This window comes from Esox lucius, chromosome 8 (assembly GCF_011004845.1).
Source record: "Esox lucius isolate fEsoLuc1 chromosome 8, fEsoLuc1.pri, whole genome shotgun sequence".
Taxonomy (NCBI): domain Eukaryota; kingdom Metazoa; phylum Chordata; class Actinopteri; order Esociformes; family Esocidae; genus Esox; species Esox lucius.
Window position 1 is genome coordinate 27,251,351 of NC_047576.1, and position 134,700 is coordinate 27,386,050.

Below are 134,700 nucleotides of genomic sequence, written 5' to 3' on the forward strand. Positions count from 1 at the left end.
TGAGGAGATGAATGTGATCGTAAGGCATTTATAGTTCAATTAATTATCTTTCTGTCATTAACCTTTGTCTCTGTGCAAATGATGTGTCTGTTGGATTAAACAAAGGGCTCACAATGGCTGGCATTACATCTGACAATAGCTGCAGGGGCGACACATTGATCAAAGCTTAACGTCAAGTCCCTAGATCTGTCCGACACTGTTGGCTGAGCAGGCATGCACGCAAACACACACAGACACTCGCCCGCAAGCATACAAAAACACACTTTTCTCCTAAGCTCCAGGTATTTTTACCAGTCTCAGGCCTTCATCATCGCATGTTAAAGGAGGAATCAACTTTGTTGTGTCTTTATGTTGAACCTCATTAGGACAAAATGTATGTTTAAATTAATCTGAATCTGGGGGGGGGGGGTATAATAGTAATTGTATCTGCTTACATACACATCTTACATAAATCTTACATAATGTAATCAAGGATAATACAATTAAACTTGTTTACAAGTTTCTGAATACTTTTGACACAGCGGTGAGAAAATCATGACTGTAAAGGAGACCAACCTACCAGGTGGATGGTGACCTGATAACAGCATCAATATTCTGAGAACATTGCGTTTAACCTTCACAAATGGCAGCTGTCTTCCATTCAAAATCTCATGCTGAGGATGGGTGAAATGTCCACAGCAGACAAAGTTTAAAATTTTATAGTGGAACGGAACTGTTGGAGTCACTGGGCCATGCGATGAGCAGCCATCTTCTTGAAGATCACCAAGGACATTTATATTTAAATAAAAACATGTCTTTGAACACATTCAGGTCGAAAACCCGTTTAAAAAATGTATCACAGTCAGGAGGACTTCAACTTTCTAATAGATCTATGGGAATTGCATTTTATTACACTGATACTGATGTGACAGTGCATTCTGCCGAAAGAACACTGCTACACAGAAGGTCTCCACTGCTTATTAGGTGATTTCGCACATGGACTTAGGAAACCTGGATCACAATAAGGCTTAGGTACCCGGACAAATATAACCTTGAATTAACTGTGTGGATATTTAGCCTATGGATCGGATACTCAAAACAAAGGTATGTGTAACTAGGGATGAATCCCTAATGGAAACGCACAACATTTTTGCTTAGATCAGAAGTAGTGCCGTGCACTATAAAAGGAAATAGTTTGACCTTTGGGACCAGGCTGGGACAGTAAATCAGGTTTTTCTGTCAGCAGGCTGCCGTGGCAACCACATCGCTCTATTAACAAGATGTCAGAATCCTGTGGCAACGTCGCCCTTCAGGGAACCCTGACTTGCAGTGGGGCCGGAGGAGAGCACATTGTTCGACTGTACAGCATATATTATTTCCCTGACACAAATTTTAACCCCAATTTTAACCTTAACAAACTCCTCACAAGTTTAATAAAACTTATACACAAACAAACCACTTTACACAACCACTCTACACAGTGAATTGCAGTTAACTGTCATTGCCAGAATAGGGTTCGAATCAGGCTTGCAGATTACCTTGGAGGATGGTAACATTTACTAGTACCATACCGGTTTGAGGGTTTAGTAATCAGATATGGTTGCCTTGGCTCATCGTGCTCAAGCAACTCCTTGTAGCTTTGGCGCGAGTGAGCTCAATCGAGGTAGAAGGCCAGAGAGTGCATTACTTCTGACCATAAGGACTCTGGTATACATTTCCAGGTACAGTGGAAGTTACAGTGGGTATAGTAGGTCACCACCCTGTCTCAAAATGATCACCTTCTGTTGCTTTACAGACTGAGTTCTTGGTAGAACCACCTTTTGCGAGATTTACAGCTATGAGTCTCTTTTAATACATCACTTTCTCTACTAACTTTGCACAACTAGTCTGTGCAATATTTGTCTATTCTTCCTTGAAGAATTGTTAAGCTCAGTCAAATTGCATGGTGACCACTAATGGACTGCACTCTTCAAGTCTTTCCACAGATTCTCTATGGTTTTTAGGTTGGGACTCTGACTGGGCCCCTCAAGGACAACTCACCTTCTTGTCCTTCAGCCATTGTATGATTGCTTTGGCAGTGTGCTTTGTGGCATTGTCATGTTAAAACATTAACCATCTTCCCATTTTCAACTTCTGAGCAGAGGGCTGCAGGGTCTCCTCAAGAATCTGTTAGCATTCGGCACTGTCCATTTTCCCATTTATCCTGACAAGCTGAAGAGACAAAACCCCACAACAGGATGCTGCCACCCCCATGATTTACTGTAGGCATGGTGTTCTTTGGGTGGAAAGATGCATTGGGTTTTCCCAGACATATCGTTTTGCGTTCAGGCCAAAAAGTTCAATTTGGTCTCATCTAACCACAACACATTTAGCCACTTGGCCTCAGAAGCTACAATGTACTTTTTGGCAAAGCTCAAGTAAGTCTTGATGTAGCCTTTTTTTTGTCACCCTCCTATAGAGGCCAGATTTGTGTTCATGTAATCGGCCTCAGGCCTAGGGGTTACCTGGGCCAGTAGCAAGTGCCACACAGGCAATTAAGTCTGTGGAAGCAGAAGAGACGCAGCACAACTTTTAGTGCATTCGGTCTGAGCACATATTTATTTCTGCCAAAATCATCAACAATTTACAATTGTTCATAAAAACATTTCGTTATACAATGAATTCTTAACCTCCAAACGTATTCCAACAACCATCCATACACATACCATAACAGTCATTTACTATAACATATTCACCCTAAGCTAACTAATCTATACAGATGAAAGCAGAATAGTCAGATGTAATTATTTTTTTCAATATAAGTGTGTGTGTATGCCATGTCATATGATTACATGTCCTGAGTAATTGTATAAATGTTACATGTCCATCCTACGTTAACAGCGTTTTGATTACTAATACTTACTGGACATTATTTAATACTGTAAAACAATAATTGTTCCCTCCAGGCATAGCTGCATCTACTCAAATTAGCTATTAAAGGTACCTCTGAAAAGCATGCGCCTATTACTAACTTCGCGCCAAAACCGTACTGAGGAAAATAACTTTTAAAGTGTGGCTTCTTAAAACTATAACACCATTCTGGTACAACCTATAATATATTATACAAATTACAGTACATATCTGAATACAATACATTAACTCTTAAGGCAAACCGAATACTCAAATACAAACTAGATGACTCCCAACTACTAGCACCATGAATGGCTAGCTTTTGCTTGGTGGAAAAAGTCACATTTCCTTCGCATTCAATAAAACTGTTACAGCTCCATCATTCACACATTTGTTTGCAGATTATCCTAACTTACTAGTTCATATAAATCACATAAATTTGACCCAAAACAAACGTCTTTTAGAGAGTATTTTACGTACCTGTGGAAGCAGAAGAGACGCAGCACAACTTTTAGTGCATTCGGTCTGAGCACATATTTATTTCTGCGCAAACTCATGACCGTTGCCTCCCTAATGCAACTCCACAGCAGCACCTATTGGTCAGGTGGAGTAACTACAGTTTTGTAACTGGTAAGACAATTGACCTTATTCACCGCGCCTCCATCTTGAAATCCAAAACAAGGCTAGGGGGTACACTCTAAACCGGAAGTTCATTGACAGAGCGCAGCAGCGGGCGTCTGTCATATTGGCGATACCTGTGTGGACATCAAATCTTTCATGTCTTCCCGAAATAACAGTGGACTATGTCGAAAAATGGGCCAATAAGGACTGCATGATTCCCCGGGCTGTTTTTCTGAAAGGCTACAGCAACTGGATCGAGGGATATGTGCACGATGTGGAAGGTAATGCACGGACGATCACTGCTTTTTTTCTGAAATAAACATTAGTTTACGTTATACTTTTAAAGTTAGCTTGTTGGCTAGATAAAACAACAGGACGTGACAACATAACAAGCTGATGCTAAGCATTTTTAAGATATATTAACCACACCAGACTGACTGTTATTTTGAGTGTTAACAATAAATTATTTTACCGACAGTCAAGAGGAGCGAGACAGTCAGTGTGAGATCTAAGTCTTTTCCCTCAATGGGAAAAAACGAGGCACATTACAACCAAGCGTGCCGCACAAGCCCTGAAAAGTGAAGCCAAAACGTCTCGATCGCCCCCAGGTGAGTGGTTCCAGTATAGGTCATAAACCCCGCCCTCCCCATGTTATTCAATGGGACGCGAGACCAACTAAACAATTAAATTACCCTTCAAATATCTTTTTTTCCGAAGCTGGTTTCTGTCATTTAATGTAGTTTGTATCACACTAATGTAAATTCAAGAGTTTGTTTTTAAAATAAGTTGGTTTTTAGTTAGTTATTTAATGCTCTAAAAACGGTGGTGTGACGTCGTGATTCACAGCTGTGATTGACAGCTATCTGAGCCGTGGAGCCACTGAAGCACCATCAGGCTTTTTTCGCGATCTTCGGAGGACTGAGGAAATTGGAGCTTTACATTTAATGTCTAAATTTCTATAATTGATATAATTTCACACGGACATAATGGGTTGTTCTGCAGTACATTGTGCTAACCGATCTGGCATTTCCATTCCATCTTCTTCCGCTTATCCGGGGCCGGGTCGCGGGGGCAGCAGTCTAAGCAGGGATGCCCAGACTTCCCTCTCCCCAGACACTTCCTCTAGCTCTTCCGGGGGGACACCGAGGCGTTCCCAGGCCAGCCGGGAGACATAGTCCCTCCAGCGTGTCCTAGGTCTTCCCCGGGGTCTCTTCCCGGTGGGACGGGACCGGAACACCTTCCCAGGAAGGCGTTCCGGAGGCATCCGAAAAAGATGCCCAAGCCACCTCAGCTGACCCCTCTCGATGTGGAGGAGCAGCGGCTCTACTCTGAGCTCCTCACGGGTGACCGAGCTTCTCACCCTATCTCTAAGGGATCGCCCGGCCACCCTGCGGAGAAAGCTCATTTCGGCCGCCTGTATCCGGGATCTTGTCCTTTCGGTCATGACCCAAAGCTCATGACCATAGGTGAGAGTAGGAACGTAGATTGACTGGTAAATCAAGAGCTTCGCCTTGCGGCTCAGCTCTTTCTTCACCACGACAGACCGATACATCGACTGCATTACTGCAGAAGCTGCACCAATCCGTCTGTCAATCTCACGTTCCATCCTTCCCTCACTCGTGAACAAGACCCCTAGATACTTAAACTCCTCCACTTGAGGCAGGCACTCTCCACCAACCTGAAGTGGGCAAGCCACCCTTTTCCGACTGAGGACCATGGTCTCGGATTTGGAGGTACTGATTTTCATCCCCACCGCTTCACACTCGGCTGCAAACCGTCCCAGTGCATGCTGAAGGTCCTGGTTAGAAGGGGCCAACACGACAACATCATCTGCAAAGAGCAGAGACGAAATTGTGTGGTCCCCAAACCTGACACCCTCCGGCCCCTGGCTGCGCCTAGAAATTCTGTCCATAAAAATTACGAACAGAACCGGTGACAAAGGGCAGCCCTGCCGGAGTCCAACATGCACTGGGAACAAGTCTGACTTACTGCCGGCAATGCGGACCAAGCTCCTGCTTCGGTTGTACAGGGACCGGACAGCCCTTAGCAAAGGACCCAGGACCCCATATTCCCCAAGCACCCTCCACAAGATGCCGCGAGGGACACAGTCGAATGCTTTCTCCAAATCCACAAAACACATGTGGATAGGTTGGGCAAACTCCCATGAACCCTCCAACACCCCGTAGAGGGTATAGAGCTGGTCCAGTGTTCCACGGCCCGGACGAAAACCACACTGTTCCTCCTGAATCCGAGGTTCTACTATCGGCCGTATTCTCCTCTCCAGAACCCTGGCATAGACTTTCCCGGGGAGGCTGAGAAGTGTGATCCCCCTATAGTTGGAACACACCCTCCGGTCCCCCTTCTTAAAAAGAGGGACCACCACCCCGGTCTGCCATCCCAGAGGCACTGTCCCCGACCGCCACGCGATGTTGCACAGGCGTGTCAACCAAGACAGCCCCACAACATCCAGAGACTTGAGGTACTCAGGGCGGATCTCATCCACCCCCGGTGCCTTGCCACCGAGGAGTTTCTTGACCACCTCTGTGACTTCAGCCCGGGTGATGGACGAGTCCACCTCTGAGCCCTCATCCTCTGCTTCCTCAATGGAAGACGTGTCAGCGGGATTGAGGAGATCCTCGAAGTACTCCTTCCACCGCCCGACGACATCCTCAGTTGAGGTCAACAGCTGCCCACCTCTACTGTAAACAGCGTTGGTAGGGCACTGTTTCCCTCTCCTGAGGCGCCGGATGGTTTGCCAGAATCTCTTCGAGGCCAGCCGATAGTCCTTCTCCATGGCCTCACCGAACTCCTCCCAGGCCCGAGTTTTTGCCTCCACAACCACCCGGGCTGCAGCCCGCTTGGCCTGTCGGTACCCGTCAGCTGCCTCAGGAGTCCCACAAGCCAACCAGGCCTGATAGGACTCCTTCTTCAGCTTGACGGCATCCCTTACTTCCGGTGTCCACCACCGGGTTCGGGGATTGCCGCCTCGACAGGCACCGGAGACCTTACGGCCACAGCTCCTAGCGGCCGCTTCGACAATGGCGGTGGAGAACATGGTCCACTCGGACTCAATATCTCCAACCTCCCTCGGGATCCAGTCGAAACTCTGCCGGAGGTGGGAGTTAAAGATCTCTCTGACAGGAGACTCGGCCAGACGTTCCCAGCAGACCCTTACAGTACGCTTGGGCCTGCCGAGTCTGTCCAGCTTCCTCCCCCACCATCGGATCCAACTCACCACCAGGTGGTGATCAGTTGACAGCTCCGCCCCTCTCTCCACCCGAGTGTCCAAGACATACGGCCGCAGGTCAGATGAGACGACAACAAAGTCGATCATCGACCTGCGGCCTAGGGTGTCCTGGTGCCACGTGCACTGATGGACACCCTTATGCTTGAACATGGTGTTCGTTATGGACAAACTGTGACTAGCACAGAAGTCCAATAATTGAACACCACTCGGGTTCAGATCCGGGGGGCCGTTCCTCCCAATCACGCCCCTCCAGGTGTCACTGTCGTTGCCCACGTGGGCGTTGAAATCCCCCAGTAGAACAATAGAGTCCCCAGTCGGAGCACTTTCCAGCACCCCTCCCAGAGACTCCAAGAAGGTCGGGTACTCTGCACTGCCGTTCGGCCCGTAGGCACAAACAACAGTGAGAGACCTATCCCCGACCCGTAGGCACAGGGAAACGACCCTCTCGTTCACCGGGGTAAACTCCAACACATGGCGGCAGAGCTGGGGAGCTATAAGCAAACCCACACCAGCCCGCCGCCTCTCACCATGGGCAACTCCAGAGTGGTGAAGAGTCCATCCTCTCTCAAGGAGTGTGGTTCCAGAGCCCAAGCCGTGCGTAGAGGTGATCCCGATTACCTCTAATCGGAACCTCTCAACCTCACGCACCAACTCAGGCTCCTTTCCCGCCAGCGAGGTGACATTCCACGTCCCTAGAGCCAGTTTCCGTGTCCAGAGATCGGGTTGTCTAGGCCCTTGCCTTCGACTGCCGCCTGATCCTCTTCGCACCAGCCCCTTATGGTCCCTCCTGTGGGTGGTGAGCCCACGGGAGGGCGGCCCCACGTCGCCCGTTCGGGCTGAGCCCGGCCGGGCCCCATGGGGGAAGGCCCGGCCACCAGGCGCTCGCATACGAGCCCCAACACCGGGCCTGGCTCCAGGGTGGGGCCCCGGCTGCGCCATACCGGGGCGACGTCACGGTACTCAAAATTATTTTCTTCATTAAGGGGGTTTTGAACCGCTCTTAGTCTGACCCGTCGCCTAAGACCTGTTTGCCTTGGGAGACCCTACCAGGGGCATATAGCCCCAGACAACATAGCTCCTAGGGTCACTCGGGTACTCAAACCCCTCCACCACGTTAAGGTGGCAGTTCTTGGAGGGCATTTCCAATCAATCTTTGAATTTATTTCGGTAAATTAAATGTATAAGCTATTTAATTAGTAAATAAATGTAATGGTCTAGCTAACGTTAGCTAAAAGACAACAAGCCTCGTTAATAGCCATGTTAATAGCTAGCAGGTGATCGTTAGCTAGAAGTTACCAATTATTTTTGTATTAGGCCTATTCTAAATTAAGGTTAAACATGATGTAAGTTAGGCTATAACATATCGTCTAGGTTTAACAAGCAAAGGTTGTACTGTACTTGGACTTGCGATTGATTACGGTATGCGCATTCTGCGAGGGAGAGTGAGGGCGGGGCACAGGGGTGGGGCCGTTGATTTCGCGGCTTTACGGCTTTACTTCCTGCTCGCTACTGCGCATAACTACTGCGCAGAACTGGTCCCAAGATCGCTATCTGCGCAGACGCAAGTCCAAGATGTCAGCGCCGTATCGGGACACTGGCGGCTTCAGTTTTCACCAATGGAAAAGAGTGAAAGGGCATCGTCCATTTTTTTTTACAGTCTATGATTACAACATTCAGGTATCATGACTGTGGATAAACTGCTCAGTTTGAGGAGTGGTGCCACTGCTAGAACAAATACGCTTGCTAAACGTTCAAATGTTCATCTTGATCATTCATATCAACAGTTCATCTTTCCCTGCTAGACTAAAAATAACATGTTATGTGCAGTTGATGTGATCTTTAGCTAAAAGTGTATTGGAACCATCAGTCAAAATAGCTTGTTTCCAAAGTGTCACTACGAAGCAAGGCAGGGTGCTACTGTTGGTTATTAAAATGATTAAATATTAAGTATAAGTTAATTTGTTTACAGGCATGGGTTGCTCAGTTCACATAGCGATGTAGGGTTGGGGAAGGTACTATTCAGGTCTCACAGGTAACACAGATGCTAAAAACGAATCAGTAATGTAGTCTACTGGGATGCACAAACCCAGTAAAATGGATGTTACTGTTTATACGTCGTTGTGTGCTTAACATGGTCTAGATTAGCAATGGTTATTATCATAAACAGGCACAGATCACGTCTTGTTTATATTTTGCTGTAAGACACGGCTACCCACGGCAGGACGTTAGCTGGCCAGGCTAGTAAAAAGAGCAACAACTTGCTTAACGTTACCCCCGAATCAGCCCTTCGCTTGTTATAACTTAAAAAGGACGGGGGCGTGGCTAATCAAGTAATGTCTATTTAGCCGGAAGGTTTAGCTAGCTATCTCCATGACAGTTATCGTAAATATGGCTAACGTTAGCATTGTAAACTAATGTTAATATCTTACCTTGAAATGGTGACCGGGATCTCTTCTTATTTTATGAATCCATTCACGGCAAATTTCAGGATCTTTGGGGAAACGATGGAAGGTTTGACCTGTATAGGATTTCTTTCTCTTTGAAGACGTATATTTGGGAACACAACAATGCGGCGGCATTGTAGGTAACGTTATGACAGAAGTCTACAGATGGGCGGGCCAACGTTACTTCCGTACCCCGCAGCCTCGTTTTGGTTTAAAGGAAGTGCCGTAGGTGAATAAGGCGAATTGTTAAAATAGTACACTATGTTCAAAAAATAAGGGTGGGTGTCTGATAATAGGATTACCTTTTAATAGAGGCCATTTTCTAACCCTCTACATTCACATGCAACCATTGACCAGTCTTTGGCATAATGACCTGAAGCTCCTTCAAAGTTGCCTTTGGCTAATTGTTAGCTTCTCTGTTTAGTCTTCTCCTTGCTTAGTCATCCAGTTTGGAGCAACAGCCTAATCTATGTAAGGTTTGGTTGGTGCCAAACACCTTCCCCTGACTTGTGCCTTTCCAGAACTTTATCAAGTATATTTTTTAAAAGTACCTTTCTGCCCATAGTGGGTTCTTTGCTTTGAATTGCATTATTAAGCAAGAGTTCTCAATGACCAACTGCTTTTATTGTGAACTAATGAAAGTCACTACAATTGATCACAGATGGAAGGCATTTACTTTGATTAGTGATCTGTAAGGTGGCTGGTTATTCCTACTTTTGATACATTTTCAGTCATTTTGAAAATGTTCACAAGTGGTCACCATGCAATTTAACTGAGATTTAACAATTCTTCAAGGAATAATGGTCAAATATTGCACAGTCTAATTGTGCAAAGTTAGTACAGATTAATTCAAAGAGACTAATGGCTGTAATTCAAGCAAAAGTTTCCACCAAGTATTTACTCAGGAGGGTGTTCATTTACCCAAATAATGTATATTACTGATGAATTAGTATTCATTTTAAAGCTCAATTGTCACGAATCCCTCCAGCGCAGGTGCTCCTCCGTTGCACCGGCTCCAGAGGTCTACGTCACCAGACATCTAGGCACCACTGTTCCAGCTAATCACCTTCAACCCGGACTGTCCCCATATTGTCGCCCACACCTGTTTCCCATTCTCACAGATTTTCATGCCTATATACACTCACCTAAAGGATTATTAGGAACACCATACTAATACTGTGTTTGAACCCCTTTCACCTTCAGAACTGCCTTAATTCTACGTGGCATTGATTCAACAAGGTGCTGAAAGCATTCTTTAGAAATGTTGACCCATATTGATAGGATAGCATCTTGCAGTTGATATAGATTTGTGGGATGCACATCCAGGGCACGAAGCTCCCGTTCCACCACATCCCAAAGATGCTCTATTGAGTTGAGATCTGGTGACTGTGGGGGCCATTTCAGTACAGTGAACTCATTGTCATGTTCAAGAAACCAATTTGAAATGATTCAAGCTTTGTGACATGGTGCATTATCCTGCTGGAAGTAGCCATCAGAGGATGGGTACATGGTGGTCATAAAGGGATGGACATGGTCAGAAACAATGCTCAGGTAGGCCGTGGCATTTAAACGATGCCCATTTGGCACTAAGGGGCCTAAAGTGTGCCAAGAAAACATCCCCCACACCATTACACCACCACCACCAGCCTGCACAGTGGTAACAAGGCATGATGGATCCATGTTCTCATTCTGTTTATGCCAAATTATGAATGTCTCAACAGAAATCGAGACTCATCAGACCAGGCAACATTATTCCAGTCTTCAACTGTCCAATTTTGGTGAGCTCGTGCATATTGTAGCCTCTTTTTCCTATTTGTAGGAGATGAGTGGTACCCGGTGGGGTCTTCTGCTATTGTAGCCCATCCGCCTCAAGGTTGTGCGTGTTGTGTCTTCAAAAATGCTTTGCTGCATACCTCGGTTGCAACGAGTGGTTATTTCAATCAAAGTTGCTCTTCTATCAGCTTGAATCAGTCGGCCCATTCTCCTCTGACCTCTAGCATCAACAAGGCATTTTCGCCCACAGGACTGCCGCATACTGGATGTTTTTCCCTTTTCACACCATTCTTTGTAAACCCTAGAAATGGTTGTGCGTGAAAATCCCAGTAACTGAGCAGATTGTGAAATACTCAGACCGGCCCGTCTGGCACCAACAACCATGCCACACTCAAAATTGCTTAAATCACCTTTCTTTCCCATTCTGACATTCAGTTTGGAGTTCAGGAGATTGTCTTGACCAGGAACACACCCCTAAATGCATTGAAGCAACTGCCATGTGATTGGTTGATTAGATAATTGCATTAATGAGAAATTGAACTGGTGTTCCTAATAATCCTTTAGGTGAGTGTATATGGCCCAGTTTCCCCAGTGCTGTGTTGGTTATTATTTCCATGTCACCATGCAGTGAGTACGACTATTCTATGCGTATGTGTATTGTATCGTTACGGCTTTTCACCTCACTTTACTTTGGCCTTGCCCAGTCAGTTTTTTGACATGCTTTGAGTTGGGTTATAGAAACCCTTACCACATTTCCTGTTTCTGTCTCCACTCCCTACAACACTGTGACATCAATTATACTTTTTTAGATAATTTTTTACTTGGATATTGTGGGTTGATGTGTGTGAATAAAATCAGATTTTATATGTTTTAATTTCAGGCTATAAGGCAACAAAAGGTGAACGTTTTGAAAGGGGTTGGTGACTTTCTATACCCACTGTATATCTCAACATCGAATGTCTAGTCTGCTGTGAGTTGCAATGAATAGCTTTACCCTGACTTCTGTGCTGTTGACTGTGTTTGCATCCTGTGGGAAGTCTGCTCCCTTTAAGTAGGCTATTTGTCATAATTGACCGTTCCCTTACTTCTATTATTCATACAAACACTACCGTTCAAAAGTTTGGGGTCACTTAGAAATATTATTGTTTTTGAAAGAAAAGCTATTTTTTGTTAATTAAAATAACATAATATTGATCAAAAATACATTGACTATTGTAGCTGGAAACAGATGATTTTCAATGGAATATCTACATAGGTGTAGAGAGGCCCATTATCAGCAAGCATTTCTCCTGCGTTCCAATGGCACATTGTGTTTGCTAATCCAAGTTTGTCATTTCAAAAGGCTAATTGATCATTATAAAACCCGATTCCCATTATGTTAGCACTGCTGAAAACTGTTTTAAAGAAGAATTAAAGATGAAATAAAACTTTGGACTATTCTTTAGACTATTTCAGTTTCTATTCTTGTTCTGCGAAGACTATTCCATGCAAGAAGCTGCCAGTCATCAAATAGTACCCTCAAAACACCAGTCTCAACATCAACAGTGAAGAAGCAACTCCGGGATGCTGGCCTTCTAGGCAGAGTTCTTCCAGTGTCTGTGTTTTTTTCTTATCTTTTCATTTTATTGGCCAGTCTGAGATATGGCTTTCTTTTTGCAATTCAGCATCACAGAGTTGAGGCTGGACTAGAGGCAGAAATAACATTCTCTTCAAGGTTTACAAGGTAGACAGTAGTTGTAATAGTCAATGTATCAAGCACATATGCTAATTGAAGTAGCAATTCTGTTGACTTGCTGAGACCAACTGTATAGCAGGGTTGTCCATCTACTGTGCAAGAGGAAAAAGTGAAGTGACAGGAGGACTTTTGCATAGCAGTACTATGAAGAAGTCACTGCTGCGGTCGACTCTATACATTCAGATGGATTACCATTACGCAGCAGTACAGGCGGAGAACAGTGTCTACCCGAATTAGGAAGATAGCATAGAATAAGGAATGAGAACAATTTAATAGGATCTCTATGGACAACAGTGTGATAACTGTTTTTTAATAGAATGGAACCAGTGTGCGTGTGTGTGTGTGTGCGTGTATGTGTGTTTGTCTGTGCTTCAAGTTTCACCAATATGATTGAGTCATATTAGTATACAGTATCTCACAAAATGAGGTAATTTTTGATTATATCTTTTCATGTGACAACATTGAAGAAATTACACTTTGTTACAATGTTAAGTAGTGAGTGTACAGCTTGTATAATAGTGTAAATTTGCTGTCCCCTCAAAATAACACAACACACAGCCGTTAATGTCTAAACTGCTGGCAACAAAAGTGAGTACACCCCTAAGTGAAGATTTCCAAATTGGGCCCAAAGTGTCACTATTTTGTATTGCCACCATTATGGTGGTTGCCGCCACATGCTTGACACCATCTAAACCAAATAAGTTTATCTTGGTCTCATCAGACCACAGGACATGGTTCCAGTAATCCATGTCCTTAGTCTGCTGGTCTTCAACAAACTGTTTCTTGTGCATCATCTTTAGAAGAGGCTTCCTTCTGGGACGACAGCCATGCAGACCAATTTGATGCAGTGTGCGGCGTATGGTCTGAGCACTGACAGGCTGACCCCCCACCACTTCAACCTCTGCAGCAATGCCGGCAGCACTCAAATGAATTACTTAAAAATCATACAATGTGATTTTGTTTTAGATTCTGTCTCTCACAGTTGAAGTGTACCTATGATAAAAATTACAGACCTCTACATGATTTGTAAGTAGGAAAACCTGCAAAATCGGCAGTGTATCCTCTCGATATCACACTGAGCACATGCACTCAACTTCTTTGGTCGACCATGGCGAGGCCTGTTCTGAGTGGAACCTGTCCTGTTAAACCGCAGTATGGTCTTGGCCACCGTGCTGCAGCTCAGTTTCAGGGTCTTGGCAATCTTCTTATAGCCTAGGCCATCTTTATGTAGAGCAACAATTCTTTTTTTCAGATCCTCAGAGAGTTTGCCATGTTGAACATCCAGTGACCAGTATGAGGGAGTGTGAGAGCGTTGACACCAAATTTAACACACCTGCTCCACATTCACACTTGAGACCTTGTAACACTAACTAGTTACATGACACCGGGAAGGGAAAATGGCTAATTGGACCCAATTTGGACATTTTCACTTAGGGGGGTACTCACTTTTGTTGCCAGCAGTTTCGACATTAAAGGCTGTGTGTTGAGTTATTTTGAGGGGACAGCAAATGTAAACTGTCATACAAGCTGTACACTCACTACTTTATATTGTAGCAAAGTGTCATTTCTTCAGTGTTGTCACATGAAAAGATATAATCAAATATTTACAAAAATGTGAGGGGTGTACTCACTTTTGTGAGATACTGTATACTGGATTGGGTGCCAATAAGATTTCCATCATAAAATATTACTCTAATGCTCCATGACCGCATAATTAGCAACTCCCTCAAAAGTCTATTTTTTTAATCGAAGAGCAACTGATGACATAATAATGTATTTCTGGAACTGAAAATCATCAGCAGAGATAGACTCTGGTTAAGTCTGCCTTGAGTGCGTATTTGAGTGCGCGTGTGTGCTTGCGTGTGTGCTCACCCTGGAGCGAGGCAGATGTATGACATGTTCAACACTTCCAGAGTCTCCTGGAAACATAACAAAAAAGATTTTACCCTGAGTGAGGTGTGAGAACAAAATAGATGTAGTCACTAATTATCAAGTAGTGCTGGTTCATCCATGTCAGGTACACATGCCAGATATCTGAAACCCTGTTATTGGATAGACACAGCAGAGGCCCCACTACCTCCAAATTGGCAAAATGACCATCACCGCAATACAAGTCACTAATGTTGCTACCAAGTCTGGAACTCACTGATGTATTTTCCTTCTAATCACTCTGGCATTAACATAAACAAGTTGCTCTCCTGTAACACTGCGCTAGTAAGAACACAGCTATGTACTGCAGAGTTATAATAATCCAAGAATTGTTAATGGATATACGTCGATTCCTGTACGTACTAAACTTGAGTTTCTTACATTAAATTCCAGGTTTTGTTATTGTAAGACTCGTTAAAACATGGGACGTGCTTCACATGAAACACATTTTTTTTTCCTTGACCAAATATGGCTAATATGTTGTGTATTGCTAAGTTTATCAATTGGATAGTTGCGTGTTTATCCAATGGCTAATTGTCTCTGTTTATATACTTTCTAGACAATCATGATGTAAGCCTAACATAGACTTGAAGCACAAAGCAGCATGTAAAGAAAATAAAAGCGTTTTACACTTATCATTTAGCAGACAATGATTATAACCAGAGCATTTTGCTACATGTTAAAATCTACAAAAACAAACTAATAGTAATACTAAAAACATTACACCAACTGAGCATCTGTAAAATATGAAACTTAGCTGCAGAGGAAACAACTTGAAATGTAAAGCATTACACTATCAACTACAAATGTTTACTAGTTTTCAGATCTGGACTTGGCAACGTTAGAGTTGGGCTACTCAGACTATAACCCAGCACGACACCAGTGTTAGTCCGTGGGAGAGGAAACAGGAAACCGTGTTTTTTGGGGGGGTAAAACATGGGTGATAGGCAGTGGAAACGTGGATTAATTGGCATATAGAGCTACATTCATGTCCAAAGCTAGGTAAAAAAGGCAGAATTAAAATAATGAATGGCTATAGCAAAAGCATATCCTACAGTACATTGCACATTAAATTTTAAAATCTTATTTAATATGTATTTGGTACATCATTCATCTGCTGCAAAATGAAACACATTTTTGTAATGGCTTTTTGAATGTTTAATGTATTATTGTGCTGAATGAATTGTGCGCTCCCAACTTTCTGTTTATGACACTGGGAGAGAACAAAGATCTATACTGTTGGATCATAGAATGTGTAGAGCAGCTTTACAGAACAAAAGGGCAGAGCACAAGCCTTTATTTTAATTAGCTAAAATCATTAATGCAGTCACAAAACGCCATCGTTATTTGACATCCTATGGTTTGTTTGACAAGTAAAGTCTTATAATAACTCCAAATAAGTCTCAACACAGAATTAAAGACCTGCATTCACACACACACTGCAATAGTTTGGCATTTGGCACAACATGCCATTTTGTTCTTCTGTAAATCATTCTCCCATATCAAACATCAGGCCATATCAGCCCTGTCCCGAGGTATTTTCAGATGGGACCATAGTGTCTCAGGACCCCCTGTCCCAGTCCCTAGTTTTACGCTGAATTGAAAACCAGAGACAATAGACTTTTTCTTCTACTACACTCTTTTCTTTTGTTCACTCATCTTTTTTCTCTTTACCTTTCCACCTCATCTTCCACACTCAGCTCACATCACTCTTTTTACTCCCTTAATTTTTCTCCTTCCTCTCCAATCTTTAATAATAAATAGTACACTATCAGATTGCCATTGCTTGCCTCATTTTTGTATTTTATCTGAAAAACATTGTAATAATAAAGGCTCTGTAAATCATGTCTTTACCTTTCCTCCTCAATCTCCTTCAATTCTTCCTCCTCTCCTTCCTCTCCACTCTTTAACAGAAAATATTAGGCTAATGTTATCCATGAAGATTTCTAAGTATATTTTCACAATACTTATGTCAAATCAATAACATTTATATTTTATTATACTATTTTAATCTACAAATAAATATTCCCATAATTAATTGTGCATTAATTTAATATGATCATGTTTTCAATATAGTCCGTCCACTGCATGTGTTATATGTGAATGTTTTTTAACCTAAACAGTAGCTAGCTAACCTCAACATAGCTAACGTTAGCTAGAATAACCTATTTTAAACCATATAGAGCAGACCATCTATCTATTTATTAATAATACATTGTGACATTATAACATCACTAGCTAGTATTTAAAACCTGCCTGGGAAATACATTTGTTAGCTTCTGGCCAAGTTTCCCACAGTAGTTTTCCCTAAAACTAGCGTGAGCAAGTGGTAAGTAGAAGAGTGACTGAAGCTACTATAGATATAGCCTATATTGGCCTCTGTTGGCCCAAAACAAGCACAGCGCGATTGAGACATCATTCAGTAGGCTATGCTGCCCGGTCTTTTTTGGCACGTAAAATATTATTTCACTTTGCGTTTTCTTTTTAACGCACAGTTAAAAACTGGGACATTTCCAGAGACAACTCCAGCCAGGGACATGCCACCAAAAACAGGGACTGTCCCTGGAAAATGGGGACGTCTAGTCACCCTACCTCTAAATGTCCTTGTCCACCTGGTTGTGCAGCTGATATTCTGCCCAATTCTGCCTAAAGACCACCTCTATTTATGGACCTGCTGGTCATCTGAACGTGCAAAACAATGTATCTTTCCCAAAAAGGTAATGTATTCTTAATACCTTCAGTTAGAAGAGCACTGATCACCCCTCAGAGCATGTCCCATTCTCTAAGTTTCTTCCTAGGTTTCGACCAGACTAGGGAGTTTTTCCTAGCCACTGTGAATACATTTTTGTTGTTGCTTGCTCTTTGGTGTTTCAGCCTGGGTATCTGTAAAAATACATCTGACTGATTTTGAGACGGGAAGTAACTTGCACGACCATTACTACCTGATAAAATGCCATGACTGCCTCAGCTCATATAGACATAACAGCAGTCACCTATTACTTGTGAAGTGTTTTTGCTGTTAATCGGTGTGTATATTCAATGGATCCCAGATTCTTAATCCTCTGCACTCAAGGACTAGATTAAAAGTCAACTTCCCTCAGCTATACCTGAAATGGAGAAAAAAAAGCTGTTGCTTTGTCTCTACAAATACAAGGTTGTTATTTCCTGACAGACCCATTGGCAGGTGGTCCTGGAGAGAAACACAATACAAACCAATCCTGCAAACCAATGTCTACCAGAGCACTGTGACTGAACTGCCACCACCTGCTGTGGTTTACCAAGGCTGCTAGCAGGTAGGAAAAGCATGTGTGGCTACGAGCGCGTGTGTGTGTGTGTGTGTGTGTGTGTGTGTGTGTGTGTGTGTGTGTGAGGTTAATAAGGACGTCTCCCCTTCCCTCTCCCAGAGAGACAACTCAAGCACACCGCCGGCAAGGAAGCCTCAAACAGGTCCCTGCCACATGCAGCGCAGGAATATTTTAGAATATTAATTACACACTCAGTATGCTGTTGTCATATGGCTTTTATTAGTATTCCATCAAGTCATTGAGGTTTGAGAGGGCCAGGTTCCCCATCTCTTTCTATCCCATAAACCTCTGCCTAGTGGTGGACTATAGAGAGGCTATTTGGTACAGCAATTGCTCAGTGTTGTCAGTGGGAAGTGAACTGTTGCTGTCTTGTTTTTATTTATGGGACTGATTCATTTAAATGTGTATTAATATACTCCTACTGTGATCTCTATATTTACATACTGATCTGAGACATTTAATATATATGTTCTACCCAGAATTCAGCTATTGGACAAGTCAGGATGTAATAGAACGAAGTAATAATAGTTTGTATTTGGGGGCTCCTGTTCTATTTATTCTATGTCTATGCATTGATAGGCATATCCTGACCACCAGACAGCCACTGTTCAATAGCATCTGTATCTAAACATGCTGAATCTTTTTATTTACAAGAAGCAAATGTGAGGCTTTGTTTAAAAATTTGGGCACATGCAAAGATATTTAGGAACACAAAGAATATTTGAGGTATTAAAACTGTAGGCACATTAGTGCTCCAAAATGTAATAACATATTGCAAAAGCAAAATAGTATGTCACTATGTAGCCCTGTACATGTTTTATAAATGGGAAAAACACAGATTGTAGTCACCTTGCATGCATGTACACTACAATCAATTCTAATAGTTCACTCCCACCCAGTCACACTCTCTCCAATTCATTTTGTCCAGCAAACAGTCTTACATGCTCTCTCCCTTGTCCCTCCCTTCCCACTCCTCTCTTCTTTATCCCTCCCTTCCCACTCCTCTCTCCCTTGTCCCTCCCTTCCCACTCCTCTCTCCTTTATCCCTCCCTTCCCACTCCTCTCTCCTTTATCCCTCCCTTCCCACTCCTCTCTCCTTTATCCCTCCCTTCCCACACCTCTCTCTCTCCCTTATCCCTCCCTTCCCACTCCTCTCTCTCTCCCTTATCCCTCCCTTCCCACTCCTCTCTCTCCCTTATCCCTCCCTTCCCACTCCTCTCTCTCTCTCCCTTCCTCCCCCTCACACATCTTTGTCCTGGTGCTTGTGAGGATGTGAGAAGACTATGATCACATTAGTGAGCCTCAGCCGGGAGATGACTCAGTCTGACACACACACACACACACACAAACACACACACACACACACACACACACAAACACACTTCTTTCTCCCTCACTAAACTCCATTGATAGATAAGAGGAAAGGAATCATACCTGTATAAAAAAAATCTCCTCATTATTTATTTACACTGTGGCCAGTTAAAATGTTTTCGATTTGTCAAGCTTCTGTTGTAATTACACAAGGAGTTATGCAACTCCTTAGCAATCTATGGGAGTCTCTTAACCTTAACCTAAAATGTTGGATCCAGGTATTGGTATGTTAAATCTTCTACACAGAAGGCTCAACGTGGGAAATACCATCATCAATCTCAGATTTCCTTTATCCAGGATCCATTATATATCATGCTTTTGTGTTGATCTTTTTGTTGCGATATGAAATATCTGTTGCTCTCTCGGTTGTGGCGGCTGTACTCCGTCACCCATGGGATAGGCATAGAAGGGAGGGAGGGGAAGGAACTGGGAGGGAGGGGTGTAGAGGGGAAGACACAAAGAGAGGTGAGAGAAGGACCTAGCTCTAGAAAACAAGGCATTTTATGGTCTTGTCTTCTCAGAGAGAAATAGGGGCAGTGTTCCAATGGCCCCTTGTCAGAAGTACATTATATAGGGTGCCTTTCAGGACACGGATGCTACTGAAGTGCAGTGGCTGGATCCATGACTCTTAACATCCCCTCCGCTCCTCTGCCACCACCCTGTCTCGCTTCTCATCCATATTAACCAGACTGTGTCCTTTTTAAATACAAAGAGATCCACAGGAGAGATTACAGGGGAAGTTGGGCTTCAAAATAAGCACATCTCAATAACTTTTTGATATGCACTTAATATTCGGTGCATTTGACAAATAAACTTGACCTTGAACTTGACCTTAATAGCATTTAACACTTGTATTACCATCTTGTACCACTAGGTGTCAGTCAATGATTTTAGAGTGAACTGACATAACTACTTCACAAAACACTGTCAGTGGTTGACAGAACTTTAGTTGGTTACCACGTTAATAAAATGACTAGCTACAGCTATCTGTTTATGATTAGATATGTCTTTTTGTTTGACTTGAACTGAATATTTACATAGTATTGGGATTGTCTGTCTAGCAGTATTCAATTAGAAAATTTGAAACACGGGGGGGTCATTCAAATAGCAGTTTACACTGTACATGCAGTCTGTTAGAATGGAAAGTAAGCCATATACTAGGAAAATAATGTTGCTGTTACCAGTAGCAAGTCCAGAAGCTGTTGAGGTGTTTATCATGTTTGGCTCTGCCAATGCTTACAAGAAGGACAAGTTTGAGAAGCAATGCTCACAAAACATCAAAGATACTTATGAGATCAATATGTTTTGGGTTTTTTGACTGATTTCAAATTGAAATACAGACATGCAACCGCTATGAACAGAAATCATCATGGATTCATTACCAGATTGTGTTTTGCTTTATGACAAAAAATGCAAGAAAATACTTATTGGAAAAACAGAATAACATTGAAGGATGCTTTGAAAATATGCCCTGCAGGTAAACTGATGCAGCACTATGCCACAACTTTCAATAACACTAAGATGAGTAAGAAAACGCTGCTGTCAGTGCAATTGTAGCCAAGAGACCGATACGAGGACAACTAACGAAGGTGAAGCACACAGAAGACCGAGACAAGGAAAACTAAAGAAGGTCAATCAATCAATCAATCAAATTTATTTATAATGCCCTTTTTACAACAGCAGTTGTCACAAAGTGCTTTACAGAGGCACCCGGCCTTAAACCCCAAGGAGCAAACAACAGTAGTGTTGAATTTCAGTGGCTAGGAAAAACTCCCTAAGAAGGTCGAATTTTAGGAAGAAACCTAGAGAGGACCCAGGCTCAGAGGGGTGACCAGTCCTCTTCTGGCTGTGCCGGGTGAGATATTAAGAGTCCAATTGGAATAATAAATACATTTCTCTGGGCTAAATCCAGAGTCTATTGGATTTTAGACTAGGTCAGAAGTATGACCAGGTGGACAAGGACAGGGACAGCAATGGGCCCCCCAAACCAGGTAATCCGCAGGTGTGGACCAGGACCTCATCTCCTCCTAAAATTGGAGGAGACTGAGAAAAGTTAGTAGTACATCCCTCATATCCCCCAGCACAATAATATAGCAGCGTAACACCTTGGAACTGAGACGGGGGGGGGGTCCGGTGACACTGTGGCCCTACACGGGGGAGGCCCCGGACAGGGCCCAAGAGGTAGGAAATCAATCCACCCACATTGCCAGGCATCAACCAAAGGGACACCCACCAACCGCAACCCCCCTGAATGAGGGCTGAGTATTGCTAGCAGCGTACAGCCCAATTGCACAAGTGCGCAACAGAGAGTCAACAACAAGCCAATGACTCTTCCCCCGAAAGGCATTGGAGGGAGGGCTTCCCAGTGGCGACGAGAGCCCACCTGGCAAGACAGCAAGGGTGGACAGTATCAAGCTTACTGGTCACCTTCACGCCCCCAGGCCAGGCTACACCTAATTATAAACCGTGCTGTAGAGATGAGTTTTTAGTAGAGACTTGAAAGTTTGCACTGAGTTTGCATTTCTAACCTTAATTGGCAGATCATTCCACAGGAGTGGAGCTCAATGAGAAAAGGCCCTGCCGCCAGCTGTTTGTTTAGAAATTCTAGGTACAATTAAAAGGCCTGCATCTTGCGATCTAAGGTTACGTGTAGGTATGTATGGCTGGATCATTTCAGCAAGGTAAGTAGGAGCAAGTCCATGTATTGATTTATAGGTTAAGAGTAAAACCTTAAAATCAGCCCTAACCCTAACAGGCAGCCAGTGTAAGGACGCCAGGACAGGAGTAATGTGTTCACATTATTTTGTTCTAGTTAGGATTCTAGCAGCCGTGTGCACACAGAAGACCGAGACAAGGACAACTAACACAGGTGAAGCACACAGAAGACGGAACATTCAACAGCAAACAGTGTGACATCCAGCACAAGTGAAAGCGATATCCAGTTTTAGTTAAGCAATGCAGGAAATGCAATGGAAAATATTTGTAGACAGTTTTTCAAAGAGAAAGCACACAGGGCAACACATGCATGCAGTAAAAGATGATGATTTGAGTGAGATGTTCTTTGTTGGTATAGTAGAATGTGATTTTAACAATGCATTCATTTCCATTGGATTGTGTCAATGGAATTAAATGGAGCACTAATTTTAATGAAACTAGACACAGGGGCCTAACGTATTAAATGTCAGGGACCTCAAGTCAACTGCAGAAAAGCCACACATATAGACAGTACACACTTAGAAGAAAATAGCTCCAGGTTCTTTGGCTGTCCTCTTAGGAGAACCCTTTAAATAAACATGTTTGGGTTAATTTAGAACCTTAGACTATTTGGTTCAATAGGGAATCCTTTCCACAACAATTCTACATGGAACCCAAAAGTGTTCTACCTGGAACCAAAAAAGGTTCTTGCATATACCACAAGGATAAAAGGTTCTCCTATGGGAACAGCCAAACAAAACTTTTTGGAATATTTTATTTTATTTATTTTTTATTTTTTGAGTGCAGCACTTATGCTTATGGTTAGAGCAGTAGCCCATATTCTACAACAGATAGGCCTACATCGTACCCATCCAAATACATTTCTGTAATTGAAACAGGAGCCATTTTGTTATTATGTTTTTGAAAAAAAGGGAACAGCAAGCATTACAACTACAGACAGTCTGAATGCACTTAGCGATATATTCTGCAACATGATCAGGCGGTCATCACACGGTGCTTAACTTACGAAATCCTTATCAGGACCACCAAGCACAAACAGTAGCTATAGCTACATCATGATATGCATGTAGACTGTGCAAAGCACAATTGAGACACATTTCCAGAATAACAGGCGTAGAGGTCTACAGCAATAGCAACCAAAAATCAAAAATCCCAAACAGATATTCAGATCAGTATTGTCTCAGTTAGTATTGTGACAGTAGCCTAACACCCGGATGGATTTAGGATTTTATGGCACATATTTATAATTTTTACTAACATTATTGCATTGGACAGTTGGTCTAGCACAAGTGAATTCTGTATAACAAATGGCGCGGCCACCACAAAAAGAAAATTGCTTACTCACTCTTTTGATTTACTTTAATTCTTCCATGCTTTGGAATAAACATACCTAAGTTTGGTATTTTTGTTGCCTCCATCTCCTGAAATTCACACAAACTGTCACGTCCTGGCTATGCTCCTAACCATCTTTGCGCTGGGCTTGGGCCATAGCCAGGACCGGACAGAAGGTGGTGCCTCTTGGCATCTGTACTCAGTTTGGTCTCCCTAATTGGAGGCAGGTGTAGATCATTGCCTCCAATTGGGGAACCTACTTATGTTCCAGGTTTGGCCACACCTGGTGTGGTTCATTTTGGGTTTGTTTGTACTTGATGCCCTATGTCACTGGTTGCTGCTATTGGTTTTTTCTTTTCTTTCATTCATTCATTCATTCATTCATTCAACTATGGATTACTACCACCTTTTTGTCTCTGCACCTGTGTCCTACCACCACAACCGTGACACAAACTTCCAGTGCAAGCCAATAGATACTTAAAATCATTGGACAGTATTCGCATAATCTCTCAGAAATGTATGCAATACAATAAACATTACAATTAAACTGTTAGGTATAATTTGATATGAGTACCAAATATATTTATTGTAACCATACCTTTAAATTTGTATTCAGTGAATAAATAACATAACCATGATGCGTTGTCATTCAAATAAGTTCAAAGTCTACAAAAGTTGGCTTGTGGGATTCTAAAGTGTTTGTATGTGGACTTCAAAAACTGGCTAAATCTTCGGTGAAGCCGCATACTGCAAGATCAGGAACCTGAGAAACCCATAAGTCGTGTTTGTTGGGTTCTGGGGAGGGGCCTCAAGCAAAGGATTTGCAGGCCTTGACTGGACAATAAAATGAAAACCGTATTAATGAATCCAAGGTCCCTGATGACGTGAAGCCTGAGGCAGCTTTTAAGGTAAATCCATGTTTGCATGTGAACATGGTGGCAGCTGCATTTATTGGATAGGCAAACTGCTGGTGAGCAGGGGTGTAGCACTAAATTCTGGGCCCTGTACATAGGTGGTCTCTGAGGGCCCCTCTCCTCTTTATATACTTAGTACCCCTTTTCCCCCCAGGTCCAACGCAACTGCTGGTGAGACTGCAAAAGACACTACTATGCAGACAGGGATAGTGAATCTTCATCAGGGCTGACTGAGTGGTTAATCTTATCAGATCAGCTTTCTGTTGTCAATGAATTATTGCTCAGATGAAACCATGCATCAGGACATGATCTAGAGCAGTGGTTTCCAACCAGGGGCACCATGACTCCTGCGGACACTTGGCCCGTCAACAGGGGTTACTTGAGAAGAATCATTAGACCGGTGTTTCCCAATCCTGGTCCTGGGGACCCCAAGGGGTGGACATTTTTGTTTTAGCCCTAGCACTCACACACCTGATTGATTGAGAAACTGCATTAGACCATAGGCACACTGGAAAAATTTACATGAGGGGGTACTTCAGTGACAGTTTGGGCAGAGCAAGATTGAGTTGGTCGTACAGTAACCAAAAAAGGTTGGGAACCACTGAATGTTAGAGTATACCAGAGGGACAGAATAGAAAATTGCTCTAAGAGAAGGCAAGAAGCAGTCTATTGGCTAAATGATAAGCAGATGTGTGACAAACAAGCAGATGTGTCATAAACAACCAAAAGAGCCAGTGATCAACATATGGAAGCCTGGCAGAAGGTAGGAAAAATCTCTTTCATCTCAGTGGGAAATACAATTTCTTGGTAGAAACCTACTGAGATAGCACAAATACAGTGGTTTTCTAACTTAGCCCCAGGGAACCCCAGCCAGTCCAGGTGTTTGAACTAGTCCTGAACCAGCACACCCGATTAGATTTCCACTTCCACGTCTACTTACACTCTAGACCTGGTTTAGTGATGGTGCTGTGCTTGTTCAGGGCTACGGTTAAGATATGGAATGTCTGGGGTTCCCTGAGGAGGGGTTTGAAAACCACTGCACTGACATCTAGCTCGTCATCCATACGTGGTATTCCAATTAAGCGACAATAAGCAATGTTACGTTAGGCATATAGCAAAGCCGAGACACAACTTTGGAAGGGTAGTGCTTCCTGCTCTGGCCTGGTCCCGTCCGTACTGTAAGTCCAATACATTTTTCAAACATCCTGTTGGCAGATCGCTAACTAACTTTACATTACATCACATCACACAGTGGTTCCTCATCATACCTTTAAGGATTAATCATTTTTGGAAGTTACCTTACATGGTGAAATTGAACCACACACATTTGAACTAGAGTAAACTATACTGAAGGTTATTTGAGACAGCCCTCCAGTAAACATTTTCGTAACACTGCCAAGGGCAGGGGTTGAGCTTTGACGTCAGTCTCAAGCCTGTTATGATGAAGCCTTCCACCTGACAGAGCATTGAGAAATTGTTTATTTTATTTATTGCATTTGTAATAACTAAACAGGTAATTGATAATCTACACTCCATTTGCGGGTAACATAATACTCTTGATACATTCTGCTCACGCTTGATCAGGAGATGCAGTCAGCCACCTGTGAAGAGTTTAATTCTTTGTGGGGGAGATCAACATTGCTTCAATAACAAGGGATAAATCACTTGTACAATCATGGGCATTTGGCCATTGTTCAGATTATGATGTTTCCCACAAAACAGAACAACATTTGGCCTGCTTTTTAAAAGTGGAACAAATTCACTAGATCATAGCAATTTTACAATACACAATGATCAAAGCAAGAGATAAAACTTCATAAACACAACATCTCATGTCATAGTTTTCTTGAGAAGGGGAATGATATGTAATGTCTTTTGTGTTTTCCCCAAGTCTTATAGTTTCATTGCATTTGAGTGTTGTCCTTTAACTTCCTCCAACTAGCTTGTCAAAGCAGTTTCCACCACAGTATTTCTGCTTGCAGATTCCTATTGCCACCTACCTCATAAAAACAGCTTGAGGTAGAATGGTGATCGCTAGCAAGTAGAACATGGTACTTTCTATATTAACTTCTTGATAGCGTAAAGTGATTTTACAACTAACTCACAATCGATTTGGATATTATTGTGTAGATATGTTTTCTAGTTTGTAATCCTCAGGTCTCTTATTAAAGATGTGGGTGACCTCTGTAAGTCTAGGTTTCCTTTAAGCTTTTCCCATCATAAAATCAAAGATAGAGGTCATGAGTCTTTTCAATGAGTTTTGTGCTCCAAACAATGCACAGCTCACCTCACAAAACTCTCCCTCACAAATCCTCTTTATAGTGTGTTCTGTGTGCCATTTGGTGTAGAGGAATAGGGGCGGAGGGAGTTGGGAAGCTAATCAAACACACTGGGGTCCAGCAAATACATATTGTTGTTCTGTGTTCTGTTTATGAAGGACAATTAAACAATTACATATTAAAGAAAGTTAATTGGCATCTTTTTCATTTGAACATTGTTTAATGAATTTCACAATTGCAAGCCATTGTTTTTAAGATGGCAATGTCCCAGGCAGCTACAGTGGGGAGATTAGCTGAATAACCAGGTTTGTTTGAAAGCCCCTCATGTGTCCAATCCAATATTCTGGAGATGTTTGCTGGATGCCACATTTCTTTGAAAAGCTCCCAATGTGTCTGATGTCCTGTATAGCGAAGAATTGTGATCATGTTTTCAAGCAACGGTCCAGAGGTGTTGATGCAGAGATGAGAGGTAGTTGTGACAAATGGAGAGCATAGTAGAACAACATTCTACACATTTATTTTTGACTTCACTGTCCCAATACCTATGGAGGGCACTGTACACTACTTACTCTACATTACATGAGTCATTTCCTGTGAGGTACATGAGGTCTCCCTACAGACTACGAATGTATCCTCTCTGTCCATTCCCTTTTAACAGTCACATTCCATCTTAATTTTTTACTGTACTAGATTGGATTTAATGCTGTATTAATCACAATCAGGTCAAACCTTTTATGATCGTTTTCACAGTTGCTTTGTTTCTTATGGCCTAAATCTGAAGTACTTAAAAAAAAAAAGGAAATGGGTTTTAAAGTTTTTGGAGGACTAGGGTCTTTAATAATTTCTTGGTGGACTATGAAATGACATGTCAGTTCATCTCTCTGTTGTGGAAGAAGATGTTTGTGTTTGGAGTGTGTGTTGTGCTGTCAAGTTTTATTTCTGTCGCACAGTTTTTTCTCTCACTTACTTCCCTTTCCCCGCTTCTTTTTGTATTCATGTTTTGTGGCATTTAATAGTTTTAATGTCAGTACACGGGAGAGGGAGAGGCTAGGGAGACAGGTATGTAAAGGGAGACAGAGAGGAAGAGCAGAGAGTATTCAAGACGGGGCTCACACCCCTGTCAACAGGAGGAATATGCAGGGATATCGGAGCTTAGACCATCTGTAATACCCCCCCCCTCCCTAACAGGAATGTCCCCCCAAATGTATTTCCTTACAAAATGAAATGTATTATGACACCTTTGTGTTGGCTACTGAAGAATATTACAATATGATTCCTATATACACATAGGTGTTGGAATCTTCTCTGTCTGACACACAAGCTGAAATGTCCATTCATTTTTCAATAAAAGGGTTAAAGCATGGAAATAGGAAAATGTTCACATATCTAATATTATGCTATAGGGATGCTTCTCTGCTTCAGGATCTGAAAGGCTTGTGAAATTGGAGGTCAAAATGGATGCATCAAAGTACAGAGAAATCCTGGAGGAAAACCTGCTGAAGTCTGCAAGAGACCTGGGTCTTTGGAAAAGATTTATCATCCAGCAGGACAATGACCCCAAACACACAGCCAAAGCCACACCTGAATGACTTAAAAACAAATAGGTCAATGTCCTGGAGTGACGCACTCAAAGTCCGGACCTCAATCAAATTGAGAATATGTGGAAAGAGTTGAAAATTGCTGGTTCCCAAAAGGTCCAACCAACTTAATGGAGCTATAGTAATTTTACCTAGAAGATTGTGCAAAAATTGTTGTGAGCAGATGTGAGTTATGGTAAATAGTTATGCAATCAGTTATTTTCTGTATTGCATTAATGTATAACAATTTGTAGATTTTATTTTTCACTTTTCACAATTTTTCAATAATTTCAATTTCCTATTGTAACACAATAAAATGTGGAAAAGTCCAAGGGGACATTTGAGAGACAGTGTATGTGTTCTTTATCTTGTTGTGTTTACTATTTCCCTTCCATACAGGGTGTAGTATTTCCCTAGTATACAGGATGTAGTATTTTCTCGAGTATACAGCATTTAGTAATTCTCTAGTATACAATATCTCTCTAGTATACAGGATGTAGTTATTCTCTAATATACAGGGTATAGTATTTCTCTAGTATACAGGATTTAGTATTTTCCATGTTTACAGGATGTAGTATTTTCATTGTATACCGAGTATAGTATTTCCCTTGTATACAGGATGTAGTATTTTCCTTGTATACAGGATGTAGTATTTCTGTAATATACAGGGTATTCATAGCATTTATAACATTTTAAGCATTATAGCATTATTGATTGCATAGATTTAATCCTTACAATGGATATAAAATATCTACACACCCCTGTTAAAATGCCAGGTTTTTGTGATGTAAAAGAATGAGACAAAGATGAATCCTGTCAGATTCAATTGAAAAAACAAACTGAAATCTTCGAGGGGGAAAAATAAAAAATAAAAACCTTAAAAAAACCTGGTTGCATAAGTATGCACACCCTCTTATAACAGGGGATGTGGCTGTGTTCAGAATTAACCAATCACATTCAAACTCATGTTAAATAGAATTCATTACACACCTGCCATTATTTGAAGTGACTCTGATTAATCACAAATAAAGTTCAGCTGTTCTAGTAGGATTTTCCTGAAATTTTCTTAGTTGCATCTCAGAGCAAAAGCAGAGAGCTTCCAAAGCATCAGAGGGATCTCATTGTTGAAAGATATCAGTCAGGAGAATGGTACAAAATAATTTCCCAAGCTTTAGATATCCCATGGAACACAGTGAAGACAGTCATCATCAAGTGGAGAAAATATGGCACAACAGAGACATTTCCAAGAATTGGACGTACCTCCAAAATGTATGAAAAGACGAGACGAAAACTGGTCTGGGAGGCTTCCAAGAGGCCTACAGCAACATTAAAGGAACTGCAGGAATTTCTGGCAAGTACTGGCTGTGTGCTAAATATGACAACAATCTCCCGTATTCTTCATATAAATGAAAAGATGAATATTTTGGCCATAATTCCAAAAGGTATGTTTGACGGGAAAACAACACTGCCCATCACCCAAAGAACACCATACCCACAGTGAAGCATGGTGGTGGCAGCATCATGCTTTGGGGCTGTTTTTCTTCAGCTGGAACCGGGGCCTTAGTCAGAGTGGAGGGAATTATGAACAGTTCCAAATACCAGGCAATTTTGGCACAAAATCCAGGCATCTGTTAGACAGCTGAAGATGAAGAGGAAGTTCACATTTCAGCACAACAACGACCCAAAGCACACATCCAAATCCACAAAAGGATGGCTTCACCAGAAGAAGATTAACGTTTTGGAATGTCCCAGACAGAGCCCAGACCTGAATCCAATCGAACATCTCTGTGGGGTGATCTGAAGAGGGCTGTGCACAGGAGATGTCCTCGCAATCTGACAGATTTGGAGTGCTTTTGCAAAGAAGAGTGGGCAAATATTGCCACGTCAAGATGTGCCATGCTAATAGACACCTACCCAAAAAGACTGAGTGCTGTAATAAAATCAAAAGGTGCTTCAACAAAGTATTAGTTTAAGGGTGTGCACACTTATGCAACCAGGTTATTATGCAACCTTTATGCAACTTATGCAACCTGGTGTGTAGACTTTTTATATCCACTGTATCATAATTTACATTTATTCTGTATTTATTTGGCTTGTTGTAGGAGAGGGGATGAATGAGACAGTTTAAAGCTGGGTTTGATTAGGTAGCTATGACAATATGACAGCCAGTATGGAAATGGTACCTGTATAAGATCCGTCTGAATGTTGGCACCCAACCCCATCCTTTTCACTGCCATGGGCTTGGTGTTTAGACCTGATTTCAAAATAGGGATTAATACTCTCAGAATGTATATAAATGAAATAAATAGTAATGATTGAAATTCACACTGCATTATAATTATATTAATGTGGAATTTATATGGGGCATTTTAATGTTATTTTCCCTGTATATAGCTTCTGGTGCAAAAGAAGATTATTTTTACCTTTCTGTGAACTTCATTCTGCCATCCATATTTTCAGTCCAACATGTGATATGGGGAAAACTGATAAATACCCATCCCAACCCATCCTCCTCCTCTTCCTCTAATGAAACACATTTGTTTCTCTGGCTTCTTCTCCTCTTTACACGTTCTCTAAGGGACATGGTATTGTCTCAGCCTGGCCTTCACATGTCAAGAGTGGAAAAGTCTATTTTGTCTCCAGAATCGCACCCTATTCTCTATGATTGCTGTCAAAAGCAGCTCACCATGAATTGAATAGGGTGCGATTTGGGACTCTTATCAATTCAGTGAAATTTAATTATCACGATTGACAAGATGGCAGACAAAGACTTAGATGTGCCCAGAGCATCTATGGAGGTAACCAAACTGTCCTACCCAGGCTGTACTCAGAGGAAAACACGAAAATACTGTTACCAAAACCACACTATCATGCTGCAGTTTTAAGCTAGAACAGTGTTCAGTGTTCACAAACCTTTACTGTCCCTTCCTATCTCAATGCTATGTCCTCCCTTAAGGGGTAGCACCCTACATCTTTGTCTAGTGATTGTTCTAAACATGTATGTCCCATGTACAACACAGGACGAGAAACACTCTTTGACCTTTCTGTGAATGAACAAAGCCATTTTCCGCTCGCAAATTACACCCCTTTCCCGAGTGCACTGCTGTGGACCAGAGCCCTGCACTAAGGAGTAGAAAAGAGGTAAAAGTGAGACCCTACATAGGAAATAGGGTGGCATTTCGGATGGTGGCATGAACTGTAGTTACTGAGGGGCACTGGAGGCAATGAGCCAAGAAAAGATGGGACAGTGATTATTGCATATTATCTATGGATGAGAGGGTGAGAGGGTGGGGAAAGAGGAAATGAGGATTGAAAGTCAGGTCAAGACGGCAGGAAAGATGGGGAAGACTGGAAGAGAGGAGAGGAGAGGGAGAGAATGAGGGAAGTGAAAAGGGCAAAGAATGAGGGAGGGTAGGAGATAGGGAAGGAAAGAGGGAGTTAGGTATAATAAAAATAAATAAATAAAAGGAAATAAAAAGCACCACGTGGGGTAACAATGGAGGGAACACTAACTTAACCCAGTAATGTGGAGTTACCTACAACAATCACATTGAGTTGATTTTATGGAGGGAACACTAACTTAACCCAGTAATGAGGAGTTACCTACAACAATCACATTGAGTTGATTTTATGGAGGGAACACTAACTTAACCCAGTAATGTGGAGTTACCTACAACAATCACAATGAGTTGATTTTATGGAGGGAACACTAACTTAACCCAGTAATGTGGAGTTACCTACAACAATCACATTGAGTTGATTTTATGGAGGGAGATTCTGAGAGAAATGGCCACAAGGCTTGAAGGAGATTGCTTTGTCATTGATCTCCTGGCTATGTAACAGAAACAACAGTTATACAGTTATACTCTGCATATGTCACTCTGTCTCTCCCTGTTTTCCTTTTCCAGTCTTTCTCCCTATATCCCCCACTCTTCTTAATCCAATGCGACCAATCCATGCATTTGATGTTGAGCTCTGGCGTGTGTGTTCCATGATTAGAAAAGTGACGCGCTGAAATGTCTTCAACCATGTCTGTTGTCAAGGGCAACAGATAGTATGCATCCTATGTTTTTCCTTCCTCTTCGCAGCTTCATATGAAATCATTCTATAATCAGTTTACCAGCACAAAATGATTATTGGTTCAATAATATAATGAATAATTTCAGTTTTCAATAACTTGATTTTTACAACACATATGTCTTGAAATGTGACATTACACTCACCTAAAGGATTATTAGGAACACCATACTAATACTGTGTTTGACCCCCTTTCGCCTTCAGAACTGCCTTAATTCTACGTGGCATTGATTCAACAAGGTGCTGAAAGCATTCTTTAGAAATGTTGGCCCATATTGATAGGATAGCATCTTGCAGTTGATGGAGATTTGTGGGATGCACATCCAAGGCACGAAGCTCCCGTTCCACCACATCCCAAAGATGCTCTATTGGGTTGAGATCTGGTGACTGTGGGGGCCATTTCAGTACAGTGAACTCATTGTCATGTTCAAGAAACAAATATGAAATGATTCGAGCTTTGTGACATGGTGCATTATCCTGCTGAAAGTGGCCATCAGAGGATGGGTACATGGTGCTCATAAAGGGATGGACATGGTCAGAAACAATGCTCAGGTAGGCCATGGCATTTAAACCATGCCCAATTAGCACTAAGGGGCCTAAAGTGTGCCAAGAAAACATCCCCCACACCATTACACCACCACCACCAGCCTGCACAGTGGTAACAAGGCATGATGGATCCATGTTCTCATTCTGTTTATGTCAAATTCTGACTCTACCATCTGAATGTCTCAACAGAAATCAAGACTCATCAGACCAGGCAAACATTCTTCCAGTCTTCAACTGTCCAATTTTGGTGAGCTTGTGCAAATTGTAGCCTCTTTTTCCTATTTGTAGTGGAGATGAGTGATACCCGGTGGGGTCTTCTGCTGTTGTAGCCCATCCGCCTCAAGGTTGTGTGTGTTGTGGCTTCACAAATGCTTTGCTGCATACCTCGTTTGTAACAAGTGGTTATTTCGGTCAAAGTTGCTCTTCTATCAGCTTGAATCAGTCGGCCCATTCTCCTCTGACCTCTAGCATCAACAAGGCATTTTCGCCCACAGGACTGGATGTTTTCCCTTTTCACACCATTCTTTGTAAACCCTAGAAATGGTTGTGCGTGAAAAACCCAGTAACTGAGCAGATTGTGAAATACTCAGACCGGCCCGTCTGGCACCAACAACCATGCCACGCTCAGAATTGCTTAAATCACCTTTTTTCCCCCATTCTGACATTCAGTTTGGAGATCAGGAGATTGTCTTTACCAGGACCACACCCTTAAATGCATTGAAGCAACTGCCATGTTATTGGTTGATTAGATAATTGCATTCATGAGAAATTGAACAGGTGTTCCTAATAATCCTTTAGGTGAGTGTATATGATGACTTACAGTGGTATTTCCAGAAAATGTTATGTTTCGCTTACACTACATATTGTCCATCTGCATATATACCATCTGATGCTAAAAAGGACCTCAGGGGAGGACGAGGAGGATCATTTATCTCAGTATTAAGATTAAAAAGCTGCAGGAATAAAAAACATAAAAAAACGTTATGATTAAAAATACATTTTGCATTGGTCTTCAGTAGTCAAAAGAGCACCCTCTAGGGCAGAACCATAGAATAACAGGAGGATAGGAAATGCACTTACAGCCGTGCTACCCTCAAACCAGGAAGGCTTGTGGCCGTCCTTCCTTAGATTTACATAGTAATTACAATGCCTTGAGGAAAATGTGAACTAAACAATCAGATTTGTTACAGTATGAACTGACATATTTTCCATCCAATCAAATGAAAACAGCAGTATGCAGGTAAAAGAAATGTAGGAAGTTGGTGACAGTTTAACATTTTAGCTAGTATATGTAGTTACATAACCTTAATTGGCTTTCGGGGGCATGATGAGATGGTGAGTTACGCTAATGAGGGTAATTACAAGGTAATTAAAATGATAATGCTTTACTTGCAGGGCATATAAAACATTCCATTTTCTTCTCTGGGATGTCAAAGACAATTCAGAATAATTTGATTGCATGAATTGCATTGTCTATCAAAAGTGAGATTGAAATAGAAATTGATGCAACTCCTTTCTGCGCAAGGCAATTAGTTCAAACGACAGACATTAGCTGTCTCTCACAGTTACCAGTTATTGCCAGGTATGTGGATGGTCCGGGCTCTAGGCAGGAAAGTATCTTGGGCTATTTTGATCTGTAAAGTGAGCAAGGCCAACTTGTGATGGCTGTAATGCGAGGCCCATATGACGGCTGTAATGCGAGGCCCATATGATGGCTGTAATGTGAGGCCCATATGATGGCTGTAATGCGAGGCCCATATGATGGCTGTAATGTGAGGCCCATATGATGGCTGTAATGCGAGGCCCATATGATGGCTGTAATGCGAGGCCCATATGATGGCTGTAATGCGAGGCCCATATGATGGCTGTAATGCGAGGCCCATATGATGGCTGTAATGCGAGGCCCATATGATGGCTGTAATGCGAGGCCCATATGATGGCTGTAATGCGAGGCCCATATGACGGCTGTAATGTGAGGCCCATATGACGGCTGTAATGTGAGGCCCATATGACGGCTGTAATGCGAGGCCCATATGATGGCTGTAATGGCTGCAGACGTCAACGGCCTGCAGGACAATTGGGAGGTGTAGTTTCCTACTCTCACCTATGGTCATGAGCTTTGGGTCATGACCGAAAGGACAAGATCCCAGATACAGGCGGCCGAAATAGGCTTTCTCCGCAGGGTGGCTGGGCGATCCCTTAGAGGGTGAGAAGCTCGGTCACCCGGGAGGAGCTCAGAGTAGAGCCGCTGCTCCTCCACATCGAGAGGGGTCAGCTGAGGTGGCTTGGGCATCTGTTTCGGATGCCTCCGGAACGCCTTCCTGGGAAGGTGTTCCAATCCCGTCCCACCGGGAGGAGACCCTGGGGAAGACCTAGGACACACTGGAGGGACTATGTCTCCTGGCTGGCCTGGGAAAGCCTCTGTGTCTCCCCGGAAGAGCTGGAGGAAGTGTCTGGGGAGAGGGAAGTCTGGGCATCCCTGCTTAGACTGCTGCCCCCGCGACCCGGCCCCGGTTAAGCGGAAGATGATGGATGGATGGATAGTTTAGAGTGACACTTTTGCATTGCTAAGAACACCATATCAATTAGGTTTTAAGTCCATTCCAAAAGTTAAGATTGTCTCTATGACACTAGGAGGCTTCATCACTTTTTTGTAAGTCAACAATGAGGGTTATGCTGATTTGGTACATACCATATACATTTCATGTAATAAATGTCAGTTGCAGGTTTTATATTTTACCTTTTTGAAAATATCCAAAGAAGGTTGATTGGCTTGTGCTGTAAGCCAACAATCTAACTATCCTCACCCATGGCAACCTTGAACAATGACAGTGTGCTTTAAAGGCAACTATTTTATTGTAACATAATGAGCATGATGTGATTCTTCCCTACTTTACACTTCAAGTACTGTTTTTATTTCGCTATATGAAAGCATAACATTATCATGTGTTGACTGTTTCATCTAACTTCACGCATTGTGTGTGTTTCTAAAGGTCCTGTCCTGAATAAATGAGTGGAGCTGTTTTGCTACATCAACTATGACAAGCATATTTTCCCTACTGCTACTCCCAAATTACAAACAGGCCTTGTGCCATTCCATGTAGTATTTATAAATGTTTAATACACGCCTTTCCATGTAGTTACAAATGTTGAAAATATATTATTTAGATGATAAAAAAAATGCATGGCTCATGTGTGGTCCGCAACTATGCTGCATGTCTCCCATCTTCTTCCAGTTTCATGTACAGTTTTCGAAGGAACGCTGTCGAGCTTTGCAGTCAAACGCGATTTAGTCTCTGTCCTCACCTGCTTTGTCTGTCTGTATGTCTATCCTGACCAGGGTTAGTGCCACCACTTGTGCCAGCTGGGCTTTGAAACTCAGAGAAACTGACAGCTGGCCAAGGGCACCGCCCTGCCTGCCCCTGACCTATCAAACGCATGCAGACTCCTGACACCCTGCCTTCCCTCCTGCTCAGCTGAAAGCACACCTATACTGGCCAGTGGTGGAATCATATCAGCATTCATTTTCAAAATCTGGTTTGGCCATACGTAGCCTTCTATGTCAATGCTTGTTCTGGTTTTAATACCGGCAAACACTAAGTTAGGTTTCCAAAATAGGCCATCATTACCGTCAATAGTGAATTATAATTCCTAAGGTTTTAGTACTGGTGTCTAATACAAACACATGGAATTGGGTCAGAAACATAGTGAAAAATATGATTTACAGTGAATTCTAGTAATGCCACCCGGAATATGCCGTCTCGCTACATGTAGGTAGAACAGGTCTACTGTTTATGTATTAAACCATAAATACTCCCACCAGTTCTTCTGGCCTTATTAAATCCATAAACACTGGGCATTTTAATGGCATCTGCAGGGGTACAAAGTTTTCAAACCCATTTGAGACAATTGCCATTTATTTCATCCATTAAATCCTATCATCTAGCCAGTTGTGTTGTTTAAGGGCACCTATTATTGTTATTGTTTAGTTCATGTAATGACATTATTGGATAGGGTGCCAGTTAGGACGCACCGGAATATGTTTAAACTGAGAAAATGTATCACTTTAAGGGGAAAATAAGTTGATTTTAAATTTCATGGCATCAACACATCTCAAAAAAGTTGGGACAAGGCCATGTTTACCACTGTGTGGCATCCCCTCTTCTTTTTATAACAGACTGCAAACGTCTGGGGACTGAGGAGACAAGTTGCTCAAGTTTATGAATAGGAATGTTGTCCCATTCTTGTCTAATACAGGCTTCTAGTTGCTCAACTGTCTTAGGTCTTCTTTGTTGCACCTTTCTCTTCATGGTTTATGTCATGTTGGAAAATGCAAGGTCTTCCCTGAAAGAGACGATGTCTGGATGGGAGCATATGTTGTTCTAGAACTTATAACTGTCAGCATTGATGGTGCCTTTCCAGATGTGTAGGCTGCCCATGCCACATGCACTCATGCAACCCCATACCATCAGAGATGCAGGCTTCTGAACTGAGCGCTGATAACAACTTGGGTTGTCCTTGTCCTCTTTAGTCCGGATGACATGGTGTCCCAGTTTTCCAAAATGAACTTCAAATTTTTATTCGTCTGACCACAGAACACTTTTCCACTTGTCCACTGCCACAGTCCATTTTAAATGATCCTTGGCCCAGAGAAAACGCCTGCGCTTCTGGATGCTGTTTAGATACGGCTTATTTTTTGATCTATAGAGTTTTAGCCGGCAACAGCATGGTGGATTGTGTTCACCGACAATGTTTTCTGTAAGTATTCCTGAGCCCATGTTGTGATTTCCATTACAGTATCATTCCTGTATGTGATGCAGTGCCATCTGAGGGCCCGAAGATCACGGGCATCCAGTATGGTTTTCCGGCCTTCACCCTTACGCACAGAGATTGTTCCAGATTCTCTGAATCTTTGGATGAAATTATGCATTGTAGATGATGATAACTTCAAACTCTTTTTTTTTCTCTGAGAAACTCCTTTCTGATATTGCCCCACTATTTTTCGCCGCAGCATTGGGGGAATTGGTGATCCTCAGCCCATCTTCACTTCTGAGAGATTGACATAATAAGTTGTAAATTGGTCCTCCAGCTGTTCCTTATCTGTACACTTTTCCAGCCTCTTATTGCTACCTTCCCAACTTTTTTGGAATGTGTAGCTCTCATGAAATCCAAAATGAGCCAATATTTGGCATGACATTACATGTCTCACTTTCAACATTCAATATGTTATCTATATTCTATTGTGAATTAAATATAAGTTTATGAGATTTGTAAATTATTCCATTCCTTTTTTACTCACAATTTGTACAGTGTCCCAACCTTTTTGGAATCGGGTTTGTATGTAAAAACTTTTTAATGCTTTTCTTTGGACTTGTTAGACTTCTTTCAAATTAGTTTTAATTACTTATAGTTGGAATACAACTAGAATATAGGATTCCCAACTTTAACACTAAAGGCGTGATCCATCGGTAATACAGTGAATGCTTAGCTAACCAAATGGGCTAATTGGAAAAAGTAGTGGATTGCAGTAAACAAGACTTGATATTTCATTCTTAGATATTTGAAAATAAATAGTATTGGGGATAAATATACAAAGGAAACTGAGTAGAGTTTATATTGATGGTGATGAAAATTGTGGGAATTTTCATTTACACTTTGGTCAGGGGAGGTGCTTTTTATACTAGTATACCCTTTAAGCCACTTGAAATCTAAGTGCTATTACCAAATAAATTATTGATTTCTAACAATTTAAGATTAATTTCAAATGTAGTGAACCGTTTTTATTGTCTGTTTAACATCTAGGATGTTGTTTCAGTACTAAGTTGGCGACGAATTATATTAAACATTCAAGAAAATGAGAATACATACAAGAATAAAAACAATAATATTTTACTTAAACATTAATTTAGTAAGTGTACTTAAAGAAAAAAACTGAAATATATGAAAACTTCTTCAAAATCGACTGGCAGGAAGTAGTAAATCTTGGATTTTCAAAATGTTTAATCTGACTGGCTTTAATCCTGATTGGATTAAAATAAATGGTTTTATGGATGTAACAAGCAGATATATTGGTAGAGATGTTAAACATCACATATTTTTTCTGATTTTGATTTGAATCCAAAGATGGAAGTCAGCTTAAATGGTACATAGGCTTAATAGGTGTGCTTAACCTACAGTAACCAACTGAAGAATGGATTAACTTTATCAAGACAAGTTCAGGATGCTACAAAAGGGTAAGCCGTTTTCCTGATTCTGTTGCCTCTCTGCCCATATTTGTTCGCTAATGTTCTGATAACAGGCTGGTTGCAATGAATCCCACTGCAGGATATAATCTGCTTCTGGTTCATCATCTCCAGAGACATGCATGCACAGGAGAAGAAAATACATGTTAAGAACAAATCATTCTACGCCTTAGGACTTTGTGGTAATGTATTAAATACCATGTATTTAAAATAGGTTGCTTGGTGCAATAATTCATTTAAAGAATTGGTTACTGAATGTTGTCACAGCTTAGTAGGAGTGAGACATTGTGTAAGTGCATCCACATATGCCCTTTTAAACAATAGAGTTAATTAAATTAATATAATTATTGCATTTAAGGCGTGTTAATCTCATTACATTTAGGGGCGCTTTAATTTGTACCTTGTTGGAGGTTAAATGGACAGGGTGAAACAAACACAATAGCATCTCATTTTATAAGTGTAGGTGGTGGAATTCAGACTAGAAGGTTTCTGTAGCCTATGAGGTCGATTTTTTGGACCTTTCTTACTCCTTGCTTATGGGCTCACCTAAAATGAGATAATAATCCAATAAGCCAATCATTAATGAAAACAAAAAATGGGGGATAAGCATAATTCACTTTCTAAATATAAAGTTCTTAAGTATAAAATATTCTGCACATTCACATGGGTGGGTTTTAAATATCTCTGTTTTGAAAGGAATCTCCTTTTCAACAGGGTTAAACACTTTGATGTTCTTAATTCATTAGGATGGGTGCCTTACCTTGGAAGAGGATTTTAGGGCTAACTGCCTTACTTAGGGACATGACAGATTTGCCTTGCCGGCTCTGAAATTTGGTCAGGCAACCTCAGATGCTCTAACCACAAGGTCAGCCTGTCAACCAGCTTGACTGAAGGTCAGGGCAATACTCCTAATTAGTATTCTCAATAGGGAAAATCAGCAGCTGGCTGTTGCAGGAGGAAGTCAAGACGGAAGTAATAAAGTTATTCTAGCTCTTCATTCAGTCATGCAGATTGTAGTTTAAGCCAATTAGTCAAGATTGGAAGTTGCTCATCCCCATCTGTAGATATTTTTTTTGCATGCCTGTATGTAGGTCCTGCCACAACATCTGTTTTGGCCATTGACCACCCGGTTCGAATGTTATCATTGGATTGAATGGGCGTTATCAGTGGTTATCAGCCTCATAGATATGGGTCAGAAGGGGCCTGCTACGCCTACTGGTAGGCTCAGAAGGCTGTTATCATCCATTTGCATGGTTAATCACAGATAAATACACGAGAAGCCTCCAGATCCAATCCCAGACGAATTCAGGTCGCTGCTACAGGTAAGACCATTAAAATGGGTTAAGGTTAAGGTTAGGGTAAGTCTACAGGTAAGACCATTCAAATGGGTTAGGGTTAAGGTTAGGGTAAGTCTACAGGTAAGACCATTAAAATGGGTTAGGGTTAGAGTAAGTCTACAGGTAAGACCATTAAAATGGGTTAGGGTAAGTCTACAGGTAAGACCATTAAAAAGGGTTAGGGTTAAGGTTAGGGTAAGTCTACAGGTAAGACCATTAAAATGGGTTAGGGTTAGAGTAAGTCTACAGGTAAGACCATTAAAATGGGTTAGGGTTAGAGTAAGTCTACAGGTAAGACCATTAAAATGGGTTAGGGTAAGTCTACAGGTAAGACCATTAAAAAGGGTTAAGGTTAGGGTAAGTCTACAGGTAAGACCATTAAAATGGGTTAGGGTAAGTCTACAGGTAAGACCATTAAAATGAGAGCCTTTAAACTGTGATAATTATGTCAATACTAAATTATCTAAATACTAAATTAACCATGTGAATGGATGATAACAGCCTTCTGAGCCTACCAGTAGGCTAGCAGGCCCCTTCTGACCCATATCTATGAGGCTGATAACCACTGATAATGCCCATTCAATCCAATGATACCATTCGAATCACCTGCATTGACTGGACATTTACTTTAAATGTAAGGCTTTACAGTTATTCTGGTGTAGATGTGCTTGTGTTTAGGATTATTTTCTATCAAATTTTGTTCATGAGCCTCTTTTTGGATTCTTATACAGAACATAATTTGCTGTTCCTTCATTGATGCCAGGTCCAGGCCTTCCAGGTCCATAGGCAGCAAAGAATACCCACAACAAACTACCAATACCATGCTGGAATATCGGGTCAATATTGTGGAAAGCAATGTTTGGTTTTTGCCAGATAAAACAGGACTCATGCTGTCCAAAAACAACACTTTGTGCATAGATTACAGTCATCTGTCAACAGAATATTCTCCCTGAAGTCTTGACAGGTGATTTCAGCTGTATTTTTGTAAACTCCAGTTTATTTTCTGAACTACATGGGTTCTGTTTAGTCTGCTCATACTTTAGTTTCTAACCCAGTCTCAAAGCAGTCACTTGCACCTTAACCCTGTACAGTATTTTTTCAGGTTTGAATGTGGGCACACGCAATTTGTAGAAAACACAGAGGTTATACATTCCTTATTATAGAGTCAGAGGGCAAGGTCATTGCCATTTGAGTTACTCACCATTTTAGTGTAGTGAAGTAAGTGAAACTTCATCATTCCTGATGACCTGGTTTGCTCAGGAAAGATCAGCCAATGAAGTTGAAAGTGATTTTTCTCACTTGACAACACACCAAAATCAGTGATGATGAGTGGCAATGACCATACTAAATTCATAGAGATGGAAAGAGGTCTCATCATGATATTATATATAAATGTCAGTTCCAGCATGGGCAGAGCCATTGAGGCAACCTCCATAAAAAAGTTGTGATCACGTCACCATCAAGAGAGATCAGTTAATAAAGTTGGCAGTCCCACCCCATTAAAATGATTGACACTTTTATTGGAAATATGGTTTATGCTAGAATGTGTTTTCTCAGTTATGGGAGTGACTAGAAGACATAGCATCTCCCAAAAAGAACACCTCCCTAAGCTACATCTGAAGGGAATGGATATAGTGGAACCGAACAGACACAGAGCTGTGGTGGTGGTGAAAACGATAAAGATAGGAGTGACAAGCAGCCCTGGGGGAGAGTCCGTAGTGAGGTACTCATACTCAGCTCGTCTAAGAGCTCCACCTCTCATCTCTGCTAGTCTGCCACATGAACAACACACTCACACACAGTACATTATCACACTGAGCTTAACATTACAATTTTAACTGTGGGTCTAGTAACATTATTAGCGTGGCTTTTCGGCTTGGCATACCTAGTAATTAAATATGGATGGAGACTAATCAGAAAATGGAAGGGAGAGTGCATATACCTGGTATTCCAAATGAGCATTGGGCCTTTGTCCAAAGCAGTGCACTGCATAGGGTGTCAGTTAGGACGCATTGGAATATGAATGATATGTGACGCAGATTTTGTACCATAGAAGATAACGTTACCTGGCTGGGATATTACCACTAGCCTCTAAACTACGTAACATTTGTAGCCACAAACAGATGTGATAATTATGTTCAACTGCTTGTGCGTAGTCAGATTTCCCTAACATTAGCTAAACGTTCACTAACGTTTGTGCTCTTGATGTAAAACAAATAATTGCAGCCTGTTCGACCGCCCCTCCTCTTTCCTCGCTTTCATTGACATCGATCGTACTCCGATCTACTACTTGAAAGAGAACGACTAGGGCAGATATTTTTATTTTATTTCCCCCAGCTTTAAATAATAGAAAACGGTTAGCGAGAGCTAAATTGGTTATGATCTGTAACGAATCGTAAAGGGATCTATCGATCCCAGGGATGTCTTGGTTGTGAAACTGACAATTGTTTATCCGAATCAACCATTGAAACCGATCACTAAAAACAACATACAACGTACGTTTTGTTATTAATAAACCCATTATACAGCAATACCCAACATTACTTGATTCCAGAATAAATTCAAATTAACGGGAAACGAATGTTATGACTTTCATATCGTGGTCGTTGGAACGAGTTGGGAGCTTATAACCATCTGTATGATATGTTTTGGTAATAAACCACTCCCACAAACAAGGAAGTGTTTTATCGTTTCATTTCTGTGAAACCGAGAGTAAAACCTTCAACAGAGAAATCGGATGTCTGGTACGTTTTCTACACATTAATACTTAATGTTTTATCTTTTACCTTTTCTTTTACAATTTAAATAAATCCAAAGATCAATAATTATTTTTGTCTCCAGAAATGTCCCTGTTTACTTAAAAAATAAAAAACGGTAAAGTTAAATTGTTTATAAAGTTCTGTCAGAAGTGTTAAACATTTTAAATTGTGGAAAGTGAACAGTCTCCTGTTTAGGAATACATTATTGTGTTGCAGATATTGATTGTTGAAGTATCCAGCAGGAAAGACATAATGGGGAAAGATGACCACCATGAACCAGTAAAAAAGAGCTACAGAGATGCTCTTCAAACACAAATCAACAAAGGTGAGCGTAATGTTGTCAAGTCAATTAGGAAGGTGAATGTTAAGGTTAATAGGACCACCCAACCTCTTGGAAACATTTACTGTTTTACATTTCATCAATGAGACGATGTAGCCTAGAACCCAACCATGTAAGATTATGTTTCTTATTTTCCTCTCAGTGAGGACTTCTGCTAGACCAAATGCCCCTAATACTGCCCAGAACATTCACCTGACAAGACTGAGGAGTAACATTTGTGACCTGATGACCCAGCACCCTAACGGGGTATCGCTTTCCCGGATGAGACAGGCTTGCCCACTCCTCCTGCATCCGGAGCTCCTGGAGCCCTACCCCTCAACCAGGCATCTCCTGGCCTCCCTACCGGATTTGGTGAGACTTCAAGGGATTGGGGTACAAACACTGGTGCTCCCAGCACTGGGGCATGGCCATGGTGGCAAGGAGATGGGTGGGGGAGTGATGGGTGGTGGTGGCAGTCGATGTCTTGACAGATGAAAATACCTTGTGGATCACAGCGAAAGACTGACTTAATGAAAATAATACCTCAAACCAAGACAGGCAGGCCAATGTAATAAGCTCAAATTCTGTGAGGATTAATCGGAGAAACACGCAATCAACACATCCTACCAAAAACGTACCAAGAACACACAGGAGGAGACCACCAGTGTGATGTTTACTTCAGTCTGAATGATTATGAACTTGTACACCAGATTGGTCGTATTGAAACAGATCAATTTAAAAACAAGTTTACATTTGTGATACAACATGGCAGCTATATTGCATAAGAATGTGCTAGAGTTGTCATTTTAATGTAGTGTACATGTAAATGCAAAGAAATGTAATTAATGAAGTGATGTTTGATAGTTTTCAAATCGGAACACTAGCTTACTTCAACAATCGTTGTACAGAATAATTTAGTAATACTGAATTTAGTTTTTACAGATTTATAGGACACATACTTTGTTACCATAATAAACAATTCCAGTTTTATAAACATTCAAAGGAATAATTCTGCAAAATAACATGGGAGGTGCTTTCTTGTAGGGGCAAAGTAATTTTTCTCATGTTGTTTCCACAGTGAAAGATTATCAGGCAAGGTTATATTCACGCACACAATCTGTAACATATGGTAAGGTGCTCATTGTACCATGTCTTTTGTCTCCATCAACTTGCTCATCTTTAGCTCATATTCCTCCCATCTACTGGTTCTAAGCTGATTACTCCAGCACATGGCAAGCTTTAATAGATAGCTAAGATATAGCCAACGCTGTCAGAATCTCATTTGTCAAAGGGAAACACAGGACCATTATCATAAAAAGAGGGACCTATTAACAGTATGTTTTATGGAGTATTATTTACCCTGGTCCCTGTGGTGGAAATGTTGGTTTTCCCCATGCCCAAAACCAAGTAAGGCAGAGTCTCAAACTGCTTCACAATAATCATGTTATTACTTCCAAGTAGAGGGACATCATTAATACCAAATTGTTGATAGCTCTGGGGCACAGCCCCGAAGGCATCATTTTTATATAGTTCATAGAATCAACTGCAACACCGGTTCCACTCTTTTCACTGTTGTTCCTCATTTTCACTCGAGACAAGTGCAAGAGGTTAGGGTTGGTACATTTCCGTTCTACCGGTTACATCAACAATGACACAATGGTTATACAAGCATTAAACACAGTCTTATTTAAACGATAATAGTTATAGTGGTAATAATAATAGCAGAATTAACGTATAAATGGTCCGCAGAATGTGACTCGGCCTTCGAGTCAGCTAAAGCGCTGCTTTTTAGTGCCCCAGTGCTAGCTGCCCCTAACTCCGACAAACCTTTTAAGTTGGAGGTGGATGCTAGCATGGCAGGGGCGGGTGCAGTCCTGCAGGAAGATGAGGAGGGAATTGATAGACCAGTCAGTTTCTTCTCAAAGAAGTTCAATGCGTGTCAGTCAAGGTACTCAACCATTGAACAAGAGACGCTAGCGTTATTACTGGCTTTACAATTCTTTGAGGTCTATGTTGGCTCTAGCGCCGTACCTGTTATGGTCCTCACAGACTATAACCCATTAACATTCCTCAGACAGATGTACAACCAGAACCGTCGCCTCATGCGATGGGCTCTGATTGTACAATGGTACAATTTAAGCATCCATTATGTGAAGGGTTCCACAAACGTGGTTGCTGACACGTTATCGCGTACTCACTGCGTGTAGGAGTTGTGCATGTTTATTATAATTGCAAACTAAGGGTTTGCATCTTTTGGGGTGGGCGTGTTACGTCCCCAGTGCTTTCTTTTGCTCTGTATTCGTGCATGTTTTTGTCCCTTGGTGTTCTATGTGGTGGTTGCAGGCTAATTGGCTTCCTGATCGCCGGTTGCAGATGATTGGTCGGTTTTGGGCTGATTGGAGAGCCCCTACGCCCGCTCGTCAGTGGCTGCAGCTGGTTTAGCCTGCATATAAGCCACAGTTCTGGTATCTCACAAGAGTCACACCTGCTGTTGCTTTATTAAATTTTTTTAAGTGCTCCCAAAAACTATTTATATGTAAGGAATAATGTGTTCTGAGCAAACCATTCATTAGAAAATGACAACACACAGGGGCATGTTACAGAAGTGTGGTTCAGGGGTGAAAAGTAGTTCCTAACAACCGCTTTGTTTATCTAAACAATCACATATGCGAGTTAGCTAGCTAATGTCCCTCATCCATCTCCAAATAAAGACAAACTCATATATATTGTTTATCTTTATTGTAGGCAAGCATGGCTAGAAAGAAACTGTCAGAGGAAGAGCAGAGAAAAAGAAATAGGGAGTAAAATAGTAATTCATTACTTAAAAATCATACAATGTGATTTTCTGGATATTTGTTTTAGATTCTGTCTCTCACAGCTGAAGTGTACTTGTGATAAAAATTGCAGACTTCTACATGCTTTGTATGTAGGAAAACCTGCAAAATCGTCAGTGTATCAAATACTTGTTCTCCCCACTGTATAAGACTTGAGTACCGGTGTCAGTGTTTGGCACCTCGACGGCGGCAGAGCATTTTGAATGGTTTGGGGCTGCGGGTCAGACCGAAAACCCCCTCAGTGTCATGTGGAGCAGTGTTGGGGGGCCAGGAGAAATGCAGGCGCTGCAGCAGGGCAGTGAAGACAACAAAGAGCTCCATCCTGGCCAGCTGTTCCCCCAGACACACCCGCGGGCCTGCGGAGGAAAGGGGAACTGTCAAATCCGGGTCCAGGGTTGATTCAGGAAGTAAACTGAAATTTAAATGTTCCATGGTGTAACTCAAATAAGATTGAAATTTGAAATGACCCCAATTCTAAGTGACCCCAAACCTTCAATCACTAGTGTATATTTAAAAACCAAATGGAGTCAGATTCTAGACATTAAATTATTACCACGGTTGTACTGCACTACTCCCTATTTATCTCCTCAACAAAGTTCTAAGTGTGATACTTGTCCCTCCAACTACAAGAATATAAATCAAACTGTCTATATGGTCATACTGTTCTCTGCCAAACAAAGAATCTGGGCCAATGGAGAGACTCACCCAAAGAGAAGGCCAGAAAAGACTCATTTTTACAAAACTGGCCTTTCTCATCTAGGAAATTGGCAGGGTTGAAGGTATCTGGGTACTTCCAGTGGTCTTTATCTTTCAGGATCGCAGTCAGGTTGACAAGGACATTAGTTCCCTTCCCAAAAAAATAAATGTCGTTATGGCATTGGATAATTGGGATAACATTATTATTATTTTTATTAAGATAAATAAACTAATCAACAAAACCATGTGCCACCTTATGCAGGTAGTATCCCTTAAGCTGGGTGGCCTGGGTGGTGGAATGGATCAACCCTAATGGAACAATGTTGCCCACTCTCTGGACCTCATGGACTGTGGCATAGACATAGGGGAGGGCTGCCCTGTCATCCATGGAGGGAATGCGGTCAAACCCCAACACATATTCAATCTCCTTATGACATTGCTCTAGAAAAAAACAGAAAAGACTGTTAACCCTAACCCTGTTCCTTGACTACATTCAGGCAGGCACACAAACAAAGGAACGCCTGCTCAAGCAAAGGTAGAAAGACATACCTATTACCTACCTTGAATGTGCGGGTGCTCCATCATGTAAATGAGTCCCCATCTGATGGTGGTGGAGGTGGTGTCAGTCCCGGCTAGGAAAAGATCAGCGACTGAGAACACCATGTTCTCTTCGAAGAACGTTGAGTTTGGAATCGACTCCTGCTGCTCCGTAGATGTAGGATTTACATTATGTAATATCTCATTTATAACCATAGACAATTGAGTGATTAACTGGAGAGTGGTTTCCAAGTTTAAATTTAGCTACTGGAACAAGTGCAAAACAGTTAAAGAAACACTGTGACATGTAAAAAAATGTAATCCTGTCCAGGTTCCGTCTTGTTTTGTTGTACTTGATGTATCCTAGTTTCTAACTTTTAGGATAACATCAACAGAGCCTTCTGTTCATAGATTTACCTGAGATGGTGGCAGATCATTTGGAGAGACCTATTTGTCACTTACTTTCTCCATTTGAACTAAGTAAGCATCAATGAAGTCTCTGAGATTGTCCTTGTCCAGGGTCTTCCTGTGTTCTCTGGCCTCCTCTGATATGAAGCCAGTCAGCTCTGATGCATTCTGCTGAATCCTCTGGTGCGGCCCCGGGAAATGTTTGATAAACGGGAACAGATTGAAGATCTGAAGAGATAAATCAAAAGAATGTGAATTGGCTGCCAAATTTCTTGACTACTGTAGAAGTGTGGAACATGTATTCCCTCAGTGATATATTACTAGTGTCCTCTGTCATAAATCTTAATATCTCTAGGACTCACACCTGGCCAAGAGCGGATCCAGTCAGGAAAATGTTTTCATTGATGATGTCCAGGAGGTTGTGGAAACGCTTGTCTTCATAGTCATAGCGGCCTCCAAATACCACTGAGCAGATTATGTTGGACACTGCGTTCTGGATCATATGTTGGGGGTCAAATGGATTCTCTTCATGATCAACAATGATGACAAGAGATGACAGAAAAAAATTACATTATGCTCCGTTTGATATTTTATTTTATATCACTGAATTGTAAAAATGTATACAAATATTTCCCAACATCAAACCAATTTCACCATACAACAGGGGGTGTATAATTAGGAGGGGACAGGGGGGTCATGACCTCCGCAATATTACAGACAGGTCAATGTGACCCCCAACATACAATACAAACCTACACCGTTGCCATACAATAATTTATTTTAAAACACTGCAATATATTTCCTTAAATATTTAGTTTTGTTAAATATTTCCCAACATAAATCAATGTCATCATACAATAATATTTTTTTACTGGCAGTGTTTAAAAATAAAATATCAAATCAATGTAGCATTTGTAAATTAGGTATATGAGAATTTATCTGAGGTTTGAATACATTTGCAATGTACTGTATACAGTCAACTTTTCTGACCCTTCATGAAATTGAGCAAAATTGAATGCAAAACATAAACAACACATCGGAGTCATATTGGGGGATAAAACATAAGGGGGAGTTGTATATTTTCATTTCAGCAAGATCATTTCTCAAAAACAAAACATTTCCGTGAGTAGTATATTTTTCTAAAGTGAATGGGTGTGTCCAAACTATAGACTGGTACTGTACTTTTGGAAGGATCTTGGACCACTCCTCCATGCAGTATAATTTAAGACTCTTTATGGACTTGTTCTTATGGACCGATTTATTTAAAATATTTTTAGGGGTCCCAGTACTTCTTAAGACTTGCATTTTGCAGAAACAATCATGTCTCTCAATCAAATGTTTGTGTTTAAAATGATAGTATACGACTCCCGCTGTTTGAGCCCAAAATATTACTCATTGGTTGAGTTGTGTATTTATTTGATTCACTTTCGCTAAATTTTATGAAGGGTGCCAGTACTTCTTGAGTTGACTGTACATTTGTATGTGACACAAATCAAGATTCATTCATGGACACGCCTGACAGACTCCTCACCTCCCTCCTTCTCCAGCTCATCTATAAGATAGTATGCTTCCTCTGTGACTCGCTCTTCCAGGGATTTCTTGCCCAGGCCAAAGGCCTTCAGGGTGAGAGAAGCAAATTTTCTCTGCTGCCTCCAACTGTCGCCATTAGACATCACAATTCCTGTGAGTTTTTCAGAATTTAACAATCATTTGCAATCTGGAAACACTAGTTAACAAGTGTAAACTTCAGGATGATGCCATACAAATGGAATGAACTGTTTAACAACCTCATTGCTGCGATCTCTGCATTTCAGTTGCACATGGCACCTTGCACCTCCAACTTGTTTGATTACATAGTCAGAATTGCCATTTGTGCTGGCATTTGCCTCATCGCACAACTATTCATTTCCCACTTGTACATACATGTACTTAATACTTGTAAATTTGCTGCCCTCCCCTATTTGCCTTAGTGCTCATTTAGAATTACCATTTGCACTGTATTTGCCTTCATTGCACATTGATATATTCCACTTGCAACTTACACTATACTTGTAAATTTCCTGCCCTTTTCTATATGCACTTTTGGTTAGATGCTAACTCCATGTTGTACTGTACTCGTACTGTTTGATGACAATACATTTGAATCTAATCTAACTATTTAACTTTTTGGAAGTGAGGTGAGCTAGCCAAAGGAAATCATGAGAAAAATAATGAACCAAATTAATGTTATACCCTTGTAATGATACTACAATACTATAAAACCTAGTATTGAAAAGGCTAAAGCCTTTGTGTGTTTTAGTGAACAGTATGTTAAGGAATAAGCCAGGCCGCTGGGTAGAAGACAACTTATTACCCACTGTAACATTGCTCATAAAGAAGTTATGTTCCTGTAACTTAACTACTCAGCCCTCTTCCATTTCTTTTTTTTTATTGATCTAATATATTTCATTCAGTTATAATTCCCATTGTTTTCCCAATCCCAATTCTGAAAACAATATAGCGAAGTAGGAAGCAAAACCAGGTTGCTGGTGTGACAGGCAAACCTCATGCATTTTGCCAATAGGGTTAACCTACTTGGTAAGAATTATAAAATGGCTCATAAAGCTAGACTGCTGTTGCTGCTACTACTACTAATAATCTGATTTATTCGGACAATACTGAACTGCTTTAAATTCCAGTCCGCTTCAATTCTACACTTAACATATCTCCCTTCTTCAGAAAATGCACCCGTTGCCTGTAATGGTCATTCCAAGTCTTTTTGGTGAGCTGGATTGTGTGGCTCCATTGACCTCAAATAGCTAGTTTAATTGGCTTTGTTCATTAGTGCATACTTATGTTCCATCTAGTGCATATAGTGAGAATATAAGTAAAATGTAATTTTTATAACTGAAAATGTTCAACAATCACAGACCTAAGAACACAAAATGACAAATAAATACATTTGAACAAAAATTGTGTAACATACTGAACAAAATTGCAACGTGGAAGGTCTAAAGAAACAACATACACAAAAGGGTAGAGAACAATGTACTCTTAGCTGCTCTTAGAAGTTCATCCTTGAAGGAATGCATTTCATACAAATGAACACCCAATGAACAAAAATTATAATCAGTCAGAAAGGCTTGCTTTGCACTTTCAACCGGTCCTCAAGTACTACAATTCAGTTTGATTCATACAAATAAAAAAATAACAAAATTATTGTGCTGAACATCTATTATACCTACTAACATTGATATGCCCTAAAGGCCACATTATTGGGATAAGTCTGGAAGAATGTGATGTTTGTGCATCCCAAATGTCACTATATTGGCTCAGGTCAAACGTAGCACACAGTAGAGGTTAATACTAATAGTGTGCCATTGAGGATGAAGATGAGACTATGTCACTGACCTCTTCCATTGATGATCCAGTCCAGGACAGGCAAAGATGGCCTCCCTGAGAACACGGCTCCATTCTCAACTAGAGCCATCTTAGAGACCTGGAGTGTGTTCAGCACAATAGATGGCTTCCTGCCCAGGTAAAGGGAAGCAATCTCCCCATAAGTCGCAATCTGTTAATCATAATAATAATTTATCACAAATAAATTGTATGTTGCAAATTGACCACAGCTTGACCAAGACCAAATGTTGCATTTAAAAATAACAATAATATCAACCAATCTTCTCTGTAAGACTTGGGAATTAAAGCATAAACAGGGTGAATATAATGTCAGTTGTAAAAATGGGAGGGCTGCCTCATTAATAGTCCTGCTCAAAAATACACTTTCAAATGGAGATTTTCCATTAAGGACTTAATTAAATCAAACCATCAATAGGGTATTTTCGCAGTAGGTGTTCTAAGAAATGCCTGAAACTATATCCCCAATTCTGGAAGACTTTGTGGAAATATATGGGGGAAATTAAAAAATATAATCAAAATGTGTCACCCTGTTAACATCCAAAATTGGAAGTGTCGGCACACGCTGTCTTTCCATTATCCCTAAAAAAACTCACTTTCACTTGTTATCTGTCCTGCAGAGGGTAAATTACGCAGTAGCTCTTTTACAATGGTAAAATTACCTTACAAAGATTGGTCTTCCTTAGATTGACTGACACAAACCACATATCTACAGAAAGCTGGTGTCAGCAAGACTAACGGGTCTTGGGACTGTATACTACGGGGTGGAACTTTCTAACAAGAATGCTTTTTACTTTTAGAAGTCTGGGGGCATGGGATTCATTTTTTAAATAAAGACACTATATGAATGTTTCAATGATGATTTTGAAAGAATCCCTGCCTTGGTTTGCTTAAGGAGAATTAAAAATCTGTGTTACAGATACAGTGGGGAGAACAAGTATTTGATACACTGCCGATTTTGCAGGTTTTCCTACTTACAAGGCATGTAGAGGTCTGTCATTTTTATCATAGGTAAAGAGAGACGGAATCTAAAACAGAAATCCAGAAAATCACATTGTATGATTTAAAAAAAAAGAATTTGCATTTTATTGCATGACATAAGTATTTGATCACCTACAAACCAGTAAGAATTCCAGCTCTCACAGACCTGTTAGTTTTCCTTAAAGAAGCCCTCCTGTTCTCCACTTATTACCTGTTTTATCTGCACCTGTTTGAACTCATTACCTGTATAAAAGACACCTGTCCACACAATCAAACAGACTCCAACCTCTCCACAATGGCCAAGACCAGAGAGCTGTGTAAGGACATCAGGGATAAAATTGTAGACCTGCACAAGGCTGGGGTGGGCACAGGACAATAGGCAAGCAGCTTAGTGAGAAGGCAACAACTGTTGGCGCAATTATTAGAAAATGGAAGAAGTTCAAGATGACGGTCAATCTCCCTTGGTCTTGGGCTCCATGCAAGATCTCACCTTGTGGGGTATCAATGATCATGAGGAAGGTGAGGGATCAGCCCAGAACTACACGGCAGGACCTGGTCAATGACCTGAATAGAGCTGGGACCACAGTCTCAAAGAAAACCATTAGTAACACACTACGCTGTCATGGATTAAAATCCTGCAGCACACGCAAGGTCCCCCTGCTCAAGCCAGCGCATGTCCAGGCCCATCTGAAGTTTGCCAGTGACCATCTGGATGATCCAGAGGAGGAATGGGAGAAGATCATGTGGTCTGATGAGACAAAAATCAAGCGTTTTGGCCTAAACTCCACTCGCCGTGTTTGGAGAAAGAAGAAGGGTGAGTACAACCCTAACAACACCATCCCAACCATGAAGCATGGAGGTGGAAACATCATTCTTTGGGGATGCTTTTCTGCAAAGGGGACAGGACGACTGCACCGTATTGAGGGGAGGATGGATGGGGCCATGTATCGTGAGATCTTGGCCAACAACTTCCTTCCCTCAGTAAGAGCATTGAAGATGGGTCGTGGCTGGGTCTTCCAGCATGACAACGACCCAAAACACACAGCCAGGGCAACTAAGGAGTGGCTCCGTAAGAAGCATCACAAGGTCCTGGAGTGGCCTAGCCAGTCTCCAGACCTGAACCCAATAGAAAATCTTCTGAGGGAGCTGAAAGTCTGTATTGCCCAGCCACAGTTCCGAAACCTGAAGGATCGGGAGAAGGTCTGTATGGAGGAGTGGGCCAAAATCCCTGCTGCAGTGTGTGCAAACCTGAACTATAGGAAATGTATGATCTCTGTAATTGCTAACAAAGGTTTCTGTACCAAATATACCAAATAAGTTCTGCTTTTCTGATGTATCAAATACTTATGTCATGCAATAAAATGCAAATTAATTACTTAAAAATCAATCAATGTGATTTTCTGGATTTTTGTTTTAGATTCCGTCACTCACAGTTGAAGAGTACCTATGACAAAACGTACAGACTTCTACATGCTTTGTATGTAGGAAAACCTGCAAAATCATCAGTGTATCAAATACTGGTTCTCCCCACTGTACCAGGCTTATCTATTCATTTGGAAATTACATAATTCAACCAGACTCCATAGAAACCCTATTAGTTTATTTTTCTTTGATCACCCAGAAAATTGACTATATCTACACTTTAATTTAGGCAACCATGGACATGGAAAGCCCTATTGCCAAGTTCAGTAATGTACATTGCTCCTGTGCACTGCATCTTTCAGCTAGATGCAAAAGACAACTTCTCAGTTTGAATGTCTCCATTTCACTTTATTTGCGAAAACACACATTTTGTTATACCTTGAAACCTGCCGGTAATTATAGTATGAGCTACAGTATGCGACTAACTCATACTGTAATGAGCGTGAGGTTTCATGCAATAGCATCTGACAGACTCACTTCGGCGAACGTTTGTGCAGGTTTCATCAGTAGCTGAGGAATGTTCCCCAAAAGAGGCCATGGTCTAGGGCCGGGGGGGAACCTGTTTCCATGGAGAAGGAACCTGTACACCTCATAAAAGACCAGGAAGAGCAGGCCAAACAGCATTGTTGGGCCGACGGCACTCCAGCTCCACTCCCAGGCCAAAACATCCATGTCTGCCCTGTAGGCGTCATTGACTTAGTGTTAGTAGCTGAGTTATCATTAACATGCACTCTGTCCACCTGTAATAAGCTTACATTCTCACACTGATAACTGCAGTCTTTTTTTTTTCCTATCTCCCTCTAATGTTCTTGTTCACCTGAGGCAAACTACATGAAGCAGGCCTGAAAGATGTTGTCCCGGGAGGTTCTCTTGAATTTTCAACCATTTCAGTAAATATGGAGGAGAGTAAGTTAGACAAAGTCATGCCACATTTCTGCTCCAGGGGCATACCCTGAGAAAGTCCCACCTCCCGAATTTTTGTTTTGTAGATGAATGAATTCACATTTGCACCATCATATTTATGAAAATGCAGTTATGTAAGATATACACTCTGTGAGCACAGTAGACCTTCTGTTGGTTCGGACCAGACGGGATAGCCTTTGTTGCTTTGGCGCATCAATGAGCCTTGAGTATTCACAGCCTGTCACCAGTTTGTCCCTCCCTGGACCACTCTCGGTAGGTACTTACCACTGTTGAGTGGGAGAACCACACAAGCCTTGCCATTTCAGAGATGCTCCTACCTAGTCGTCTGGCCATCACAATTCGGGCAACGGTGGAATTCGATGGCTTCCAAACAGTAAAAACTCAAAGCCACTGGGGCATCAGTGTATTGTAAAGGTCAACGCATAATTTTTACGGTTTGCATTGCGTTGGATCTTTGTCATGTAATTTACATAAACAGGAGATTTCCAACCTTGAGGCCTACAACCAATGCCAAATCACAGCCAAAGTTGGGCCAACGCATCATTGTTACATCGGTTTATTAAGTGTTTTTCCCGTGCGCCAACTCTTTTCGGCCCGTTCACCTAAAAAGTGCGGGTTCATTTGGCACCCGTTTAAAATAACCCCAAATCAATATCAAAATGCAAATATCGAAAATAAATGCAAAAAATTTGACTATGGCCGAGCCTAAAATGCACGTTCATAGAAGATATATCACATTGGTTTTACTGTAATTATTATACACATTTTTATGCGCGTGGAACTCAATGATGCCCTTTCACCTCCATTGATTGTTTCTGCAGTGCGGGTATGCAATTCTTTGTCAATAATGTCGTACATCGTCCGCAAATAGTGGTTGTTTTGCGCTAAACAACTAAGGACAGATAACAGCCTCTACTACTTACATAATTAAATTACTTATCGTAATATCGTACCCTCCCTCTCCTTTGGCCTCTAACGAGCAATGACAGACAGGGACAAGTCTCCCTCTGTCATTTCCTGGATGCAAAAATGCTACACAGTTAACTCCCCCTTAAGTGAGAAAACAAGCAATGAATAGTGCTGGGAATAATCTAAATCACTTTTCTATGGGCTACACACTTAAAACTCTAAAACTTGTGTAAACTCATCAACCAAATCTAAACAGTGTACAACAAAGGGACATAATGCAGCCGAACGGTTACTTTTACCAATCCGGTTCGTTCTGGAATTGCCTATTACCCATATTTAGGCTAGTCTATTTCTTCCTCGTTATTGGACAATGTAATTTTTTGAGTGCGTTTATGCTGCCAGAGAAAATTCATTATTACTAACACTATATTTGAAACAATTATTTGAAAAGTCCCAAGTTAGAATGAATTAACGTATTATTGAACGTAGGCTACTTTACCTGTTGTCAGCTAATGTTGTACTAACTGTCCACACGGTTCTGCTGTTTGTATTTCTGGTATAAAACCTCCGTGGGTTGGAGAACTAGGTCGTTTGTGTTCGTTTAACCTGTATTACATGCGAAACGACGACTGTGCGCATCAGGCGAGTATTTTGAAATACAGAGACCAAAAATATCTGCTAAAATGTCTACCATAACCATGCACAGGTAAAAACCTGAACAGGTGAAATCTAGTCTGATCAGGGACGCCCCCTTGTGGTTTCTATTCTGCATCATATCAATACCACAGCGACTGCATTAACATGCGCGCAGTAGCCTATCCCGAGCTGTCCCTTATAATTTTGCTCACAACCGTGTACTGTACCCATCTACTCAATATTACTAATATGACTGATACCATTTAACTCTTGGAGCATGGTCCAGAATTATTATTAAAACGAGGGAGGTATATGGCACTGCATAGGTTAGGCTGTCCCTCTAAACTGGGTGACTCATGAAATAGTAAACTGATCAGAAAGGCTATCAAGAAGCCAATGGCAACTTTGACCGAAGTACAGGCTTTATGGCAAAGACTGGTTAAGATATTTGACACTATCCCAAAAACAACACAAATCTCACCTGTATAGTTGGGTAGCAAAAAGGAAGCCTACTCATGAAAGGCCACTTTAAATCCTGAATGAAAGATGTGCAAAACCCTCAAGAGATTGTGGCAAAATGTTTCATAACGAAACAAAACTAAATTGGAACCTTTTTGGCCAAAATGGCAAAGCATGTGGTGGCGCAAACCAAACCTTACATTACCCAAAGAAAACCATTCCTACTAGTGTGACACGTGGTGTTGGAAGCATTGTGTAATGGGTTTGGTTTTCAACATCAGATTAGTCAGCACAAAATAACATTTTCCTTGAGGAAAATCTGCTGCTGAAACTTTTCACTTTTCAGCATGACAATGACCCAGAGTTCAAAGCCACAGTGTAGGGGCCAAGGAATAAAAGTCAGATCTTTGAGTGTCAGTCAGGACCCCAAAAGTAAATCCAATTGTGTGGCATTACTTGAATATTAGTCCATTAATATACAAGGAACTTGACAGAGCCTGACCATGTCTGTCAATATTGTACCACTTCTTACCAAAGTTGTTATAGACTCAGCCCAACAGCTTGCATCATCTTGTCAATGGTGTGAATCAGTACTGTGTTGTAACGTATCAGAGGTTGTGCGCCCCACATGGTTTGATGTGGAAACATTCTGCTAACAAAGTCAGAAATTCAGTCATTTATTATTATGGCTGTCACTTTCGCAACAGAAAAAGAAATGAAGTTCCCAAAAAACGCATAAGACATCAGCATTCAAATCTGGCCCTCAGAGACAGTTCCCACTCATTACTAAATTGTGTGGTTGTTTCACTTAGCTTTCTTTAAATGTACACTGAACAAAATTATAAACCCAACACTTTGGTTTTTGCCCCCATTTATCATGAGCTGAACTCAAAGATCTAAGACTGTCTCTATGTACACAAAAGGCCTATTTCTCTCAAATATTGTTTACAAATCTGTCTAAATCTCTATTAGTGAGCACTTCTCCTTTGCCAAGATAATCCACCCACCTCACAGGTGTGGTATATCAAGATGCTGATTAGACAGCATGATTATTGCACAGGTGTGCCTTAGGCTGCCACAATAAAAGGCCACTATATAAATTACTTATATAAATGAAATTACTTATCGTAATATGGTACCCTCCCTCTCCTTCGGCCTCTAACGTGCAATGACTGACAAGTCTCCCTCTGTCATTTCCTGGATGCAGAGGGAGACTGCTACACAGTTAACTCACCCTTAAGTGAGAAAACAAGCAATGAATAGTGCTGGGAATCATCTAAATCACTTTTCTATGTAAAACTTGTGTAAGCTGATCAACCAAATCTAAAGAGAGGGTACAACCAAGTGACATAATGGAGCCGAACGGCTACTTTTACCAATCCGGTTCGTTCGGGAATTGTCTATTACCCATATTTAGGCTAGTCTTTTTCTTCCTCACAATTTCTTCCTAATTAAAACTTGTGTAAGCTCATTAACCAAATCTAAAGAGAGGGTACAAGAAAGGGAGTGTTTGTTTCCTTTGATGCTATAATTCAACTTCCACAAGCAGCAAGTTAGGGATATCAACGGTAACAAGACATTTTACTCTGCATCAAAGCCATAATCAGACCGTAAATGCTGAGGGCAATGTTTCATAAACACTTCCATGCACACTCCTGTCCTATGTCAAAGGACATAGCATTATTCCGCTCATTAAACAACAACGGCTGCATCTTTAGTTCTTCCCATTACATTTGGGGCATACATCTCCAGTTACACTGATGCAACATCAACCTTAGTAATGTTGCATCCAGTGCAGTGTATAGCTGCACTGGACATCTTTCATACCAATCAGCAGGGAACAAGGGAATATCCGCAATGCTTAGTGAAAGACTTGGCATACATCGTATACCTACGTACTGCTCCCTCTACACCACAGCCCAAGCAATTGAAAAATTATGATAAAATCCAGGGAAGACTTCAACCTAGGGGCTCAGGCTATTGCACTGCTCAAGCATGTTTTCAGATTAATAGTTATGTAATTATTTATGCTGTACTAGCTGTGTGTACTTATGAAAACGGGATCGATACTGTAGCCAATACGGATACTAGCACAATGTGTCTAAGTCCCTAAGACCGCTGTTGACTGGTCGGAGAACTGAAGGTCATACCGCCTGTGTCTTTGCCACTGCTTGTCATCCCAGACACAGCATCCAGGACCACCAGAGTGTGTGAGGTTGCAGTTAACAATGCAAGACTACATGGAGTTGGAGTTCTAACTCCATATTGAGACGACATCTAACTGAAGTCGGTCTCCCCTAAGCCAAGAGGCATTCTGAAGCTGCATCATTGCGGCCAGGTACTGGTCGCAGCATACTGACTAACTATGGCACCAGGAGAGGGTGGCACGAATTGGCTCAGCCCTGTTAGCATTGAACAGGTGGATGTCAGACATGGCTGCCTTGTCTTATTGCACTCTAGGAACTCCTTGCGGAAGATCAAGTCTCTGCGTGCTCATCTGCATGGTTGATGACTGGATGATGGGTTTTCCTTGAGCGTGTACCAGCAAATACTCCAGAAAGGAATAGCGAGATGTCTCAAACTTCTGGTCTGTCATTTGAGTTGTTGTAACAAGACATGGTCATGACTCACAAGTTGGAAACGGAGGCAAAGGAATGCATTTTAATAAACAACCAAATGAAACCACACCCCAAATTCAGCAATCATTTGAATTCATTCATGGCTGCTGCATTTCTTAATGTTCAAGTTTCAAAACAAGGTGAAATCAGTGAGTTCAGTTGCCCTTAAAAAAAAAAACAACAACAACCAGAAACAGATTACTTATTTAAAATTGCTTTAAATCCCAGATTATTCTTAATCGCTCCCTGAAATTTGATGAATGCAGTCAAGGAATAACCACAAAAAAACAAATGTTGTTTGTTTACTTTTACTTACTTTTTTGGGGGGTCTTTTCATGTTTCGATTTTTATTCAGTTTTTCCCCTTATAGGTCTTTTTGGCACTACATAATTGGATAGGGGTGGGCATGTTACAGTAATTTTTTTAACAAATGTCTATTCAAAGCTTTTATCCTTACGCAAGCAAAGTATGAATACAGCTAATAAAAATAAAGAATCATTTTGACCTCCTTACTTTACACAATAAAATAAAAACACTTTTTGGACCCCTTCAAAAATGGGGGTATTAAAATATTTGACATTTGTATCACAAATCAATGTAATGAGAAAAAGATTAAAAGAAACATAAAAACTGTACAAAAATGATAAAATTCATTTAAAAAGTACTGTTGTGACCAAATGATGCAAAGTTAGATTATATCGTTTTTGTTTTGTCGTGGTGAAAGACCATACAACCTAATTGAATGGAGATATGGGAGTAGAGTTCAGAGTTCCAAATTCATTTCTTCTGCTGGATGTAGTTGAGGTTGACATGATGTCGTCCGTGGGTTAGGAAATGTTGATTAGGGTGCACAACAGAACCTGTTGGAGAGCAAAGACAAAAGGTGGAAATAAAGTTAACTACGGTATGGACATGAGATCAGCGGGGGAGAGCAAATTCCATTTCAGATCAATCAAATATATTTTAAACCATTATACTGATGCAGGAATTGTAGCACTCCATCGTGGTTGTCTTACCTTGGGACATGAAGGGTTTCCCGGGTTGTGGGTAACCCCCATTGCCCTGCTGGATGAAGTTCTGTGGCATGCGGTAGGGCCAGGACGGGGATAGAGAGTAGTTAGCTGCGTTGCCGTGCTCCCAGGTCCTAGAGCCCTGCTGGCTCACACCTCCGAACTGGGTCTGGTAGGCTGGGTCTGCAAACAGCAGAAGGAAGGGTGAGAGGAAGCTGTATAAGGTGGTAAAGAAAGACAACTTCAAAACTTGGTCCTGCAAAACATTGCTGGAAAACTGGCACTAGTTATTTTCACTTAACTGTGACTTAAGTGGGTAGCCCAAAACCACTGGTGTTTCTTACCTGACCACACAGCACAGGAACACAGACAGTCAATGTTAAAGACTCCTTGAACAGAATCTGACCAGAGTCAGAGAAAACAGCAAAGACATGGAACTGACACAGACAGAACAAACAGTGCAGCCCAGTGTGTACCTGACTTGCCCACAGTGCCGTTAGCCACCAGTGCCCCCTGCTGTGGCAGGTGGTTGTGCCAGTGCCCATCCCGGCCCGGCCCTCCTCCCAGGCCTATCGGCCTCCCCGCCGGCTGGGCGAAGATGATGCTGGGGTCGTTGAGGTTCATTGGGGCGCCTCCCACCGGGGAGCCCCCTGGCCCTGCATTCCCGTTCCCCGGCCCTGGAGCCTGGCGCAAGGGGAATTTGAGGCCGGGTGGGGAGGGCCCTCCAGGGCTGTTGGGGGTCTGGAGGACAGGGCCATGGATGGGCCAGGAGGTGGAAGGGTGGTGTTGGTGATGGGACTGGTGCTGGTGTTTGCTGGGGTGGGACGGCAGCAGCCCCAGAGCAGTGAGAGCTCCAGGGTGGTGGTACTGGCCCGGGTGAGAGTGGGATGGAGGGAAGCTGAATAGAGAGAGGGGAACCTGGGGGTGTTGGGTCTGCTTGGGGGCCCCCCCACCGGTGGACGTCTTGGAGGATGATGACTGGGGGGAACTGGAGGATTGGCTGGAAACCTGGGAGAACGGGGCGGGCTGAGGGGAGTAGGGCGGAGTCTGGCGGGAATCAGACTAAAGGGGGAGATAGAGAGGGCAGAGTAGGATGGAGAGAGGGAGGGCAGTTTGGCCGGCGGTAGAGGGAAAGACAGCAAGGAGAAAATGTAAAGTCTATGCAAATTTAAAGTCACATTTCATTGCCTTTTTAGCTCATCTTTACCAAAAGGGGCAATAAGTGTGTCACACACAAATGCACACAGAGTCATATGTGAAACATAAATCCCCTAGAAAGTTGTCCTTTTTTCACACAATTGTGTGGAAAGAATAAGTACACCCTTAGATTAAATAACTGGTGTTGCCCCCTTTGTCGGAAATATCTTAATGTAGCCGTTTCTTGAACTGTGTAGCAGTTGGTAATATCGACTGGGATAATTTTTGGCCACTCTTTACGGTATGTGGTTTTGGGTGGATTAAACTTTTAAAAGCACACTAAATGATGAACTAACAACAACTGCCTAGAACATATTCAGTTTAGGAGCCAGAGATAAAAACAAGACCCAAACCATTCACAAAATCTGCCATTACAGAAGTTGCTGTTTACCCGAACTCACTAAATCTCAGCTGAATTGTAGGCTGACATCAACAGACAAGTTTATCCTCACACACAGGAAATGATGTGTACTCACACATTCAGAAGGTTGTCTGGTGCGCCCAGGGCGATCCTGAGGAGGCGGAGGAATGGGGATGGACTGGGAGCTCACCATGGCTCGCACCATGTGGGGAACTACAGACAATGGAAACCAACAACAACATACTGTAATAGGGCTGCACAATTTGAATTCAACATTTTATTAGACAAATATTTGTAAGAAAAATAATACATTTGAATATGTTGCTCACAAGTATTATACCCCAAAACATTAGTATTTGTTAGAGACACTTTTCTCTGCTTTTACAGCTTTGTGTCGTTTTGTACCAGATTTGCAGTGCCAGGGTGATTTTTCAGACAGTTTTTTGGTGTATTTCCTCCAGGTAGTTCAGGTTGGCGGGACAGCAATTTTCAAATATTGTCACTGATTTTTAAGTGGGATAACAAAGTTCACCTTAATTTCAGCCAGTCTCCCCAACCTTCAGATTTTTAACTGACTCTGGCATTTTTTTTTTCAGTATTTCCATTCTTCCTTACATTTTAACAATACACCCAGGCTCTGCAGATGAGAAGCATCCCCACAGCATGATGCTACCATCACCATAATTCACTCGAGGAATGGCAGTGGGATTTTTTTTCATCTGTGTGAACTAAGAGGTCCCACAATACAAGATTGAATACTTATGCAAGTAACATTTCAGCATTTTATTTTGGTAAAAATGTTACCCACAATAAAAACAATGTCACCATAAATTGTTTGAGTGTCAGTGTTTCAAAATAAAATATGAAACCAAATAAATTCTTAATTCAGAAACATTTGAAATTTGGCCAGGAAAATACTTTTGCAAGGCACTGTATATAGCTTGTAAATGCTCTTGTCAGCTATAATCCAATAGCTTGCTTGCATTGTGTGTATACCTGGTCCCGCTGAAACTCTTTGTCTAACATGGCGGTATTCTGGGCAATCTCTTCGTACATGACCCATGTCACCACACTGAAAACAACGACGCTCTCGTGGTTCATGCTCTTCTCCCTCTTTCACATCCTCCTCTTTCTCGTTCTCTTTCTTTTTCATCCCCCTGATTAGACAAAAGAAACAATGGAAAGTTAAACAATGTATTAGTTCAATCCAACAAAAGTTCAAATACTAGAATAAACAATTACAAATGTGGTGTCTGTGCTTTACTGAGCTTGCCAGTTGCAATAGAAACAATAGAGCCTTTTTTCTAAATTTCTAATTCTTCACACCTGACACTGCAGTCAAGCTAATACACTCAAAAGCATTTAAAATAATTAAAATAGTACATAAACCTGCCGCACTCACACCCACACTAGTTAAAAACAACTCACTGATGATCTCTCCCAGTGTACCTGCGTCTCTTGGGACAGTCTTTCATGTAATGGCCAATCTTGCCACAGATTCGACAGCACCTATCATTAGGTGCCAGCTCCCCATCTGTTAGCACCTTGGGGTCAAAGAAGTAACTCTATACCACAGAAGAAAAAATATTCATGTTAGTCATGGGAAATCACCATTAAACACATTTAAAGGGGAACAACGACAAAACGTGAGCACGTGTCAAGGTTCATTAATCTATTTAAATCATCGTTAGACTGTATGTCTAAGGTTGCAGCTTACCCACATGGATAGCAGGGTTGGTCTAAAAGGGGGCTGCGTAAATGTTACATTTCTCTCACTTGACTGGAAGTGCTAGAACTTTGTGGAATAACAAATCCACAGGCGTTGACGACATTTAAAACAACCAAATGCGTGAAAACCAGATACCAAATATAACTTATGTGGGAATTGCAACTGCAGTAAACCCACAGGCTGCCATTTAAATGTCAGAAAAGTATGATTGTGCCTGCGACTGAAATAAATCACAAAACGTTAATCTATTGAGGATTCCCCAGATGCGTTTTTGCACTGTGACAGTTATCCATCATATTGCATCTGTCACTTCCCTGAAGGGAGAGAAATGTGAAATCAAATGGATTAAAACACACTTGACACAATAAGATTCACCTTTATTCCCCTTTAAAAATGTGCACTGTGTTTAAAAGATGCAATCCATTATTTTAGGCCAATGGTTGTTAGGGGTGCTGTCAAGCTAAAACATGTCTCCAGAAACTGTGTACTATGTCATCAAAACCTATTGCTTTAAAATTGGAATTTCATGGCTAACTGAGGTATTATAGGGACTCTACTTAGTTTATGCACATAAAGATAATTACACATTCATCTGAAATTATTTGCTCAAGTCCCAGACAGCATATTTAATGTTTTCATAACTTTCGTTTTATATTGTAGTCATTTACCAGACACTTAGCAACTTACATTTCAACTCAACAGTGTCTGTACAGTGAGGGTAGCAATGCCCATATTTATTCAGAGGGCTGGTATTCAATTAGGTCCCCCCCATTTAATCATATTTTATAAGAAAAAAATAATAATATCTACAGCCCTATATCTACTGTATGTCATACCGCCTCCATGCCAGGCTGGGGGTAGAAGGGAGTACCAAACAGCTTCCGGCCGTTGATAAAGGCCTTCATGATGAAGTTAGTCACTGAGGAGACACAGCGAGGGGGTGTGTTAGGGGCCATTGTGACTGAAATATTACACAAAACTGAGGCCATACTCACTAAAGTACTCTAAAAGAAAGCATATTGTTTCTGATGAGGATAACATTGTTTACTTACTTTTACGAGAAACTCCAGCACCAAGATTGTGATTCAAGTCAAATGGATCTAAGGCCAAAAGAAGTATATTAATGAAATAATTCTAACATTTGTAAAGTGTTTTCTATTACATACAGAATCTCAAATTGCATTCTTTCAAATAAACATTAAAAAAAGATATACAAGAGACCAGACAAGTCGTCAAAATCCCCATAAAACCTTGAGGCAAACCAGGAAAAGTAGCTGTGTTCTTACACCATTCATTCCTTCACTTAAAACACATTATCCATTTTCTGTAGGTTAACACCACCTCGTGTCACTAACTGTGTAAATATCTATCGGACAAGTTTACTTTCATCAATATTGAAACATTATGACCTCTGGTCTAATATTGTACAGGTCCCCTTTTGCCCCCAAAATCAGCCCTGACCCGTCGAGGCATTGACTCCACTAGACCTCTGAAGATGTGCTGTGGTATCTGGCACCAAAACTTTAGCAGCAGATCCGTTAAATCCTGTAAGTTGAGAGGAGGGTCCTCGCAACTTACACGGATACCACAACGCCTGAGCGCTAGGTGTTATGGATATTATGACACGCCAGCAATTTCATTAGGTTGCTAGTGAAATCTATCAATCCCTTCATTATTACCACCATGTAAATAAAGATATTTTTACTACCTTCGATAGCGATGCACTTTGAGGTCCACTGCTTCTCGAAGGTGGTGAGCCGTTTTCTCTGGCGAATGCTGATGACATGCTCCTTGAAGTCAAACTCCTCAGTGTAGAACCTGAGCAGGCCCAGCCAGAGCTCCCCCACAGATTCACTGTTGCACTGCTGTTGCGGTAGACGACGACGCTAAGGTGGAGGACAAGACAGTGAGACGACGCTAAGGTGGAGGCCAAGACAGTGAGACGACGCTAAGGTGGAGGCCAAGACAGTGAGACGACGCTAAGGTGGAGGCCAAGACAGTGAGACGACGCTAAGGTGGAGGCCAAGACAGTGAGACGACGCTAAGGTGGAGGCCAAGACAGTGAGACGACGCTAAGGTGGAGGACAAGACAGTGAGACGACGCTAAGGTGGAGGACAAGACAGTGAGACGACGCTAAGGTGGAGGACAAGACAGTGAGACGACGCTAAGGTGGAGGACAAGACAGTGAGACGACGCTAAGGTGGAGGACAAGACAGTGAGACGACGCTAAGGTGGAGGACAAGACAGTGAGACGACGCTAAGGTGGAGGACAAGACAGTGAGACGACGCTAAGGTGGAGGACAAGACAGTGAGACGACGCTAAGGAGGAGAACAAGACAGCGAGACGATGATAATCTGGAGGACAAGACAGTTCATCTTCTATTATAGAAGTCCTTTAATGACAGCAACTACTTGGGAAAGAATTGCTTTTCCTGTTTTTATTATTCAAGATCTAATGTGGCATGTGATTGGTTGAATTAGTACTAATTATAATATAAGGGAGCAAACTATTTGAGGGGGACATCCTGATTCTTAAAAATAACTAAAACCAAATTGCAACTGTAGAAATGAGAATGGAGCTACAGATGTCCGAGACTAAACATCTCACCAGTTCCTCAATGTCATCAAAGAAGAAAGCATTCCAACCATCCACCATCCTCTGTGGTGCAGTCTGTCCATCAAAGATCTAAAGAAGAGACCAACTTTGGGTTATCTTCCAAAGCTTAGGAAATTGCTCTTAAAGACTTTGTGTACATCAGCTACGTTCACAGACGGGCCGTAATAGGACCCACTTTGAAGTGGGTAGAAGGTTTAACAGGGGGTAAGTGGACAGCACCTCTTGGAGAACAGGGATGACAGGGGGCTCTCTCTGCTGGAGGAAGTAGAGCACCATCAGGATGTAGGCATAGGACGACAGACTTCCTCTAGATGCGTCACCTATGTCACAGCGCTTTGCGAACACCTTCATGGTATATCCCAGGAACTGCACACGAGAGTCTAGAGCCGCGTAGGTCGCCAGCATTCTGGTGTTGTGCTGAGCCTGGATGACAATCCAATCATACAGATGAAATCAATTGCTTAAGTTAGTAAGCAATGGTTTAGATAACTTAGGCTTAAGTCGCAAAGGGTATTTTATCCATTGATAGTACTGTCACTCACCAGTCCTTTGGGATCTGTAATGGTAAGTATACTTTCAAATCATCAGGGTTGTTTTACGCACCAGAGTATTGTAGAGACTGATGTCTGCCTCCAGTCCACTCTGCCTGTGTTCAAACTTCACAATAGGCACTTTGGCTGTTGTGATAGGCAAGATGTTCCTCAGACCTGACAGGAAAACACAGGTCAATCAATCACCAAGTCACATTATTCGGACAGGGGTGCTGTGAAAGAACATGTCGCTTACCTGTGTGTTTCTTTAGCACTTTGGCCAGGCCTTCAATGATCTCTTTGCAGTTCAACTTCTGTTGAAAAGAGAGAAATAGACACATAAATCCCAGAATAACTGAGGCATGAACAAATTGCAAAGAGTTTCAAAGTACAATAAAAATGTCTTGACAGTCCAGTCAGCTCAGATACCTCTGCTGTGTCATGGCCCTCTAGGGTCATGCAGATGTCCAGGTCGCTGTCACGGAAACCAAAGCCGTTCTTGGAGGAGCCAAACAAACACAGCTGGGCCTTGTCTGTGGGACGAAATAAAACAAGTATTAAAATACCTGAATTGAGGTACTATACAGGACTATACAGGAATTTCCATCTTCCTCCACCCTACATTTATCGCAGCAATTAGAGATGCATGTCACGTGTTATCAATACATACCATTGTACTCCTTTCTTATAAACCTCTCCAGAATGGCCAAAATTTGCTCTCTCTTCTGCTGCTCTCCAACAGAAGGGGACAGCTCCTCTACAAACATTCACATTGGAGGAATTTAGCAGACTTGGACACGTTACTGACTGCAAACATTTGAATACCTAGTACTTGCAATGGAATATATGCTATTCTGCTGGCCTTACCAACACATTTAAAAAATGTTTTAAAGGTCTATAGAAAGCTTGAGCATTACTGTATGTTAAGCCATTGTGGAACTCAAACCTTGGCCTCGTAATGAACACAGCTAAGTGTGGGGCATTGACTTTACCGCTGCACCATTCAGGGGTCTCTAGGTGTTCTAAATATAATATATTCTTACGGCATCATAATTGAAACTTACGGCATGATGTTAAACTAATACTCTCTATGACAATCGGAAACTTGTTTTAAACTAGTTTACGGGGCTTTCATTGTTTCGGTAATTTTTTTCTGCCCCCTCTCACGTAGACCCAACAAATAGATAATTACATTCGTAACCAACTATTTTTCTCATCGATTTTTATCAAATAGTTGTTTCAGCCACACAAGAAACACTCCAAGAGAATCTGGACAAACCACTCCAACATTACTTGGCGGTCTTGGACAGAATATAGCAGCGGGTGACTTACGGTAGCAGAGTCTACAAAGACCATCCAGTATGGCACAGAAGCGGTCGGTCATGGGCGGCAGCGGCTTGAGCTCGATCTTCTTGAAGTCCTCTGGACACTCGTCCTTCAGGTGGCCGTCTCTCTTACAGATGCTGCACACCACCGTAGGAGGCTATAAGGGGGCAAAAGTAATAAAGGCAATAGACCTATTGGAAAGTAGATCCTCTCAACATCCAAATTACTATTCACACATTACCATGAGAATACCAGATACCCTTTCCTTTTTACAAAACATAAGCCAAATCTATTTAAAAGTAAATATTACATTTACGCCACAGGAGTTTCGTAGTTTATATAGAGATACAAATAATGTGTTGCAGAATTGACATTATCAATAAGAAAACATGTTTGATGAGCAGAAATGTATCATGGGGGTTTTTACTTTTCCGCCGGTGAAGATCATACTGTCAAAGACATAGTGCAGGTCCTCAGGTGCAATATGTCCCTGCTTCTCCTCCTCCTCCTCCTCCTCCTCCTCTTCCTCTTCATCACTGTCCAGCAGGCCGTTCTGTATCAAATGGGATGCGGAGGAATGCTTCACGTCACCAGGCTCAGGTCCAGACCCATCAGTTGAACTGCCGCCCTCACTGAGTACCAAGTCCGTAAGGCCACTGTTCAATGCCCTCTCCTCCAGAGATGGATCTGCTTCGAGCTCTTCATCACCCCCACCATCGCCTTCCTCATCGTATCTTGTCGCAGACCGTAGAACGTTCAGACAGTTTATTTTGATCTCTACATCTGCACCCTTCTCAGACAGTCCTTCCACCTGTTTCCTCCCACCATGTTTGGCGGTCTTCTTGGCTCTCTGGCACCCACCGGGGATTCTGTCCGCACTCTGCGGGCAGGCAAAGTATTTGTAAGCTGTGCGGAAGCGCTCCTGGATGTACTCAAACACCATCTGACTGTTCAGGCTGCGGGCGACGTTCCTCTTCAGGGCAAACGGATCTGACATGAAGAGGGAATTGGAAAAAGATAAGTTCAAAGGTAGCGGTGCAGTAATGTGGATAAACTCACCGTCTCCACCTTCTGACTGTCCAGGCACAACTATAAACACCTAGTACAGGCATATGTAAGAGTTTGTTTACATTACGCGACATTTTCCGAGAGATATCAAACAAGACTTGAGACGGTAGATGTTTTGTGTAAACTTGCAGCTATGTCAACATACTGATCGCTCAAGACATTCCGAGGTGGCGCACACCACATTCTCCATAGAGCCCCCCTGGAGTTTTACAGGTTATGAAGACAATTGGGTCAGGAGCTCCATACATTTCCCCACGACTGACGGCTACAATCATGCGTGCTGAACATGCCGGTGGTAATTTAAACGCTACGGAAATGATTATGCCATTAAACCTAGCTAACATTTTATTCTCTGTCGCGTAATGTAAACAAGCCCTAACTGGCGGACACAGCCGAGATCCGGAACATCTTGTTAAGAGTGAAACCTGGTGTTTGCCTTCCATAGTAGCCCATCAATGACTGTTCATCGGTTTGTTCCAAGATGCCATTCTACACACAACTGTTGCACTACAGAAATATTTGGCAGTGTATGGCTAGCCTGTTCGCTTTCATGATTTATGCAATTCTCATTTAACCCCTCATTAATTCACTGTTTTCATTGTGGCTGATTCAGTTCAGGCCAGAAATCCTAGGCCAACTGGCATAGAAATAAAAAAGGTAACGTTGATCCCCGTTCAGGGAGTCTCTCCATCCCTCCATCTTACCCTCGATAGCAAGCCTCCGCCGGGGCCAGTTTTTCATCTCTCTGGACAGGAGCTCTTTGAGGCGGATGCTGATGATGTGTTCCTCCAGGGCAAACTCCAAAGTATAGAACCTCAGCAGCTCCAGCCACAGCTGGCCCAGGGACACCCCCTTACCCAGATCTAGGGCCAGACGTGTCTGAGAATAACAGTAGACTGTTAGATGGGACATATGCCTAGTTCCCAGGGCTAAATGGCAAGAGGACCTGAACAAGAGAGGTGATCTGAAACCTGAACACCATAAGTGGCATGGATACAGACATAAATTGACTAGGGTGTTAAACCATAAAAAAATCCCTATAACTGGAGATAAAATCTAAAGGAGACCCCAGTGTGCTACAGCAGAGCATAGCCTTTAGGACTACAGCCCCAATTTTCTTTTAATTGGCAGTCAAATCAATTATAGAATGTAGAGTTTGTTTGATAAAAATCCCAATCAAAGACATGGAGTACTCACCATCCCCTCAGTGTGCCGGTTCTTCACAACAGGTTTCTTCTGCACCGGCTTGGCCTTTCCTCCTTCCCCCCGGCCGTCCCCTCTCCCCTCTGTACTAGGGGCTCTGTGCTCCCACCCCACAAATATATCCATCTCTATCCCCGTCAGATGGTACTCATCCACGTGCTTTACATCAAAGCCTTCAATCTAAAATCAACAGAATATTAGTTAAAAACAGCATAGGTACACAAAGTTACTGAAAACAAATGAAAGCCATCAAGAGTCAAAGTATTTTATAAATTCTAACATACTGGGGACTAGTTCTAAACAATGACAAAATGTGGGTCAGGGAACACAACGGCCACTTATCCTTGTGATTTTGTTTATTTCTATGTCACCAACCCAGTAGCCGAAGTAGACAGGGAGGATGGGCTCTCTCCGTTGTTGGAGGAAGAATATGACCATGAGGGAGAAGGAGTAGGAGGGAATGCCCCCCTCAGCCTGGCAGTCAATGTGGCACAGCTAGAGAGAAAAAAAGGTCAGGCATAGCCGGCTTATAATCAAAATTAATACACAGAATGCAAATCCAAGTATTTCAGCTTCCACTCTTGCCAGCCTTATACCCAAATAACCCTGCTGAGCATTACCTTGGCCCAGAGGCGGAAGGCCAGTACCAGAGGCACCAGTCTGGGCTCCAGTCTAGCCAGGGCAGCCAGGTGGTTGGTGGTGAGGCAGGCTACATCATTACCGGCACTCACCTTGCACATCAACCCACTGTGGAGACAACACACATTTGAAAGGTGCATCCAACTATGACGGTCAGTGTTAGTAAGGCTGACAAATGTTAGGCAGGGCTCAACGGTAACACTGTTTGCCTCTGGCGCAGCGGGGCCAGTCGGTTTGAAACGTACTGGCACCAAAAACATTTTTACTCACCCGCCTACCAAAAGTTGTAATTTATCAGCATTACAAAACATAACCAAATGCTTTTGTTACTCATTAAGGGCCCTGAAGACAGATTGTCAGCCACCCGCTTGGCTGTCATTCAGACCAGGTGCTGTTTGCTATTGGCATAGCTCATCCGGGATGGTTTGCAAAATTTGTCAGCGCTCTAGCCAGGAACTTAAGACAGATGACAGTGTATATGAGTTCCATCGAAGTAAAAACAGGCACATTCGTTTTTGTACTGAGGTGAAAATATTTGCTTTCGTTTGAGCTATCCTTCACTGCCTTCTTCACTTGAGTGACTCATGCAAGTTTTTAAATGTTTTATTAAAAAACAATACCAGACAGCCACGCGTCACATCACTGCTCAACTCTAGACTAGCCAACAGCACACGCAAAGAGCTGTGAGGTAGATATTTGTGTGGATGTCAGTTTATAAAGCTATTATTATTATTATTTTAAATCTTCTTTTTTTTTTGCAATGTCCCGATCAGGACAGTGACTTGCTAGTTTTATTATCCTGAAATTACATTTTACTAGCACAGGGCCATTGTTTTTGTCCAGCTCTGGTTCAAACTACAAATAAATTCCTTGATATTCTTACAAGTTCGCTCATTAACGACAGAGTAAATAAATCTGTAAACGATCAAATCGAGGATCTAAACTCAACACTGCGAAATACATTAGATACGGTTGCACTACTAAAAACTAAAGAAATACGCAACAAGAAACTTGCTCCCTGGTACACAGACAATACTAGAGCACTTAAGCAAGCCTCCAGAAAATTGGAGTGAAAGTGGCTAGCAAGTATTCAGACTAGCCTGGACAGACAGCACATTACAAAACTGAAAATCACTCAGGTCAGTAATGAATACATGAACTACTTTGATGAAAAGGTCATCACCATTAGAAAACAAATAACTGATTCCTCCTTAAATAGTTATGGTCCTCAAAATCTCAGTTGTCCTGAACATTTTCTGAACCTCCCTGACCAGGTGTCAATGGGGACACTTGAATTTTTTGATGCTGTATCACTCGACACATTCACTACATTTGTAATGTGTTCTAAACCCACAAACTGTCAGCTAGACCTGATTCCAACAAAATTACTTAAGGAGCCATTTCCTGTGCTAGTTCTGCCAATGTTGAACATAATAAATTGCTCCCTTTCCTCCAGATGCGTACAAAACTCACAAAAAATTGCGTAAATTAAGCCTTTTCTAAAAATAAATCTAATCTGGATCCCAACATATTAAACAATTATAGGCCAATATCTTTTGTTCCTCTCAAAAATCTTAGAAAAATGTGTTTCCCAACAACTGAATGCCTTCCTGAAGACAAATAACATTTATGAAATGCTCCAGTCCGGTTTCAGATCCCATCATAGTACTGAGACTGCACTCGTGAAGGTATCAAATGACCTTCTAATGGCCCTAGACAATGGTTCTGCATCCGTCCTGTTGCTTCTTGATCTTAGTGCTGCTTTTGACCCTATTGATCAATCCCTTCTCTTAGAGAGACTGGAAACCCATATTGGGCTACATGGACATGTTCTAGCCTGGTTTAAGTCTTATTTATCTGAAAGATGTCAGTTTGTTAGTGTGTATGGCATATCTTCTGACAAGTCAAAGGTATGCTTTGGTGTTCCTCAAGGCTCTGTTCTGGGCCCATTGTTCTCACTATATATGCTGCCACTGGGCGATGTACCCCGAAATCACAATGTACATTTTCACTGTTATGCTGATTACACAGTTATATATTTCAATGAAGTATGGAGAAGCCCCAAAATGAGCTACTTTGGAAGCATGCATTTCAGATATTAAGAAGTGGATGACAGAGAACTTCTTGCTGTTAAACCCAAGAAAAACAGAAATGCTAGTTTTAGGACCCAAGAAACAAAGAACGTTGTTAGCAGATCTCACTGTGAACCTCGACGGCTGCATGGTCGTATCCCAAAAAACTGTAAAAAACCTTGGCGTTACCCTTGACCCTGACCTCTCCTTTGAAGAACATATAAAATATCTCAAGAACTGCTTATTTTCATCTTCGAAACATTGCAAAAATCTGAATCTTCCTATCACAAACTGATGCAGAAAAACAAATCCATGCTTTCGTTACTTCTAGAATAGATTACTGCAATGCTCTTCTCTCTGGTTACCCTGACAAATCAATAAATAACTCTAACAAAACAATACTAACTCTAACAAAACATTTTGAACACATTACTCCTGTACTAGCGTCCTTACACTGGCTGCCTGTTAGGGTTAGGGCTGATAAGGTTTTACTGCAAACCTATAAATCAATACATGGACTTGCTCCTACTTCCTCGCTGAAATGCTCCAGCCATACATACCTACACGTAACCTACGATCGCAAGATGCAGGCCTTTTAATAGTACCTAGAATTTCTAAACAAACAGCCGGAGGCAGGGCCTTTTCTCATAGAGCTCCACTACTGTGGAATGATCTGCCAATTAAGGTTAGAAATACAAACTCTTTGCAAACGTTCAAGTGTCTACTAAAAACGAATCTCTACAGCACAGTTTATAATAGGTGTAGCCTGGCCCGGGGGCGTGAAGGTGACCAGAAGGCTTGATACTGTCCACCCTTGCTGTCTTGCAAGGGGGGCTCTTGTCACCACTGGAATGCCCTCCCTCCAATACCTTTTGGGGGAAGAGTCACTGGGTTGTTGTTGTCTCTGTTGCGCAATTGTGCTGTACTCTGCTGGTAATACTCGGCCCTCATTCAGGGTGGTTGCGGTTGGTGGGTGTTCCTTTGGTTGATGCTTGGCAAAGGGTGGATTGATTTCCTGCCTGTTGGGCCCTGTCCGGGGCCTCCCCTGGGTAGGGCCACAGTGTCACCGGACACCCCCGTCTCAGTCCCAAGGTCTTACACTGCTATACTATTGTGCTGGGGGATTGGGTCAGTTCACCTTCCCCACTAAGTTCTGCTTCTCCACTATAAATCGTTGTTGATATGAATTTTCCCAGTCTGCTCCAGTTTTAAACTTTAGGGAGGTCCTGGTCCACACCTGCGGAGTACCTGGTTTGGGGGGCCCGTTGCTGTCCCTGTCCATCTGGTCATATGATATAAATAGACTATGGATTTAGCCCACATGCATTTATAAATTATTCCAATTGGACTCTTAATATCTCACCTGGCACAGCCAAAAGAGGACTGGTCACCCCTCTGAGCCTGGGTCCTCTCTAAGTTTCTTCCTAAATTTCAGCCTTCTTAGGGAGTTTTTCCTAGCCACTGAAATTCAACACTACTGTGGTTTGCTCCTTGGGGTTTAAGGCCAGGTGTTTCTGTAAAAGCACTTTGTGACAACTGCTGTTGTAAAAAGGGCTTTATAAATACATTTGATTGATTGAGTGGTAGTAAGGCTCACAGAAATGCTATGTCAGTGGTAGTAAGCCTCACAGGAATGCTAGGTCAGTGGTAGTAAGCCTCACAGGAATGCTAGGTCAGTGGTAGTAAGCCTCACAGGAATGCTAGGTCAGTGGTAGTAAGCCTCACAGGAATGCTAGGTCAGTGGTAGTAAGCCTCACAGGAATGCTAGGTCAGTGGTAGTAAGCCTCACAGGAATGCTAGGTCAGTGGTAGTAAGGCTCACAGAAGAGTATAGTTGCCATTCCACCAACCTGTTGACATCTCTGCAAAACACCACCGGAACTTTGGCGTGAAAGTCAGACTCCACCTCAGAAAAGTGAGCTGAAAAGAGACCCAAAGACAACATTGCATTGAAATAAAGTTTAAATTCTCATTATTACTATTCATAATCTAATTTCCCAAATAGTATTATCACTGTGCATTAGATTACTGTCTATATACATTTTCTGTCCCTCATTCAAGATGATTAATATGCCCTTCCAAGTTGGAACAAGAACTCAGATCAACCCTGCTCTGCTCGGGCATGGAACAAAAAGCTCACTGTCTGGTACCACACAATCCTCCTCGTGCTGAATCTAGAGTTGCACTCAGTGCAAGTGTGGTGACTGTTCTCTCTTGGAGGACTGTATAACACTCACTGCTGTTCTTCAGGATTTCCAGCACTTGTATCAACACATCTGGTTGGGTCATCTAAAGAGACAAAAACAGCATACACCTCTCTTAGCACGGGTCAGGTTGATCATATTAAATGATAGAAAATTATGCATTTAGTAGCACTGACTTTGTGGATACTATTTTTGGGGGGAAATATGCTAGACACAAAGTGATGTTTTGATTTGCTCTTGATAGAAGTGCATCTACTAAATGAAAAACAAAAAAATAATAATTGCTTTTCTTTTTTGTGGCCCCAGTCTAAATGCCAAAGAACAAGCAGGAATGGTTGCACATTTCCAAGCGCATAGTTTCGATCTTGTCAAATTAGGTATTAATTTCATAGGACAAAATATGTATTTTGATTGGCTACAGAACCAACTCTTTTTGGATCTTTAGTCCACAGGAAGAAAAGATGAATGTGCCTGTTCTCTTCACAGATCAACGGCTCTACTCATACAGAACAATACAATGGAATGGTGCTCAGAACAATACAATACTTATACAGAACAATGGAAAGGTGCTCAGAACAATACAATACTCATACAGAACAATGGAAAGGTGCTCAGAACAATACAATACTCATACAGAATCAATTTCTGTAAGGCCACAATGATCACAGTACTCTACAAAACAGAAAATACAATAATTAAGCATTTAGAGGTGATACGCTTAAACTAGGGGACATCATCTTTTGTAAAATGTTGTTTTAAAAAGGCATGGGGGGGGGGGGGTTGTAGGTATAATGTCCAAAGAAACATCAGAATGAACAACATCAGTAGCTTCAGCCGACCGTGTGCTTTGTAAAATGCACGCTGCCACAGTTCTATTTGATGCCATGTTGCTTTCAAACAGCACCCTCAACTAAATGCTTTATTTAACAATTTATCTCCAGTAGCTTTCAGTATTTACTACTTAAAGTTTCACAGCAGGGAGTTTCAGAGAATGGCACAATAAAAAAGGAAAGAAATGTTTAGTTGAAACCACACTATCCATTCCTGCTATTTTAGTGAATTTAAGATGGACACTTATCTTTGTTATCCTAAACATTAACACGGATGAACACTAAACTCATACTACCAAAACTCATTAACGCCAATAGACATGAAACATGCAGATATTTTCAGGCTTCAGTCATTTCAATAAAAGGGAGAAAACAACTATGGGATCGATCTCTCATTCCAGCTTAAGCAATGAATTAAACATCATCAGGGCAAGCAAAGACATCCTGACCTAAGAGGTAGCCAGTACAGGTGAAAGGATACTTCAGGTTAAGACGGGACCAGCGTTGCCAAACACCAGGGCTAAATCTCAAATGTAACCCTGCAGCCTCCATAAGCAAACTGGAATCCCAGTCCAGTTAACTAGTACTAATCTCAGAGCCGGTAAAGTAAATCTGGCATTATGAAGGCACTCAACCCTAGGTCCTGTAAGTGGCCCAGGATATGAGTGCTTGCGTAATGCCTCAAATGTAACTGTAAAAATGTGCCACATAGTTGACACGTTTATTGATCGCTCAGCCACTCTGGAAGTCTCAGAGTGGTCAACAATGGGAATGAAAAAAAAGGTTATCTCACTCAAAAACTGAGTGATATTCCACAGGGGCAAAACCAATTTTATATTACCGTTTGTAGGTAGAAGTGCATTGATTAATGAAAACCTTTACAGCTTGAAAAATGTCTGACTTGTCTAATAAAGAAATTAAACAATTGAATAGAATTACAATAAAAACAATTTAAAAGAAACTTTTGGACAATAGGTTGGTACTAAATGCAAATAAAACTAAGTATATGCTACTTTCTAGGTCACAGAACCTAGCCGTGGATTACCCTAAAAGTAGTACCCTACATTTTTATTATATTAAATGCATAGATTTTTACAAATATCCCTAAAATTATATTAACACTCAAAACCAATGTTAGTGAGTTGGTGAAAAAGAAAAAAGTTTAAAACTGGTTTCTTCAATTGGAATAAATCATGTCTGTCACTTCAGCACAGAAAATATAGTGTGACCAACTTATGTTGTTACTAGAGTGTGATGTACTACATACGCACGGCACAGCTTCCATACTACATTATTTGGAGGCAGTCTGTTATTCAGCCTTGCGTCTCATCACCGGTGCAAATTCTTGCACGCATCACTGTCTGTCTGTTATATGCTTCAGTTGGCTGGGAGTCACTGACATCTATCTACAAGGGCCAGACATTAGTTGATGTTTTTATAAAAGGCGGTCAGGTAAAAATTATCTAACAGAAAATTATTTGGAAGAAAATGTTACCAAATATGCTCTTAAGAGTGGAAAGTGCTAGAGATACCATGGAAAAGAAAATAAGCTTATCTGTCTTTCAAGGAATGACAAAGAGTATTAAAATGTTCAGGCTACCAAAATGTTATCTGAACAACATTCCATTTTAAAAAGGAGTCACCACTTCTTTGGTGAGAAACACCATTGAAACACTGCGTTACAACGCTCAACTTCCAATGGTCTGACAGTTAGCCTAAGCCACCTAGGTCAACACAAATAAAATGTCTAAGTTAATTTAGAGATGTAAAACATTTAACTAAAACTATATACACTCACCTAAAGGATTATTAGGAATACCTGTTCAATTTCTCATTAATGCAATTATCTAATCAACCAATCACATGGCAGTTGCTTCAATGCATTTAGAGTGTGGTCCTGGTCAAGACAATCTCCTGAACTACAAACTGAATGTCAGAATGGGAAAGAAAGGTGATTTAAGCAATTTTGAGCGTGGCATGGTTGTTGGTGCCAGACGGGCCGGTCTGAGTATTTCACAACCTGCTCAGTTACTGGGATTTTCACGCACAACCATTTCTAGGGTTTACAAAGAATGAAAAGGTGAAAAGGGAAAAACATCCAGTATGCGGCAAAATGTGGTCGAAAATGCCTTGTTGATGCTAGAGGTCAGAGGAGAATGGGCCGACTGATTCAAGCTGATAGAAGAGCAACTTTGACTGAAATAACCACTTGTTACAACCGAGGTATGCAGCAAAGCATTTGTGAAGCCACAACACGCACAACCTTGAGGCGGATGGGCTACAACAGCAGAAGACCCCACCGGGTACCACTCATCTCCACTACAAATAGGAAAAAGAGGCTACAATTTGCACAAGCTCACCAAAATTGGACAGTTGAAGACTGGAAGAATGTTGCCTGGTCTGATGAGTCTCAATTTCTGTTGAGACATTCAAATGGTAGAGTCAGAATTTGGCATAAACAGAATGAGAACATGGATCCATCATGCCTTGTTACCACTGTGCAGGCTGCTAGTGGTGGTGTAATGGTATGGGGGATATTTTCTTGGCACACTTTAGTCCCCTTAGTGCCAATCGTTTAAATGCCACGGCCTACCTGAGCATTGTTTCTGTCCATCCCGTTATGACCACCATGTACCCATCCTCTGATGGCTACTTCCAGCAGGATAATGCACCATGTCACAAAGCTTGAATCATTTCAAATTGGTTTCTTGAACAGGACAATGAGTTCACTGTACTGAAATGGCCCCCACAGTCACCAGATCTCAACCCAATAGAGCAAAGGGGGTCAAACACAGTATTAGAATGGTGTTCCTAATAATCCTTTAGGTGAGTGTATAAGCTATGCAGAAAAGATAATGGACCTACAGTGGATATAAAAAGTCTACACACCCCTGTAAAAATGCCAGGTTTTTGTGATGTCAAAGAATGAGACAAAGATAAATCATGTCAGAACTTTTTCCACTTTTAATGTGAACTATAATGTGAACAACTCAAATGAAAAACTAAAAACTTCGAGGGGGAAAAATGAAAAATAAAAACCTTACAATAACCTGGTTGCATACGTGTGCACACCCTCTTATAACTGGGGATGTGGTGGTGTTCAGAATTAACCAATCACATTCAAACTCATTTTAAATAGAAGTCATTACACACCTTCCATCATTTAATGTGACTTTGATTAATCACAAATAAAGTTCAGCTGTTCTAGTAGGACTTTCCTGACATTTTCTTAGTTGCATCTTAGAGCAAAATGGTCTGCAGAGAGCTTCCAAAGCATCAGAGGGACCTCATTCTTGAAAGAATGATACCCACAGTGAAGCATGGTGGTGGCAGCATCATGCTTTGGGGCTCTTTTTCTTCAGCTGGAACCGGGACCTTAGTCAGGGTGGAGGGAAATACCAGGCAATTTTGGCACAAAACCTTCAGGCGTCCGTTAGATAGTTGAAGATGAAGAGGAAGTTCACCTTTCAGCAGGACAACGACCCAAAACACACATACAAATCCACTATAGAATGGCTTCACCAGAAGAAGAAGAACATTTTGGAATGGCCCAGCCAGAGCCCAGAATCCAATTGAACATCTGTGGGGTGATCTGTAGAGGGTTGTGCACAGGAGATGTCCAATCTGACTGATTTGGAACGCTTTCGTAAAAGAAGAGTGGGCAAATATTGCCACGTCAAGATGTGCCATACTAATAGATTCATACCCAAAAAGACGGAGTGCTATAATAAAATCAAAAGGTGCTTCAACAAAGTATTAGTTTAAGGGTGTGCACTATTATGCAACCAGTTTGTTGTGAGTTTTGAAATTTTTCCCCCTCAAAGATTTGTCTGTTTATCAATTTAATTGTTCACGTTATACGTCACAGAGGTGGAAAAAGTTTGTACATGATTTCTCTGTCTCATTCTTTTACATCCGAAAAACCTGGCATTTCAACAGGGGTGTGTAGACTTTTAATATCCACTGTACACATTACAAACAATCATCTGTAAGGACTAGAAAGAGGCTGCAGTCATTCAACCATGGGACTGCATGGGAGAAAAAAAATCTATAAAAAAAATATCACTGCCACCACAGCCCTCTGACATCAAAACCGGTAATGCAGAGAAAAGGTAACTCCATAGTAGTGATTATCCATTTATCTAGTTTCTTGTCGCACAAAATATTCTTGTCTCGAGGCGCATTCAAGTTGCAGTGCCATAGGCAGGAAACATGCACTCTGACATGCAGTCAATGCACAACAATGCAGTCACGGGAAAAATAGCAGTTAAAGGGTAGGTAGTGTGAGTTTTTACTCACCAAAGTAACAACGCAGTGTGGTCAAAGACGTAGTAATGTAGCTGTAGTCAATCTTGTTCCCTATAACTCCAAAAATAGTCAGGTATTATTATCTGATATGTATTTACTGATCTTCATATTTCCGGAACTATCAACAGTGCACGATTGTCAATGTCATAAAGACAGTCCACTAAGCACTAGTTAGCTTGAGCTGATTAATGTTCACAACTGGCCATACACTTTGCTGCTTTGATCGCATCATCCTGTGACATTTGACATCTCTTTATAGTTTGAATTTAATCGGCTTTAGATTTGGAATATACCTACTTTGGAAAGACTAGATTAGCTAGCCTTTCTGACAGCAACCACACTTGGCGCTGGGAAACGCAAAACAAGAAGGTTTTCACAGAAAGGGTTATAGTAACACTGACAGGCAACCCCACATACCAAAATTGGGTTTATCTTAAAATAAAAGCTTTCCCCTACACTGGTCAATGATTTAGGTGTTGTTTCTCCCTGGCTCTGTAATATTACTTAGCCCATGCATTATAAGACCAACTCCACATATTTCTTAAAGGAAAAGGTCTTACGGCACGGTCTGCATTTCTGTGGATTTACATGGTTGTAAGAAAGCAGATCGGTGCATCCCTAGATAAAAATGTATCAACTGTGTTGCTAAATACATATTAAAATTAGTATTTATCTAACTAATGATTAGACAAAGTGTTATACAGATGGGTAACTTCGTGCATCAGCATATTCATATGGCCAGTATAGTTTATCAGCTGCACTACAGGGGACAGAGCATTTTGCTGATAGCACATGGACTATGCGTATTGTATTGCTGTATTTGTATTGGTGTGCGCATGTTTTCACACTAAATGTAGAAATATTTAACAAAAATCTTATGAAATAATACTTGTAATGCAAAACCCCCCAAAAAAAATCTCCCTCAAAAAACTGTATATACAACATTCAGCTGCAACAACTTCAACCAGAAACATCCATCAGTTATCGATAGATTTCTAATATCTTTGTAGATGAATACTGGCCCACTCTGCCCAGCAGAGCTCCTTTGTTAGTTATTGAGCATGATTTACACTTAATAGGCCCTGCCACACCATCTCAATTTGGTTGAGAACATTGACGAAGAAGATTGACGAAGCGTTTCTACATTCGACTTCTATGTCATTTAGATTTATACTTGCTTGTTTATTTTGGATAATTTTCTTGCTATATGTCCATGTTGAGTTTCACACGCCTATGACTGTGCTTAAACTTAACCGCCCTGTTTAGCCTCACAGCTTTTATAGCTTCCTATTTTTATATCCCGTTTTCATTTTGTTTCTATTTTCTTCTTCTATGTTTTATTATCATTATGTTGTTTTTGATGAGTATTTTTATATTTTTGATTTCTCTTTGTAAAGCACATTTAATTGCTTCTATGTATGAATAGTGCTATATAAATAAACTTAATTCAGTGTCATTTTACAGACAGATGGCCCGACATTCTGATTACGAATTCTCAACTACATTCCAGAATTCATGGTTCCTTCAGTGATGGTAAGTCATCCAAATCTTTAGGCAGCAAAGCATCTCAAAATATCTCAACCAACACAGGGTCCAGAACAACATTTTTCACAGGTCATACTGGTGAGACCGTTGAGTCAGTTGGTTTCATCAGCAGATCATTTGGTTGCACTCCCCTAAAGTGTAAAAATATTAACTCGTCCAACACGAGGTTTAGTTATAGCCAAAACCCAATCCTTGACATATTTGAGTGTGATGATCTCACGGTTTGCCATTCTAAAAACGATTAATCATTTGTGAACTGCAAATTGCCAGTAAGGCCAGCTCAAAACAGAAGAGATAGATATATATATATCCCAGACAACCTCTAACACAGATAACCATTAAATTACACAGATCAAGCAAAGTAAAATAATCTGGGGACACATAATTACCAGATCAAACTACTACAACCCGTCCCAATCGAGAGAGCAGGGGAATAAATGAGACACGCTCTCAGGGCCTTGTGCCTTCTCAATAATCCCCCTTCTCCCAACAGTGCATACAACAGCTTTGCCATGCCATAAATCTTACACCTCACTCACAAGAGACCGTGGCACAAGTAGGCTAGCGGAGACAAAGATGGTTACAGATCAGACGATCCACCTCAGTCAGATTGTACAAGAAATATTCAGGTTGTCAAGCTGTCATTTATATATAAATTTCACTAAAACAATGAAACTGATACATTCACTTGCCTTGGTCAGAGCTGTCAATATTCTCAAGTTCATATGACAGTGTGGATGACGATTGCGAAATATGCATGTTGTACAGATTGATTAGACAAACCACAACAGTTGCAAACCATATACTAAACTAGTACTAAGAGATGTCTACATGGGGAGAACATTTATAGATCAACTGCAATGCAGTGGAACAGATGATTTGCATCTCTAAATCCACTGAAACTTAAGAAGCTATGGATAGAAAAAGCCTATAGGATCTAAACAACCCACCCTACAACACGCTATTAGTATTGTGGGTTATAGAATTGGCTAGAGTTGACATTGACAAAAAGAGATACAATAAAATTGCCATAGATTTTCATCAAGAATCTATAAAAGAAAAAGACAGACTACAGAACCTGGGACAAGAGAGTAAGGTGAGGTAGGCTACAGTTATAGGTCATAAAATACAGGTCAGGGCCCAAAGAGGGCCTTGTGTATTAAAGGTGGTCAAGTTTGAGTATAACTGGGTAATGACCCTGAATTAGTGCAGAACAAAGTTAATTAGATTGCTTTATTCATATTGCTGACAGTGTATGGTGTTTATTAATAGATTACAACCACATGCTTCAGGCTACATAGCGCTACAGCTACCAACCCATGCAAAAACACCACCTACCCCCACACAATATTTTACAGAAGGCATGAGGTTATTTGCTATTGATGCTATTATACTGATTTAATTTTGAGCACAAAAAAACTACTGATGCGCATGGAAAGAAAAATCGAGACCTTGGGACTAGAAGGTTCTATCTGCACAAAGCATAGTTCTGAGATATTGCGCATCAAAGTTTTTACATCCCAGATCTCAAAAAGTTTTTTCAATAATTACTTCTTAGCTAACTCATTAAGACCATCACTTTAAAGATGCCTAAAGTGCAGATGATCAAAATCCTGAGACATTAGTAAATCTGTTTTATGAGTGGGGTGCAATCGCAGATAGAACCTTATGGTTCTGAAATGTCTCAATCAAGATTGAGCAATAAGGTTCTAAGATTCTATCTGACACTACTGAATCAGAAATGTTTATTTGAATACATAAATGATAGAATAACACTATTTTACTGAAATGGAGTTGCAACACATCATGAAATACATTACAGAAATGTAATTTAATAGTAAAATGCTGTATATATCTCAATATATAATAAAATGAGAAAAACAGGTTTTATGATTGTGTTTATTCGTATTGTCAAACTTTTATTTAGATTTATGATTTATGATCATCTTGAACACAATTTATGATTCCATACTAGATTATCCAACTCTTAATTTGATATATCTCATTAACTGTTGTTTTAAAGCATGTTTAATCATTTTATTGCTTAATATTAACATCAAATGATAATTTAAATACTCAAACATATTTATATTAAAACATTTCATAACACAACACATTTAAATACTATAAATATTTTATAAACAAAAAGAATTCCATCTTTGAGTTTTCTTTTTCATTTTTTGCACAGCACTTTATAGTACTCCTTGTCTACAGCAGGCATGTATTTCAACATGGACTTTATATCATTCTGTTTGGCCTCTATTAAAGTTTAGTTCTTAGAGACCACCTTTGGTTTGGGTAGGTGGATGGAGGTTGGGACTGGGTGGACACTTCTTGTTTGTGCTTTTGGAGCCCTGATATCGACTGGAACAGGGGGCTGCCCATGAGTGGTGGAGTCATGCAGGCTGAATGGGCATTGGGTGAGGACAAGTTGGGCCACTTGAGCAAACGGGATCTGTTTGTATTGAAAGTTTCGAGCAAGATTAGAAATCTTTAAAATCTGTCTCTCTTATTTGAATGACAGTGTATGGGTGCTTTCGGTTTGCTTTGAGAAGGATGCGGTGGCCATTGCTTTTTCAATGTTGCTGTGCATATTGTCCACTTCCTGGACAGCTGAATGGCCTGGAGTTGAGAATGTCATGGTAACCTTTTTCCAAGTTTGTGTTTTTGGTCAGAAAGTCTGCCACTGCAAAGGACATAACTGAGTTGCGGTTTTGTGGCACACAACTGTCACTCCATGTTGAGATTTCTTTTGCTTCTGTGTGATCTTTCACCACCCTCTCCAGTCTCTTTACCAGGGCACTTGCAATGTCATTTCCACCTCTTCCTGACAGGGTCTCTGTCCACACAGCACAGTACCCTTTTCTGGTAACTGAGCAGTGAGATGTAAGGTTGTATATATTCAGCTTTCTTTTATAGAAGAAAGAACTGGTTTCTGCACGTGGACATGAAATAACATTCTCCAAATCAAAAGAAAGAGTAATCTGTTCTTTGTCATCTCAGTTTTTTCAAGCATATGCTTCTGGTGAGCTTTCTCATGCTCCTGACTTACTAAGCCTTGTTTGGCAGCTGCTCCATAGGCCTCACATGTGTCACACCTGTCTGACTTAAGGACATGGAAACTAAGATTGAACTTTGTATTGAATATGTACCTATAGAATGATGCTTTAACAGGTGTATCCCCATCCTCAATACATTGAGCTGTGTATAGGTCATACATCTTAGCCACATTTAGTGCTGAGTTAAGGTAATATCTCTGAGTTTTAGCACGGCAGTAATGGGATACCACTACAGGGAAGGAATTAATATGAGCCTGAACTTTCTTTGTCTTGACTTCATCCATCTTATTTTTGGCATGTGTCCCCCTTCCATCAGATCGTGGCGTGCCGGTTACCTTCTGTTTTTTCATGTGTACATTATACACAGGCTTTTGGCTGATAGCAAGTGTACCTAAGTAGAATGGCTTGCAAACTCTAACACTTTGACCCTGAACATTGAAGTAGTATTTGAATGTGTTAGCTCGCCGAGAGTCAGTGCCTCTTTCTTTAGTGTGGCACTCTGTTGTCATAGCTATGTAGTCATTTTCTATCCTGATTAAGTTGGTAGTAGTTTTCAAAACATATCACTCGTTCATCATTTGTTACATTGTTCATGCAGTTGAATTTGCAAGAGGTGGCACAGTTCTTTAATGTTTTAACATGTTTAGCTGGCACAGGTTTACCCGTAGAATTTGTGTTTTTTACCCTCCTGGTACAGTTTCCTAGGTTTAATTTTCTTCCATGAGGATGGATTGGATGTCCTCTTTTCGATTTCCCCCATCCACCTGCTCTTCGTATAATGGACCCTGCTCTTCAAGTAGCGGACCATTCCCTTCATTTAGAGGATGGAGAATATGATTGCTAGATGACACCTACATTTCAAGAAATAAAAAGGCTGGACTAGCGCTAATGCTAACTAGCGCTAATGCTAACTTTTTGACAGAATAACTTAGCTAGCTAGGGGCTTACCATATTGATGACGCCGATATTTCTACTTAGATGGTAGCATATTGCTGAAGGGTTAGGAATGGAGTTAGATTGTTTAGCCACTTACACTACATCTTCGTTGCTATCAGAGGGCTGAAACTCATTATCAGATAAATTACTGTCATTGTTAAACAAAGATGTGAGAACTTCATCTACTTTTAGATTTCTGACAGTGTTTCTTTTAGGCTTGCATGCCATTATTGCTGCCTAAACTAGCTTAACCTGAGTTCTGATTGGTGCATTTGTATTTTTTGCATGCTTGGGATTTTTTGCAGCTAGAACTTTATAGCGCCAAGTTGAAATGGGTTTATGCAGATAGAACTTTATAGTTTTAAAATTATTTTGATTAAAATGTACTTTTTTCAAAAATCTAACTGAACAAAAATATGAAGAACCAACTAAAGATTAATTATACATTACTTACTCATGTTTGACAAAAATGTCAGATAGAACCTTCTTGTCCCAAGGTCTCGAAATGTAAATGCTTTTGGAGTTTGGAGCATTGACACCAGAATATGAATTTTGACTTTGAAATGAGAATGCGTGAGAAGAAAATGACCCACTACCTGCAAAACAAAATATGGTGATGGATCTTTGATGTTGTGGGTATATTTGTCTTCCAGTGGTCCTGAGGCACTGTTCAAGGTTAACAGCAGGATATTTTAGCAACAAACTTGTTTGTCTCTATCAGGAGCCCGAAACTAGATTTCTCAGCAAGTCAATCACCCCAAGTACACACTGAAATCCATAAAAGTTAAGCTAAATGTTAACTGCAAAAATATACATTTTGTAACAGAACAGTCAGTCTCCAGACACAAATCTCATTGAAAACCGCTGGTTTGAACTGAACAGGGTAATCCACAAGCGGAGACCGAATGATCTAGAATTGAGGAGTGGTAAAAGACCCACATACAATGGGTTCTTCAATAAATAAATAAAAAATAGGAAACATCAGTCACCCTTGCACACTGTACAAAAAACAAAAGGGAGGGGGTGAAGACGGTACAAAAAACAAAGGGAGGGGGTGAAGCAAGCGTGCCGCACAAGCCCTGAAAAGTGAAGCCAAAACGTCTCGATCGCCCCCTGGTGAGTGGTCCCAGTATAGGTCATAAACCCCGCCCTCCCCATGTTATTCAATGGGACGCGAGACCAACTAAACAATTAAATTACCCTTCAAATATATTTTTTCCAAAGCTGGTTTCTGTCATTTACTGTAGTTTGTATCTCGCTAATGTAAATTCAAGAGATTGTTTTTAAAATAAGTTTGTTTTTAGTTAGTTATTTAATGCTCTAAAAACGGTGGTGTGACGTCGTGATTCACAGCTGTGAATGACAGCTATCTGAGCCGAGGAGCCACTGAATCTTCGGAGGACTGAGGAGATTGGAACTTTACATTTAATCTCTAAATTTCTATAATTGATATAATTTCACATGGACATAATTGGTTGTTCTACAGTACATTGTGCTAACCGATCTGGCATTTCCAATCGATCTTTGAATTTATTTCGGTAAGTTAAATTTATAAGCTATTTAATTAGTAAATAAATGTAATGGGCTAGCTAACGTTAGCTAAAAGACAACAAGCCTCGTTAATAGCCATGTTAATAGCTAGCAGGTGATCGTTAGCTAGAAGTTACCAATTATTTTTGTATTAGGCCTATTCTAAATTAAGGTTAAACATGATGTAAGTTAGGCTATAACATATCGTCTAGGTTTAACAAGCAAAGGTTGTACTGTACTTGGACTTGCGATTGATTACGGTATGCGCATTCTGCGAGGGAGAGTGAGGGCGGGGCACAGGGGTGGGGCCGTTGATTTCGCGGCTTTACTTCCTGCTCGCTACTGCGCATAACTACTGCGCAGAACTGGTCCCAAGATCACTATCTGCGCAGACGCAAGTCCAAGATGTCAGCGCCGTATCGGGACACTGGCGGCTTCCGTTTTCACCAATGGAAAAGAGCGAAAGGGCGTCGTCCATTTTTTTTACAGTCTATGGGGTGAAGACGGTACAAAAAACAAAGGGAGGGGGTGAAGACGGTACAAAAAACAAAGGGAGGGGGTGAAGACGGTACAAAAAACAAAGGGAGGGGGTGAAGACTACTAAAAACAAGCACACCATACATTTTGGGAAAACAGAGATACATTTTTTATTCCCATTAATCATTAAAAAACAATATATTCTGCATATAGGAAAACTACAATAAATGTTTTAATGTATAGGTTGTTGGTTTTTCCTTAAAATAATTCTAAGCAAAAGTGAAGAACAATGAGTGTCAGTTTGTTCCTTTGCTGGTGGTGTCAATGAAACATACAAGGTGAAACACTGCTGGATGACTGTTGGCTCCTAAACTGTAAAAATAAACCCACCTCACCAGAATTCAACTTCAATTCAATCCATCACAGTGCAAGATAACTAACTCCCAGTCTTGAATAGCTTCCATTCCTTTAAAACTGATCTAATGATTCAATTTGCACCCACTTTGCTGGATTTAACACTTGCACACTTTGAATGTATAAAACGGGCATCAGTGGGGAAATGAGGGGACAGACAAGACTTACAGTGGAGGGGTAGGTGACGTCAATGTTGATGTCACTTGTCTTGAAGGCAAATCGGGTGAGACAGGAGCCGTAGAGGCGAAGGGAACAAACTGGAAAAGAATCGAACCCAGAAGCCATTTATTTAAAAGCATTATACATAATTATGGCACACCAAATCTCTACCACTTACTTTACCCCCTTGGGAACCTTTGCCATTCAGCCTACGGATGAGTTTCTTGATGGAATCATAAAGTTGTGCTCATGTTCCCAGTCAAAAACTAGCATTTTTTTTATTAGGAGCAGATATGCTCACATGCAACTTCAAAAGTTTATAAACATGTAAATGTGATGCTTATCGTACACAGAGTGATTGTCAGAGGATTGATTTGAAATGCTAGACAATCAGCAAGGCAATGTAAAATATCAAAGCATCATGTGCTTTTTCAACGTCACCACTCACTCACTGTTAAAGAACAGTTACAGTAACAACAGTTTGCATTGAAACCAACTCTCCCCTTACAGTACACTCAATATACTTTTGATCACCAGCTAATAATTCTTTTAATATAAAAAAGCAACGTATGTCACAATGATTCCATATACTATTCAGTGCTAATTTTCACCCTTTAAAATAAATTGAGTGAACTCTAAAGAATTTGAGCAACCAGCAAAAATATGGTATTTAACTTGCCAGTTACTCTGCCAGGGTTTATTTCAGAAAAGACCATGTCTTATATTCCACTCACACAGCCTAAACACTACCAATTTAACCATGCCATGAATTATATGGTTTTATTGTATGCAAAGGGAATTGAGGAAACCAGGCCAATATACTTCTTTCCTGAAATGGACAGAGGCACTGGGGTGAACCAATCACAAAGTTTCACAGCCTGGCTTGTTGACATTCCTGGATGGGGAAAGTCAAAAATAAAATGGCTGTATGGATAGACAGTTTACCGGCAGTCAATATTTTTCCTCTTGCTCCGTTCCAGAAAAGATATTCAACACCAAACTGTAAAAATACATGTTCATTTATGATATTACACTATGCTATTAGAAAGCCAATGAATGCTGCCACTGCCTATGATCCATGCACAGGCACAAATCCCAACCAATACATTTATATTCATGGTTCTCAGTGTGTAATAATACAGGTTCATTCATGTCCAGATTATATAGTTATTAAGCTAGGGCTTGGCTTGCAACTATAGTAGAACATTTCCCAAACAAAGCCAATGAGGCTCTAAACATAACGTTAAAAAGGTTTGTGCACTCACAAAAGTCGATCATCAGCAGTTTGCAAGTTTCCACTGTCTCCCTGCTTTCATGCAAATACTTTTGGTGAGATTAGAATATGAAAATAACTACTGGTCAATAAATATACCACTACAAAAGCAGATAAATTATGGAGAAGTCCTGAAATCTATTTTTTTTGTCTTGCTACAACTTTTCGATTTTGGTATGCGTGTTTGCAACAAACACCATGTCCGATGCTTTACAGAATCGTCCAAAAAAGGGAGAGCTGGTTACCTGAGAGGTGCTGCTGTATGATCGCCTCCATCTTAGTGACTACTTCCTGGCGCACCAGGAAGTCCAGGTCGGAGATGCCGTGCTGTTGGGCCACGTGGATGACGGCGGCGTCAACAGCTCGGATCTGGGCTGCAGATGGGGCAGGCAGTGCCCTCAGCTCGTTCTCCTCCTGCTTCTCCTTGAAACGGCACAGGAGAGCCGAAGGGTACAAAGGATGAGTTAATCCAAATCCATTCTAATGGCCTTGGCAAACTGGGGAGTTTTCTTTTTAATTATTAGAACATTTCTGAAAATAAATAAAGTTGCTAACTTTTTCTCTCACCATGATGTTCTTCTTGTGCCTTTTCTCCTTGATGTGTTTGTGCGCCCCCTGTACGTTCTCAATGTGTACAGAACACAGTTTGCATAGATACTGGTAGTTGGGATAGTCTGGAGATTGCTACAGAAAACAAAAAAGAGAACACAAAGAACAGTAATATGGGTGCCTCGCACCTCAGCCCAATGTAGACATGCAAATGACCCAGAATGGTTCACACATCACCACATGCCCTTCCTCAGCTTAAGTGTACCATCCAGTACACCGGTATGGAAGCATCTGCATTCGTTAGGTTCCGCCACTTGTTCAGGTTTTTCCGTTCATTTGTCACCAGTCTGTATGTCTTGAGCTATAGACTATTAGCATTGATAGGGTTTTGCCTGTTTTTTGTGAAAGTCCTCAGCAAGCAGCAACAGTTCGATACAATTTTTATATAATCTGAAGATTTAAGTTGCTTTAAGTGGGCAATATAGGCATTTAAAGTTCACAGACAGAAACAAACGTATTGTTTCTGCTCACCTTGATCAGTCTATGTATGTAGTCTCTGTAGAGGCGCTCCTCAGCCTGTCTGAGACCCAGCTTCTGTTCAGAGGTCATGTTTCCACCCTGACCCGTCTCAGTGACCCCTGACCCTACACCAGTGACCTCCACAGCAGGCTGCTTTGGGCCCACCAAAGCACCTGCCATATCACCTGCGAACAAGCATGCGCACATACTTCATTTAAATACTACATCAACGTAAAATACACATAGGACCAACTGGACTGGCTGATACTCTGTCTAACAAAATGTTTGGAGACAATTAGAATGTCACACAGATTTATTTCCTTTCCTAAGTATGTACCAGCCTTATCATAGACAGGTCACAGCAGCGAATGACTGCTATGGTAATGAACAATAAAAAAAAAAGAGGAAAGTATAGAATAACACACCAGGTGACTTCTTCACTGGACCTGGTTTGGTCTGTGGAGTAAGGCATTCTTCAGATGAGGAGGCCACCGTAGCCACCCCTGTTCCTCCACCACCAGGGTTGCATTCTGTAGCCAATGAGGGCTTAGAATCACCACCCTGCTGGAGCTGTCCTCCCAGTCCAACCTTCCCCTTCACCCTCTCCCCAGAACTGGTCCTCCCAGTCAGTCGACGAGGCTTCACTTTCCCTGGGTCTTGAGGGCCATTTGTGGAGGCCCTGGATGCTCCTGTCCCACGCTTACTGCCTTGGGTCTTGTCGTCTTCTCTGGTTGTGGTGTTCTCCTTGGTCTGACAGGCCATGGCAAGCTTGGGGCCAGGGCTATCTCTCTGCCCTGAAGCCTCTTTTAGGGGACTACTGCTGGCAGAGGATGAAGCTTTGGCTCTGGCCTCACAGCGAGAGGGCTTGACTGATTTTACGGGGGAGGTTGTCCCCTCCATTCCTTGATCCCGTCTTCTTCCTCTCTCACTCGGAATGAAGCAAACTAGTAACTACTCGGTTCAAAGGATGATCAGAAGCTAGGAAAGCAGGCAGTCCAATGAAAACCTGGATTGATTAAAATAATGTATTGTTGTCATTGCCTAAATCGACCCTAGAAGAGTAAAACAGCTTAACCTATTAAACAATTGCACATTTACTACAGGTTAAAAGAACTGAGAAAGTAACTAGTAGCAAAGTGTTGCAAAAGCCTGATCAAAATAAAAGCTAGTGCCTACAAACAGGGAAAATACAGTTTGTCCAGTTAAGGAAATTTAAAAACGACAGTAACTGGCTAAGTTTATTGCAAAGAGACATTAACTATGATGAAACGAAAAGAGTTGAAAAGCGGAGGAAAAACATAGCTAAAACACAAATTAAACGAAACTCAACACATCCCGAAAGGGGCCATCACTATAGAAGAAAACATACGGGACTTGTTCCAATAAGTATAAACAACAGACCGAACTGAAAATGTCGTGCAACTATCAACCCGACTTCAAAGCCAAATGTTTGTTTGCTAGCTAGCTACATAACTTAAGTGAAAGTAGCTGATAAATTGCTAGCCAGATAGTCTGCTAGCGGCTACGTACAGTACGCTGTACTACTGACAATTGTTTGACTAGCTATACTGCTAACTAGCAACCTAAAAACCTATGTAGCACAGGCACGAAAACATTTCCGAAACGAGTTCACAATACCTTACTGTATTAATATGCAGGTTTTAGCACCCCAAAATTGTGGCTATATCACCTTCATCTTCCTGCTTTGTATTTTGGTTTTCTAATCCACGGCCCTGATCAAAACAGCTACCATAGCTGGACGCCATGTTAATATCTGGACAGGGCATTATGGGTATCTTTATTAAAGTGCAGCCAGAGGGCGCATACTCCAAGCAGTCGATTATAACGACAGTACAGGTTCTTCTGCTTCAGCTTGTGTTCGAATATTTCTTATTTACAGTAAATCAAATCAATGTATCATTATTGAGTTTGTAAATGTTTATAAACTTGCTCTCTAATTAATTTCACAACAAAGTTTGTTCCTATTTTAATCAGTCTTGGTTCACAGTGGATTGGCACCTATTTCTTTCGGGGTAACCAACAATTAATCTAAATTGATGTACTTATGAAACTATGCATGCATTGCTTTGACCAAACCCCACACTTAGAAGACATAAAAACTCACTGATAAAGGTCAGGACTTTATGCAGGGCACATGTCATACTGGAACAGGAAAGGGGCTTCCCCAAACTGTTGCCACAAACTGGCCCCAGACCATTATCCCTCCTCCACCAAACATTACAGTATGCATTCCGGCAGGTAGACTTCTCCTGGCATCTGCCACACACATTTCTTCATCAGACTGCCAGATAGTGAAAAGTGTGACTCATGACTCCAGAGAACTTTTTCACTTCTCCAGAGTACAATGACAACGTGCTTTACATCACTCCAGCCGATGCTTGCCATTGTGTATGTAGATGTGAGGCTTGAATACAGCTGATCGGCCATGGAAACCCATTTTGTGAAGCTCCCAATGCGCAGTTCTTGTTTCTGATGTTGCATCCGGAGGCAGTTAGGATCTCTGTGGTGAGTGATGCAATGGATGATAGACAAGTTAGTTTGTGAGGTCAAGCACTTTGTGGCTGGGCTGTTGTTGCTCCTAGATGGTTCCACTTCACAATTATAGCACTTGCAGTTGACCGGGCCAGATCTAGTAGTGAAAAAATTTAATGAACTGACTTGTTGCCAAGGTGGCATCCTATGACAGTGCCACCATTAAAGTCACAGAGCTATTCAGCACCCACATTGTACTGCCAATGTTTATCTATGGTGATTTTATGGCTTTGTGCTGGATCTTATGCACCTGTGAGCAATGGGTGTGGCTGAAACACTTGAACTCAATAATCAGTAGGGGTGTCCACATTCTTTTATCATAGAGGCAGATGGATGACCAACAGATAGATGAGCAATTCAAAAAAAGATTACAATGGAAATAAGTAATGTATCTGTCTTCATGATTGATAGAGACAAATTAGTAGATATGGATAGATGACAAATTCATAGAGATAGATAGACAACTTATTCCTATCCATAGAGATAGATTACCAACAGATAGATAAATAATCAATTCAAAGAGAGAGGTTAGAAATTAATTGAGCTAGAGAGATGATTCATATGAATCCATAGTGATAGATACATAACCAATTCATAGAGATAGACTACAAATTAATTGAGTTAGGTAGATGACTTGTATCAATCCATAGAAATCTGAATATGTTTTAATTTAAATAATTCAATCTATCTCTACGATTCCACAGAGATGACCAGTTCATAGAGAGTATTCTATTTATCTCTATGAATTGAATAAGTCAGCTATCTATCTTTATGAATACATAAAGATAGATTGATGACCAATAGATAGATGACCAATTCATCTAAATAGAAATTTTTATCTGAATAAGTTATATATTTATATGATTCCTTAAAGATAGATGACCAGTTCAGAGATAGATGACCAGTTCATAGAGATAGAGTTAGGTCCGGAAATATTTGGACACTAACACAGTTTATAATTTTGGCTCTGGACGCCACCACTATGTATTTGAAATAAAACAACCAAGATGCAATTGAAGTGCAAACTTTCTACTTTAAATCAAGGGGTTGAACAAAAATATTGTATGAAACGTTTAGGAATTGCTACAATAACAGTCCCCTTATTTGAAATGTAATTGGACAAATTAACACAATCTTAAATAAAAATGTTAATACTTTGTCGAGAATCCTTTGCAGGCAATGATTGCTTGAAGTCGGGAATGCATGGACATCACCAAATGTTGGGTTTCTTCCTTTGTGATGCTTTGCCAGGCCTTTACTGCAGCTGTCTTCAGTTGTTTGTTTGTGCCTTAAGTTTTGTCTTCAGCAAGTGATCGGGTTGAGATCAGGTGACTAACTCTGCCATTGCAGAATATTTCACTTCTTTGCCTTAAAAAACTCCTGGGTTGCATTGTCCATCTGTAAAGTGAAGGACTGTCTAATCCACTTTGCCGAATTTGGCTGAATCTGAGCAGACAATAAATCCCTATACACTTTAGAATTCATCTGTCTGGTTCTGTCTTCTGTCACATCATTGTGACCCAATGCCATTGGAAGCCATGCATGCCCATGCCATCACACTGCCTCCAGCGTGTTTTACAGATGATGTGGTATGCTTTAGATCATAAGACATTCCAAGCCTACTCCATACATTTTCTTCCCATCATTCTGGTACAGGTTGATCTTAGTTTCATCTGTCCAAAAACGCTGTTCCAGAACTGGGCTAGCTTTTTTAGGTGTTTTTTGGCCAAATCGGGCCTTTCTATTCTTGAGGTTTATGAATGGTTTGCACCTTGTGGTGAACCCTCTGTATTTGCTCTTGTGAAGTCTTCTCTTTATGGTAGACTTGGATAATGATATGCCTACCTCATGGAGAGTGTTCTTCACTTGGCTGGATGTTGTGAAGGGGTTTCACTTTGCTATGAAAAGGATCCTACGATCATCCACCACTGTTGTCTTCCATGGACGCCCAGGCCTTTTTGGGTTGCAGAGATCACCAATGCATTATTTTTTTTCCTCAAAATGTAACAAACTGTTGATTTGGCCACTACTAATGTTTTTGCTATCTCTCTGATGGATTTTCTTTTTGCAGCCTAGGATGACCCGTTTCACTTACATTGAGAGCTCCTTTGACCGCATGATGTAGGTTCACAGCAAAAGCTTCCAAATGCAAATGGCACACCTGGAATCAACTCCAGACCTTTTACCTGCTTAATTGATGAAGGAATAATGAAGGAATAGCCAACACCTGTCTATGAAACAGCTTTTGAGTCAATTGTCCAATTACTTTTGGTCCCTTGAAAAAGAGGGGGCTACATATTAAATAACTGTAATTCCTAAATCCTTCCTCCAATTTGGATGTGAATACCCTTAAATTAAATCTGAGAGAATGCACTAAGCCATATTCATTATTTAACTGTAACCTTTTTTGGTAAACAGCCAAAATAACAAAACTTGTTTCAGTGTCCAATTATTTAGAGACCTAACTATAGATAATACTACTGGAATAGGTAATCTATCTATCTTTATGAATTCATAGAGGTAGATAGATTAACAAATAATAGAATACGTTTGTTTCAGAATAAGTCATCTATCTACACAACTGTTTAAAAGTTTGGGGTCACTTAGAAATGTAAAATGAGCAAGTGCACAAATACATTAGTGTTTAGTTCACTGGGCCGAGTGCAAGATGTCCTTCAACATCTGTGTTCTTTTGCCCATCTTAATATTTTCTTTTTATAGGCCAGTCTAAGATATTACTTTCTTTGCAACTCTGCCTGACCAGCATCCCGGAGTTGCCTCTTCGCTGTTGAAGTTGAGACTGGTGTTTTTCATGTACTATTTAATGAAGCATGCCAGCTAAGGACCTGTGAGGCACCTCATCACTTGGTGTTGAGACTGGTGTTTGGTGCCTGAGTACCTGAGAGACAAGTTGAGGTTACATCTTTATCTTCATCTAGCCTTAACTCCGCATGATTCCACTTTTTCTATTCGAGTCCTTTTCAACCGGGGACTTTTATTTTGAAGGCAGTAATGTTTTGTTGTCTAGCATCATATAGCCGATAAACCGTAAAAATGCTTTTCTCCGTGTTCACATTCCTCTTTATTATATTTAGTCTAAATGAGTCCAAACAAAAAGATTTTTATACGTTTAAAGTTGTTAACAGCAGAGGAAGATTAGTTTCCTTGGAAAAATACAGAGGTTCGGTAAGTTTGAAACTCGACCATAACTTTTGCATGGAAGCCAACCGTTGTATATATATGTGCCCTTTCTTTACCGGTGAATGCATTCTGCAGATTTTCTTTTGTCAAGATGTGTTTTATAAAAACAGCATGTTAGTGTCATTAATACAATTAAATCTCTGTCAATAAACTCTTGTATTTGGCATTGGTTTACTGTCTGTATACGTGGCAACTGTTGGATCTGTCTTGCAAGACTAATCTAAAGTAGAACCTAACACGATAATCCTTTATAGGGAACTATTATTATCTTGATCATGTGTATTTGCATATAATGCAGCTAGCTAGCCAGCATTACGTGGTTCCTTATTTATTTTTGCTATAGACCCCGCCACAGTTTGATATAGTAGATTTGACGTCTTCGGGCAAAATTCAATTTGTTAAAATTTGGAAACGTTCATGTATTGTAAACTTAATTGTGTGCAGAACACATTCTATAGACCAGATGTTACAATCGGCTGCAGATTACAATCAGATATGGAACTCTGTTTTTGCACCAACAATGTTGTTCCCTTCATTATTAATATAAAAAATATTTCTGACACACCTTCAAATATAGTGCAATCAACAAACCCGCTTGTTAAACCAGAGCTCAGAGAATACAATGGATGTATCAAATGCCGATCGTAATTGATAATTTGGGTATTACATCAAGTAGGCCTATTATGAGGCCGTCTTTTGGTGTGCTGTTTTGTTGTTCATATCAATGTGCTAACACCCTTCTCAGTGCCCTTATACATGCCAGGGGATCATCCACAAGTACAAAAAAAAAAAATTCTGGTTAAGGGTTTTTAAGAATAATGCCTAAGGGTTTTTAAGAATTGGCCTTGTTTTTTTTTTTTACACAAATTACATTTTCCTTATATGCCATTTCATTCAGTTAAACTAAACTTATCGTTTAAATAAGGCATCTCACTTGGCATCTCAGGTCTGAATCAGTCCCATATTGTTAGTGGAGGATAAAGTCAGAAATGTTTCAGCCTTTGAGGACCGGAATTGAATGGCCCTGCTATACAGTGTCTTTCTGAAAAACAAGAATGAAAAATGTAATTAATTACATTCAGGAACTGAGTTTTTAAAGTTTGTGTGCATATTGCTAGGGGTAGTAGCAGATATAATACAAAGGATTTTAGAAGGGCCATCTTTTATTGTCTGTTGTTAAACCTGTGTTTGTGGTTATGCTTGTCAACGCACAAGCATCCTGTTTGCCATTTAAGCAGTGAAGTAATACAAGCATTTTAAAATAACAGTTTAGCACTATTCATGGTGTTATGTCTTTGTGTCATTTTGTACAGGTTTCCCTGGTGGTGAATGTGGCTAGTGACTGTGGCTTCACCGAAAATCACTACACAGAGCTGCAGCAGTTGCAGAGGGACTTCGGGCCGTCCCACTTCAATGTCCTGGCCTTCCCCTGCAACCAGTTTGGCCAGCAGGAACCTGGCAGTGACAAGGACATTGATGCCTTCGTCCGGCGAGTCTATGGTGTCTCTTTCCCCCTTTTTAGCAAGATCGCTGTGGTGGGCACTGGGGCCAACAATATCTACAAGTACCTACTGGGTGAGTGGATTGGTGGTTGATGGCGGAGCCAAGTATGCAGACAGTGCATTTTACATATAAACATAAACCTCTACAGTATTTTCTGTCCCCTCCACCATTATTGGCGTACTAATGAAGATGACCCAAAAAGGCTGTTTAAAACAATTAATGTAATGAGCAACATATATTGAAATTGATCAACTGAAATTACACACTTCATACATATGAATGTATTTCTTAAATCGTTTGGTAGAAATATTAGCCCATGAAGTTGCACTGAACTGCATAGGCAACATTTGGACACATGTTGGCCACAGATACGTTTTTAAAATAATGGTTGGGGCGTGGGTTAGAGAACAAGTCAATATCTGGTGTGACCAATATAGAGTTGATCAGGCTTTAAACTGGAAAGTGCTGACATACATGTCCATCCAGAGCATTCAAAACATGGTCATTGGGTGACTTGGTGAGTATGAAGGCCATGGAAAAACGGGGACAGTTCCAGCTTCCAGTCATTGTGTACAGATCCTTTCTGACATGGGGCCGTGCATTTTCATGCTGAAACACGATTATGTGTTAACGCAATCTCTGCAGCTGTGAGGCCGGTGGTACACAATTCCAATACTGTCTGAAACAACATTGGAGTCAGCTTTTGGTAGGGCAGTGTTTCATCAACACCAGTCCTTGAATACTCCCAAGTCCCAACAGCATGGATTTTTGTTGGGCAAACACATCCAAATCAACTCAATGACTGCATGGTTATTAGTTGACCTGTGCTTGGCCAGAGCTACAAGAAACGTCTGTGCTGTTTGGGGTACTCGAGGACCGGAATTGGGAACCAGTGTGGTTAAAAAATTTACATTTCATTATTGGGCTAGATCTCTGGTGGCCATTGCAGGCTCCCTGGAGATGTGACACATTTGTGGCATTGTGTTTTGCACATGACTGGTTAGTTGTTGTCTTTTACTGTCCTGAGCGCAAGGTACATCTGTGTAATGATCATGCTGTTTAATCAGCTTCTTGATGTGTCACACCTGTCAGGTGGATTATTTTTGGACCAACACTTAACATGTATTGTGTTTATATTTTTGTTCATTGTGGCTAGCTAATAAAAAAAACATTTGAAACACTAAAATCTTTTTCTACTTCTCTGAGATAAGTCAGAACATTTATTACACTACTACTAAAATAATTTTAAAGCAAACCCACTTCATCAAGTTAATATTTATATTTCATGGAATTTCCACTACTTTTTTCTGTTTTTATTATTTACAGATGTGTCAGGTAAAGAACCTGACTGGAACTTCTGGAAGTACCTCATTGATACAGATGGGAAAGTTGTGGATGCCTGGGGCCCCAGCACCTCTGTCAAAGAGCTCCGACCCAAAATAGCTGAAATGGTACGGAATATCATCCTCAAGAAGAAAGAGGAGCTTTAACCAAATAAAACCTCAAGACCTTAGATGACAATCTATTTAAGAGGATCCTATGTAATTGAATGTCACTCAGAAAACACCAATTAGCATCATAGTCCAAGCACCAGATGTTATATACAGATTACTTCTTTATTTTTACTATTTTCATTGTAGAATAATAGTGAAGACATCAAAACTATGAAATAACACACGGAATCTTGTCGTAACCAAAAAAGAGTTAAACAAATCAAAATACATTTCATATTGTAGATTCTACAATGTAGCCACCCTTTTGCACAGTTTTGCACACTTTACGTTCTCTCAACCAGTTTCCTGAGGTAGTCATCTGGAATGCATTTAAATTAGCAGGTGTGCCTTGTTAAAGCTGAATTTGTGGAATTTCTTTCCTTGCATTTGAGCCAGTAATTTGTGTTGTGACAAGGTAGGTTTTGGTATATAGAAGACCATTATTATGTCTGTACTGTAGTAGTCCATATTATGGCAAGAACAGGTCAAATACGCTAAGAGAAATTACAGTCCATTATTACTTCCAGACATGATTGGCTGTTTGTCCGGAACATTTCAAGGACTGAGAGTTTCTTCAAGAGCAGTCGCAAAAACCATCAGTCACTTTGATAAAAACTGTATCTCTTGAAGCCACAGGAGAGGATGTCTGACAGTTTACTCTGCTTCAGAAGATATGTTAGAGTTGGCATCCTTAGAAATCGGCAATTGACTGCACCCATTAACTTTTTAATAAGTTATCTATGACTGTATTACTGTACAAAAATCCTAATTTGGATGCACTGACCAAAAGTGAATACTCGTCTGTAAGGCTCGCTGCAGATGTTAAATTCCCATGCTGTCTTTTTAATTCAGTTTTTAAGTCTTCAGTATAAATCAACATTTCCTTTAGTAGTTGATGTGTCAGAACAAATTTTTGTTGGGTGAAGTCTGTAAAGCTAATTGCATATAACTCAGTTACATGACCTTCAGTGTGGACATTTATGGACAACTAAAGAACTTAAAACTATTATCTGCAGCTAATGCAAGAAAAGCTGCCTCTGTTATTGTTTTACTGAAAAAACCTTGTTGTGTCAAAATATCAAAGTTGTAAATCAATTGTGTTTTAATGTATTTTGATCTTATGAAATAACCCTAAAGTGCAGGGGCTGTGTGCCATCTTTGTGAGAACAATCAACAGTCTTTTTCTGTTCTTTATGATACAGTAGTCATTTTTTATTGATCTGCCTGAAAAACCTTCTCACCTTTAATGACTTAAATTTCATGCTTGTACTTAATTGGAAAAACAATGTATTGTGAATGCCTTTATAAAAGTATTTTCTTTTGTATACAAAGTTGCAAATGGTACATTTATTATAGTTAATTTTGGTTTAACTTGCAAGGAAGGTTTTCTCTACTTGAGTTGTTAAATAAAATGTTTTTGGCCCATCCAATAGTAACTGTCCAGTGTGGAATTGTTATGCATTCTTTTAATATATTTAGTTGGTTTACCTTTACATATCATTTTACTTTTTTCTCTGGGTTTGTCCTGCCCACAAGTTAGAGCAGTGTGTTTTATATGTCCAATACAGGACTGTTTCTGGGAAAGACATAGCACAATGCCTGAGCCAAACAGCATTTAGGGTTTAAACCACCTAGTTTATTGTGTGTGCTAGATCCTTTGAATTTTGTCAATGGAGTGTTTTTGTGCTTTTGTTGGCCAGAAGAGGGAGCTGCTCTCTTCTTGTGGGTGTGTGGGATGACAGAGTGACTACAGAATAACTCAGTGAAGCAGAAACTCTTCTGACCACTGCTTGAGCTGGTGCCAAATTAGAACATAGTAGAACAGCTTGTAGGGAGGAACACTGTGTGGTCTGGGCCTGAGCTTCTGGGGTCTTAGTGGTCTCAGGAGAGAGAAGAGCCAAATGGTCATGGGTCATTACACTTCAAAAACACACAAAAGAGGATTTGGACAGCGACTATTTCTGAGTTTTTTTAAATTGCTTTTGTAGTTAGGAACATATGAGTATCATTATTTTGTTGAAATAATTTGATCTCTAAGACATTCTGTTCATTGATTGCATTCAACTTAGCCATTTTTGTTCATAGAATTCATGTTTTGCATTTTTGACACATAGCAGATGCTCTTCTTTAGAACATCTTACAGTTAGTATATATCCATCCATCATCTACCGCTTATCCGGGGCCAGGTCGCGGGGGAAGCAGTCTAAGCAGGGATGCCCAGACTTCCCTCTCCCCAGACACTTCCTCCAGCTCTTCCGGGGGAAACAGAGGCGTTCCCAGGCCAGCCGGGAGACATAGTCCCTCCAGCGTGTCCTAGGTCTTCCCCAGGGTCTCCTCCCGGTGGGACGGGACCGGAACACCTTCCCAGGAAGGCGTTCCGGAGGCATCCGAAACAAATGCCCAAGCCACCTCAGCTGACCCCTCTCGATGTGGAGGAGCAGCGGCTCTGAGCTCCTCCCGGGTGACCGAGCTTCTCACCCTATTTCTAAGGGATCGCCCAGCCACCCTGCGGAGAAAGCTCATTTCGGCCTCCTGTATCCGGGATCTTGTCCTTTCGGTCATGACCCAAAGCTCATGACCATAGGTGAGAGTAGGAACGTAGATTGACCAGTAAATCGAGAGCTTCGCCTTGCGGCTCAGCTCTTTCTTCACCATGACAGACCGATACATTGACCGCATTACTGCAGAAGCTGCACCAATCCGTCTGTCAATCTCCCGTTCCATCCTTCCCTCACTCGTGAACAAGACCCCTAGATACTTAAACTCCTCCACTTGAGGCAGGCACTCTCCACCAACCTGAAGTGGGCAAGCCACCCTTTTCCGACTGAGGACCATGGCCTCGGATTTGGAGGTACTGATTTTCATCCCCACCGCTTCACACTCGGCTGCAAACCGTCCAAGTGCATGCTGAAGGTCCTGGCTTGAAGGGGCCAACACGACAACATCATCCGCAAAGAGCAGAGACAAAATCGTGTGGTCCCCAAACCTGACACCCTCCGGCCCCTGGCTGCGCCTAGAAATTCTGTCCATAAAAAACAGAACTGGCGACAAAGGGCAGCCCTGCCAGAGTCCAACATGCACAGGGAACAAGTCTGACTTACTGCCGGCAATGCGGACCAAGCTCCTGCTTCGGTCGTACAGGGACCTGACAGCCCTTAGCAAAGGACCCAGGACCCCATATTCCCGAAGCACCCTCCACAGGATGCCACGAGGGACAGTCGAATGCCTTCTCCAAATCCACAAAACACATGTGGATTGGTTGGGCAAACTCCCATGAACCCTCCATCACCCTGTAGAGGGTATAGAGCTGGTCCAGTGTTCCACGGCCCGGACGAAAACCACACTGTTGCTCCTGAATCCGAGGTTCTACTATCGGCCGTATTCTCCTCTCCAGAACCCTGGCATAGACTTTCCCGGGGAGGCTGAGAAGTGTGATCCCCCTATAGTTGGAACACACCCTCCGGTCCCCCTTCTTAAAAAGAGGGACCACCACCCCGGTCTGCCATCCCAGAGGCACTGTCCCCGACTGCCACGCGATGTTGCACAGATGTGTCAACCAAGACAGCCCCACAACATCCAGAGACTTGAGGTACTCAGGGCGGATCTCATCCACCCCCGGTGCCTTGCCACCGAGGAGTTTCTTGACCACCTCTGTGACTTCAGCCCGGGTGATGGACGAGTCCACCTCTGAGCCCTCATCCTCTGCTTCCTCAATGGAAGACATGACGGCGGGATTAAGGAGATCCTCAAAGTACTCCTTCCACCGCCCGATGACATCCCCAGTTGAGGTCAACAGCTGCCCACCTCTACTGTAAACAGCGTTGGTAGGGCACTGTTTCCCTCTCCTGAGGCGCCGGATGGTTTGCCAGAATCTCTTCGAGGCCAGCCGATGGCATGGCCTCACCGAACTCCTCCCAGGCCCGAGTTTTTGCCTCCACAACCACCCGGGCTGCAGTCCGCTTGGCCTGTCGGTACCCGTCAGCTGCCTCAGGAGTCCCACAAGCCAACCAGGCCTGATAGTACTCCTTCTTCAGCTTGACGGCATCCCTTACTTCCGGTGTCCACCACCGGGTTCGGGGATTGCCGCCTCGACAGGCACCGGAGACCTTACGGCCACAGCTCCGAGCGGCTGCTTCGACAATGGCGGTGGAGAACATGGTCCACTCGGACTCAATATCTCCAGCTTTCTCCAGTCTGTCCAGCTTTCTCCCCTGCCATCGGATCCAACTTACCACCAGGTGGTGATCAGTGGACAGCTCCGCTCCTCTCTTCACCCGAGTGTCCAAGACATACGACCGCAGGTCAGATAAAACAACAACAAAGTCGATCATCGACCTGCGGCCTAGGGTGTCCTGGTGCCACATGCACTGATGGACACCCTTATGCTTGAACATGGTGTTCGTTATGGACAAACTGTGACTAGCACAGAAGTCCAATAACTGAACACCGCTCAGGTTCAGATCAGGGGGGCCGTTCCTCCCAATCACGCGCCCTCCAGGTGTCACTGTCATTGCCCACGTGGGCGTTGAAGTCCCCCAGTAGAACGATAGAGTCCCCAGTCGGAGCACTTTCCAGCACCCCTCCCAGAGACTCCAAGAAGATCGGGTACTCTGGATTGCCATTTGGCCCGTAGGCACAAACAACAGTGAGAGACCTATCCCCGACCCGTAGGCGCAGGGAAACAACCCTCTCGTTCACATGGTGGCAGAGCTGGGGAGCTATAAGCAAACACACACCAGCCCGCCGCCTCTCACCATGGGCAACTCCAGAGTGGTGAAGAGTCCATCCTCTCTCAAGGAGTGTGGTTCCAGAGCCCAAGCCGTGCGTAGAGGTGATCCCGACTACCTCTAGTCGGAACCTCTCAACCTCACGCACGATCTCAGACTCCTTCCCCGCCAGCGAGGTGACGTTCCACATCCCTAGAGCTAGTTTCCGTGTCCAGGGATCAGGTTGTCTAGGCCCCCGCCTTCGACTGCCCCTCGATCCTCTACGCACCGGCCCCTTATGTCTGGCCGGGCCCCATGGGGAAAGGCCCGGCCACCAGGCGCTCGCGAACGAGCCCCAACCCCGGGCCTGGCTCCAGGGTGGGGCCCCGGCTGCGCCATACCGGGCAACATCACAGAACACAAAATGTTTTTCATCATTAAGGGGGTTTTGAACCGCTCTTAGTCTGACCCATCGCCTAGGACCTGTTTACCTTGGGAGACCCTACCAGGGGCATATAGCCCCAGACAACATAGCTCCTAGGGTCACTCGGGTACTCAAACCCCTCCACCACGTTAAGGTGGCAGTTCAAGGATTATGTTACATAGCATCCGATTTGGACCAAATCTTGTTTAATAATGATTAAGGTGTGAGTAGTAATTTCATAGATTTAGGCACATTATACAACCTGACATTAATGTGTTCTGAATGCCAGATGTTGTTATTTCTACTTAATCTGTTCACTTTATTATCCAGTTTCACATTCAATTCAAATTAATAGTTAATGTTGGGATGAGGAGGAGAGATTCTACCACTGCCAGAATGGGGTATTGGGCCTCATCATTTGATTTTGGTTGAGAATAATTTGAGTGTGTGACTTATTGCCTTAAAAATACATACACTCACCTAAAGGATTATTAGGAACACCATACTAATACTGTGTTTGACCCCCTTTCGCCTTCAGAACTGCCTTAATTTTACATGGCATTGATTCAACAAGGTGCTGATTTGTGGGATGCACATCCAGGGCACGAAGCTCCCGTTCCACCACATCCCAAAGATGCTCTATTGGGTTGAGATCTGGTGACTGTGGGGGCCATTTCAGTACAGTGAACTCATTGTCATGTTCAAGAAACCAATTTGAAATGATTCGATCTTTGTGACATGGTGCATTATCCTGCTGGAAGTAGCCATCAGACCGAGCATGGTCAGAAACAATGCTCAGGTAGGCCATGGCATTTCAACTATGCCCAATTGGCACTAAGGGGCCTAAAGTGTGCCAAGAAAACATCCCCCACACCATTACACAACCACCACCTGCCTGCACAGTGGTAACAAGGCATGATGGATCCATGTTCTCATTCTGTTTACGCCAAATTCAGACTCTACCATCTGAATGTCTCAACAGAAATTGAGACTCATCAGACCAGGCAACATTCTTCCAGTCTTCAACTGTCCAATTTTGGTGAGCTTGTGCAAATTGTAGCCTCTTTTTCCTATTTGTAGTGGAGATGAGTGGTACCCGGTGGGGTCTTCTGCTGTTGTAACTTATGATCTGTCATGGAAATATGTTCATCAGTATCCATATTGCAGGGGTTGGACAGATATGTCTGTCTATAGTTAGATAACTCCTGTCATTGTTTTGGTAATAAGTACATTAGTTTGAGTTTAAACTGCAACATTTAAAGTCAAAGATGGCACCGGATATACAGCTCCAGAAAAAATGATGAGACCACTGCACCTTTTTCTTTCCTTTCCAAAAAAGTTGAAAAGGAAGGTTTTGAGTGAGGAACAGAAGGTTTAAAATTGAGAGACCACTGCAAATTGAACGCTTCTGTTCCTCACTCAAAACCTTCCTTTTCAACTTTTTTGGAAAGGAAAGAAAAAGGTGCAGTGGTCTCTTAATTTTTTCCAGAGCTGTATGTTCTTGTAGACACAATGCAAGTGGCTCAGTTACAATGTTAACCCTTTACCCTTGAAGAGTCAGCATTTATATTTGCTAAACCAACAATAGTACTTATGGAGTTCAGTGTACGTGTCACATTTCATGCTTTAATAAACAAGCCTAAGCCACATCCTTGTTCCACTGTTTCTTCCCCCATAATGGGTACCAACCAAAAGGTAAGTGGTAAACTGCCAGAGATAAAAAAAAATAAAAAAGATTAGATGATCAAAAACTGAGAGTTATAAAACTGACTTTTTCAGGGAACAACTAATGGGTGAGCAATATACTGCTGCTGCAATGGAGGTAAATTAAACCTTGAAAGTTGATGCTAAAAGATTCCTACAACTTTTGTTGAGTGCATTCAAACCCTGTGTCTGTATGCAAGCAGTGTTGGAATGGACAGGGTTACCAAACCCTCTGCAGGAAATGGAGAATTGCTATCATAATGGTGAGGAAAAAGGATGGTTCCTCAGTGGGTGACACCGACTGTCAAACATGGAGAAGGATGCATGATGGTCTGGGGCTCTTTTGCTGGATCTGTGACTTGCACAGAGTAGCACCCTGAACCAAAACAGCTCCCGCAGCATTTTGCAATGCCATGCAATACCCGCTGGTGCACACCTAGTTGGTCAGGGGTTCATTCTACAGCAAGATAAAACATACGCTAGGCTATATCAGAACTACCTTAGAAGTAAATAAAACTATAGGCTTCAAATCATGGAATGGCCAGCACAGTCTTAAACCCGATCTAGCTGGTTTGGGATGAACTGGGCAGAAGAGTGAAAGCAAAGCAAGCTACAAGTACAACACATTTTTGAAAATGTCTGCACCACTATTGGGAAGAACTTTGTGAACAACATTTGATTTCCATTGTAGAAAGAATTCCACAAGTGTGTTCGGATGCTATCTCTGCAAAAGGTGGCTACTTTGATGAGGTCGAAATTTAGACATCAAAATTATTAAATTATAGTCTACATTAACACATTAAACTGTGTGAATAAAAATAAAATGTAGGCGTTCTAAAACTTTTGACCAATAGTGTAATTTTGTAATTACATAATTATCCATCACTATCCTTCTAACTGCAGCAGCATTAGACTCCATACCAAATACCAAATCAGCTATACTGGACCCAACGCTGGGGTCCAGATTAAACGCTGAGTTCTCTCCTAGAATCCACTGGCACACATAACTGCTTCTCAGAACTCAAATAAATCAAACCTTACTGGGGAGTATTATTTTTTAACCCACTAAACCCAGAAATAAAGTAAAAGACCGTCTGTAAATTCCTCCCATCCTTGTCTGACTCCACTGTCCACCTGCATATGCAGTGCCTCTGGAGTGTTCAGACCACATCACATTCTCTATATTTAGCTGTGTTATAGACTCAGTAAGATCATTTATTTCATTTTCATAATGCCATTAATTCATACACAGTAATCCAAAATGCCCAAAATAAAACGTTTTTAGATTTTATTGCCAATTGATTTAAAAAATGAGACAAATCTCATATATTTAAATATTCAGTCTATGTTTTCAGTACTTTTCATAAGTGCTCTTGGCATGGGTATTCCTTCACCAGCTTTGCACACCTGGATTTGGGCAGTTCCTCCCATTCTTCCTTGTAGATCCCCTCAAGCTCTGTCACAATGGATCAGGAGTGTCAGTGAACTGTGATCTTCAGGTCTCCCAACAGATGTTCAATGGGGTTCAAGTCCAGGCCTTCGCACTCAAGGGCATTCCCAGACTTGTCCCAAAGCCACTCCATCGTTGTCTTGACTGTGTGCTTTGGGTTGTTGTCGTGCTGACAGATGAATCTTTGCCCTGGTCTGAGGTCCTGTGTGCTTCCGGACCAGGTTTTCTTAAAGGACCTCTCTATATTTTGCTTTGCTCATCCTTCCCACCATTCGGCCAGTCTCCTAGTCCCTTCCACTGAGAAACATCAGCATAGCATAGGGGCGGCAATCATTTTCACTAGGGTGGCATTTTGAATTTCCTCTATGACAATTTTGTTTTGTTTGATGTTTGCTCACACAAAATGGCGTACTTTGTTAACTGGCATTTGCAAAACCATTGTATTTAATTGCACCGTTATATGTGCATGCAGCGGATTTATATAACTTTAAATAATGTATTGTAGGCTATAATATGTCAACAATACAAGCAGAGCTTTTTTATAATTAAAATGTATGACATGCAGTATTGTACGATACTGTCAACCTGTTATGCAATCACATGTGGATACTCACTCATTGTGAACAGGAGATTCATTGCAGGTGAGGCTGGTTCGGCTTCATCCAAAGACAATAAGGTAGCTTTTGAGCATGAGCCCTGAACCTTGAAAAGTTACCTTCATAAAGAGAAGCATAGAACTGTAGGAGACAATGATCTGCAAGCAATTAATTAGCAAGATGAAGGTCATCATGATTGTTGTCCACATTGCATGTAAATGGAGAAGAAATCAAGGCATGTCATGTTACTAAATTCTCCAATCCTAAAAAGAGGTACACTGTCTTTACATATTAGGACCACCGTGTTAGCCGCAACAACAAATAAATATGCTTTTGTCCATTCCAGTTTAAATACACTGTATTCTGTGTCTACTTTCTTTTTCTTTGACAGATTCTATAATTTTGTGTGGAAAAACAAATGACAGCTAATGTACCTGTGTTGTCTTGCCGGCCCATAGCAACGTATCGTAGCAACTGCTGCGGCCAGTTTCAAAATTAGTCTTGATCTGAGAGGTCAGAGCTGCAGAGTAGAGTGGGCTACTTCAAAGACTTCAATTGACTTTACATTTAATTAAGGATAATTGTGAAGCAGGAAATGCAATACTTGGAAAGGTAAAAAAAAAAATTGTTAAAAGCTGCCCACGGGCTGTATTTTTGACATGGTCTCCTATAAAATTATGCTCCCACCACCATGCTTCAGGCCAGCTCACAGAAAAGACTTGGTGGTACTTCTTCCATTTCACAGTAATGGAATCCACTGTTAACTCCTGGGAACATTCTATGCTTTTGCAATTTTATTTATAACCTTCCCCAGATCAAACACAGAATACATTTGAACTCAATTTAAAGTATCATAGCAAATGCTCTGAATAATTACACTGCAAAAATAAATGAAGGAAATATATAAAAAATCTTAACAGTACATTGTGCAATTCATTGAGTACAAAATGACGAAACAACAGTCAATGGAAACGAAAAACACCAAGCAATTGAAGCAGTTGAAATCACAGGCTGTTACAACTTCCGTGAATTTCATCACGGCAAATCATAATGTGACTCAGTAGTGTGTATGGCCCCCATGTGCCTGTATGTAGTCCCGACAGCGTCTGGGCATGCTCCTGATGAGATGGTGGATGCTGTCCAGGGGGATCTCCTCACTCAAAATCTCCTCCTGGATCAGGGCATCAGTGAGCTTCTGGACAGTCTGTGGTGCTACTTGGCAGTGTAGGATGCACTCATACATAACATCCCAGAGGTTCTCAATTGGATTCAGGTCTGGGAAACGTGGGGGCCAGTCAATGGTATCAATGCCTCCATCATCCAGGAAATGCCTACATACTCTGGCCACATGAGGCCGGGCATTGTCCTGTACCAGGAGGAACCCAGGGCCTACTGCACCAGCGTGAGGTCTAAAGATTTTATCCCAGTACTTAACAGCAGTCAGGGAACCATTGGCTAGCACGTGGAGGTCTGTGCGACCCTCCGAGGATATGCCTCCCCAGACCTTCAGTGACCCACTGCAAAACTGGACATGCTGGATGATGTTGCAGGCAGCATAACGTTCACCATGGCATCTCCAGACTCATTCACATCTGTCACATGTGCTCAATATGAACCTGCTCTCATGTATCAAGAGAACGTGGTGCCAATGACAGACCTGCCAATTTAAAGATCAATAAAGCTTTTTGTTTGACAGGGGTATATTTTCATGTTTAACTTTGTTTAATTTCACTGGCCAGACACTTGACTTTTGGGTATGCACAGTTTACCAGCTGAAATTTCTGTTTCTGAAAGAATGTACAGCATTCAAATTGGTCAGTGGTTCATGAACTTTTCTTTGACTTTGATTTCATTCTAGCTACTGCCTGAATTTGTTTGGAAGGCAGTATATAATTAGTCAAAACTCAGATTGCATGTTCTGTTGCCCTCAAAATGGAATTGTTGGTTTTAGCAAATTTGCCATTTTCTTGCATTTTTCTAAACCCTGACATTCTTAATGTATGGAATTTATACAGAGATTTGGTGTTTTCTGATTGTCAAGGTTTGCATCATTCTGCTAATAAGTCTCTTTTTACTGTAAAACCATGTGTATGAGAATGTTGATAACATTGGTGGAAATGTATGTGATGTCACCCAAGAATGCAAATACGAAACAAACAAGAAATGCAATACTATATTTATAATTACAATCATTAAAATATGTATAGTCTGTGTTAGTATTGTATTAGTATCAATAGCACTGTTACATTCATGTGAAACTTATATAATGTTGAGTTCTGTATGGCTGGATGGATGGATGGCTGACCTTCACTGCCATGGAATGATGACCACTGTCTAGCTTTTGTGACACAAAATGATGAGGGATCATCTCATAATCATGAACAGAAACACAGTTAGTGCAAAAATGAACCATTTAGTTTTACTATGAAGTCTTTATTAAATGGCTGGATGAAAATGTTGCCATTGGGCAAGAGAAAAATGTACTCTGATATAGTAGTCTTATCATAAGCAACATACAAGAACTGCAATTTAAAATCAAACCCACAACCCAAACATGCCAGCCACAAGTGACCCTAAACATGTGTTGTGGGCACAACACACAATCCTGCTAACATTTGCCTGATAAAAGGGCAAGGATGCTTCAATTTTGCTTAGGAACTTTGAAAAATACATGACAGACTTACAGTATCACACAATGCTTAAATCTGTCAAAGATGGAGACAATTATTTTTGGTGGCATACATGCTAAACTATATATAAAACCAATTGCACTCAGAATGTTCTCAAAAATCGCATAGAAATACTCAGAAGTCAGGCATGAGTGCAGTATATGAAAGATGTATAGCACAAGAAAAATCTACAACTGATGTTTCAAAGTATTTTTGATGTTTTGTTAATTAGGTGTACTAATTTCAACCACGTGCCGCATTGGCATCAACAATGTACGCCCTGTACATTAGGTGTTCAGTAGGTGTACAGTAGGTGTTCAGTAGGGGATACCCAGCAGGTATCAAAAGGAGAGCCTCAAAGTGCTGCCGGGAGGCCTTGAATGAAAAGGAAAAATTATACAAATTAATATTTGAGTATTTGAATAACATCTGCCAGGAAGAATGTAAATTATTGCCATGCAAACATTTTTGTTCTCACCCGTCCATTTCATCTCTGTCAAGGATTGCCTACTAAAATGTTTACAACATGAAATTCTTATTCTTAGATAAAAGAAAAGATAAGTTAAATAGGTGGACAACCCTGAAAACCAAGTACAACCCTTGAGATATACATCCACTATATATACATTAAAACATTCATTATCAAGTAAAGTAGGCTAATGGCACTGGCAACAAGCAATTAGATTTGAATAGAAATTATGAAAAATTAAATGTTGTAATACTTTTGTAATTTTAGTGTTAAGAAGACAGAAGATTGATGTCTTATGTAGGGTCATAAAATATTTTCTCAGACACAAGGGGCCTTAGAAGTAAAAAGATTGAGAACCACTGGACCAGAGCACCTAAAGTTTAATTCTGATTGCACGATTAAATTAATGTTTCTGGGATATATACATCTAGGGCACTTTTTTTCACTGTTAGCAAATTACTATATATCAATACAGTATATTCAGATTGAACCTAGTGAGAGGCAATGGAAGAAATTCTCCCACAGGCACAACTGTTGTTGTCTCCCTTACCACAGTAATTTTATTTCAGGGGCATTTTAATGTCTGATCAGTGACATTTTGGCATTCAATTTATTTTACTCTACCCTTCCCTCCTAACCTCAAAAATCCCAGGTGTATGAAAATATCATTTTATAATATGTGAGGCAACCTGTCTGTGAGGCACCTGACACGATTAGTTGGTACATTCATGATAGACATAGTCAAGAGACAGAAAGAAGAAGAGAGGAACAGGAACATTTAGAATGTGTAAAAGAGAGAGACATTAACTATCACACAGATTTAAAGTTGAAAAACATTGTCTAGCAGAGAGAGCAGGGGACAGCTGTCTTCCTCTCATCTGTCTATACTGGTTTTAGTAGCCTTGGCCTCTCTATGAGGATCCCTCCATCTTGGTGATGGTGGTGACTGTAGCCATGAAGCACCTCTGGAAAAGGCGGTCTGGGTCTGGAGGCTGGTTATCACAGTCCAGTTTTCCCCTCAGGAAGTGCTTTCTAAACCCATGGGAACCCTTAGGAGGGTTGCTGGGGAAACTCTGACTCTGGCTTTGACTCTGCCCCTCTTTTGGACTGGGTTCAGCACCTGGAAATACGATGGCAAACAATGTTTTAGCTTGGCAAATTTTGTAATAATTTCAAATAATTATCCCACCTGGTGTGTATGATTAATCATGAAATAAATAACTATTATACATAACCCGCTTTAAAATGCTAGGAACACAAGCTATATGAATAAAATTTTCAGACTATTCCAGAACAAAAAGGAAAAGTTAATATTTTGCTATTGACATATAATACTTCAAAATTCACAAAGTATTTACACTGAGTGATAAGTATTGGAATCACCTATGCTAGTCTAACACTAATTACATTTTAATTCTACAAGTCTAGCCCCTTTGGCTATGAATTTATGTGATTGCTTGACACATTGATGAGTGCAGTGTTGATGAGTGCATAACATCCCAATTCTAAAGTCACCAAACTGAAGTTGACATTTGTAATGGTTAAGATGGTTAAGGGTTAAGGTTAGGGTTGAGGAAGGATTAAGGTTAGAATTAGGGTTAGGATTGGCATTATGATTAAGGTTTAGGGTAGAGACACGGACTGTATAATGACAGGTGGTTAAATCTCCAAATTTAATGTGAGTTAATTTAAAGTTTCCTTTTATTTGTGCCATAATTATTTTTAACTAAATATTCAGTTGCAGAAATCAAGTGCTCCAGATGGTAACACAGGCCACAGATGGGGCTCTAGTTGGTGATGTCTGTTGCAAAAGAATTGGCAGCAGATTTAGCTACCGCATTTAACCCAACCCTTCCAAATTGTCAATTTTTTCAGCTTGCCGGCTCAGGGATTTGATCAAGTCAGTGTACCATAGCATCTCTTCCTTATCCTGAGCTAATATGTTTGCTGAACCACAAACTTTATATCAAGTCTGATCATTTCTCCAGTTTTAGACGTATATATACACTCTATGCACTAAATATTCAATGTGTGGATTTGGTTTGATGATTGTTACAGTTTTGGGGAATTTGTGTAGAATTTTTTGTTAGGCAAGCCATGATAATTAGAGAAGAAAACATTTCTGTTTTCTATCTTGATTTTGTAATTCCTTCCACTTTAAGTTCATATATTGTAGCGCTTAATTTAATTATATAACATTAAAGGTCAAGAGCCTCCTGGCGGTGCTCATTCAGCTGCTCATTCAGAGAGAAGGTAATTAGCCATGTATGCTATTGCTAATCAAAAGTGATTCAATTAATTACTTTAAAAACATATATCCAATAATAGTTTGTTTCTATGGCTTTAACAGATGGTTTCTAGTTACCTGCACACTTTACGTCACAAAGACATTAAACTTGCTTCTCCCTGCCTACTTACTGATTATAGATATGGGTCAATAGTACCGTCTATATACTGGGTTGTTATACTGTACAATTACACTCTAGATAGATTATTTAATTTTAGATATACAGTCATGTGGAAGAAATTAGGACACCCTATGAAAACGTGTTTTTTAACATATTTTGACATATGGATATTTAATATAAATTTTAACAATACTGAGAGATTCAAGTAATATAACTAAACAAGTAAAACTGAAGAAAATACTTTTTAAAACGTTCTGTAGAATGTAATAAAATAGACATGCAATTTCTGGTAAGGAATAAATTAGGACACCCCCACACTTTGTCCCACTTAAAATGGCTGAAATCACACACAGGTGTATCACATCATGTGCACATGATTAGAACATTGTTACTCAGAATTTTGAAGGAGGCTTGCCCTGTTTAAACCTCCGACATTCAGTTTGGTGTGCTCCTGACTGCTGATGTGAGAGTGAACACCATGGTGGGGTCAAAAGACCTGTCTGAGGCCTTCAGAACGAAGATTGTTCCAGCTTATGAGTCTGGTAAGGGATTTAAAAAGATCTCAAAAGAGTTTGAAATCAGCCATTCCACTGTCCGAACTAGTGTACACATGGAGGACATTCAAAACAACAGCCAACATGCCCAGGTCTGGCCATCCAAGCAAGTTCACCCCGAGAGCAGACCGCAAGATGCTAAAAGAAGTCTCCAAAAGCCCTAAAATGTCATCACGGGATTTACAGCAGGCTCTGGCGACTGTTGATGTGAAAGTGCATGCCTCTACAATCAGAAAGAGACTGCACAAGTTTAATCTTCACGGGAGGTGTGCAAGGAGGAAACCCGAGAGAACGTAGACAAAGAACAGGACTTCTGGAACAATGTTCTATGGTCAGATAAGTCTAAAATTGAATTATTTGGACACCAGAACAGAGGACATGTTTGGCGCACACCAAACACAGTGTTCCAGGAAAATCACCTCATTCCAACTGTGAAGCATGGAGGTGGAAGTGTCATGGTTTGGGGATGCTTTGCTGAAGCAGGACCTGGCCAGCTCACCATCATAGAATCCATCATGAATTCTACAGTGTATCAGAGGGTGCTTGAGCAACATGTGAGACCATCTGTAAGAAAATTCAAGTTGAAGTGGAACTGGACCCTGCAACATGACAATGACCCTAAACATACCAGTAAATCCACAATGGACTGGCTGAAGACTAAGAAATGGAGAGTCCTGGAATAGCCCAGTCAAAGCCCAAATCTTAATCCCATTGAGATGCTGTGGGGTGACATGAAAAGGGCTGTACATGCAAGAAACCCCTCAAACATCACACAGGTTAAAGCATTCTGCATTGAGGAGGGGGGCAAACTTTCCTAAGACCGATGTCAGAGACTGGTAGAAGGTTAGAAGAAGCGTCTCACTGAAGTTATTTCAGCCAAAGGGTGTAACACTAGGTATTAGGGGGTAACACTAGGTATTAGGGGGAAACACTAGGTATTGGGGGCTAACACTAGGTATTAGGGGGTAACACTAGGTATTGGGGGCTAACACTAGGTATTGGGGGTAACACTAGGTATTGGGGGTAACACTAGGTATTAGGGGGTAACACTAGGTATTGGGGGTAACACTAGGTATTAGGGGGTAACACTAGGTATTAGGGGTAACACTAGGTATTAGGGGGTAACACTAGGTATTAGGGGGTAACACTAGGTATTGGGGGTAACACTAGGTATTAGGGGGTAACACTAGGTATTGGGGTAACACTAGGTATTAGGGGGTAACACTAGGTATTAGGGGGTAACACTAGGTATTGGGGGTAACACTAGGTATTAGGGGGTAACACTAGGTATTGGGGGGTAACACTAGGTATTAGGGGGTAACACTAGGTATTAGGGGGTAACACTAGGTATTAGGGGGTAACACTAGGTGTTAGGGGGTAGGGTGTCCTAACTTTTCTCTCAGTTAAAATATGCATTTATGTTGATGTCTTTGTTTAATGAGTAAAACAACGTTATTTTTTGCTGTTAACCTGCAATAGGATCACTTTCTTTTCCAGAGATCAATAAAACAAGATTAGACATCGATATGTGAACATTTCTTATTGAATAACTGAATATGGGGTGTCCTAATTTTTTCACATGACTGTATTTACACAAACATCATAATCAAAATGCACATACAAATTTTACAAATTATTTGTCTGTCTTTCTTTTTCAGCATCTTACAATATAAACTTCTAGACTGTGAAAAGAGGAATAAGCCTGTGAAGTCTGACTACAAGATCTAACTGATGTAAAAAGCCATTGATAAAGGAACCTCTACAAAGGCCTTAGTTAGATCATTCATCCTTTCTTGGTGACCTACATTTTTATTCAAATTGGTGGGAGCCTTGAAGAGAAATTGTCTGCATGTGGAGCGTGTGGTCAGTTAATAAACTTTGAAGTTTTTAATACAAAGCTGTTAATTCATATTATTAATCTTCCAAATTGGTGACAGGTGGGCAAATGCTTGTTCAAGAGATGGAGCAGCAGTGTACAGTACCATGTCGTCAGCATGGACAGTTTCAGATATAAAATTGGAGTTACAGAACAAGAATATACAGAGCAAAGAGTTATTGACCTCAGATTGAATCCTGGGGTTACTCCTTAGCAAACTACAAGAAATTATGATTTGAGCGGTTTCATTATGAAAGCCTGAGTTCTATCACTAAGGTACACCATTGGCGGGGGCTGCATTCAGCTATTGAAATGGCCTAGCAGGTAATGTTAAAAAAACATTAACAATCTTTACTGTTATATAATCAGTGTTGTATTGTATTGAACCTCTTAAAGTATAGGCATCAGATCAAAGCAATGCACTAAAGGGCTATGGTGAGACTATTATTACAGGGGAGATACTGGTGAGGCTTATTGCTGGTTTGGACTCTTAATGAAAAGTCTACGGGCACCAGGTCCCTACCATAGAAAATAAATTTAGCGATTTCACCAAATACATATGTAAATGTAAACTTAAAATGAGTGAAGTAACCACATTTTTAAGTAAATGTAAACTTGAATTGAGTGAAGTAACCAAATTTTTAAGTAAATGTAAACTTAATTGAGTGATTTCAACAAATACATATGTAAATGTAAACTTCAGTGACTTCAGTGTTGGGACGTAAGCTCATCCAATCACATTATTTTCTGCCTTACCAGCAGATATGCCACCAAGACATATTTTAGTAAGTGAAAATCCCAACTCCAAGTTGCACATACGTGGTGCTTGAAGGGGCAGGCCGTTGTCCAGGCCTCTGGGTTTGGTTGCAATGAATAGGTAGCACAGGACACATATGGTGATGATGAAGGCCAGCAGGACCACAGCTGCTATTGACAGGCCAACCAGAGCTCCCAGACTATTCAACAGGGTGAAGAGGAGGAAAGGAAGGAAGCAATAGAGAAAGGGAGTGTGAGTGTCAGAGAGAATGTATTTTCTTAAGGATATATTTTGTGCATTCATGCTTTATTAGATGTTGGGAAGAGAGATTTTGCTAAAAGAGCTATGGGTCAGATTCAAAAACTTGCTGCAGAAGTACGTGAAGCGGTGGCAGGGCCTTGTAGACAACAGGACCACCCCAACCCTTGGATCCTCCTTGGATTTTATACTTGAAATGTATAAAATCTCTTGACTATTAGTGAAAATTAACATATCATTACATATATTGGTCACTGACAATCTGATTCATAAATGCCCCTTTTTAGTAGCAGAGCTTCGATGAGTTAGTCATAATTTCATATTGAGCATTCATTCCCATACACCTTCAATAACTTTCTTATGAATATTTGCAAGAAAATTATATTCTGTAATTTTATTACAGGCAGAGCCAGAGTGAGTCCATCAACGTAAAATTATATTGACCGCTACCCACATGTATCTATGTGAGAACTGAATGGGATTTGTTCTATTGATGGTGGAGCACTCCGATAGGTCTACACAATGCTCATATACCCTCAATGTAACGCTGCACTTGCCTTAACGGTGCCCCCCCGGCCCCGGTGCTCCTGCTCGCCGGTTGGAGGGACAAATTGTGGGGCTGGTGGCAGATTTTGACAATATGAAGTCCCACCTGGTAACGCGATCAGGCAGGGGGGACCCCAGGGCAGCCCGGGGGTGCCACAGCTGCTTTGCCCTGATTGTGTGGAGCCAAGTCGTACTCCAGTGGGTGAGCTCCGGACAGCCCTGCCGGATAAATACAATGGTTCTCCGGGGTGTTGTCGTGGTTTCCTTCTCCAGTGCAAGCTGTATTTCGGGGTTCAGCCACGATAATCTATATTTCGGAAAGGATGGCCACGATAATCTCTTTTGCAAGGCACGCTGTCGGATGGGTAACAGCACTGTGATAGGGGGGAATCAGGGGAGCTGAGGTCGTTCCCCAGATTCATCGCCCTGTTCTGAAAGGTGTTTGATCATCCCACAGAGGGGGGAGAATGGGCGAGCTACTTCAGCCGCCATGTCATTCTGGATGGCGGCTGGCATCAAGTGGCTGGAATGAGCTGGCTCTATTCGGACTGCTTTCCACAGGGGATTGAGGACTGAGGTCCAAATGGAGCTGGCTTACGTTGACAGTTTCATGCTGCTGGACGTGTACATCACCCGGACAATTGCCGTTGACGCGCAGCTCTGGGACAGTGACCATCTGGCGCTCAGCTCTCCTCACTATCGGGAAGAACCAGAACATGAACTGACGGAGCTGGGACTTATGAAGCTTCCCGCAGCAGAGAGAGATCGCCGGAGATTAGTCCCTGGTTTCTGCCCTCCGGCTGCTGTTGTGCAGGATGAGGTCCTTTTTGCCCATCTTGGCTCTGGATGGTCGTGCCTGTGGGATAAGGTACCATGACTCTCTTGACCCACCCACTCACACTCACCATTAATGGCTGCCATCGAGAAAGACTGGAACTGCTGGTGAAGACATTTCCCATCCGCCCGTCATCCGAGATCTTCCCTGGCTACAATGGCACAACCCCCCACATCATCTGAACCATGCAGAACATCTGGAGGACCTCCCTGACAATCACCTACCTGGAACACGTGGCCCACGTCCGTGCTGTCCTATAACTTCTGCTCCACCATCAGTTGTAAGTCAAGGGCGAGAAGTGCAGCATCCAGTCCACCATATCCTTGATGGGCCACAACATCGCTCCGGAGAGAGTGAAGATGGAGAAGCTGAAGGTGAAGGCAGTGAGGTTGTGGCCAGTCCCGAAGACCATCTAGGACCTTCGGAGCTTCATCGGCGTTCGCCAACTTTTACCGCCAGTTTCAGGCTTCAGTACAATCACTGTGCCACTCATAGGGGTCCGGCGTACAAGGTAGAGGCTATTCTGGACTCCTGGCTGCAGCGAGGTCAGGTCCAGTACCTGGTGGACTGGGTTACAGGCCGGAAGAGCGCCCGAGGCTCCAGCGAGCGGTGCTGTTGGGAGACACACTTAAGAGGGGTGGGGTACTGCAACGCCTGCTCTGCTTGCCTCGATGGTGCCACGCCCGCACCGGCGCTCCAGTGTACTAACCACCCGACGGAGTCCGATGCCAGCAAACGATGCTCTCTACACATCTGATCCCAATCAACCATTTAGTTCAGTATTTCAATTCCCATTGTTTGGCCTTCTGTATGGATCACTGTGTTTGTCTGTATAGCCGGTGTGGTTCTGCCAATATACTAAACGTTCTATTTCTGTGTTCTCGTCCTTGTATTTGTTTTCTTTTTTCGCCTCCTCCTTTTTTGCTCACAACCCTTGCTCCTCGGTATAAATGTGTATACCGTGATGAAAAAATTAGGTGTCTGTGTAATATTGCAACTAAATTAATAGTTGCAATATCATTAAAAAAATGTTGGGTTATCTACACCAAGCACTATGCATCCATTTAACTGGGAGGCCACATGGCAATGACTTGGGGCTTGAAAAACTCCTCTTTCTCAATTTAAAACAGAAAAATGGTGTGTCTCTATATAGCGGTTTCCACTTGACAAAACAAGTATAACTAGGCTTTTTAATTTCATTATCTTGTCCTTGCTGTTATTTCCTTCACAACATGCACTGGATGAGAAACAACACACTGATTGGGAATTAACTAGCTGAGTCATTATGAATGGTCATGCAATTTTCTAGCCATATTGAGTCAACAACCAGGCAAGCCTAGTTCAGCTGGCCCACGGTTAGAAAGGATGAATGTTGTTGTCCCTGGCTGGTTTTAATCCGCATTTTTCAAAGTGTACTCTTGAACAAAGATTATAACGAAAACAATGACTCCAGTCACTCCATGGCTTGTTCATTTCCAGACATCCCAATTCTCCCAGATGTTCCAGAAGTATCCTGCATTTTAACAGCGTCTCTGTGACAATGTATAAACAATATCCCGGGAAAAGAAAATTCTGAGCGAGCGAGCGAGAGAGATTTAAGGGCCGAATATCAAATCACATACTCGATACTACAGGTGATGGTGATATACATGATTCAAGTACTGCTTAGTACATGTAGGCTTGTTATGCCAGTATTTGGGACCGATTGGGGCATTCTACCTCATCATGAAACTTCGTCTGGGGGGGCTATAACCCCAAAAAGCATGCAAGGATGCGTACTTCGAATATCCACCAGAAAATGTCACAATATAAACGTAAATAGTTTTATTTTAGGGTACTAAATGTTGTAGCCCTGAACAAATCCTAATGCATAATTTGTTATGTCTGTGGCGATGCTTGAACACCAATCGCTTGCATGACAGGTCACGTCTCTAACCACTTGAGGGGTGGGGTACTGTCAGTCGGTCCGTCGCTCGGTCGCTCGCTTGCTCAAAGAGACATTCACTCTTCTTGGCCAGCTCCACTTACGCAGTCCAGCAAAAATAATAAATGTTAGTACTACTGTAAAAGCACTTTTCCCTGTAACCATCTTACTTTATGCTTGTCCTGTTGAACAATGGCCCCCTCAAGATGGTGCTGAAATGAATACAATTGATATTATTTATATTAGATACAATCAGATTTATCTCAAATTGATCTCAATATATGTACTATGTTTTCAAATTATCATTGTCCAATCAAAGCACACAATATGCAGGCAATGTTTTTATGGACAAATCATTGCACTGTTCATCAGAGATGCACATGTTGAGTTGAGCAACACAAATTACGGAAAGGTAATTGGTTGTATTCTAAATATTTTATTAAAAGTATGAATTTCAGCATTCCTGTGAAGGACTACAATTGAATAGGAAAGGCAACCAGGCTTGAGGTGTGAATTTGAAGACAAAATATTATATGATCTCACAAACACTGCAGACAAACCAAAGGTTTTTACTGAGTTGAAAAGATTATCAATAGTTACTGCACAATATAACCAATACTCAGAGATCATACCGAATTTGTAAGGAGGAAACTGAACCCACTGTCATGTTGTTGTCAGGTTTGAAGATAGTAGATTTTCACAAAGTGTATACCCTATACATTAAAATAGTTGCATTGTTCTTACCTCAGCCACCACATGTATCCATACTCATATGGGAAAAAACTGTTGGGGTCATCACAACAGTATTTCATGTCATTGAAGCCGCAGCAGAAAAGCGCTTGTGCATCGCTATCCAGTTTGGGGCAACTGAACCCGTTTACAAACACTTTCTCTGCATTGTAGTAGCTTGTGCAGTATGCGCTCATGCTGACCTCCGATAATTTCATGTAACTTTCAATCCATCCATATTACCCATTTCAATTATTTTAACTGGCCAAAAACAGTGTTATTTGCAATCCAAGCAGATGAGGGCTTCTGTTTCTTGCCGATTGACTTGAGAGGTATTTAAGCCTTACAGAGCCCACCTCTCTTTCATACTTTCTCCTCATTTGTCTGTTTTTCAGTGGGTGTGTGTATTCACTCACACTCAGAATTTGCGTCATTTGAGTGAATGTTATGAATGAAGCTGTCCTTGGTGCTGTTTAGTATTGTAACCACTTCCCATCCACCATAATTCTTAAGCCCTTTAGTCAATGGCATCAACAATTTATTAACAATTAGTCATGATTAACATTAAACATAGAGGAAATAAGACAAATTATTTGTAATTACATGATAGCGATAATTAGCTATGTTAATTAGATGTCATTATTGTCCATTATTAAGCTATTCATAGTCTAGTCCAGAGGTTAGCTGAAATAACTGGTACACTAAATAATACTAAATATTGTAACATTTGTAATATTTGGGAGTCACAGGGAACAGACACAAAAGATGTGTTCAGGGCCCTGGTAGCCTATTTATTAACTAAACCAGAAGAATGAAGAGAGAAGGTGAGGGAAAAGTCAAACTCAAAAGAAAAACTTTTATAGTGAGGGGTTTTGTCTCTGGGGCAGCTTCTGGTGGTGGTTTGGGATGCTGGTGGTTGTAATGTTAGTGGCCTCAGCACCCTCCATCTCCTGGCCAACTACCTCCTCCTCGGCCTTGCAGCCATTACTGGTTCCACATTGCTTCTGCGGGTCTCAGCCCCAAGCTGCTCCCTGGGAGCCCTCAAATACCTTCCCAGACGAGGTCCCAATAGGATGCAGGTTGGATGTCCCCAGAAGATTCAGGAAGCTACCATTCTCTGTTGGGTGCGATAGTGCAACACTGATCCATGGGGTGCAGACGCATTTGCACCGCAATATCTTAGTGAGCATTTTAAAGATTTGAGGCAGTCTGGGAGGCTTAGCAGTTAAGAAAGGCAGCCATATTTTATAAAATGCTTTTTGGGGGAAGAATATTTATAAAATAGCTGCAATAAATTTTTCCTGTGGGAAGAAACTAGGTAAGATCTCTAAAAAGAACATAAAAATGCATTTGTAATGCTAAAGTGCCTTTGGAAAGTATTCACACCCCTTCACCCTATAGACCCACATTTTGTTGAGTAATAGACCTTAGTAATTGACCTAAATAAGAAAATTGAGAACAATTTACATAATATCCCTTAATGAAAAAAACGTGTTTTTACAAACGTGTGCCAATTTGTTTAAAGATAAATAACTGATGATCTCTTATATAAAATAATTCAGATCCTTTGCTATAACACTCAAATTGCGTTAGAATTTTTCTTACAAATCTTTTGATTAGGAACACAGAAGTGCTGCATTTCCTGGCCTGCAACCATATTCTGACCCGTGGACAACAGCTATATCTTCTATACCCTTTAAAGCAACTATTAATAGCCCCACTTATTACTATTACCACTAATAAGTGAGGGACACAGTAATGACCATTATAGGAACTTCTTAGTATAGCTATATACAACATTCCTCCCCTGAAATTGGAAAGCTGTTACTCCCTTAGAATGCCTTGTATGTCTCATCTCATCTTCATCCGCTTATCCGGTATCGGGTCGCGGGGGCAGCAGCTCCAGCAGGGGACCCCAAACTTCCCTTTCCCGAGCCACATTTGCCAGCTCTGACTGGGGGATCCCGAGGCGTTCCCAGGGGAGTGTCAAAATATAATCTCTCCACCTAGTCCTGAGCCTACCCCGAGGTCTCCTCCCAGCTGGACATGCCTGGAACACCTCCCTAGGGAGACGTCCTGGGGGCATCCTTACCAGATGCCCGAACCACCTCAGCTGGCTCCTTTCGACGCCAAGGAGCAGCGGCTCTACTTCAGCTTCTCACCCTATCTCTAAGGGAGAAGCCAGCCACCCTTCTGAGAAAACCTATTTCAGCCGCTTGTACTCGCAATCTTGTTCTTTCGGTCATGACCCAGCCTTCATGACCATAGGTGAGGGTAGGAACAAAAATTGACCGGTATATCGAGAGCTTTGCCTTCTGGCTCAGCTCTCTTTTCATCACAACGGTGCGGTAAAGTGAATGCAATACCGGCCCTGCTGCTCCGATTGTCCAGCCAGCACAAACACATAAAGAATAATTGGTAATAGAATGAGATTTCTTAACGTCATCACAGCATGAAAGAGCAAAGTGAGTAATACATTACTGCCACCACATTATTGCTCTATTCATATTAACCAGAAGCTAATAGAATTTGGTCAAAACCACTAGGTCCATAGTAGGAAAGAAATGTATCAGCTTGATTGACCAAATTCCCCACATGTACATTTCATACATTCAAGAATGCATATCATTTATGGCATGGACACATTTCTACCATTTGGGGCTGTGTGAGATATGAGTGTCAGGACCCAACACTCTTGCAATGGTTCCGGGCAACCACTTTTCACCTTTCCATTCCCTGTGGTTTTGAACCAACACCTCTGTGTAGGCTGGAAGGCAGTTTTGGGTGTCTGCACATTGGCGTTCTTCACTTCCTGTTGGTCTTGCATACTCTCCTTAAAGCTAGACTCGATCAAATTCTTGTATCAGGAACAGTTCTGCAGATGTCTTGCCTGTGTTGGTCTGAGGTGTGCTTCTATAATTAAATAGGACGTTTCTAGACAGTGTTGCTTCATTATGTTTTGACCTTTTCCATTTTCAAGTGCTGCTAGGATAAGTTCCCATATTTGTAGCCTTGCTACTAATAAAGAAATCCTTGTCTTGGGTCCAAACATCTTTACCAGTGTGTTGTGATCAGTGCATAATACAAAGTTCTGCCCATTCAAAAGTCATGAAACCTAGTGGCCCAAAAAACAATAACTAATGCCCCCTTTTCTATCTGTACATAGTTAGATACATACTTAGTATGCTTAGTGTGAGAAGCGTAGGCTGCTTGCTGTTCACTAACATCTGATAATTGGTGTGCAGTGACTGAGCCTAATCCATTAAGAAAGGCATCACATGCAATTATCACTGGTAGCTTTGCATCATAATTTTCTAGAACTGGAGCTGATGACAGCTGTGCTTAAAGAGCATTTAACTCTCGAGGACCCTTTGGTGTTTGGTCTTATTTGAGAGATTTCTTGGTAAATCAGATTTCTTCCCCAAATAATTGGCCAAAGGGAGAGTGGGAATGCGTTTGGCGAGCTAAACGACACACTCTTGTATGTCAGAACGTGTGCTGAAGCGGTAGTGAGATCAGAAAAATAATTGTATTCTTGTTTTATTTTGAGACATTACATTTTCCCAATGTTCACAATGAAGGCTGGACCCTGTGGTATTCAACAGATTAATATAGTGAATGTCGATTTTACAGCAAAATCCTTATCATCTCATTCTACATTTGTATTGTGTTATACACTAATGTATCATTTCTAACATTAATAATTAGTACATTAAGTAGCTGACCTATGGTGAAAAGCCAATCATTGCACAATTCTTTTCACTGTTAAACAAGAAAAGGAACCAAGTAAGCCTAGTTCTGCCTGCCAGCCATTAGAAGAGATGAATGTTGTTGCCCTGGCTGGATTTGGTCCGCAGTTTCCTATGTGACAGACTGTGTTAACCACTATGCTATTTAAATTGGTGTGGGTGCACGTAATACATGTGTAGAGATGTGGTGTCTGTCTACTTCTTGCATTTTCAAACCAATTAGTCAAAACTGCACAGTTCCTGAAAATAGTACCCTACATTATCTAACATGCAAACCAACAACAGATAGAACTGGATCGCAACGCTACTTTCAACACATTACATTTGAGATTACTGTAGATGGCTAATAGCTATACAGTACCTATAAAGAAAACCATGACTCCAATCACTCCATGGCTGGTTTGTTTCTTTAGAAAACAATGACAGTTGAATGGCCAACCACTACACTATGTGAACTATGCTTAGGCAAATAGAAATCGAGAGCAATATGTTCCTGGTCGGGGCTGTTCATTGTAATATAACCGTAAACAGTTTTACTCTAGGCTTGCTATAATGTAGCTACTGAAGCTTTTGGCCAGTAAATCATAAGCCTATCCTGAACAAATCCTAATTAGTTTGTTCCATGGCAAGGATAGAAGCCTGGTTGACTACATGGCAGTCCGCGTGTCTAACCATTACACTATTTAACAGTGAGTAGTCAGTCAGTCAGTCAGTCACTCAGTTAGAGACGTTCGTTCTTCTTGGCCAGCTCCGCTAACACAGACCGGCAAAACATTGGATGGAAGATTGTTATTCCCACACCCACATGAACATTGGTAGCTAAGTACAGAACATTATTGCAAGTACAATGTTGAATAAATATATAGGTAAAGGTAGCTCTGTTACAGCACGAGCAGTCCCCATTATGCTAAATAGAACAATGTCTGAGAGCTTATGTCTATTAAATACTTCAGATACGACACACCCTGTTATTTGAATAGTTCTATATTTCTTGTCGCTGCAGTTTTTCAGTCTATTTGTTCTGTATTTTAACACCCATTCATTCTTTCGTTCTTAATATTTCATTGTCATGCTGAATGTCAACTGTAATCCCTTGTGTTTGCTAGCCAACTACAACTAACAGTTAAACAACGTTTAAAATACCTGATATGAATTTTATACAGGTCAAGTTTCAGTTGACAATCTTCACAGAGAAGTTACTGTGTTGTATTTTATATAATGTTATCATCTCATACTATGCTTAAAGCCATTTGTGACCCTGCTGGTTTTGCCATTTGAGATGTCGTTGGTTGCCTACTTACTGACCCCGTTGGCATGGTGAACAGCGTTGGTAAGTCAAGCATCAGTGGCCTTCCGGATAGGCTTATTGTTCTGCTCAACCTTGGGAAGCCACTTACCATTGGTGTATGTGTGGTACCAGAAGTTGGGGAAGGTATGCTAGAAAAACAGTAAAGTAGCATGTAAGTAGTTTTTCTAGTGATTTTCTACAGTGACCTCCAGAATGGTTGGACCCTTTTATAAATGTAAGCAATAAGGCTATAAACGAATGGGCTTGTTGTTTATCAGCATAATCATACACTAAAAACAGACAAATCTGGTAATAAAAGCACTGTACTGTAAATCTCTACTAATCTGACCATAGTTCCTGGTTCCAATTAAAGTGTTACAATTTCTAGCAAGCTTCAGGGGCTGAAATTTAAGTTTTGTAGAGAGTAAAGGCTTTCTTCTTTAGTAGAAGAAACATTAGAAGAGGCTGTTATCGTTTTGTACCTACAACCAAAAACAATCAATCAATCAAATTTATTTTAAGCTTTTAACATCAGCAGTTTTCACAAAATGCTTTTACAGATACCCAGTCTGAAACACTAGAGAAACCAACAACAGAGTTGATGCACACCCGTGATAAAAATAAAGTTCACCACACCCTCTCGTGTACAACTGATTCAATATAACACAGCTTGGAATGTTGTCCAGCATCTACATTTGGATATTAGTCTCTATGAATTTTTTGGGAAATTCTTCGACTCTAAAATGTAAAAAGAATTTCAGGGTCCTTTGGGGGGTCTGTACATTACACCTTGGGGGAATTCCTATAAGTTATTCCAAGAAGAATTTGCTTTAATGGTTCATCAAAGACAGCCTGGCTGACACCTGACCCAAAATCCTCATGACCTAAGTCTGAAAAGTGTGCTTTGATGTTGTCGGAGAGAGGCGTTGACACTGAAGGGGTGTGGCTGGATAGCATAGCGATATTAGAAGATAACAGGTCTGACAATACATCTCTTTGCTGTTTATTCAAAACTAATTTAAGAAGAGCAATTTACAAAATCAACAAAGCTTCTTACTTGCTAAAGCAGGAGAGGAAACTGTTGCCATGCAAATAATAAAAATAGAAATGTCCATGCTATACACCAGCAGCTAATCTGACAACATATGCCAGTTGTGCTTTCAATGAATCTGAAAGACTCATTAGTCATTAGTGCAGCTTCTATTTCCTTGTCTGAAAGATCCATCACAAAGTTATTGGTTATTATTATACCGTTATTATTATTATATTTTCTCCTATATGTCCCACAGTTCATATAGCTAGCTAGCTACCTATTTGTTATTAGCAAACATAATTTCTTGTATGGGCATAGCGTACAGGGTGTTGCATATGCAAATAGCTTGTAAATACGAACCAATCAAAATGCTTGCACATTTTCTGAACGAATATTATGATTTAAAATAGACTCTTGTCCAGACCAGTGAGTCACAGCTAACCCTGTGCTGTGAGGAACATAGGTTGCGTCAGCCAGGCTACCTCAAAGTACCATTGATTATTTATTATAGGCCTATTTATTATTTACAATACCCTTTAACAATTCTTCTTGAAAAACATATAGGGCTTTCCCAACAGTTTCTAAGTTAAGGATACTTCAAGAACCTTTTCTTTTTTGAGTATACACATGGACCAATTATTACAACAAATGTTTTTAATTTCAGTTTATTTGTAGGATTTTGGATACTTGTCTGAAGTATTGGAGAATGTTCCAGCATTAAAAAGCTATGGAATTGGTAGGACAATATCAGACCAGGTCTTCAAGTCCATGGCTTTCTAAAATAAATACGCTAACGCTTGCCTGCATTGCAAACAAAAAGTGACTTTAATTCTGGAAGAGCCGGTCCATCTGGTGCAATGAGTTGAGCACCAATCTGGATCAGATCAGAGCTAACCCCTGTCTCTCATTGCTGTATACAGAGAATAAAAGCGTAGCACTAATATTGCTGAGTGAAGGTGGCGGATTATCTTCCTATTGTTATTATCTCCTTGTCTTTTCACTTCCTTTCCCCACAGGTCCCCTCATGTCCATCCATCCTCATCTTCCCACTGCTCTATCCCCTCCTCCTCTCACCCCTTTCTCACTGGTGTAGCACAGTTTCGGTGGACGGATGGTTGACTTGACAGACAGCAGACAAATGACTCAAGCCCCGTCAGTTCGATTGACACGCAAGTTTGACAGAGGATGGACGGATGACGCACGCTAGTCCACTGGCGTGACGCACGTCCCGTTTACCTTGTTCTTTCAGAGATAACATGTGCATGAGTCACCTGAGACCAAATGGACCTCCTCACTACGCTGAGGCTGCATGAGTCACCTGACACCAAATGGACCTCCTCACTACGCTGAGGCTGCATGAGTCACCTGACACCAAATGGACCTCCTCACTACGCTGAGGCTGCAGGAGTCTCCGGTGCACCAGTGGGTTTTAATGTGAAACTGGCTGCCAGGTTCCTCACCTCAGTATGTTTCGTGGATGTTGCTTGGGTGTTGTCCTTCAAGCTTGTCAGTTACAGTGTAATATATGCCAAGCAAAAGTAAAAAGTTTAGTTTATTATGATTGCAATACTTGTTTTTGTCCTTATAATAAAGATAACATTAATGAGTGCATCAGGATTTAATTACTTATTTTTGTCATGACTTTATCACAATCATACTTATCTGTTGAAACTTTAAAACATTTTTATCCGACAAAAATACCTATTTTCATTTGAACTGTGAAAGAAATCGTAAACAATACTACAAGCAATATATCACATACATACACAGGAAAATATATGGTTATTTCTAGGTTCATATAACTTGGCATATAACTTTTAGAACCATACTGTATCTAATTGACAGGCCATTACGTGTTAGTAGTTCTCTTGAATTAGTCTCACAGAATATATAGAATACAATAGAATACACAATGCCCTTCATTTTAATAGTGAAAATGCAATAACATTTACTTGTTTACAGGGTTGTGTCACTTTCTGGTTAGAGCAGTCTGTTCCTTAGCAGTGACGTTGGAGGTGGCCCGTAGCGGAAACCACCTCTAGTCATCCCGTAACTAGGTCGAATATTTGAGTTGTTGTTAAGGTTCACTGCGAGAGCTTATGGTTGTTCCCAGTAAGGTAGATGAGGAAGCACCAAGTCTCGTCTTTTCTTTTTGCATAGATTTGGGCCTGTTGTAGTTCTGAATGGGAACAGCAGTTCCCATTCAGACCAACTCTCCCCTACAGCACACTCACTTTACTCAGTTTCACTTTTGGTAAACCAGATTTTTAGCCCGATGGAGGAGAGATTATCTTGTGTCTCAGTGACGCCGATGGAGGAGAGCGAGGGTCCAGCTTTCAATTTGACAACCGGAACATTTTATGATGCGCTTAGTGTTGTCAAACAATACCATTCCAGTATTACTGCGGATATATTATGGACATTTTGTGATAAAACAATGCAAGATGTTGACATAATGCCCCTTTAAGTACAGATATAAAACATCTGGCAGTGTTTTTCCATTTGCACATTGATTGGCTTAGAAATAGTGAATTGATAATGCATTTTTATCATAACTAAATGTGTATACATCAGAAAACATTGTTTGACCATTGTTTGACCAAATTTGTTTGTGCTTTTCTGGTTTAAAGCATAGTGATGACATTGGGAATTCAGTACTTCTGGTAGTGTTTTTGAACAGATAAACAAATAAAGTCTGAATTCTTATTGATCAACATCTTATCCAAATATGAATTTCTATGCTGAAATGACCTGGTGTGCCCAGTGGGGTGTTGATGTATTAGACCCATAGTGAATATATTTTTTTGGAGCAGTCATGACTGTTTTTAATGAATGAAAACATGTCTACGTTCTGGACGGCTGTCTAATCCTCTGTAATCCCAGCCCGATGAAACCAGATAGTGGGGAAATATTGGCAAAAGCGAGAGATTAGTGACCATTGAGTCTGGGATGCCATGTGATCTCAGCACAAGCACACAGAAATACGCATTTATGCCTACGTAAATGCTCACATGCACTCAGATATACCAGGGACGTCACCAGACGTTTTAGAAACTCAAGCTGATTGTTGTAGCGCGCAAATCACTTATTGACGAACACCATCCCAGATGTGTTGATGTCAGCTTGAGAAACACAGCATCGCAACTCACCAGACCAAAATAATATAGTTTTGGAATTGGATCAAAATAATCGGGACTGTAATAACTGTAATAACACCTAGGGCTGGTGCCCTGGAAGCGCAGGCCCAATGACACCACTGAGATTTACATTGCCATGCACACCCATGGGCACACTAACAACGACGCATGCATACATATATTCATGAAGTAGGACAAACTCACATGCCAACATGCCCTGGTTTACATTATGTGCATATGTATGTATTGTAGGTATGTATGTACATATGTAGGTGTGCACATGGGTGTGTTTGTGAATGCAAATTTCAGTAGTGTTGTTCATGTTGTTCATGCAGACTTAAACCCCCATTGACCAACACATACACTAACAGAAGCATTCACATGCACAAACACAATTACTCATCTAAATGGAGACACCATAGTTGATTACCTTTCAATTACTTTGACCTAACCTTAAACTCAACCAAACCTGAACCTCAGTAACCTAACATTAATTCCTAAATTTAACATAGTCCTAATGCCTAACTGTAACATGGGTTCTAGCCTTAACCCCATTTGTAATTTCTGCCCGTAACAGTCAAAACTAAATATTGCCTTTATCAAAATGGAGACAAGAAACATTCACACATTAGCCACCTTTTACTAATTTAAACACAGTTTTCAGACATTTATGTACACAGTATAACACCAGAAACACACACACACACATACAAACATACATAGTGTACATACACACATGCAAACATGCCCTGGCAGGACATAGAACAGAGAAACTATTTGGTTCATTCATGTTCGTGTCATATAAAACACAGAAGATTACCAGGCAGATGCCCTGGTTAACCAGTCAGTGATGTGAGTGACCAAGTTTGAGTGCTCTTCCATGATGTTGGATTGGCACAGTAAACCCGTACTTGCTTTGCAGTTGCATGCTCATAGGATTATTTGCTCCAAAGCACATTACTTTCAGCCCAATCCACCATGTTATCAACATTATATTTTCTCTATTTTCACTGAAACTACCTCTATCCCAGATTCGAATCTCCCCATGTACTCTTGTTCCCTCTGGATGTATCCCAAATATCCTTTCATCACTCTCCACTCTGACGTCAAGAGTGAGACCAGAGTGTTATCTAAAAAGAGATTTTCACCCTCTCAGAATTTTTTCATCCAAGTCCCACCAGACTTTTTTCAACAGTCTTCTGTGAAAACATGTTGTACAGATTAGAACATCTCTATTTGGAGCATCTCCACCTAATCTTCCTGCTGTCTGTACATTACTAAAAATTATAGACTCACCAAGGGAGGAAAGTACAAGAAAGTCAATTGCTGTCACCTCTCCCCCCAGCCAGGTAGAGGGGAAATTTTGCCAGATTTCCTAAATAAGATTCAACCTGTATCTTCATAATACAACAGGAGGGGCAGATTCTGTGACTACGAGATATGTTTGGATCTTGTAAAATGTGAAAGCTATACTCTTCACTAGCTTCATGAGCATATTACCATCTAGTTGGCTTGAGGCTAGCTAGGGTGTTTTAGATGTGTATGGTGGATGGGTGTTTAAGCCGCTAACTCCAGCTTTAAGGGTAGTGTGTTCAATCCCAGTGCTAGGCACTCCTTTTCAGTTTTTTGGTTTTAAGCCATTCCCAAATTTTAACCCTTAACCACTCAGAAAGAATCACAAAACATTATTAAAACAAAAATGAAACCCTATCCCTTAAATGAACAGCTACATATGGCAACGCATAGTGTACTTAGAAAGTCAAGCCATAGTGTAATGACTGACTGCTGAGATGATGGCAGCTAAGATACTGATGGCTTAGTTAAAATTTCTGCAGTTGATGCTAACACTAGGAAGGCCAAACCTTTTTAGTCAATGACTAATCGTTTTGACATTACAATTCAATGTAAAATAAATCAATGATTGCACTGTAAACTACTGGAAGAATAATCACTTGGTTATGTTCATCCATATCTTAGGTAACATATATGAAAAAAACTGAATTCAAATATCCTAACCACCCAGACCCACAGTCCTGCACAGTCAGAAAGACAGAGGACAATGAAAAACATATCTGTGGTATAAGTGCCAAGTGTGCTTGAAAAATAGTGAAAGTCTGCACAAAAGCAATATAAACTGTCAACTTTATTTTTTATTTAATATAATTTAATATAAAAGCAATGGCAAAAGCAATCTAAAGGTCAACAAAAAACTTCATGACATGAACTTGCTTACAAAACTTCTCAAAAGGAAATCACTTGCAGGTGGCAAATGAAATGGATTCTGTTTCGATTACATCTTGGCAGTTGCTCATTCCAGGAGGATTCCCAGTGGGAAGCTGTGTGTTTTGGAGCAGTGGGGCAGAGAAACTCAGCAATGGCTCAGATGAAACATTTGTCACTGCCTTGACTCTAAATTTGACTCTCAAGCGGTCTGTATGCCAGGCGCATGTTGCCGCCTCAGCTCATTCATCCAATGCTAACATTTACTCACACACATGCAGGCACACACTTAATCTCACACAAACAGACTCACATACTCACACATCTCTGGCTTGTTTAACTATCAGTATCAGTGGCAAACCATGACTATTGGAGCAAGGCCCTCAATTGTGTTAAACGATCTGACATCATTCATATAGATAGAGAACTTGGATGCCAGTTAATACAGAGTATGACTTGAGACCTTTCTTCAGCAGACCTGTGTAGGAGAAGCAATGCTTTGATGACAGAGTCAAACGGTCCTAAGTACGTAGAAGCAATACCATCGTTTCAAAGAAATGCTTGCCAAAACAGTCACTCAAATAGTGGTGGAATATATTCAACCGCTCACATTGTTCCAAGACCATGTACTGTTAGTGCTGTCAGAGACTAAACAGTTGGGCTGTATTTGATGTTCTTTCTCCAACATGCATCAAAGAAATACACCACAACATGAAATGTCATGTACCCAGTACTTCCAACTGCAACGTCATTACCTTTGTTTTTACCACACAACCAGTGATCAAAAGTTGAAATCATATTTTACACATTGTATTCAAAACAAGACAGCAACAAAAAGCAAGCTGTAGATAAAAAAAGGACACTCACCATTACGATTATCATTTAAAAACGAAGTCCATTCTTCTGTCCTTCTTTATGGAATGGGCAATGGCAGGTGCATCCGAAGTAAATTATTTTTCAATTGAGATCAAATAAAGGGCTGACAGCCAGGCCATTGCCCTAGTTACATACACTCACTGCAAAAAGATAGCCAGCTAGCTAGGCTCAAGTAAGAGAAAACAAGATGAGGATTGCAGTTGGCTCTGAATTAGTCATGTATAATTAGGCCCTCTATCATAAAACTGTCCCACCTATTACAAGAACATTTTTAATTGGTTGATTCTACTGTCATTCCAAAATGCTGCTCTAATTGAAGTCAATGTGTTGGCTGGTGGCTCCTATTCAAAGCGTGAGGGCCTAGCCAATGAGTGGTGAGCCCCGCTAGATTATTTCAACCAATAGACTACCAAAGGAAAAATCAAATTGGACATTTTATTCTCTTGGATATTAACCTTTCCTTTTCCTAAACAAACTGAAGAAATTCAATAGGAAAATCATTACAATTGAGACAAAAAAAAGATTCAATCTATGAAAACAAAATTCCAAGTTATAATAAATAAAAATATACACAAATTTGTCTATTCTTAGGCCCTCTCTGAGGGTGTAGAGGGCCCTGATGGGTCCCCACTGATCAGTGTGTGTATGATGATTGTTGGCCGTGATTGTCCAACCAATTGCTTCTCTCTCTCCTGGTCCTAATCTTAATTTCTGGGCTGCTCCCAGGAGCTTCCAATGTAATGTTAAGCATACATTACAGGGAAACATTATGAATGGAAAAGCCCCAGTGCACGCTATGGCCGGGTGTATAACATCAGCTGGAGTTGGAAACCAATGATGATAGACAACATGCGTACATGCAGAGGTTACTGAGGTTTTGAATGCAACTCGCTAATGCTGCTATATTAGGTGACATTGTTCTAATTGTAGGTAGGATGTGCTTCTCTTGGCATCTTTTACTGCCATATTAGTCCTCC

The 134,700-nt window shown here is 41.2% G+C and overlaps 4 protein-coding genes and 1 long non-coding RNA gene across 16 annotated transcripts; 2 read left to right on the forward strand and 3 right to left on the reverse strand.

Moving 5' to 3' along the window:
• Positions 1-42,642: 42,642 nt before the first annotated feature.
• LOC105011965 lies at positions 42,643-61,961 on the forward strand. Of its 2 annotated transcripts, XR_828119.4 has the most exons (4): positions 42,643-43,056; positions 43,288-43,396; positions 43,554-43,762; positions 61,876-61,961. It is a non-coding gene; the product is annotated as an uncharacterized LOC105011965 (long non-coding RNA). The 2 variants fall into 2 exon arrangements; XR_828118.4 differs by lacking the exon at positions 61,876-61,961 and having other exon boundaries at positions 42,653-43,056; positions 43,554-44,172.
• On the reverse strand, positions 46,115-56,269 carry LOC105011964 (cytochrome P450 2J2). Of its 4 annotated transcripts, none has more exons than XM_010872478.4 (10): positions 55,997-56,268; positions 54,142-54,343; positions 51,256-51,415; positions 49,397-49,546; positions 48,230-48,390; positions 47,920-48,093; positions 47,481-47,622; positions 47,174-47,361; positions 46,930-47,071; positions 46,115-46,580 (listed from the first exon to the last, which is right to left on the reverse strand). In XM_010872478.4, exons 2-10 carry the CDS (start codon positions 54,334-54,336, stop codon positions 46,390-46,392), a joined length of 1,503 nt encoding a protein of 500 aa, XP_010870780.1. In that variant the 5' UTR covers positions 54,337-54,343; positions 55,997-56,268; the 3' UTR covers positions 46,115-46,389. The 4 variants fall into 4 exon arrangements, with proteins under 4 accessions (XP_010870780.1, XP_010870781.1, XP_010870782.1 ...); XM_010872479.4 differs by having other exon boundaries at positions 46,123-46,580; positions 47,481-47,619; positions 55,997-56,269; XM_010872480.4 differs by lacking the exon at positions 49,397-49,546 and having other exon boundaries at positions 46,123-46,580.
• tut4 (terminal uridylyl transferase 4) lies at positions 59,227-92,537 on the reverse strand. Of its 8 annotated transcripts, none has more exons than XM_010872472.3 (29): positions 92,456-92,537; positions 91,191-91,771; positions 90,778-90,950; positions 90,253-90,381; positions 89,943-90,120; positions 88,434-88,522; positions 75,200-75,251; positions 74,813-74,882; positions 70,873-70,999; positions 70,628-70,747; positions 70,247-70,432; positions 69,754-69,928; positions 68,409-68,971; positions 67,988-68,138; positions 67,326-67,412; positions 67,085-67,188; positions 66,912-66,969; positions 66,729-66,832; positions 66,345-66,548; positions 66,117-66,194; positions 65,216-65,393; positions 64,560-64,607; positions 64,344-64,426; positions 63,207-63,343; positions 62,775-62,935; positions 61,894-61,991; positions 60,697-61,282; positions 60,227-60,403; positions 59,227-60,070 (listed from the first exon to the last, which is right to left on the reverse strand). In XM_010872472.3, the coding sequence occupies exons 2-29, from the start codon at positions 91,663-91,665 to the stop codon at positions 59,988-59,990; spliced, it is 4,674 nt and encodes a 1,557-aa protein (XP_010870774.2). In that variant the 5' UTR covers positions 91,666-91,771; positions 92,456-92,537; the 3' UTR covers positions 59,227-59,987. The 8 variants fall into 8 exon arrangements, with proteins under 8 accessions (XP_010870774.2, XP_010870773.2, XP_010870779.2 ...); XM_010872471.3 differs by having other exon boundaries at positions 92,409-92,536; XM_010872477.3 differs by having other exon boundaries at positions 63,228-63,343; positions 90,265-90,381; positions 92,404-92,536.
• Positions 92,538-96,336: 3,799 nt separating this feature from the next.
• gpx7 (glutathione peroxidase 7) lies at positions 96,337-100,945 on the forward strand. Its single transcript, XM_010872482.3, has 3 exons — positions 96,337-96,504; positions 97,833-98,094; positions 99,349-100,945. The coding sequence occupies exons 1-3, from the start codon at positions 96,373-96,375 to the stop codon at positions 99,510-99,512; spliced, it is 558 nt and encodes a 185-aa protein (XP_010870784.1). The 5' UTR covers positions 96,337-96,372; the 3' UTR covers positions 99,513-100,945.
• An 11,277-nt stretch (positions 100,946-112,222) lies between these two features.
• Positions 112,223-121,617, reverse strand: LOC114839645 (protein shisa-like-2A). Its single transcript, XM_029121662.2, has 3 exons — positions 121,436-121,617; positions 117,191-117,327; positions 112,223-112,653 (listed from the first exon to the last, which is right to left on the reverse strand). The coding sequence occupies exons 1-3, from the start codon at positions 121,615-121,617 to the stop codon at positions 112,445-112,447; spliced, it is 528 nt and encodes a 175-aa protein (XP_028977495.1). The 3' UTR covers positions 112,223-112,444.
• Between the last annotated feature and the right edge of the window lie 13,083 nt (positions 121,618-134,700).

Coding starts and splice junctions, on each gene's coding strand:
- LOC105011964 (XM_010872478.4), bottom strand. CDS start 54,336: ATGGATGTTTTGGCCTGGGAGTGGAGCTGGAGTGCCGTCGGCCCAACA. Junction 51,416..54,141: donor CTGCACAAACGTTCGCCGAA/GTGAGTCTGTCA, acceptor TATGATTAACAG/ATTGCGACTTATGGGGAGAT. Junction 46,581..46,929: donor TTTTCTGGCCTTCTCTTTGG/GTGAGTCTCTCC, acceptor TTTCCTCCGCAG/GCCCGCGGGTGTGTCTGGGG.
- LOC114839645 (XM_029121662.2), bottom strand. CDS start 121,617: ATGAGCGCATACTGCACAAGCTACTACAATGCAGAGAAAGTGTTTGTA. Junction 117,328..121,435: donor GGATACATGTGGTGGCTGAG/GTAAGAACAATG, acceptor CCTGTTGAATAG/TCTGGGAGCTCTGGTTGGCC. Junction 112,654..117,190: donor CCTGCCCCTTCAAGCACCAC/GTATGTGCAACT, acceptor TCGTATTTCCAG/GTGCTGAACCCAGTCCAAAA.
- gpx7 (XM_010872482.3), top strand. CDS start 96,373: ATGCTTTTCTCCGTGTTCACATTCCTCTTTATTATATTTAGTCTAAAT. Junction 96,505..97,832: donor TGGAAAAATACAGAGGTTCG/GTAAGTTTGAAA, acceptor CATTTTGTACAG/GTTTCCCTGGTGGTGAATGT. Junction 98,095..99,348: donor TATCTACAAGTACCTACTGG/GTGAGTGGATTG, acceptor TATTATTTACAG/ATGTGTCAGGTAAAGAACCT.
- tut4 (XM_010872472.3), bottom strand. CDS start 91,665: ATGGAGGGGACAACCTCCCCCGTAAAATCAGTCAAGCCCTCTCGCTGT. Junction 90,121..90,252: donor ACATCATGGTGAGAGAAAAA/GTTAGCAACTTT, acceptor TGCCGTTTCAAG/GAGAAGCAGGAGGAGAACGA. Junction 62,936..63,206: donor TACACTGGGAGAGATCATCA/GTGAGTTGTTTT, acceptor TTGTCTAATCAG/GGGGATGAAAAAGAAAGAGA.